The following is a 144179-nucleotide window of genomic DNA, read 5'->3' as shown; positions in this document are numbered from 1 at the left end:
GAACTGAAATGGCCGTTTTTCATCCTTCAGTTCAGGGTCCACTTAAGCTTCAGAAGAAAGAAGAGAATGGAAGAGGAATGGAAGGGAAAGAAAAGGGAGAGGTAGACAAGAGGTGAAGCAGTTCTTCTGTCTGTGTTAAGAAGCAAAATTAAAGATAGCAAAAGAATTGAAGCCCTGCCTAGTCCCAACTTTAAACCCTATCTAAAACGGTCTCCACCTGCCTTCTAACCCCTTCACTTTGCCTGGGTTCCTGAGCATATTCACCCATCACCTGATTGGCTAATATTAACTAAATAGAGAATGTTTCATCTTGAATATAAATTTGTCCATACTTTTCATTCATCCTTTGTTCATTCATCCTTTGAATAAAATCCTTCTCGCCCATTAAGTTCAGTAGGCTATAATAGCCTTCTCAGTGTCTTGAATTTCCTTTCCCATGGATGCTGGCTCCCGGTCTTTGAAATAACAATTAAAAGCCGTTAATTTAATTGTAAAAATAACAATTAAAAGCACTCACGTCTAGTTATTTAGGCCCTTAGCAACAGCCATCCCCTGGTTTGTGTAAGGGTGGGAAAGGCTAGGGAAAGGAGGAGAGAAAGCAGAAACCCACTGGGCGTTATTCTAATCAGGGTTCTCCAGTTGGCATCAAGCACAAACAGGCTCCTGTTCTACAGGGCAGTTATCCCCAGGGTGCTGGAGAGGAGAATAGCAAGGCAGAGCAGGTGCCGAGCTTTCCCTACTCACCATTCAGGAAGATTTCATTTTCTCTGTGCCAGGAAGTCAGTAGGCCACTAACAAAAGTCTAAACTTGCTACGGGTCATGCTCAAGGGGCAAAGCCAATGGGCAGTCAGTGCCTCCAGACCGGGTGAGAGTAGCAACCTGAGAAAAAGCTCAGAGAAACAAGAACATCTTGGCCTGGAGAATATAATGGCTAGTCAGTGAGCTGGGCTGAGGAATGTCTTTCCCTCCCTCAGCCAACTTCATGGAGGCATATCTCCAAATGGATGATACCAGAGAGCAGAGATATGTAAATGGAAACTGATATCCATCAGCCACAGTGTAGCAGACTACCAATGGCTCCACTGAGGGCCTGGTTCTCACCGAGGAAGGATTCCTAAATCCTTGTCACAAAAGGGCAACCTGAATGTGACCTCCTTTCTCTAAACGATATGAAAAGAGCCTCCTTGCACGAAAGCACAGAGGGAGGTTTCACAGGACTTTTTTTTTTTTTTTTGGTTAAAAGTCTACTCTTACTAGAAAGGGGAAAATCTGTTGCTTCATAAAGATTATGAAAATTAGTGTGATAGCACAGAAAAAGCAGAAAGAGCACATGAAATGGGAACCAGGAATTTTGTCCCAGCCTCAGAAGACATGTCATGTAATCTCAACAGATCTATTTTCTCCACTTCAAAATGTGACAATTAGACCTGATTGACCCCAAGACTCCTGCCATTGTGAGATTCTGTGCCTTCTGAGACTTTCTTGTCAGATACTGTCACCCTTCTGCAATAGAGCTGTACTGGACATCACACTTGGATGAACAGATTGTGGGTCCAGATTCTCTGAGGTGTCTCTCCTTCATCTGTAACAAGAGTCAATGCAATAAAACAAAAACAGAAAAAAAGGAAATCAAATTAACTGTCAGTAATTAATAGCTGTTAGTCTGAATTGTTCATGCTTTTACAAAATGGTAGTCTGAGAGGACAAAATTAAGACTGCATACACAAAATTAAACAGAGAGCATTAAACAAATAAAACTTATAACTAATAGTGTATGAAGGCAAAGGAGTAGCAAAATGTGGACAATGGGAAAATGGTGGCAAGATGGCTAGCATTTCATACTGGACTTACTGGCAAAGTAGGGGGAAGAGTGATATAAACCAATTGGAAAACTCAACAGAAAATCTTGATTAAAATGTTACTAATTGGTTGCAGTAACTTTGAGGGGTACTGAGTGTGGCCCCTCAGTTTTGTGGAGTCATTATTTTCTCAGTAGTAACCATACTGGGATACTACCATATTGGGAAATTCACAGTCACTTGCCCTTCATCTGGAAAGCCTGGCCAGGTTCCCTGAGAGAGAACCCCTAGTGATCCATCAGACTGTGTAGATAGTGCGTAGAAAGTTGCCCATTTGAATTTCACCTCTTTCCACACCTGCTTTGTTCTCTGCTATCTCCCAGTACTTAGCACGGTGCTGACACACACAGGACATTCAGCAAAATTTATTGGATACGTTCGCAAACTAAACAGGTGTGTAATCATCCCTTTGTCTTTTTAATTATTGTCAGTTATTCTCTACTCATTTATTCAAAAATGGTGAATCAGTCACTCCACTAGTTGCTGGGGATAAGACGTGATCCAAGCAGACATCATTTCTCTTTATGGAGACCTCGCTGTAGTAGAAAAGATTGACGTTAGCCAGACAGCCACATAAAAATGCCATGTATAAGTACAAAGGACAATATTTACCATGAAGGAAAAGGTAGAACAATGAAAAAAGAGGCCTGACTTGGTCCGGGTCAAGGATGAGAAGACCTGTTCCAGAAGCTTCCTTGCAGCAGTGACCGTTGAACCAAAACCTGAAAGCTGGGTAGTAGCCAACCAGGCAAATATGGAAAAAGAGCAATCTGGACACAGGGAATAAATAGCATGACGTAGAACAGAGCATGGCAGGGTGGAGGGATTTGAAAGAAGACTGTGGTAGCTGGAGCACAGAAAACGAGAAGGCACCAGAGGTGTTGTGGCATCCTGCAGGCCCTTAGTAGCCACAGTAAGAGTTTCCATTGCTGAACAGACACTTTGTGTAGGACACTCTTCTACCAGCTGAGCCCACCAAGAAGGTAAGACTCAATCCCCTGCTCCAAATAGAACTCTAGTTTGTGAAAATAGAATATTTTTCGTACATGATGAAAAAAAAAAAAAGTTAACAAGTATCTTCTTCTAGGGACCAAGAGAATGGGTGACAGACATTCGAAAGATAGAGAGCTCTCTGCATTTGGGAAGTTGGGAGAACCAGGAAGCCATCCCGGAAGAGGAAGAACTTGAAAGCACTGAAAAGCAGGACAAATTACATAGAATTTTCAAGTACGAAGACGAGGGGAGGAAATTTGTAAGCATGCTTGAGGAGACATCCTAAGATGCCTCGGACATGACCTATCTGACAGCGTAAAAGCAAATGAAAAAAGGAGCGTCAGACAAATCTTCACATAAACACCCACGTGAATGCCTGTGGGACTGATTTCAACTGAGTTTTTCCCCTGAATTCCATCAAAACAGAGAGGAGATGACACACACCAATTTATTTGTTTTGTGTATGTATTCCACAAAGATTCGTTTAGCAAAGGCAGTCTACATGTAAATTTTTCCATCTGCAGCAGAAGGAAAATGGATCTGTTCCTACCAACTTAACCCAGGACTCAAGAGAATGAACCAGCAGAGAAGGCAGATGTATTTAGACATTTGTACTGTCTCCAGGGATAAATTAAGCACACATCCCTATACTTAGATGTTTGTCTTCGAACCAGTTTCAATTGCTTTCTTGCCACACAATAATGTTAACAAGTGTGTTTCCGGACGATTTTAAGGACTTGACATATATGAACTCATTTTATCTTCACAACTACCCGAATGTGGTTAGTACTGGTATTAATTCCCATTTCACATTTGATAAAACCAAGGCACAGAGAGGATAGCTGACTTAACCAAGGCCATAGATGGTCAGGAGGGGAATTAAGATTTGAACCCAAGACATCTGGACCCAGATCTACACTCTTACCCTTTACATTAAACTGTCCCCCTGACATACATAAACCAGGGTCAGCAAATATGTTCTAGAAAGGCCCAGATAGCAAATGTTTTCAACTTTGCCGGTTATACACCATGACTCTATCGTTTCACTGTTGCAATGTGAAGGCAGCCACAGACAATATGTAAACAAATGAGCATGGCCGGATTTGACCCATGGCAGGCCTGACCAACCCTTGACATAAGCTGTCACTGCAAATAAAAAAAAAGGATCACATTTCATAAATTACACAGTATGAAACAGATTTCACTTATTGGTCTTTTTAGTTTCAATTTGTACATATTCATTTGTTTATCCAACCAAAATATATTGCATGAATACTCTGGGCTAGGCACTTTTTAGCCTTAAAGAGACATTAGTGAGACAGATAGTCTCTACTTTCCTGGAGCTGTGTTCTTAGTGGAAGAAACAAGACAATAATCAATAAGGATATGCTGGATATTTATAGAATATCGTGTGACAATAAGTGTAATGAAGAGAAACAAAGTAGGACAAGGATCTAAGACTGACTTTGGCAGCTGCTGCTGAGATTGTGTTCAGGGAAAGTCTCCCGGATGGGGAGATTTGTGTAAAGTCTGGCTGAGATCACATAGAGAATATGAACAGCTTGAAAAGAGAATAGGTCTGAGGACCAAGCACTACAGTCCTCCAACATTTGAAAGCTAAGAAGTGAGGGATCCAGCAAATACTGAGAAGGGACAGCCACTGGAGTAGGAGGAACTCGAGACAGTGATATCAAGAATCCAGGTAAGGAGAGCCCCCTGGGTGGCTCAGTCGGTTAAGCTTCTGAATCGTAATTTCAGTCCAGGTCATGATCTCACTGTTGGTGAGTACAAGCCCTACATCAGGCTCTGACAGCACAGAGCCTACTTGGGATTCTCTGTCTCTCTGTCTCTCTCTTTCTCTCTCCCCTCCCCCACTTGTTCTCACTCTCTAAATAAACAAACAAACAAACAAACAAACAAAACAAACTTAAAAAAAAAAGAAGCTGAGGAAGGAAGCATTTCCATAAGGAGAGTGAAGTCAAGCGAACCAAATGCTACTTCCATTCACCTGGAAGAGGTCTGAGAGGTGCCCATCAGTTTTGGCAATGAGCATGTTCTTGGTGACTTTGACAGTAGCGTTTCCAGAGGAGAGAAGAATGCTTGATTGAAGGGGATGTAAAAGCAAGTGAAGGAAGAGAAGGAAGACGTTTCCTGATTGTGGAAAAACTCCTTCCAGGAATTTTGCTATCAGGAAAAGAAATACAACAAGGTAGACACAGGATGGTACAACATAAAGAAAGTGTGTTTGGATTTTTAAGTAAGAAGATAAAATACAATATGTTTTCATACTAATAGAAATAACCCATTGGAGAAGGAAAAATCGACAAAAGGAGACAATAAATCCACTTGCATTTGAAATTGGTATCCATCTATTTAACAAACATTAGTATTCTTTAATTGTTTCATGTAATGCTGATCTCCATCTCATGTAATGTAATGTAATGTCCATGTAATGGACATCAGTCCATCTCCAAGGTACACAGGTATAGTTCAGGTGTCATTTCCATGTAACAGCTCGGTGAATGCAACACAGAAGTGGGGCTGATATCTAACCAACCTTCACCAGTGCAAACATACCAGTTGTTTGTGGTCACGATTCTGATTGTTTGATGTAAGTCTAGTAGTTAGACATTTTGATGATCATCCCTGCTCAGGAGCTTTCATTATAATCATCATTTTTATAGATAGTCATTTTATACATAATCAAAATCTAAGAATTTTTGCTTTTCTGTAGAGGTCACCAAAAATGAAATAAAAAAAATATATGGATGTTAGATTTAGAACACTAAGCATAGGTCAGTAATTTTCTAATGATTAGTCGATTTTAGATAAAGCACACTCCTCTCTTACTCTGTCTACATTTTGGGTAGTCATTCAGAGTTGCTTGATATGGGCATTTTTAGAAATATTAGGGTACTCCAAGTATAATGATAATCTCATTCCCAAAATATTTTGCTGGTGGGTTTTCTTAACTAAACTGTGGGTGAGGCAGGCACAGAGCAAGTGTGTGTGGACTTACTGAAAGCTCTGAATGTGCCCAACCACAGCAAGGATTTCTGCAGGGTTTATGACATTAGACCTGCTGGAAGGGCAGCCTCAACTCACTGCATTCCTGAGATGCACAAATGCCTTTGAAGGAAAGGTATCTTGTTTGGAGGAAATGCCAGAATCATTTTCAAATTCCCAGGTATGGAGACAAAATTAAAAATTAAGTAACACCATCAAACTCCTGTTAAGAATACATGATGAATAATGCCAAACTTCCTTTAAGATATTTTCCATTCAACATTTTCTCATTTTCTCATTTTCTTTTATACTATAGAACACATGAATTTGGTGTAAGAAGGGGGACAGTTGGAGTAGATTCCTGAGCTCCGCAAAGGCAATCACCTTGACATTTTTGTATCCCACCAAATGGCACTTAGGCAGGTGTTTGATGGATGAATGGATAAATGAATAAGCAAACACTGAGAGCCCAACTTTGCATCATGTCTGATCTCTTGCACACTGTTTTTGTGATTTCTATTGCGTGATTTATTTATGTCTGCTTTGTTTTTCATACCTAAGTAACTCAAGTCCAATTTCTCAATCCAGATTTAGTTAACAAAGCCTTTAATGATAACTTAAATATTTATAACCCAGTACTAGAGATATATTTGGGGTATTGTTTAGTGTGCTATTCATTTTTTATTTGGTTCCTCTTCTTTCTTTTTTTCCTTTCTTTTTTTATTTCTTAAAGAGAGAGAGAGATTGCATGCAAATTGGGGATAGAGGCAGAGGGGGTGAAAGAAACAATCTTAATCCGGTTCCACACTAAGTACGGAGCCCAATGCAGGACTAGATCCCAGGAGACTGGGATCATGAACCTGAGTCCAAATCAAGAGTCAAACTCTCAACCGACTGAGGCACCCAGGCGACCCACCTTTCTGTCTTTTTAAATAAAGATCTAGCCACCACTCTCTTATCAGGTCATTTATTCATTTAACACACATTCACTAATATGAGGTAGACCAGTGTCCTCAAAGCTGGAGACACTCAGTGAAAGAAGGTGCCAGACTTCTGTGAACTCACTGGCTAGAGGCTGTGGCCATGACAAAGCCTGGGGTTATTTTAACAACAGCTCCTTCCTCCATCACCACCCTCCTTGATGTCTCTAACATTCATCCTTGAATCATCCAGGTCAAGTCACGGTCTGAATCCTGCTTGTTTACCCTTGGAAATATCTCTTCAATGATCATTAGCAAATGAATTTCCCAATAGCTGTAACATTATCATATAACCCTCCTGAGGGCAAGACCCAGGATTCCTTAATATTCTTCAGCCTTTAAACACAGATGACGATAGCTATATGTTATCTTGGAAAGATTTCTATTCCTGGTCTTGGCTGCTGGAGGAGCAGGAGGGTTTATAGAGTTAGAACCCCTCTAACCTTCAGTCTCCTTGAATATAAAATAAGATCGGTGGAGTTGATAGTCTTAAGATCTTTCTAACCTCCAATGACTGTGATTGTTTAATACTAAAGAAATGTTCATTACTCAGCTAGAAGGAATCTCTGGCACCTAAAAGTATATTTTGAAGGAAGTGTAGTTTCGTAGTGAAATTTGACCTCTGAAGTACCTTGAAGAATCAGAGACATGCTTTCAGATGCAAATATCCACTTTAAGGCAAGTGACTTAAAATTAAGAGCTCTTAAAGAGTTGCAACTAAATAAAAAGGAAACCACTTTTGCTGAACACTGCACCCAATTTTCTCAAGCCAGTGGCAAACAAGTACTTAAATCTGCTCAGAGACTTATTATTTTTAATCTGATCTTCATGTTCTGGGAAAGCCAAGGCAGCAAGTGTAGGAAATGAGCCCTGGACTCAGAGCACGAAGACTTGCCACCCAGCGTCTGATCTAACAGCAATAACTGAGGATAGTAGACACCTCCCTGTTTTCTTGTCCAACAAATTAAATGGTCATATCCAGAGACTACAAACGGCTTATGCAGTTCTGTTGTAACATGGTTTTAGGTAGTCTTTAACATTAGTATGGTTATATCCTAATATTTCAGAAGCCCTATACAGCATCAATGTAGCAACATTAGACACTCAATGATCCAAAAACCTGTCATTGTAGTTTTATTTTAAATGACAACAAGCTCATAGTTTCTCATACTCAAGGAAATCCAGGAGGCACAGTTCAGTTCAGCTGATAACCAAGCACCTGCATATACATGGACCTGGCTGGACACTATAGGAGACATAGAGGAATCTATCATAGACTTTGTCCCCAGGAATCACAAGAAGGACATGCAAGGTACATACCAGTCATTCATTCCTTTACAATTGTTCAAGCCCAACAGTAACAATGCCAGACACTTTCTGCTCCGGGTCCCTTGGGAATAGAGTAGAGAGATAAAGTCGAGCATGAAGCAGTTAGAATTCGGTGGAGGGAGGAAACGTGGCACGTTATTGGGATTAAGAAAGTTGGCAAGTGAGTATGATTCAAGAGGATGAAAGGTGAAGTGAAGATTAGACAATGGGCAGGAGTCTGACAGACAGAGGTAGAGAGAAGAGCATCAACAACGAGGTAGACTGCAGGGGGCATGGCTTTTCCAGTGCCACAGGCTGACTGGACATTAGAATATGGAAGAAGCTGAAGACGAGACTTGAAAATAGACTGGACCAGAGAAGGAAGTACTCGCATGTCCCTGTTCTTATTCAGCCTTATCCCACGAGGTATTACACGGATGCATGGACATTCACCATGAAAGGGTAGAGCACATTGCTTCTTTAGAAAACTTCCAAAACATGCCAAAAGGAAGCACAATTCCTTCCTCTTGGGACCATCTTGCGTGACAATGTGTGCTTCAGGAATTAAAATAGAAGCTTTGTTTATTGTAAATGAAAAACTGGCCAAAAGGAAGTGATGCCTTTATACAGTGACTTTCTGACTTTTCTGGATCATAAAATGTTCTTCATTATTCATTACCACAAAACAGAGGCATTTCTGTTGTTTGCATTGAAGACTTATGTAGCTATCATCCAAAATACATTATTGACCTTCATTTACCCAAAGGGACAAGTCTATTACTTTTCACCTATTGTTTCAAATCCTCCTTTTTCATTATGCTCTCCTTCCCTCCTTGTTCCTCTCCATGCTAATATATATTACAAAGGCAGAAAGGACTATCACGTAGGATATCAAGTAATAAAATAATCCCATTTACAAGTGTTTAAATAAGATCCCATATCTACATATAAGCCCATGTAGGCACGTATTCAGAAGAATTATATAGCTGCATGGTCAAATTCTGCTTCCCTGAGTCAACAGATAAAGAAACTTATACAAAAAGAAACCAGAAAAATTATCAATGCTACAGTAGCAGTTAGGCAGTTGAAGAACCAGGAACAGAATACAGGAGCCCTCTCTGCTCATTCTATTTCATTATTTCTCCACACTGTCCCCTTTAGAGCAAAGATAACACCCAACCTTTCTTGGAAAGCACCACATTTTTCAGGCTATGTTTCTTTTGGAGTTGTTCTGGAGACAACAACATCATTAAAATTTGAGGCAAAGGACAGACATAATGTCTATCTGGTTGCTATTAGTATTTTGGAAACTCCAAATGAAATGCTTCTTTCTAGTTAGCAACTAGAGGTGTTGATCAAACAATAGTTTCCCAGCCAACCTAAAAACTGGATGTACCCAGATGACTTTGCACTCAAACATTGGGATTTTCAGGGCATGTGGATAAAGCTTGATTAATGTCGTACCGCCCTTAGTAAAGCCATAGAAGACTTTGGTTTACAGTGCTAAGTAACATGACATATATATGACAAAAATCTCATACACTGACTCAATGGTATTCCTGAAACAGTCACTTCACATGACAATACCAGCTTTAAAATCCAAAGCAACTTTGTTCCAATGCCCTAACCCATCAGAGTCAGCGGTAATCTATTGACTAATTAATCTCATAACCACTCAAGAACTCTGTTTTACCAACTGAGAATATACTTAGGCATGAAAATATGGGAAAGCATTCAGATATGAATTGCTGAAATAACTACAAGGAAATCGCACTGCACACATACAAGTTATGTTGACATGGAAGAATATCTCCCCATCAGTCTGAGTAAACTATTACATAACAGCTAAGCTATAATAAAATCCTGATTCCAAATCAAATAAGTCTCCCAGACTTCTAAAATGAGTCACCAACAGCTTTATAAACATACAAAATACTTGACAAGGAAATCTCTGATAATTTTTTAGTAATTATGTCTGCAAATCGTTCCTTGCTGACATCACCATTAGAAATGGTTTCCCATAAGTTTGCATTGCCTCTTCACATCTGTTCATTAATCACTAATGCTTTGAATATTTCTATCATTATTAGGTAATTCACAGGGTTTACGTGATTCCACAGCACTCTCTTCAGTGGAATTCTTAATTAGTGTAATCGATGTGATCAAAGCCATTATGATCATGGTCTCATGTTTCTTGCAGTATTTAGTGCAGGTTCACAACATCGACATACCTTTATCCTAAAACTGTGTTTCACAAACAGAGATGACACAACCTCTAAACATCTCAAAACAACGCAGAAGAAAGAAGGGAGCGGAGCTCGCGGGGGAAGTAGGGGAGGGTGGTCACCGAATTGACATATTTCGTGTTTAAAGACATTTCAAAGCCCTGGCGTCATCTCTCTTTGTGTTGGACATGAGATTTAAAGTTCTGTTCTGACATGTGATTCACAAACCAGCCCTGAGCCAAATATGAGTGTCCGATACTGGGTTCTTCGTACTGTATTGTCTGGCAATGGGTCTAGGAGAGAGTAAGAACTATGAGAGTAAGTAAGCACTGCTGATCTGGAGTAAAGAAAGAGCAGTCACAGCCTGGGCTCCAGGGTGGGTTCATCCTGGGAAGGAGGACAACATTGCTGAAAATTTCAGTCTAAGACGAAAGGAAAAGGGGTTGGGAACAAGAGGACTCTTTGGCCTAAACTAGGCCATTATAATGGATGTGACCCAGAATAAACTAAGTCCTTGATCTCTCTGTAACTGTACTCATCCAGTGATAAACACTGGCTCCCTGGAAGCCTGAGAAAGTACAATATTTAGAGGAGTTCAAAATGTGTCTAAATGGAATTTGGATTTCTCCCTAAGTGACCTGTGTGGTTGGCATGCCAGAAGCTTGCCGCTGGAATGCCGAAGATGGTTGAACAAGCAAAGGCCTAAGCACAGTACTTCCTGTTGAAAACAAAATTGCTGTCTTCACCAGGCCTGAAGCCTTCAGTTTAATATGTAGAGTAAGTACATGGGAAAGATGTTTTCTACGGGAAAATGGTAGTTTTGAGGGTAGGCTTTAGCTTCATACAAAAGAAAAGCTTTTTATCATGGAAGCTATCCAACATAGTAATAGGTTAACTAGTAAATTAGTATTTCAGAACAGGAAGCTCTCAGGTAAAAGTTTTATTTAAGTGGCATATAAGGGATTCATTCATTCATTTATTCATTTATGGTATGGCATTTATGGAGTGACTATTGAACATAAGGGCTGATAATGCAGAGACTAGTAACATAGAGCCCCTAACATCCAGCAATTCATGGAATACTGAATAAGCCAGACTTGCAAAAAGAAAAGTAAAATACAATGTAGTCAATGATGAGCTGACAACATGACCCAATTTGGGGCCATACATAGAACATTACTTTATAAGGAGCTGAAGGAAATAAATATTCTTCTACCAGACTTGTGATTGGTGGCTTTTCTGTGCTTACAAAACAAAACAAAACAAAACAAACAAAACAAAACCTTCAGATCTATCATTTATATTCCTGGAAAAGACAATAAGCCTACTCCTTCAATTTAAAGAGAAGCAGCAAGTTGGAATAATACAAAGAGAATAGCAGAACAAACACTACCACCAAAAAAAGTGAATCAGTTGGGGAGAAAGATAAAGGGAGAGTAAAATGATATCAGTAGACACTTGGAATCATGCTTTCTATGGCAAAAACTTGTTCTCCCTCTTCTGTGATCCAAGAAGCAAATGTCTTGTAATTACCCTAGTTGTAAGACCCTTCTGATTTCAGAAATTGCCCTGATGGGCAATTCCCTCTCCGTCTCTCTTTCTGTCTCTCTGTCTCTGTCTATCTCTCTCTCCCACTTATTTCATTCAATAAGTTAATGTTAAAAACTTATAGTCATGTAACTTACGCCAGAATGTTTGAAAATTTAGGGAAGAATGAATGACGAAAAAAGAATGAAGAAAGATAACTACTTATTTTATATAAGATTCCTGCAATAAGAAAACCAAAGGATGAGAACCATGAGCCATGGTCAATTATTTTGAAGAACTCTGAAGAACAGGAAAAGTGACAGAAGCCTGGGGAGAGAAAAATGTGGTTCTGGACCAAGCTCACTCTGGGTTCACTGAATTAAGCAAGAAGTATTAACTTATTTCCTGTTCTGACAGCTGAGAACTTTGACCGTCTGGGGAGGACATTTGACAAGGTGAGTCATGATGTCCCAATGGGGAAAATGAAGAAATGTGTACCAAAATGATTAGTTGGTTGGTGACTTTATAACTGTCTAAATGACTGTAACCTAAGTGAGGTAGCCATAGAGGGCACCTAACCTGGAAAGAATATTCTCACAACAAGCCATGGATGCCCTAAACGTATTTCTCCCTGAATTCAATGAGGACACTGCTGATGTGCTGATGACCTATATAGACAACATGAACCAGAAAGAGATACCTGATTAATTAGTTGAGAGGATTCTGCTCCAAAAGAGATTTTGTCAGTCATGAACAATCAGCCAACTAGCAAGGAGAAACGTAATAAATTTAAATAGAAAATTCTGTAGCTGATCTAAAAAATCCAATTTCAAAAGTAAAAAATAGAGACACATGGTTTTTTTTTTTGGTGGGGGGGACAGAGAGAGACAGAGCATGAACAGGGGAGGGGCAGAGAGAGAGGGAGACACAGAATCGGAAACAGGCTCCAGGCTCCGAGCCATCAGCCCAGAGCCTGACGCGGGGCTCAAACTCACGGACCGCGAGATCGTGACCTGGCTGAAGCCGGACGCTTAACCGACTGTGCCACCCAGGCGCCCCGAGACACATGGTTTAAGAGCAGAAAACTTGAAAAGAACCAGAATACATCATGATATGCTACTGAAAGCCAATATGACATTTCAGTAGTATTAAAAGTATAATTGTGGGGCACCTGGGTGGCTCAGTCGGTTAAGCGTCTGACTTCAGCTCAGGTCACGATCTCACAGTCCGTGAGTTCGAGCCCCACGTTGGGCTCTGTGCTGTCAGTTCAGAGCCTGGAGCTTGCTTTGGATTCTGTGTCTCCTTCTCTCTCTCTGCCCCTCCCCCACTCATGCTCTGTCTCTCTCTATCAAAAAATGAATAAATGTTAAAAAAAAAAGAATTTTTTTTAAAGTATTATTGTGCAGGTAGAACACAGACTAAGTGTAGAAATTGAAAGCATACAGATTTCAGTGCAAAACAAAGAAGAAATTTCTTATACCTACACTGTTGAAAATATGATGGCTTTCTGGAGGAGGGTCAGAGCTTATTGGAGTGATTTTTTTCTTTTGTGACTATATAGGTCTATGCTGTCTGATACAGTAGCCACTAAGTGCATGTGAGTATTGAGCACTTAAAGTGTACCTCGTCCAAGTTAAGATGTGCTTTAAATGTCAAATACACTGGATTTTGAAGACTTGGTATAAAAAACTTGAATGTGAAATACCTCAGCAATGTTTGTATGATTACATGCTGAACTGATAATATTTGGGGAATATTAAGCTAAATAAAATGTAGTATTAAAGTTAATTTCACCTGTTTCTTTTTACTTTTTTTTTATAAATTTTTTTTTAACATTTTTATTTATTTTTGAGAGACAGAGAGAGACAGAGTGTAAGGAGGGGAGGGGCATAGACAGAGAGAGACACAGAATCTGAAGCAGGCTCCAGGCTCTGAGCTGTCAACACAGAGCCCGACATGGGGCCCGAACCCACTAACTCTGAGATCATGACCTGAGCCAAAGTAGGACGCTCAACCGACTGAGTCACCCAGGCACCCCTGTTTCTTTTTTACTTTTAAATGCGATCATTAGAATTTTTTAAATTACATATGTGGCTTTATTTTTGGTTCAGATTCTGTCTTTAGTGGATGGTACTGGTGTCTTAAGGGACTGGACATTCACAGAAAATGTGGGATGAATTTACACATTGGATGAGGATTGGGCCCAATCTCTACATCTTTCAGACTCCAAATTTCATGCTATAGGCTAAAAAGACTATAGGCTAAAAACTGAAAAGCAATTAATGCTTCATTGCTAATTTGAAAAATGCCTTTCTAGAAACTACCATTTGTTGATTTAAGAGTCCTGCTTAGGTTAAGACCATTTGTGGAAGAAGCGAAATGGCAGTGACTCATCACACAAGTGTCTTTGGATTCTTGGCATTTTCTAATAGGACCATCATGTTGATCAGCCATCCTGTTGATATCTGTAGTCAGAATCTTAAACTAGTGTTCATTATCCTTTATAAAAGGCACTTTTATTGATCATATTCAAGAATTTTCTAATTCTTATTTCCTACAGCATCTTATAGATATGATGTTTAGCAGTTTAACAAGTGAATGGGGAAAAAAGCTTCAGAAAAGAACAAAATACTCAGCTTTGAGTATGTACCCTGTGTGTTAAGGAAAACCAAAGAGAACAAGTACAGTCTATGTTGATAAATTGCTTTATAATCATATGATGCTCTTCATGTTTCAAAGTTAAACTGTTTATCTCCTTAACTAGATTATTATATCACTTTGAAATCAGCATGCAAGTCCCTTATATGAAGGGTGAGCTTTGCATAAGAAATCTGTGAAATGCAGACTGATGCTCACTGTATGGACAGATTACAGTAAGGCTCATTATTTGGAAAGACTAGTTAATTTTCAGAGAGAAGTAGAATTTTCAGATAAGCCCAGAAGGCAATATAGGAACTCATTCTGGTTCAGATCACTGTAAATTCTAACACCCATCTACCTCCTTCCAGAAATCAATAAAGCCTTCGAAAAGTTTATAATCTAAGAGATCACCATCATGGATCATAGGATTTTAGAGCTGGAAGAGCCAATCCTGAAATCTATATCTCCTAACTCTAGTCTTGACCTCTTACATTCTACCCGTATGTTACTATTTAGTATCTTGTATGATTGTAAGGTGTTAACATTTTATGGCAGGGGGACGTCGTGGTTGGTTTCATGATAATCCCGGACTCAAAATGCTCTGCTTTTCAGTGGCCTTCATAAAATGCTGATCTAAAAATTCTGACCAAATTTCAGGATCCCGAGGGCTCTGCAGAGACTGTTTATATAATGGTTATTCATATTGTTTTACAGGCATTTGGCTCGACTGAAAGCTTATGATGGGCACTTAGAAGTCAAATGACAAAAGTCGTTAAAATAGCCATGAAGGATGATGTAAAGGCATCTCCATTTCAGGATGGGGAGAGCACAGAAATGTTCTACCTATTGGCTCATAGATAAAAATAGCTGCCTCTACTGGTGCCAGGTACTTTACACGATTCTCTGTTTATCCTCATAGCCACTTTATGAGGTGGGTGCTATAATATTCCCATTTCATACATGAGGAATTTAAAACAAAGAGAGCTTTTGCTACTTGTTGGACGTTACAGTCACTGGGATTGGAGCTCCACCTTACATTGATCTGATTCCATTGACCTGCTATCTGAAGCCTGCGGTCGTACTGAGGCCAGACTGCCCTTCCCAGCTGGGGGCCAAGACGGTCTCAGATGAGTCTCCCCGAGACCTTCATAGGCCGTGAAGAGTTGTTTCCTCTGAGGTATGAGGGGTGCTCCTGAGAGCAGGAGAAAGGGCAGGTGAATTGCCAAGACACAACTTGTACCCTTGGGGGAGGCTGTGCCCAGAAAGTCCTTGATAATAAAGGACCTCACTCCAAAGATCCTAGAGACCTTGTAGTTCCGTGCCTCACTCGGGAAGGTACCTAAAACAAACAAACAAAACAAGCAATCAAAAACAAAATCAAAAATTACCTAAAATTAGGGCTCAGTAATATTGGCAGCCGAATGTCACTGACAGTTAACTCTTTAACTGCCGCCAGAAAGAGGTAAAACAATGCCTCCTATTTCCCATTGAAACCCTCTTATTTTTTTTAAATTATTTTTAATGTTTATTTATTTTTTGAGGGAGAGAGAAAGAGAAGATGAGTGGGGGAGGATCAGAGAGAGAGGGAGACACAGAATCTGGAGCAGGCTCCAGGCTCTAAGCTGTCAGCACAGAGCCCAATGTGGGGCTTGAACTCACAAACTGCGAGATCATGACCTGAGCCAAAGTCAGAGGCTTAACCGACTGAGCCACCCAGGTGCCTGAAACTTGCCTCTTAGTAAGGAGGACACTCTTCAGGATGAGCACTGGGTGTCATATATAAGAGATGAATCACTGGGTTCTACTCCTGAAGCCAAGACTACACTCTATGTTAACTAACTTGAGAAGAGAGAAAGAGAGAAAAAGAGAGAGAAAGAAAGAAAGAAAGAAAGAAAGAAAGAAAGAAAGAAAGATGCCTCTTTTGTACCCTTCATCATTATGGTGCTCCAGAGGAGTTCTGTGCAAATTAAAACCCCTTATGAACTTGCTATCTCTGTCTTCTGACCCAAATTTAGCCCCTAAAAAGTGAAGGACTCTGGTCATAATCAGAGGCCAAGAAAAAAAAATGCATGTAAACTCATTACCATTAAACCTCAGAGTTGTTATCCTAACAATGTTGAGTCAGAAATGTTATCTAGGAGTAAAAGAAACGAAGCAAAAGAGAGATGATGGCATCCATCTCCAAGAGACAAGCAGGAAATGATCAGAAATGTTGGATGACCCCACATCATTGCCTGTGTAAACAGTGCCAGTACCAGATCAAGTTCTGAAGGCATCCTGAGAAAAGGAGGCGGAGAAAGAAGAAAGAGGGCAATGACCACCTCCTGCCAGAAGGAAGCTGGAGCAGGAACATGGCATAACTGAAGGAGCCCAAGAAAAACAAGAGCTGGGTGAAAGAAATGTCAGAGGGGGTGAATCTCGGTTTTGCACTTCCCCTAGGTCCAATATCTGACCAAATTTAGAAGTAAACAACAGCTGGGAAGGAAGAGGAAGAAAAGCAAGAAGAGGCACATTTGTCCAGGTGCTGTGACATGTGAGGGGGAGTCGGATATGCAGGAAAGTGGCATCCGATGTCAATGAGAGAACAGAGTGTCAGTGGGGAGCCCTGAAAGCCAGGGACAGCCAAGTGCCACATGAGACAATGCCGGCAGATGGCTCCCCAGCCAAAGCGACGTTGGCCTTGATGGGCAAAACACAGTTCCTAGGCCCTGTTAAGGGAAAAGTGCCAGTAAAGGAGTCAGGAGGGAAGCAAGGTAGGGGAAAGGAGGCAGAAAGCCTGAATGGACAGACGGTTGGAAGCAAAGAAGACATACTTCCTGACCTTGAAGAGTTTATCTCCACATAACCTTTCCTGCCTGGCTTACTTGTAACCACCAGATCCTCAAAATTATAATAAAGACAAAAATGTTTTCCACAGCTCACATAGTCAGTTAAGGTTAAAGGGGAGGGAAGGTGAAATAATGTGGATCCCTCATTCAGCCTTAATTCACCCAAAATCAGCCTTAAAAGGATAACTCAAATCACAGAGCCTAGAAGAGAGCACTCTGAATAAGAAGAGAAACTTGCTGGAGAGAAGAGCGACGTAGTCAAGGCAGTCAATGATCAGTACAATTCAAGTGGCAGATATTTTAATCACCTATTTAATGGAGTTCAATTTTGTGTTTGCCCTTGCTGATAAGAAACAACAATCTGGCAAAAGAACCAGTTGGTGACAAAGTACTATTTAGGAAAAAAAAAAAAAAAAAATTCCATATTTAATGTCATGTAAAGGTAACGGCCTCATAAATGTGCATCCGAATGACACATAATCAGTGCCATTATTATTATTATTATTATTTATTAACCAGAGTGGTATGGAACCCAATTTCCCAGTGGCTGAGGTCAGCCCCAAATGGATGACTCACACACACGGCTGATCTACATAAATAGCATGTGCTAAGATTACCATCTGGTATAACAATCTACATCACAAGACTCCACATTTCCTGTTACCCAGGGTAAGTAAATTTCAAGCATGAGGGAAAATTTTAGCAAGTTTCTCCAAGTACCTTCACTGAGAGACTAATGTGGCTTGTGCAGAGAGGAGGGGAAGGGAAATTATGAGGTAAAGGTTATTCTCTCTTTCATCTCCCCCTGACTTCCCCTCACAGGAGAGAAACCCCACCTTTGCCATTCGGGTTCACCTCATTTAGAAAATCAAATTTGCCTAATTAATGTCTAACAAAGACACTCCAGGCATTGTGTGAGACAAGCACTTGAAACAATAATGGGTAGTATACATTTGAAAATCGTTTGCCTTCCCTTTCCCTCCATGTTCTCTCCTTTTTTTTTTTTTTTTTTTCCTGGAATGAAGATAACAACATGTGTCATGAAAACACCCAAGGAAAGCCATGGCCCGTGAAGATGACTCTGGTCTTTTGTACTTCGTTTAAATACACCCACATTTGAAATCATTCTCAGACCCAACTAACTTCGATTCATTTTTAAAGACTTGTCTGCCTATAAAGATGTGGTTACTGTCATAACAAGAGCTGCCAGACTTTCCATCTGAGGCAGGTAAGGAAGCTCCTGCCTGTCTGCCTGCCTGCCTGCAGGAGGCTCCCTGGTGCATCTTCTCAAAACCCAGCTCTTCTTCTGAGGGCCCCCCTGAGTCCACCAATCACAGAAGCCCCCCAAAGGCTTTGGGGAACATAAGACACAAGCCAGGAGCTCCCCTCTTAGTTTGGTTCTTCAGATTCTTTTTGGTTAACTTTCTCTTTTTTTCTTTACATTTTCACAAATCTGGAAGTTGGCAATTTTGCAATTCGGTTGTTAAAATGAAGATTATAATCCATCAAGGGGCACCTGGGTGGCTCAGTCGGTTAAGCATCTGACTCTTGGTTCCAGCTCAGGTCATGACCTCCTGGTTTTGTGAGTTCAAGCCCTGTATTGGGCTCTGTGCCCCCAGTGTGGAGCCTCTCTGCGATTCTCTCTCTCCCTCTCTCTGCCCCTCTTCCGTTCATGCTGTCTCTGTCTCTCCTAAAAATAAATAGACTTTAAGAGAAAAAGATTACAATTCAGCTAGGTAACAGATTTCTTTCTCTCTTTGCTATTTGTTAGAATGTGGTGTTATACAAATTAAAGTATAAACAAAGAAATGTACTATAACTAGGAAAAAGCAAACAAATAGTTTATAACAAACTTTGCATGTGAGCAAGAGCTCTGCTTATTATTAATAATACAAAGCCCTTTGCCCAATATAGCAGGGACTGACAAGCTTTTTCTGGAAAATCAGATAGTAAGTATTTTAGGCTTTGTGGAACCAGAATGGAGGATATTGTCTAGGTATTTAGATAATAAAAGAGAAGACAAATTGTCACAATTTTTATTAATAAAATTCAAAATACAATAATAAAATTGACTGTAATTTTGTATAGTATGGATCTACTAATAAGAAGATAAAAATTATTGGCGGGAGGTGGTGGTAACATGTTTAATAGTTGGGGTTTAGAGTTGATGTTCCCTATCAGTAAGGTGAGGTGAATGTTCACCGGTATTGCTCTTGGCTCACGGGCTGTGCAAAAACAGACAATGGACTAATTGACCTAAGCGGCCACCATCTGCCAAATTCTGCTTTGTACTCTTGGTGCTTTCACATGAGTAGAGGTTCTCATACCTATTATCTTATTTGTGCTTCACAACAATTCTATGAGAAGTCTAAATAGATACATCATACCCATATTATAGATGAAGTTCCTAAAACTTCCACAAATCCTGAGGGGAAAGCTAATAAATGCCGGGCCCGAGGCTTAACCTTGAACTTCCTAACTCTTCACACATTCCAATTTAGGGCAGATAGAGGAAGTCTTTGCTTCCTCTCATTTGCCAACATAAAAACAGTCAAATTAAATGCTAGTAATACTCTGAGATGGTATTAATGTTACCCCCAAAATTCTTGTAATCCCATTTTTGTACTGTCTATCAGAATATCTTCAATGACAGCACATTTTCTTCCTTAGACAATGATTTGACTTTTGGAAAGAGCCCTGAATTCTTTGATGCCAAGTTTCATAACACAAGCTTAGTTTGAGAAACAAACAAGGGTTAGCTACAATGTAATGAGACTTTCTCTCTGGATTGACCTGAAAAAACTAATTGTGAAGACAATGTCCAAGCAGAAATCCCTACTTCTGCCCCCAAAAAGCAAAGAAATCTTCCCTGGATAAATGAATAGCCTTTATATGATTATATGAATATAATCTTTATAACATTCTAGAATTAGAAAGGACTTTGAAGATAATTTTTCCAATTTCCATCATTTACAAAAGAAAAAGGAAAAAAAGACTCAGAAAGATTACTTTGCAGAATAGCATTCCTTTGGATTGTAAAATCTAATATTTAGTTTTGAAACCCCTTGCTCAGCAATAACAAACATTGAAGGAATTCTCTCTGCAATATAGCTTATAAATAACACTGGGTATAGTGACATTAAACAGGCAAGGGTAAGATTTCCTCCCCCCGCAAAAAAAGATTGGAAAGTTTGATCTTTTAAAGGCAAGCTACTGGTTCAGATGACATCTCAAAATGTTTTCCGGCCTCCAAACTCCCTGATACTGTGTAAAATCATCTGGAGTTAAAGTCACGTTTTGTAGGTAGTAGTAACCATTTATTGAGTGCTTCCTATGTCTTGCAGAGTGCTCAGCTCTTAGCTCATATAATCCTCACAGCAATCCTATATGATAGTTGGTATTATCCCCATTTTATAAATGAGAAAAGCCACATAGAGAGGTTTGCCTATGACCACATTTATAGCTAGAGGCAGATATCGGAATCCAATTTAATCAGTTAATTAGAGTTCAATCCAAGAAGCAAAATCACCAGGAACGATATATATTTGACCATATACAATCCTAGGAACTGGCTAAACAGTTTAAGTACTGTTGGACCTGACGTCAAAAGGGAAGGGTTTCAGGAAATGAAAGATGGACACAAAGTAGGGGAAAGCAAGAGCAATCCATGAGGACAACTCAACAAATCCATGAAGATGGGCTGGAATCTATGAGGCTAAACCCAAACCAAAGTGAGCCTCTTACTGCCTCCGAGTCTCCAACCCCAATGATAGATACATCATTGTACAGAAGAGCTGTATACTCTGCCACGGTACTGCATGGGACCCTCTCCAGGTTCTCAACTTCCAGTTTAATGAAACCATTACTGTTTCCATTGTCTTGAGAACTAAGACCTCTAGACCAACAGAGAATGGACATGAAGAAAAAATTCCACTCGTTTATCACTAGGGGTGAGAATAAGAGAAACCATCCACATTTCTATCTCTGTGAGATAGATCAATCCTATCTAAAAGAGAAAAAGGACCATCTGTTGCTCACAAGTTTAGGGCAGATAAAGCATCTTGGAAGCTATTACTGTGGTCATCCGTGCTGTTGACATCCAGTTGACTCTGTAACAATTCTCCAAAAAGCGACATTACCATTCTATCAGGCTAAATGCTTCAGAGTGATAGGGACCCAGTAAGACCACTGAATTACATGAGTATGAGCCCACTGCAGTATTTAATTTCCTGTAGAATAAAGCCCTTTGTCAAAAGCAATGTTCTATGGTGGTCACGGTATTCTGGAAATCCACAAATAGTAGTGTTAGCAGAAGTGTTAGCGGGAAGGTAAGGCGAAATCTACTTCTAGAGTAAATTCTATCCCAATGAGAACAAAATGCTGGTGTTGTCTCTTACTAGGAATTGACCCAATGCAATCAACCTGCCACCAGGCATTCTGGTTAAACCCACCAGGGAGTGGTGCCATGTTAGGGGCTCAGTGCTGGTCTCTCCTGTTAGCAAGGATTTGTCACTAATTTTCCAGTCACTAGTTTTCCACTTGAGTGCCTTCCAATTCTCTGACCATCTAGAAAAGCCAATAGCCGCAGCCCATGAACCATTGTACATCTCCATCTCTTACTCTCTCCTTCTAAGCAAAACGAACAACTAATTACACTGCTTAAAGTTTTGCACACTAATAGACTTTTCCTTGCTACTGTCTTTAGGGCCACCGCAGAGTGGAGCTATAAATCTGTAACTATTTTCTTTGGGTTAGTTCCAGTATGCCATCCAGAACGATCCATAAACAAGGTATAAATGAACCTCTCCTCAGTCAACTGATAATAGGGAACCTCCATGAGGCCATATGCCCATGCTGAGACAGAAGAAGCAATGTAGCAACGGGATGTCCTATGAGTATCTCTGTTTTTGCACATGCAACTTACTTTTGCCTTCAGGAACTGCCTTCAGGAACTCTCACCTATACCACTTCCACTTAGTAACTGAGCACTTCTATGCACACACAACTTTACTGACCCAAATGCATGTGCCTCCATAAGCCATGATCTTAACTATTGTGTTCTATTGTTGTTGGAGTTCATAACAAACAGGAGCGTTGTGTTTGACCCAGAAGGAGACATCAGGGAACCATCGTTCTTTCCAACATCACTGCAGACACTATTTGTGTTAACACTGCTGATTTCAAATATAGAGCAGACTTAATGAAAGAGTTGTAGCCCAAGCAACCCTGGAGAAAATGATACTGGAGGACGCTCGCTTTACATTCTTGGAGATGATGACCTGTAACCAGTAACTATACAGGAGAAAAGATCTCCCAAATTATATATAATTTAAGTTCTAAATATCTTTTTAAGTAAATAGGTACTTCCAATTTTTTATTGTTGCTGTTAAGGATGTATTTCCATTGCAAAGGAGAAAGTATTCAGCCTCCTATAATTTTTTTTTTATTTCATATATTTTTTAAAATTTTTGTAATGTTTAGTTTTGAAGGAGAGAGAGAGAAAGGGACAGAGCACGAGTGGAGGAGGGGAAGAGAGAGAGAGAGGGAGACACAGAATATGAAGCAAGCTCCAGGCTCCGAGCTGTCAGCACAGAGCCTGTTGCGGGGTTTGAACTCACAAACCATGAGACCATGACCTGAGCCGAAGTCAGACACTTAGCCAACTGAGCTACCCAGGCGCCCCATCATATATTTATTTTCAAATTTTATTTTAGAGAGTGAGAGGTTGCAAGAGAAGGAGAGGGACAGAGGGAGACAGAGGGAGAGGGAGAGAGGGAGAGAGAGAGAGAGACAGAGAGACAGAGAGACAGAGAGAGAGAGAGAATTTCAAACAGGCTCCATGCTCAGTGTGGAACCCGACACGGGGCTCAACCCCACAACCCTGGGATCATGACCTGAGCTGAAATCAAGAGTCAGACGCTCAACCCACGGAGCCACCCAGGCACCCCATTCAGCTTCCTGTAAACTCTAATTTTCTCCTCAGGTTTTCTAAAATAAAATATTATACAAACTATGATAACTGCTCACAAATATGTAACATTATTCCGTCATCAACCTTAAAGCATTTTGCATCCACATTTTGCAAATGTCATACACTACAACGAACTATAAGCTTGGTTGTCCCTTTGGGAGGTTCTAATTTGATTCAGGCACATTTGATTCCTTTCCTCCACAAAGAGGGGGAAGGTAAGAGGAAAGAGAAACACTTCTTTTGTGAAGCATGATGGGGGAAACATCTTATCTTAGGAAACAGAGTGCAAATAGGAAATTGTAAAAGTATAGTTTTGATGTCAGTATTACTATTTCACCCATCATGGACCAAAGGAAGACTCCATGTAAGTTGAACCTGTGAAGAAAAAAATGTTGGTTTATCAACATTTTACAAATAATAATAAAGGTATGATTTTCTTCCAAAGAGCTTACCGAGTATTGCATTTCCAACGATTACAATTAGAAGTAGAGTGAAAAATCCCCAGAAATTTGAGCAAGAATTTTTCTTTCTAGTCTTTGGGTGACTTTTACTCTCTGGGCTCCACAGTGGTGGCTGAGGCCTGAAAATGTGGGCATTCCTGCCTAAGCTTTTGGCACCCTGGGAATTTTTCTAGTTTCTCCTGTGGTGATTGTCCCACCCTGGCTGCTATGGGACGTAAGTTGAGAAAAGAGGTTGAAAATGCAATCGCTGTTAAAGGCTTAAAAAAAAAGGGGAGGGCGGGGGGCGGGGGGAGGGGGTAAGGGGTGACAAGGATAATCCAAGAACTGCAATGACGGTCGAAGGCAAGCAAGAATCTAAGAATTGCAGTGAAGCCAAAGAGTATTAATGCTTGGCTTTGGAATGGATCATCAAATTCAGGAAGCCTTCTTGTTAAACTCGAACAAATACTAAAATGAGTCTATGCCCTGGGGAGATCCACCAGCTCGGAGTTCTGGGAGGCCGGCCTGTATTTAACAGCTTTCTTCAGCTGACGTAGAAACTGGACACTGCACATAGATTAATGGAGAACTGATTTTGTATGTGGAGTGATAAGAAATGCCAGCGAGGTAAAGAAAGAGAAGAGAAGAGGTGAAGCCAGAAGGAGACACATTTCACAGGTAGCCAGGCCCACACTGCCGTCAATCTGATCCGAAATTCTGTACACCCCGCACTGAAGAAGACACTTACCACTGTCAGGGGTCACAACACGAAGTCCTTTATTCCCATGGCAAATAGCATTGGAAAAGGGAAAATGATGCTCCGTGCAATTAAGGTTGGTTGGGAATTTTTTTTTTTCTTTTCACATATGGCAATATTTATCTTCAAAGTTTTCCTCTTTGGCTCAGGGGCTCCTTTGTAGAGCAGCTGGTCTTGTGTGGCCTAATTGTGAGATGATTTGTTGTGTGATTCAGTAGCATTGTTTATTTGTACAGTGGTTCAGTGGAATTTATAAACTGCATAATATTGTTCTAGACTGTTTTCTTTTTATTAAGACGCCACATTTTCTCCAGCATTCATGACTGGGATGATAATTAGGTGGAGCATTCAAGATATTTTCATCCCAACTTCCTCTGTTAATTAATGACGTTAAACAAGAAATGTTTGCATTTCAATGAAAAGATGGAGGCAGGCAGGGAAAGAGGACGAAGGGGTGAATTAACTTGAAATCAATCTTTGTTTTGCATACAAGAGCTTGTTAACAAATACTCAAATAGATCGAATACAAGCTGTAAGTTATTTCTAATTAGTCCTAGCTGTTCTCAGGAAAACCAAGTCAAATCATGGAGTCTTTTAGCAAAGATCCCTTTTGCTATTCTTGGTCTGTCCCTGAGAAACCCTCAGTAAATGGTCCCAGTGACTTGTCACACGTTCTTTAATGATGAAATGTTCCAGTGTTGCCAGGCCTATAAAAAGTTCTAAGAGCAATTTGACCTTCCCACTTAGTTTCCTTTATTAAAAAGAAGCCGCGTGTGGGGTTTTTTGTTTTGTTTTATTTTCTTTTTTTTTTTTCCAATCAGAATATGTCTAAATAAAGTACAAATGGAATTTTCAAGGGGCTTTGGCCCGGGGGGGGGGCGGGGGGAGGCGAGGGGGAGGTTATAATTCCAGAATCGAGAATGGGACTCAAAAGTTTACAATGCTAAGATATGTTGGAGCTGGAAAGAAAAGCTTGAGGCAACATGGGGATGTCACAAGGGAAAAGCCAGCTAGCTATTGGTCAGGCAGTTTCCAACATGGCATTGCTTTGGTGAATGAGTCATAGAACAGAGTCTGGCCCCTGCCTTTTCAGTCAGCAACTGGACCTTATCAATAATCCCAGACGTCGTCAGAATCCTGGGGAGAGACTCACACATTCAGTTCACGGGAGATTAATGTTTAAACCAAAGGTCAATTTACTAATTTATTATGAGGAATATCTATGTCCAGTGTCCTAAATGCTTGCCCCTCCCGTCTAAGACACCCCTTTCTATGGACTGAGTAGCTAGAAGGCTGGTTATTAATCTGAATGTTGCTTGGTTGGCTTGGAACTGAAACAAATGGGTGGGGGAATGTCTTGAGGATCATGTCATCTAAGCAAAGATAAGGTTTAATGAAATTCCCATCATCTCGGAAACACTATACAGATATGTGTCCCAAATTCAGTCATTTCAATCCTTCAGCTAAGACTTAACATAAATCATTAATTCTGTTTTTCCTTTCTTTTTGTGTTGCATGTCTTTATTTAAAAGTGTTAAGATTGGGGTGGTGGCTCGGTCAGTTAAACGTTCAGCTTTGGCTCAGGTCATGATCTCAGGGTTCGTGAGTTTGAGCCCCGCATCGGGCTTTGTGTTGACAGCATGGAGCCTGCTTGAGATTCTGTCTCTCCCTTTCTCTGCGCCTCCCTCCCCCTCTCTCTCTCCTTCTCAATAAATAAATAAACTTAAAAAAATAAATAAATAAGAAGAGTGTTAAGGTTATTATTAACCAATTATCAAATGGCTATTCCTGTGGACACCAGAAAGTATGCTATCTACTTCCATTATAGGCTTATTTAATGTCTCTAAATCTCTAAGAACGTCTTTTTTTTTTTTTCCCCATCTCTAAGTTTCTTGGAGAATCCTTGCCATCATCCCAATGTATCAACTTCAAACTTCAGGATTCAATCATCCACTAAAGGTATGTTTGTTTATCTGGAATGTATTGAGCAAATGCTAAGCACAGAGGACTAGGTTGGGTACAGTTAAAGTCATAAAAGGCAGAGGAGATGAGCCCTTCTGTCAGGAAACCTCAGATCCAATTAGGAAGATGAGCTCTCCGCACATGAATTCTAAAGAACAGTGCAGTACATGGCTTGGTGCCAAATGTGTAGTGGAATTCAGAGAAAGCAGAACATAGGGTCCTGCAGAGAAAGTTCCACGGAAGAAGTGGAAATGAGGAGGGAAACTGTACATTGGCCTCAAGTTAAGGCAGGGTTTCTCAGTCTAGGTGCTATTGACGTTGGGTGGGGACCTGGGCTATGCGTTGTAGGATGTATAGCACCGTCCCTGGCCTCAGTCCAACTGGCTGGTGGCATCCACCCACCAGGTATGACGGCCACAAAATCTCCACACATTGTCAAATATCCCCTGGGGGGCAACATCACCTCTGTTGAGAACAGGGGTTAAGGTGGCCACTCACCTAAATGAGTTATTTACCTGACCCTTAGAGATGGGTGACCAGTGCCTTGCAGACAGGTTAACGCTACAGACCTGGAGTTAGAGCAGGCAACACAAGGATGTGAACAGTAACATCAGGGAGGCAGGGATGGCGGGAAGAATCTAAGCGATGTGGGCCTGGGACTGGAGATAGTGTAGTGCATAACTCTAGTTATGAAATTTATTTTTTATGCTTAAGCTGATGTTTCAAAAATGTTTACAATGTTCCTGCCTTTATTCTGAATTGGTGCTTCTTTTTTTTTTTTTTTTTTGATACGTGATTCATCTTTTATAAAAAAAAAAAAACCTCAAATAAAAAGCAAGGTTGGCTACATGCAACTAATTATTTCAGGAGACATTTAAGTAACCTATAGGAACAGATAGGATTATAGGTATGACATCAGAACAAGAGGTTTTTTTCTTTTTTTAGGGGCAGAGGGCTCACTCCTGACTATACATGATTTTGCTTGAGAATATGAAATCTAAACTGAGTGCGGAAATATATTATTATTCCAGGACACATTTCAAAATAACAATCACCACAAGCAATGTCACTACAATCCATTATATAATCCCTTTCCAGAGTAGTTTCTTTCGATCGGGGCTACATGTGAGCAAAAGTCTCAGTCATCAGCAGCCACTAGTTTTCCCGAAATGCCTAATGTAACAAGCCAGCTTGGAGGAAAAAAAAAAAAAACTTGTTACCTCTGCACAATTTGTGACTTTGCTGGTGGGCCTAGAAGGGAACCCAGGAAAGGGGCCCCTGATCCTATGCCGGGAAGTCTTCCTCGGGTTCACTGTGTCCCAGATTCATTTTGTAATCATGCTAGCAGGAAGTGAGAAGGCACAGCGAGTGGTGCGGAATACATCCTTTAAAAAAACAAAAATCTAGTTGACCTTTCCAACTTGTGCAGATGTTCAGAACCGTTTTGCACTTTCTGCGTGTCTGTAATTCCCCCAAAACCAGGTACCGTGTTTGTCCGAGGTGATCCGTTGACACAGAAGGTGGTGGCCGGAAGCCTAAAGAGGCACAGAGAAGGGCAATCAAATGAGAGAGGAGAGCGGGATCTCTCTGAAACCAGACTTAACAGCCAGGTTAAGTCAGCTTCCATTCTTTTGATTTCACTCTTTGCCTGGATGCTAGCACCTCGGGAGCAGCGGGGCAGAAACAACGCTGATTCAGAGAGTCTGGTTGCCAGACTTTCTGTCAGAAACAGAAAGACGGAAAGGATTCTGTGTTGAGAAGGCAAGCGGGACATGGTAAGGCCTGTTCTCCTTGCCTGCAGAGGGAACAATCAGAATCTCTAGAGTCAAAAAAACTCAGCCTGGAAAGCAGCCTTAATTTTCTTTCTTTTTTTTTTTTTTTGAAGTGCTCACTTTCTTCTGATTTCCAATGTCTGGATTGGCTTCCATGGGAAATGCCACAGTGGGGGAAGAGTTCTCACACAAAATCATTTCTATGCAATGATTCTTTGAAGCTCTGGATAAAGGTTCAGGGTAATTTTTACTTTGTCCCAAGAAATGCATCTCTTCTTTTTAATCCTCTCCTTCCCCGTCCATGACTATTTGCTTCCTTTAAAAAAAGAAGAAGAAACCACTCACATTATGACATACACTAGAATAACTCCAAGACCTATTCTTAGATTGATATATAAGGAATTTACTCACCACTCCCTTCAGGATTAGAGAGCATTAACCTTTGGAACACAGTCTTTATATGCATGTCAGGGTATTTTTAAGAATGGGAAAACCCAGGATACAGATAAACAACACGGGTTGCAAACGGGGGTTATTTTTAGACCTGAGATTCCAAAGTGTATAAGACCACAGATACCAAAATGGTTCTCATCCTCACGGACATGCCCTCCTGTGACCTTCACAGACCGTTCTCCCCTTGATCTGGCACACTGTCTGTACATTTGCAAACACACGCACGCGTGCACACACACACACACACATGCACACACCTCAGCCCTCTTCTTAAAACCCCACTGCCACAATCTCTAGTTTTGACCATAACCCAAACCATGATGAGGAGTAGAAATATTGAACTGTCATTTCCTGCACATAAAAGGCCATTCTTACTAAGCCTTCCTCCAGAAACCTTTCTTAAAAATGCTGGGGTGGCTGTGAGTTTTTCTATCAGCACTTAAATGTTAGTTATTTCCACGAACCAGTCTTGAACGCGTGAGGGTGTAATGGGAAATGCTGTGGATGCTCTCCTTCCAGTAGTTCTTACCAACAACCAGTCTCTGAGAAACGGACAGAGGAACCACTGAGAAGAATGGAGAAAGCTCCCTTACGTGATATGGCATATAACATCCACGATGGAAAAAAAAAGTACTAACACTTGAAAGTTTAACTCATTTGTGCTGATCTACAGCACTCCTTGGAGGTTTCACAGTGAACACGCAGAATCCCATGCTTATTCCCAAATTGTGGATCTGTCTAAAACACAGAGTACCCTTCAAAGGATCTTCTGTCTTCCTCTAATCTAGGACACACGTCATCCCCTGCAGGACTAATGGGATCTGAGGATAACGTGAACTGTTTGCCTGATTCTTTTGGGAAGAACAACAGCTGTACGGTTCTGGCACCTGGAGGGAATCGGCTTTTCTAGTTGGCTTTGCCCAAATTGTCTGAGTCTGTTTATGTTCTAGGGAAGGAAAAAAAAATCTTTATGCTGATGATTTTTATCATCTTAGTCAACTGATACAGTACCTGGGATTTGTTCCAGAATAGTTCAGTGAGGGGAAGAAGAGAGTGACTGAAAATGTAGACAAGGCCTGTGTACCTGAGGGTTTGTTGTGCTGTTCATGCTACTTTTGTGTATGTTTGAAATTCTCCATAATAAAAAGCTTTTTAAGATTTTATGTAGCCACTCGTTTATTTTCAACATCAACTCTTTGAGTGACTCATTCAAAAAAGCACATTTTCCCAGTTTAATTTACACAGCCCAAACATACCTACAGCTAGCAACCTAGTCTGGAGCATTATGAAGCCAAGCAAACAATAAGACACCCAGAAGCTCAAATCCTGGTTTCACTACTTACTAAGAGAGAGATTTCAGGCAAAATTACCTGAATTCGGTAATTTCACATCTGAATTGTAGACAGTAATGCCTGCAGTATCATAGAATCGCTGTGAAGCTTGAAGTTAAGATATTGACAAGGGTCCTGACACAATAGGTGATTAATAAATGTCAGTTTCATTTTTCAACAAAACCATTAATGGAAGATAAAATGCTGCACTTAGCTCAAGCTCCAAAGAAACAGAACACGTGTTCCTTTGAGCATGTACTTGACCTACATGTATTAAGCCTGTTTTGTGTGATTCAAACTGCGCTGGACACAACACAGAATAACATAGGATCATAGATTTAGAGGATTCCATAGCCTAGTAGTAGGCAGGTACGTACATTTATACAACCAGCTGGGGGAAAGTCAAAATAAGGGTATGTATGAGGAACTCCTGGAGCCCTCGAGAAGGCACCGTGAGCTCAGCCCACAAGGGGTCACTGAGTGGTTAATCAGGCACTCAGTTAGGGCATCCTACTGACCACTAAGCCCTGCTCCACAGTCTCCCGGGGAATCCATCCAAGCTCCCAGCCAATCCATTGCCTCCCCTGCCCATATCCTAGGTAACCAACAGACAGCCACGGAAACGGAGCATACACAGTGGAAGGAAACCAGAACAAATAACCTCTGGCATTTCCACTCATTTCAGGACAGTACGTCTGAATTGTTAATAAACAGAGAACAGAACTGTTGGAAGGAACGTTAGTAGATTGGAGGGTCCGGCTTGAGGGGCTGGGGAGAGGGTTTGGGAGGCCAGATACAATGGGGACACTTGAGTACTTGAGAGGCTCTGAGGGGTCAGTTGCAAAGCCCCCCGGGGCTTCAGAAGTCGGTCTCTTGGAGGCTCTGCCTTTGGTCAGGGGACAAAGAAGGTTTGAAAACTGACAAAGAGAGAAATGGCTGGGTGGTTGGGCACAGAAAGAGGCAATGTGCAAATAACTGGCCCCTCCTATTTTCTATTGGCACTATAAATACCATTCTAAAATGTTACCGTAACTTAATGAGTCTCTTTTAGGAAGCATTTGGTAGTGAGTCATCTCAAAACTATGTATGAAGCTGAACACCCGGCTCTGATTCTGTGGAGCTCCTCAGCTGGCTTTCACTGGATCTGCTTGGAAATCCCATTTCAGTGGCGAGGAAAGGCCTGGGCGGTGTGCAGACAAGGTCACCTTTGCAGCCACCGTATCACAAACTGCATTCACTCCTGTCTGTCCCAGGGGGCTCTCAGGAGAAGAGGGGGAAAGAGTTCAGAAGCCACTTTCAGTAAGGGAAGGCAGGGGCTGATTTTAACGAATAAAAGGTTTTTAGAACAAGATCCTTTTCAGATGATGGGCGGCAGACAAAAGGGAACTAGACCGATGGCTCAACACAAGGGATGTAGAGAGACTGGACCCTATCCCCAAACATCCTAGATCCAATTCCCTCTGTTATCACTGCCGCAGTGTTGGCCAAGCCGCCATTTTGGCCAACTGCCTAAGTAAGCTCCACTCGCTTTCCTTTCAGACCTCGTCCGACTCTCCACCTCGTGGCTTCTCAGAAAGTCAGCGAAAAAAATCATGGGCCTGCACTGGACAACAGTCCTAGCAAAACTGTTACATTACCTTCCAAAGTGAGGGCCTTGCGCGTTGCATCAAATCCTTAACTGTGCTGTGCAAGATAGGCCGTGCTTATGAGCCCGAGGTTTTTGGTGTTGTTTATGGTTCTGCCTTTTGAATGAGAATGATTTGTCAGTGTAATATTAATATACGTTTACTACGTGAAGATTATAAGGTGAAAAACCAACACAGAGAGATAAGAACTATTATCCCACTCCTGGGACATAAGAGTGAGGAGCATTTGGGTACATTTCTCTGCTGAATTGCACAGGGCTTAAGAGCATAGACTTGGAGACAGTCACCTGCTTTTATATTAGAGCCTCCACTTGAGACCTAGGTGACTTTGGCCAACCTATTTGACCTCTCATTGTCCCACATGCCTCATCTGAAAAATGAGGGCTATAACAGAATCAACCATAAGGTCATCATAAAGACTTATCTTCAGAAACTGTGTGCTACAGCAAAAAGAGACATAACAGACAGGGGTTCTGGGGCACCTGGGTGGCTTAGTCGGTTAAGCATCCAACTTCAGCTCAGGTCACGGTCTCACGGTTCATGAGTTCAAGCCCCACGTCAGGCTCTGTGCTGACAGCTCGGAGCCTGGAGCCTGCTTCAGATTTTGTGTGTGTCTCTCTCTGCCTCTACCCTGTTCATGCCCTGTCTCTGTCTGTCAAAAATAAATAAACATTAAAAAAAATTAATAGATAGGGGTTCAGTAATCAAGAGCAGAGGGGAAGGAGGGGAAAATTATTCCTGGCAACCTGTGCAAACTAACTCCTGGGATTGATTATAAAATTTAGCTCTGAGTTCACTGGCAGACAAAATAAAAATAGATCACTGATGCATCATGTTCTCTTATAATCTCATTAAAGAAAACTTCCTGTTATATCAGGAAAGACTTGTATTCTATTAGCAGCTGACTGTAAGAGGAATATTTGTATGCTCTTTTATATGTGGGACCAAAAAGAACACAGTCAGGATTATATTTTAAATATTTATCAAAATATAGATGTTTCCGGAAATCGTCTTTCATCTTCCCTTCATGCTCTCCAAGTACATAATTACTTGCTTTTAAAATTAAATAATACCTGTAAAAACAAACTTAAATCGCCTCACATACAACAGATCATCCTTGATTTAGCAGCTTTTACTTGGTTTATCATAAGTCTATGTGGTTTAACATAGTATTTTATTTTAATGCTATATTTAAAAAAATTTTTTTTAACATTTATTCATTTTTGAGAGACAGAGTGCGAGCAGGGGAGGGACAGAGAGAGAGGGAGACACAGAATCCGAAGCAGACTCCAGGCCCTGAGCTGTCAGCACAGAGCCCGACACGGGGCTCGAACCCATGGACCGCGAGGCCATGACCTGAGCCAAAGTCGGATACTTAAACGACTAAGCCACCCAGGTGCCCCTCTTTAACTGCTATGTTTAATTCCTACTTACAGTTTCTTAATAGAAATATTAAAGAACAACATTCAGCTGAGTAAAATTGAAAGCCCTTATTGGCTTCATTCAGTGATTCATGAATCCGACAGCACCTCACTGGACAGCGGACAGAGCAGAGCTCCAAAGAGTTGTACGATTTGAGAAGGTTTTATAGAGCAAAGTGAGCAGGAACAAGGAAGTTATTTTGGGCAAAACAAACTGGTTACTGTTATAAGATTACTTTTCTTATATGAAGCAAAGGGAGCCCTGTCAGGTAACTTGTGCAGGCAAGCACTGATTGGTTGACCTAAGCCTTTCTTTTCTGGGAAAGTCAAGCATAGGAATGTGGGTAAGCTTTGGTTTGCTGATATGGGGCTTAGCATAAGGGATTCCATCTTGGGCTCAGCCTGAGATAATGCATGAAGTTCACTCCCCTTGAGAAGAGACCATGAGTTAAAAAATAGAGCCTAACTAGTATGTTGATTATGGCATCAAAAACAATATTTTTTTACGAAGCTTGGAAAAATGAATTAGAACCAAGATTGCACTGAGCTTATTAAACATGCTTGGGAATAATTTAAAGCTCTTCATAAGTTGTTTACATACCAAATACTGACAACAACTAAAAATAGCTCTTCTGTGTTTTATCTGTATTGTCCTTTTATTAAGCCTCCCAAAACCTCTATTCTGTAACATTTTCTTTCTCCCAGCACTTTGAAGTGGGACCGAAACTTTGAATACTTGAAAATATCAATGTTGCATTTTTAAGTGACATCTCACAAGTAGACTTTCGATTAATTCAAATGGCTCAATTAATGCATCTCTATAATTAAAGCTATATAGATACTGACAAGATAAAAATAGCTCAGTGATCAGAACCAGGCCCCTAGAACTATAGAAAGTTCCAAAACCATCCATGGAACAGGCTTCCTTTTTGAACAGCTGGTTTGTGTTGCAAAAGATCACAGAAAGCTCAAGATAGCATTTTCTTTGTATATAAGACTTGTGAGTAAGAGTTAACAAGATCTGTAGTTAGGAAATTCCATCACAAATTTTCAAGGGGTGTGTGTGTGTGGATTTATTTTGTAATTTGTGCACTGACTGGTGTTTCTGATAGTGATTGGCCGCTCACGGAGGTGGGAAGAGGGGGAGCCTTTTCATACCACCTGTAGTGTACTCCTGTGATGTGAGGCCTGCTTTTGGCCTCACCGTAATGGTATTGGAGGTGGCTTAAGGTTCTAAACTACTCAACTCTTCAGGTATGGTCCCTGAGCTTTGCAGATTGAGCATCAGATGGCCATGTCCAAGTATCAGCCACATTACATAGCACCCCACACACCCAGCCTGGGGTGCGGCTGGGATTTAGGCAAGAGAAATGGTGATGTAGTAAAAGAGCCCAGCATACAAGCTGAGGAAGAAATTTCTGCTCTAAGGCTCCGTGCAGGATTCCAATTGGTTCCCTTTATTGGTAAAGTTTTTCTTTGTGGGTTTTCTTTCTGGTCTGTCGAGGACTTGACCAATAGCCCCTGGAATGTGTCAGCTCTAATTGCCTGTGTGGATTGGCACAAGTCATGCCTCAAAATTGGAATGCTGTCACATATAACATAGTCCTGCAGAGGAATAAATGTGGCCTGGAAAATGTTTTATCCAAACATTCCTTAAAAGCAATTGTGCTCTGCCATGGTAAGGGGGCAGACAACCTTTACAGGACCAGCTGAGTGAATCGCCAGGAAGCCGGAGTCTCGACACGCGTCAGGACGCTGCTACCTCTCCTGGCCCCTAAAAAAAGCAGATTTCCTTTTCCTCCCAGGACATCAAACAATGGCCAATCGCACTCTGGGGTACCCCAGCACCGTCGTAGCCAGGGAAGCTTTCCAAAAGAAGTGGGTAATTGGAGAGCTGTGAAGACAGACGAGGCATCCATGGACGCGGATTTGCTTTGGGGTGAGCCTCCTAATTGACGAGTGCCTTACACAAGTGTTGCCTGATGGGCAGGTGATAGCTGCCAAGCAAACCTCGTTGGAACAAGTTTGAAGAAAGCATGGAAGCCGTCTTCAGGAGGAGATCTGCCACTAAGAAAAAGGCCATGAGCTGAGGATATAACATGATTAGAGAGATGAAGAGAGAACACCAGAATCTATGCAGCGTCTCATAGGTGCCACTGTGAGTTGGCATTTTTACCAATATTATCTGAGGACTCTGAAGGTCAAGCACTCACATTCTTTGGCAGCACCTGTTTTCTTTAGAAATAACTGCGGCAATCTGGTTCCTGTGAACCAATTAAGTGGTAAATATCGGGGCGCGTAGACACATCGGTTCTTTGCTTATTCACTGTACTTCCCTCTGCACCTGGCAGACAGGTGCTGGGTGGAAAAAACAGGTACCTGAACCAAATACTACCACATAGTTTGGAAAACATTCATTCCTCGTGTCATAAGCCCAGCATTATTCCTCTTGCCTCAGAAATACACCTCAGTAAAGGCACATGGCAGACACCAAAGCATTGTTGAAAATAAAAACCCCAGTTATTTTGGCTCCGTAAAACTTATCAACTAGGTGAGTGACTTAAGTTTTTGAGAAATTAGCAAAATTCACTTGCTCTTTTTGTCACGAAAGATTGAGTTGGGTGGCGACTAGTAGCGAAGCCAGAACTCTGTATCCGTTGGAGAGAGATAATCAAGAGCTGCCACCAGGGAAGGACTCTCTACAAGAGAAACTCTCCAGAACATTCCCATAGAAAAACTCAGACCCACAGGAAATGTCTAGTTGAGATGATGGATCACAGACCACCCCACTTGCCAAACTTCCATTTCAACCTCTTGCAGCCACCATCACGTGAAGAAACAATTCTCCTTTCTGTCCTGGGATACATCTTTTCTTGGGAAATGACAAACTGTGGTTTCTAAACATTTCATGTTTGATATGTGACATTTTCCCAAGAGACCTGTCCCTATCCTCACCGTGCAATGGAATGGAGACAAAGATGCTTCTTTTTCTAGGGGCGCCTGGGTGGCTCAGTCAGTTAAGTGGCCAACTCTTGATTTCATCTCAGGTCATCATATCATGGTTTGTGTGATTGAGCCCCATGTAGGGCTCCGCACTGAAAGCACAGGGCCTACTTGGGATTCCCTCTCTCCCCCTCTCTCTGACCCTTCCCCTCACTCAAATGTGTGCTCTTCATCCATCTCTCTCTCTTTCTCTCTCTCTCTCAAAATAAGTGAATAAACTTAAAAAATTATGCTTCTTTTGTTAGAGAAGAACAACGCTGTTTTTGAAGGGCCAGGCAGATAGGCAAGCATCTCCCAGCAGAGAATGGGACCGAGACCATCAAGATCCCTGGAGACATGACATTATTGATACTATCTTCAGACTGATGGTCTGTCCAATGCTTGCAGGGTCTGGAAACTATCGCTTCCTGAAAGGGTCTTGTTTTTATGAACACTGTTTCATAAACTGAATCTCCTTGGCTAGACCGTAATTGACAAATGCTGGTGTTAGATGCTGCATCAGATTTATCTGGAACATTTTTTTAAAACACTGTAAAATCCCCTTCCCGTTCTCCAGAATGATCTGATTCAGTAGGTCATGGATGCACCTAGGAATCTTCAGTTTTAAAAGTTCTCCCCTGCTGTGTACCCTGGCTTGGGACCTTTGAGGGCAGGTGGAGTGCTTGTCCACATGGGAGTGTAGAGTTTTGCTCTACCCCACGTGGTAGATTTTTCTTTTTCTTTTTTTTTTTTTTTAAGTTTATTTATTTATCTTAAAGAGAGCAAGCTGGGGAGGGGCAGAGAGAGAGGCAGAGAGAGAATCCCAAGCAGACTCTGAACTGTCAGGATGGAGCCCAATGCAGGGCTTGAACTCACGAACCGTGAGATCATGACTTGAGCCGAAATCAAGAGTTGGATGCTTAACCGACTGAGCCACCCAGGCTCCCCAGATTTTTCAAACCGTCTTCAAAGAGGACCTGGCAACAGAATTTGGTCTGATTGGTCCAAATCTTTATTATTAGCAGAAATATCCAACCATTTTAGATTGATAAAGCCTGTTTTGTATACAGTTTATTATTCTTTGAACCTTCTCAGGAATAAAGTAGTCATTCTCCTCTGTGCTTCTGAGTTAGATTGCTATAGGTTGAATCATGTTTCTCCCAAAAATGTACGTGGGAATCCTAATTCCCAGTACCTCAGAATGTGACCTTATTTGGAGACAGGGTCTTCACAGAACTAATTAAATTAAAATGAGGCCATTAGGGTGGGCCTTAATCCAATATGACTGGTATCTTTGTTAAGAGAGGAAATTTGGACATAGACACGGGTAGAGGAAAGATGATGTGAAGAGATGGGAAAAAGATGGCTGTCTGTAAACCAAGGAGAGAGGCCTAGAATAGATCCTTCCCTAACAGCCCTCAGAAGGAACCAGTCCTGCTGACACTTTCTGATTTTGAACTTCCAGCCTCCAGAGCTGTGAGGAAATAAATTTATGTTGTTGGGCCACCCCGTTTGTGGTGTTTTGGTACAGCAGCCCTAGGAAGCGAGCACATAAACATCAGTCAATATTTGGTGGCCCAGCCTCTGTCTTCCTTCTTAATAAATGTAACATTTCTCCTGTGTAATTATGTTTTCCTAGTATAAGTAGTCTTGCTGGGAAGGTAGCTCTCTTTTGCTACCCCACTGTAGAAGCCAAGGCAACCAGATTTTTCTTCTAAATCCCCATATTCTAGCAAAGGAACTGGCCAATGCCTTAAGCTCAGCAAATTGGATGCTCTCTTCTGGAACTTTCCATCTTGAGGGAGGGAAGCACAGATGGAGGGGGCCTGAGGGGGCTCAGCAGCCTCTGCAGCACTGGTGGCGGCCTCAGCAGCATCTCAGCTGGCTGTTCCTGTAGCAGGAAGGTGGTTTCTCTTTCCTGCCTCCAGTCCTTCCAGACCTTCCTTGGTCACCACTAATCCCCAAGTCTGATCTGCTTGAATCTTGTTTTTCTGAACATCATATGAAATTATCAATTGTCAATCTTTGTTATGACTTGCAAAAAAACCCAGTTTCATATGGTTCAACCTCGTAACTTTGCCAGAGTAATTTTCTACTATTTGTTGCTAAGAACCTCAATACACTTCCAATGCATTTCACACATGCATTATTATAACCCACTAATACAATTTCCAGGTGTCTGTTTTTCCAACACCATTATATTCCCAGTACCTGTAGAGTGCTTATTGCATTACAGGTATTCAATAAATGTTTCATGGTTTGGTTGTTTTTGACTTTCAGATTGTATTTTAGTTATTTGTAGATCTTGCTCTTACAGGAGTAAGATTGTATTTTAGTTATTTGTAGATCCTGCTCTTACAGGAGACTGTGAGAGCCTTGTGGCCAGAGGTTATGAATTTATCATCTCTGAATCTCCAGCAACTCACACAGTTCCTGGTAACATAAGTTGTTGAATGAATGAACTCGGTGAAAAATATAATTTTTGAAAGAAAAAAAGGATCCATGCAAAGCACCTAGTAAATTTTTTTACTTACAGACTCCTAGTTATATCAGTAACTTAAAAGTCATGCAGCTAAGTTCTTAATTTCAAAGACAAAAAGAGTAATTGTTCCTGTTATCATTGCTGTGTAACCAATCACCTTAAATTGATGGCTTAAAATGGCAATAATTATTTTTCTTACCTTTCCTGGTCCTGAGCACTGACTCAGCTCAGCTGAGTAATACTTGCCTGAGGTTCTTTGTGCAGAAAAAGTCAATGACTGTTCCTGGAACTGTCTGAAGCCTTCTTTACTCATGTGTATGACAGTTGATGTTGACTGTCAGCTAGGATCTCAGCTGAGGCTTTTGGCTAGAACACTTAAACATGGTCTGTCCATGTGGTTTCAATTTCCCCACGGCATGGTGAGCAGTTTCCAAGAACAAGTGCCTGAAGAGAACCAGATAAAAGTTACACCCCCTTTTATGAGCAAGCCTTGTATGTCATGTAGTATCACCTCCATTACAGGCCCAAGTCCAGTCAGATCCAAAGGGACAAGACATGACCCCCACAAGGAATGAGAAGATTGTCCATATCATAATGTAAGATGGTCGTGTGGGATGGGATCTATTGTGGCACCCAACCCCTCCTTCAAAACTTCCATGTCTCATGCCATAAACTTGAAGTCTAGGATTTTGTCATTTAAATAAGATCCAAATATGGATAAAGCCACGGTGAAAATCCTTAGGTACATCACCCTGAGTACTGTTTCTCTTGATCTAAAGACCTATAAACTAAGTGTCCAATGTAAGATGGGAAGAGTGTTTTCTTTCCTCAAAGGAGATGAGAGGTTTATAAAACTAAGTAGGAAGAAGATAGGAGGCAACTTGATTAGAATGTAAAAGAAGACAAGAGGACCATGACCCCATAGCCTTCATCAGGCTTGAGGAGCATCCAAGTCCCCATTTTCCCAGACAGCCAGCCTCATCGGGTTAGCCAAACATGGGACCTGAACTGTGGAAAACAATGACTGAAGGAGGTGCTTGGAAGGATGAAACTAAGGAAGCATTGGAGAGTTTTACGAATTCAGCATGAATCAAAAACAAAAACAAAAAAACAGGCAAGAGTTTCCAACCCCTCTGAAAAAGGCACAGAAGTGTGGGAAGGTCAGCCAACCACTAGAAACAGGGGAATGGGATGTGGACAATGTAAAGCATATCTTCCTGACAACGAGGAGGCCACAGCGAGTCCTCTGATATCAGGGTCACATAAAGCAAACACAGAAGGTATGGTGATGGGCCTGGGCTTGTCTGCCATGAGATCCATTCCTCATTGTCCCCCTACTCTGTCCTCCAATATGGGGAAGCTACCCCTTACAGACTGCATTTCTGTGATTCCCATCTCACGTGGCTTCCCACTGAGTTTAACTAGGGGAAATACCGGCAGGACATGGGGCGAGGGGAGGGAGGAATCTAGGAAACCTCTCCTGTCTTATTTTGCTCAAACAACATTTCCAGCAAAGGTTGGGTGTACGTCAAGCCTTCATCTCCCAACAGGGAGGCTACTCTGATGCAGTCCCTGAGCTCTGGTGACACTGTTTCCTCTCTTGTCCCTCTGGCTTAGGGGTGGTGGCAGCTTCCCGCTGTTGCTCACCTTTGAGTGGAGCTAAAAGTCCCCTGTGTGGTTTCTCAGCTCTTTCATCACCTGGGTAACCAGTTCTGCACACTAGATTTCTATTTCAACACCAGTGTTTTTCATTTTCCTGTTTTGGCCCTGTCTGATATAGAAGATCAGTTCTTGGACATGATCTGATGGGTTCTGATATACCCCAGGGATCAGTGAAGAGAAAAGAGTACCACAGACCAAATACGTGCCTTCCATAGGCCCCCTATGCCTCCACCGGGAACCACGTGTTACTTAGGGAACAGAAAAAAAAGATGAGTGGGCAGAACAAATCCCATACTGAGTAATTAGCCAAAAGAAACAGCTTGTAAGCTGAGGTGATAGTTATTTTTACTTGGCAGGCTTTATTGTTCCGCTACCTAAATGAAATGAGAGGCTTATAAGTTAAGGGGATTCAGGATAAAAACCTACAATTCCTTTCTTCACATCTGAATACACAGTCTTAAAACAAACATCTGCCATGTTAAGGATTTTAAATTTGCCCTCTACGCAACGGCAATGCTCTGAAGGCTTCTAAGCAGAGGCTGACATATTTGATCATAGCTTGAGAAAGATCCTCTTGCTGAACTCTGAAGAATGTTTTAGAAGGGGCAAGATAAGAGACAGACACACCTGTTTGTCTTTTTATAACAGCATAAATTGAGGGGTCCAGAAGTGACCTTTTTTAGGGATTTGAACAATCCAGTCAAAGAGGACAATTTTATATACCCTCCAATAAGTGTCCCTATTGATAAAGATGACAATACAATTCCTTTTCCTTCATTAGCAAGTACAGATCCCAAAACAAATTTCCTTAAAGACTCTGAGGAAAATACCATAAACACAAATCCAGAAAATAAAAAACATTAAAGCCTACTTTCCCAGACTTCTGAGCATGGGCAATGATATCACATTGCAAATGGAGCCTTTTGAATACACACAAATTGATGCAAAATTTCTTCGAGACCCTCTGGTTGAAATAAATGTTGGAATTCTCCCTCTTGCTACCATGCAACTAGAGGGTCATTTCAGAAACTCGTCGCAGTTATTCACACTGTTTAATAATTTTTCACTGTCTCATGAAACACTTGGTAACTGACAAATGGTGAGGAAGTTCTTGTCTACATCAGAGTTTCTCAATGACAGAAATATTGACATTTGGGGGCCATATAATTCTTTATTGAGGGAGGCTATCCTGTACATCATAGGATGTTTAGTTGCGTCCTTGGCCTTTAACCACCAGACGCCAGTAACCCTTCCTGAATTGTAACAACCCAAAGTGTCTCCAGATCTTGTCAAATATTCCAGAGGCAAGGCAGCAAAAGTGCTCCCACCTCAGAGTCCCCGGTTTAGATGGAGTCACCCATGGGATATAAATCAAGATACACACACCTGTAAGCTGCATTCATGATTTTGTAGATGATGGCATGCCTGACAAAAAAACGAATAATAATGATGATAACTTGGTTCATTGTTTCTTTGACTGTAAGCTGTGAGCTCCTGGGGTGCACAACCAGTTACTCTTGACTTTCAAGGATTATAGTAGTGGAATGAACATCAGAAGCCCTATTTGCTGGTCCTCCATTTGCATAGAAAACATTGTTCCAGTCTTCCTTCTTTATGAAAAGCGGTTTATCAATTCTCTTGCGTGAATTTGCAGAGTTGGGTTATCTCACACAGTGTTTATATTCCAGCCTTATCTCTGTTTGGCAAATGAAAGGCTTTGCCCACTGACAAGCTCTGATGGAGAAAGCATTTTGGGAAGTAGAGGCTCTTCCTTCTCCTGTATCTATCAAACCAAGTCAAAGAGGTGACTGCGGAGTCTGCCTCTATCAGTGACGGAAACCACGTCTCAGTGCTGGCCACAGGGAAGGCACAGTGTGACAGCAGATTTTAGCATCTTTCAGGTTTTCACCGAGTGAAATCCCTGCCCAAACAGAATTTACTGAGGGCAGAGGTTACTGATTCAGCCTGTTTTGTTCACGTTTGTGAACCCAAAACCTAAAACAAAATCCGGTATATAGGATAAGCTCAGTAATTATTTGTTGAATGAATGATAATTCCTACTCACTGGTCCCATCATAGAAAAACACAGTAGGGCAACCTATGAATCAGAAAAAAAAAATTGTTAAGCACTTTCATAGATCACCTAATCCAATACTTTTGTTTTATCGAAGAAAGAAATACTGAGAACACTCTCAGACAGTGCCTCAGTTGCAGAGTTGGGGCTGTAACACTATCCCAGGCCTTTCCTCAATTGAACAAACATTTATTAGACTTCCATGAACTAAATTGTGCACTAGGTGCTGGGAACCCAAGATAAATAAGGGCTGGTCCAAAGTAGGAAACAAAGGATTGGGATGGCTCTATTCTGAGAGAGATGCCTGGGGATGGGATGTGATCATTCCCAAAACCCCCCTGCAGCAGGACAGAGACAGAGAACAAAGAGCCACTTCTTCTTGTCACATGCAAGCAGCAGGTTGGCTTTTAAAGACTCCTAGTAAAAGATAAGAGCACCATGGGATTCCTCCTTTGAATCTTCCCCATGAAGTGAAGCCCAGTTGACCACTTTGCTGTGTATTTCTCACTACGCTTGTTTGGTTGCTTTGGTATCACATACAGACATCAAACCCTTTGGCTAAATGTGAGCTCCCTGCATAGGGGCTCACTATTCCCCCCCCCCCAAACCACACACGCATTTCCCTTCTTGTCCCTTTCCCTGTGTCCCCTCCTTCCTTTCGCTTCCACTGTGCCCTTAAGTGTTCACGGATCTCACTATTCCAGATCCCTGATGAAGAGTAAATAAATCAGAATCGATCCTAGCACCTCTGAGTTAGAATTGGTTCTTGTGCCACACCACAACAAAATTGAAACACACACACACACACACACACACACACGCACAAAGGAAAATCCTACAGGAGTAATTCCTCATTGTTGACTATCAGAGGCTGTAACAAGTAGGCATACTCAGGGGATGGCCAGACCTCCCTGGGGCTCCATGACACCTGCCACAGCAGCTTCTATTGAGTTCACCTCTGTCGGGCTCTGAATGCAGCCAGTGGTTTCTCAGAACACCAGGATATGAGCAGGGGGAAGATGCCCGCACACACATGGCGATGTGAAATTCGATATTTCGCAAAATGAACCACCACCACTTGATTGAAAGTTCTCAGTTTTCTGTACTGTTTAATTTAATTTTGTTTCAAATGAAGAAATTAGCGTTACACCCATATTTGAGGACTAGCCAAACTGCATGACTTCACATCGCCTTTAGAGCAGTATTGGATTACATAACTTTTTAGCTTGTTTGCTCCCAACATCCTGAGATTTGGGATTTTCTATATGGTTCAGAATGGAGATGTGGGCCTGAAAGGGTTTCCATCGCTGGGGCTGGCCAGACCTTCATGATGTCACCTGAGTAACACATCTGTGTTCTTTCAGTTGGGTTGGCATGTGTAGGAGAGAAAATCCTACTTTGGGGGAAAAGCCGGAGAGATTATATTGGGCTTTTTTCTTTACCACTAATTTCTTGCCTTGCTCTTTAATTATGTCTGTTCTCACAGGCTGATTTCCCTAGTTTTGATCACACAGTACAGAGCCTCCCTCAGTACGTTCTGTTCCTTTCAGTAGGTCTCTGACCAATTACAGGAACATACTCCTCTCTTCTCCAAACAGCCATTACTGGTTGAAATCAAGAAATCAACTCAAAGTATTTCAGGGAAATTAAGACACAATCGGGAAAAAAACCTGAAGCGATTCCTTCATTTTTTAAAAAATGCCATTAAAAAGGCATTCTTTTTATAATTTCAGGTAATAACTTTAATAAGTTATTCATATCTATTGATATAATTATCAAATATGTATACTAACAATTTCTGCAATCTCATGGGATCTCGTTGGATATTTCAAAAGAGATCTAAAAATAACATTTCCTTCATTATCTCTGACCTGGAATATTATAAACCAGGATCTTATTTTCCTTTGTTCAGCACAAAAAACATGGTTGCAGAGTCACGGGGAGGGCAGAAAATAGAGCAACTGATTTAAAATGATTTAAAACCGGGGCGCCTGGGTGGCGCAGTCGGTTAAGCGTCCGACTTCAGCCAGGTCACGATCTCGCGGTCCGTGAGTTCGAGCCCCGCGTCAGGCTCTGGGCTGATGGCTCGGAGCCTGGAGCCTGTTTCCGACTCGGTGTCTCCCTCTCTCTCTGCCCCTCCCCCGTTCATGCTCTGTCTCTCTCTCTGTCCCAAAAATAAATAAAAAACGTTGAAAAAAAAAAAAAATTTAAAATGATTTAAAACCGATTTTTAGCAGATTAACAATAAAGAGATGAAACCCAGTTTTAGCTAGAATTACAAGGTAATAGTCTTTTATAGAAACAAAAGCATGTGTCAGCTTAAAGCCCAGAGGCAGGTTTGCAGTAAAGCTCTTAAAATTCACAATGTCCTGGCTTTTCATTTTTATAGGCCCTTTCTAAGACTCTGAATCAAATTTTGTATTTGTAATTTCTATTCCTTAAAAAAATGACAAAAAACACAACTCCTCCCTTATGTAAGTTTCCGGAATATAAAGCCTAGATGCACCCATCTAAGGCCTATAAGCCAAGGAAGCTCCAATACACCTTATTTACAGATAGAAAAGCCATGTCTTCTCAAGACCAGTAACTCAAATGAGCACAATGGGTGTTTTGACTTTTTTCCCCCCTTAGACACAGCAGTAAAAGTTCTCACAGGTATATAGATGAAGATTTCTATGGACTGAAAACAATACAATATTTCAATGACTCTGGAAGTAGGTTATACTGTCCCTCTTAGTAGCTTTGCTGCTATGTAACCATCCATTTTATCAAGAGTCTTGTCAGTGGGGCTTGTATGATATTTGTACTTTCATTACCACATTAGTCAATCGGTGCCAAGTGTTAGGTTGAACCCTAAAGAATTGCCAATATACAACAAATCATGACCTGCAAAACTAGTTTCATAGGGTTTGGCTTAATGGTGTTCAACCATATGTTAATTACAAAAGCAAAAGCTGGCAATATAGCTTATGGGAGTAGTTTAGTCTTTGTTTCTAAAAAGAGTTGCTTCCAAATTCTACACTAGAGCTGTCTAATAGAAATAGAACTCCCAGTTTCTGGTTCTGCATGTAAAGAACTTGGAAGTGGCCACTTCATCTTAACAACTGGTACAAACATGAACAGTCTGAAAAATCAGGAAGTCTTTTTGGATCCATAAAAGAGGAGAAAACTGCTGCCTCTAGAATTGGAGAAACAGAGAGGCAGATACAGGCATCACTGCTTACAGGGCTAGAGACTCACGGAGCGTCTGGGTGGCTCACTAGGTTAAGTGTCCAACTTTGGCTCAGGTCATGATCTTGCAGTTCACGGGTTCAAGGCCTGCATTGGGCTGTGTGCTGACATTTCAGAGCCTGGGGCCTCCTTTGGATTTTGTGCCTCCCTCTCACTCTCTCTCTCTCTCTCTGCCCCTCCCCTGCTCTCTTTCTCTCTCTCTCTCAAAAATAAAACATTAAAAATAAAAATAAAAATAAAATAAAATAAATAAAATAAAATAAAAAGACCAGAGATTCACAAGCAGGAACCAGTGCAGGAAACATTGCCAGGGTAGGAAAAACTGAACCATAATGCATGAATTGCAGAAGATTCAGTGCAAACAACTCTGAGAGATAAAAACTCTGGAGGGACACAGTCACACGGGGGACCCCACAATATTATAAGATTTACCTCCAGGAGCTCTACCACAGGAGAACAATTCCATATTACATCCAGCATGGAGAGCAGAAAAGTAGCTACTTTGAAATATACCCAAGCACTCTGTTCTTGACATGGCCCACCCTTGAGGGCAACTAATTAACCAAAGGTTAACTAGCTGGAGTATCAGAACTTAATGGACCTAGAAAAGGGAAAAAGCAGCTCAAGCCCACTCTAGCCATCATGTGCCACCTAATGGTGGTGGAGAAAAAAACTGGGAAACTCTTGTGAAGTTCACAGTCCAGAGGCAGAGGTTCCATAAAAGACTGAAACCTCACCAATAGACTACAGAATGCTTCCCCTGCTGACTCAACACTAAGCTAGTAAGACCTGTTTATAGCAGTTTCTTTTCCCCAATGTCGTGTATAGCTAGCAAGAAAAAATTACAAGGCATACTAAAAGGCAAAAACATAATTTGAAGAGCCAGAGAAAGCATCAGAATGAGACATGGCAAGGATGTTGCAATTATCAAATTGGGAATTTAAAACAATTTCGACTAATGTGTTAAGGGCTCTAAAGGATAAAGTAGACATGCAAGAACAGAGAGATGGGTAGATGGACAATGTAAGCGGAGAGAGGGAAATCCTAACAAAAGGGAATGCTAGAGAAATAGAACACGGGGTACAAATGTCAGCCATGTATGTAATTTTAAGTTTTATGGTAATTGTATTAAAAAAGTAGAAAGAAACGGGTGAAATTAATTTTAATAATATACTTTATTTAATCCCATATAGCCAAAATAGTATTATTTAGACATGTAATCAGTATCAAAAATTAATGAAACATTTTACATTCTTTTTTTGTACTGTCTTCGAAATATGATGTGTGTATTTACACTTTGTTATATCTCAGTTCAGATTAGACATATTTCAACTGCTCAAAAGCCACATATGCCTAGTAGCTAGTGTATTGAAATTCTAGACCCTTCCCTTACAAACTGGGGGATCCTGGACACATGATTTAACCATTCTGCATCTGCTCACTTCCCTGTAAAATGGAGTTATATATATTTAAAAAACCCTACATCATAAGGTAATATGTGAGGCTAAACAGGTTAACAGAGAACAGTACCTGGTAGGTGCTCAGCAAACTGCAATTACCGCATCATCATCTTAGGAAATGGGTCATTCAACCAGCCATTTTGTCTCTTTCACTTTGAATTTTAGTTGGTAGACATAAGCAGACTTACACGAACCTTTCCCCCGCTATTTTTAACAATTTCTGGTCAGACATGTAACCAAAAGTTTAACAAATAGAATCACAGAATATTCTCAGAAATAACTGACGGTTTGATCCATTTATGAGATTAGAGTCTAGAGGGCTTACACATTCACTCTCAAGGTGGGGAAATATAGGCCCAGGTTACAGTCTGAATATAAAAAGCTCATTACAGTGGAATTGCTAAGAAGCCAAAGACAGAACAACTTGAGAAATATTATCAAGACTACCTTTTACTGATCAGCAACTACAGGCCAAACACCAAAGGAAATTCTTTTCATGCGTAGATTCACTTAACAACAAGGAAGCAAAAACAAACTGTGCGAAACCTGTAAAGCAGGCAGTCTCATTCTCATTTTAAGATTAAAGAAACAAGGCTCAGAGTGGTTGACAAGCTTGGCGAAGTTGATATGGCCATTAGGTGATTCTCTTCTTTACCTCGACACCCTCTTTTTCTTACTCATCACATGAAGGTGATGTGGGCTGGGGGGGATAGGCCTGGTACTGGCCACTCTGCAGAGAAGTGTGAAATAATTGTGCTCAAGCGAAACACTTCCTTTATCAAGGAGTTGAGTATGAAAGATGAAACACAGAAGATCACAGAAAAGGGACTATTCTCTATTCTACCTAAGCACTTGCATTGATGGTTTGTTTCCATGTGAGGTTTAGACAATGGGCACAAACTGGTTTTTTCATGAGATAAAGTAAGACAACCAGATTGAGCCCCGACTGCTTTTCTATTTGTTCCATTTATTAAGAGACTGGCAACTCACTTGCAAAGTCTGGTCTTATAGGCAACAGCCAAAGCACTTTGCGGGAACCAGGGTTTTTTGGTGCAGTGGTCTGGGTGAAACAGAGGAGTAGTTGCTCCCAACACCCATCCCAAAGAGCACGTGGCTCTTGTTGTATCTGGCTGGCTCCGCAACTATCCAAGTTATGGGACTACAGGGGATACTGTCTAGACCAGTTCTTTTGGCCCTGGGGTTGGCAGAACATGGAACCAGAAAGCCGAGGCATGGCTCAAACATCTCTCTGCATTTTTTCTGGTAGACAGTCAAGCTGGATGGAAACTAAATCTCAAACAATGACCAAATAGCAATAAACAAGAGAATAAAAAGACTGCACAGGGCTTTCTTTAGTCCTTGGTACATATGCCCTTGCTCATGGGCTATAAACCATGACATTTCTGAAGTGAATATCCTTGAGAATAAGAGCACAGTCTTAAAGATGTATGACTTTCCCAGCTTGAGATGATTCTCATTGCAGGAGAGGTGTTCTCTAGTCTCAATGATAACACCATGATAGGAAAAACACATCAACATAGAATTGAAATAATTTATTTACCACTAGAGCACCACAAAACAGACATACATCATGTTAAAATACAGCATAATCAGTCATCAAAATACAAAACAGCTAATCTTATAGTCCATTTCTTTTTAAACCATGCCAACCAGAAAACTGTACTGCTGCTTAACATATAAAAACTGCAGCCCCACCCCACCCGTATACTAACATCTTCCCCTTCCCTCCCGCATCCCTCCCTGCCCGTGGCAATATTTACTTATGGGAAGTAAAGACCTTACAGAACCCCCAAACTTAAAAAAAAAAGATTCAAGAGATCTTAAAATAGAGCATTTAAAATATTATCAGTGCATTCATGAGGAAAGACAAAATAATACAAAACAAACGTCATTCTATCTGAGAGGAAAACACCTGCAGAAATAAAAGTGATTTACATAGAATTCATCGAAAATGGAAGGAAAAAAAATCAACACACTCATTTCTGGGATTGGGTTACACCCAACACAAAGACTGTTCACCAGTAGGGCGTCCCCCCTCTCGCTTTTCCAGTTTTCAAATTTGCGAATCCAATTTGTCATTTAATTAACGGCCAGGAAAAGTCAAACATCTAGAAGTACAGGTTATCAGACAATTTCACTTGGATTCGCACCTCGCCATCCTGCCCTTTAGGTGACGCTGCAAATATTCCATTGTTTTACCTATTAACTTTTATCTTACAGTTGAATAAGGGACAATTGGCAAACTGTCATCTCCTACAAACCCTGGCGGAAGGGTACCTTCCCTGCAACGATGTGGCAAATCATTCATTTATTCAAGCAAGGTAAATTCTCGCCTCAGATCTAGAGAAGTCTCATTCAGAGAAAAAAATCACCTTTTGATCATGGGAGGATTTGGCTTGTACCTTTACAACCCTCAAAGAACACACATGAAAACCTTAACTTCCGTGAAATAAACTGAGTGACTTAGGCTGACCAGGGCGTTTTTTTTTTTTTCTCCCTTAAAAAAGAAATCAAGAAATATGTAAATCTTTCCATTTCCCCCCTGAACACTAAAAACCTGATTAAAGGAAAAGATGTTTCCTATGAACTGTCTGATCTCTACTAACAATAGAATTCGGTGAGCATACTGTTTAAGCCAAGTTGCAGAAACCTTTCTTAACTCAGCCACAAAGATTCCGAGTTACAGTCAGATCCTTAGGCCTCTGCTAAAACTAAAATATTTCAGCTCAATTATGTATACATCTATAATATTCCCCAATTTTCCTAAAATAGAAGATTGTTAACATCTGAACTGATTAGTAAGGATGCTTAGAAGATGGAGGAAGACTACTGAACTTGAATCTGTCCTTTTTATAAAAGAAAATCTACAGGACAAGTGGACTCAGGTAGCTTATGTCATAATGATGGACAATGCACAAAGCACAGTGGAGGAAACACTATAAAACACATATTTGTAGTGCAAGTCAAACTATAGGGGCTTTACTCGAAAGTACTGGCCAGCTAAAGGAAACACACAGTTCTGAGCGATCATTAAAAATAGAGCCCCAATTTAAGTCCAATCTAAATCATAGTTGACATTATTACAGAACATTAAAAATATGGTAAAAATTTACACATTGCATGTAAAGTAGTTAACGTTTTGATTTAATAGTTTGCAAAGGAGATCTGCAGATGTGTTTCCAATTATACTGGCTTCTATACCCATCTATTATAATAATATAGGTATGGTTACATATATCTGAAACGAAGGAAAAAACCAATGGCATAGCTATACGGCAATACTTTCAGGTCTGAAGTTTGACCAGTACGTATCAAAAACATTTCAACATTTCACTGGTTTAACTAAACTGACAAAGAACCATTTACAATTAAAAAGAAAAAAAAAATCTTCCAGACTTATTCTGACTGAAAGTTCCTTTATTAACAGGCTTTTCAGTTTTGAACCTTACAAGAAGCTTCCTTAGGCAGTTGGTACATAGCATGTGTTTTCAGGGTCTTTATCTTAATGCAGGCTGGCTTGGTCATATAATAACTCGCTTGGGTTTTCATCCCGTGAATATGACCCCTTTTTTTCTGGCTCGTTTGAGTTCAAGTTCCTTAAGCCATCCGTGAGTTTCTGGCAAAGTATTTGGTCTCCACTTTATACACCTGTTTTATTTTCCAAGGGCAATGAAATGTTCGTTATATAGTAACACACAATAAATAACTCACCGTTAACTCTAAAGGTAAGAACGGGAAGGGTCCCTATTGCATAGCAATACAGAAAAATCAAGTGAGGCATGGGATAGGAAAAGTATGTACAGCAATTCCACTTAATGGGATTTTCCTGTTTGTTTGGTTGTTCCTTTCACATAATTAACACTAACAAATTCTTCCAGTGTTTATTTTTGTCTTAAAAAAAAAAGGTTTTGCTTCTTGTCTCTCTCGCTTACAGAGTAGATGAAATGTAGAATAAAGCCTTCAATTTTTTGTTTTGTTTTGTTTCAGATGCCATTTTTAACAAACACAACCACAAACTTCCAACGTGTTTGAACTAGTACCGCTTTTTTCAAAATGTTTTTAACACTGTTGAAGCAAGGCTCTCTTACGTTTTCTTGTTACAAACATTGTCATTGTTCTTGTCGTCCTCATCATCATCACCACCATGTGATTATCGTCCTGCCACTTCTCCAAGAATCTTAGCTGCATTTGCAAGACTTTACAATCATATTTGAAAGCTGTTCAATCTTGGGTGTTTTGCCGATATAGTAGAGAATGGTTAGCGGTTCTAAATCCTGGGACACACAGCAAGGAGAAGCAGATGCTTCTGGATTTATGGTGTTATATAAGCTGAGAACCTGAAAGGACACAGGAGATGGAAGAAAACATAGGAAAAGACCAAAAAAAAAAATGGGGTGGCAATTACTTTAAAAAGTACCATTCCATACTGTTATCTTATCAGTCACAGTACTCAGTAGACAATTTAAATTATTTTTGGTCAATTTCCTTCTCTTAACCCCCAATTATGGTCAACTTGATATGTGTTCCTAGTAATCACTGAATTCATCATTTTCCTACAGAATCCTTTTCTCATACATCGTAAACAGATGATTTTGTAGAAGCTCAGATTGCACAAAATCATTCATTCAACAGATTTTACAGTTTCCCCAATTATCCTTCACTTCGATCTCTACTTTGCTGCACATACTTACCTGGCCGTCGAAAAAGCTGATCCTCTCAGTATCTGTTCTTGCGTCTACACTTCTTTGTAACCTAGTGTATATTTCCAATTCCCACCTAGATTAGGGTTCCCTTGTGGTCAGAGATTCTCTGGACTTTGTTTTGACCTGATGGCCCTAGTAAGTCTTCTCTGGATGAAAGGAGACTCCTGCACTCGGTGAAGAAGTGAATATACGGAGAAGTAGAAGGATCACAGCTTTCATTAAAACTACCACCAAAGCTCTCGTCTACCCTTAGCCATAGAAAAAGACACCTGTCTGCAGTGTGAAACCTCTCTGTGCTGTGTCTTCTCAGGCCAATTTAGTATCACCTACATTTTCATTTAAAAGAGAAAAAGATGCAAGTCTTTTCACTTATCATTGCTTCATAAATACGATCGAGAGTTCAGCAGTTAAGAGTTAATCAAGAATGATATTAAAAGAAATCTGTATTTTTACGCATTCACTTTCTTACGTTTTGCTTCGAACAACAATGATAATCAACCCTCCATTTAGATTTCACGTGGCAAATGGTAGTGCCTAAGTTGGAGGGCGGATAGCCAGCCCTAAAATGGAATGAAGAGAAAGTTCTAGAGTTGGTTCTATGCCCCTAACTCCATTTTATATCAAAGGAGTATGTGACTTTTACCAGTGGAAGTATGTAGGTTCCCCAGTGATGATAAAGAGACATTTCCAAGGATTCCATTAATGTGTTAGGCAAACAGCAAGTGACCTTTTCCTCGACATTCACGGCCATTTTTTCAGCCTAAGACAGAAGGTCTGTTCAGTGCAGCAACACTGACTACTTTATTAAACTACCTCTGGCTCCCTGGGTAACTGTCCAAACCACATATTTGTGACCATGACAGTTATTCTTCCTCTCTCCTTGAAAAACAAGCATGGTCTCAGCCTTCACACACTCCCTCTGTGTATCAGGGAGGGGAATTATGTTTCTACTTGGCAATTGGGCCTTGCCCACATTACAGCTACTGTGGCCACAGCCCAGTTGAAGCAGGCTGGCCAGAGAGCTCAGACAAAGGGACAGACATGAGCAAGCTTTCCTCACATGGCCAAGCACATGGTCAGCCTGGAGTGCCAAAATCTACAGGGGAGTTGGGAAAACAGCTGAAGGAAGGAGAGTCCTATTTGTCAATTTAAAGTCGAGCATATGTAGGCATTTATAAATAAATAGACTTCATGTTCTGCTAGCACATGATTTTTCATATGCATTAAAGAGAAATTTTATAATGCAGATGGTCTAAAATAATTGATAACCCCAAAACTCTTGAATTCAGCTGAATGCATTATGTGATCCTTCTGGCAGCAGATTCATTTTCCTACCCTGCAGTGAAGGCAATTTTTCTAATGCCTCTTTAATAAGGAGATTTACAGAGGCATAACCCCAATGTGTAGCCACATTTCAGGAATTAAACTCAGTAAGACAGAGCAAACGGAGGCCTGGTTATAAAGCCAGGAAGCCTGCCTTCCAAATGCCTTCCAAGTTTTGGTTTGTCACCAACTGTTTGATCCGGGGCAAGTAATCTACACAATCTGGACCCGGATTTCTTTAGAAAAATGAGATGTTTGGACAAGATAACTTTCCATCTCTAAAACCCTACATTATGAGGTACCAGGAAAAAACACTTGGCTTGGACAGGCATCACTACATAGAAAAAGTCTTTGCTGATCTGGGCTACTAACCCATGACATCCAATCTAGGACTTGCTCCCTGAATTAGCCTTCTACCCTCACTGAAGTAACTTGACAGAATATTTAGATTCTTGTTCACTTTGGGTTATAAAGACTTGGAGATCCTAATTTTCAAATCATTTTCACTTCTTTCATCGTCTTGCTCTTTACGTCTATTCTTGAGTTTGGCATTGTTATTTTAAAGATCATTTTTAACATAAACATTCCTTGTTACTGATAAGAAATTGAGGCTTAGAGAAGTTAAATGACTTTTTAATCTTTATTTTTTTTTAATATAATTTATTGTCAAGTTAGCTAACATATAGTGAATACCGTGTGCTCTTGGCTTCGGGAGTAGATTCCCATGATTCATCGCTTATATACAATACCCAGTGTTCATCCCAACAAGTGCCCTCCTCAATGCCCATCACCCATTTTCCCTTTGCCCTTGCTGCCCCCATCAACCCTCAGTTTGTTCTCCGTATTTAAGAGCCTCTTATGGTTTGCCTCCCTCTCTGTTTGTAACTATTTTTGTCCCTTCCCTTCTTCATGGTCTTCTGTTAAGTTTCTCAAGTTCCACATATGAGTGAAAACATACGCTATCTGTCTTTCTCTGCCTGACTTCTTTCACTTAGCATAATACCCTCCAGTTCCATCCACGTTGTTGCTGCAAATGGCAAGATTTCATTCTTTTTCATTGCCAAGTTTTATTCCATCCATTGTGTGTGTGTACACACACACACACACACACACACACAGACACACACACACCACATCTTCTTTATTCATTCATCGGTTGATGGACATTTGGGCTCTTTCCATAATTTGGCTGTATAAACGACTTTTTAATTGCCATACGCGGGTGAGTCACGATGCCATGCCATCAGCTGAGGTCCTCAAAGTTTTCTTTACTATGACAGTCCCTGATGTAGTGACAACAGGTCCTCGTTTAGATGGGGACTTGGGTCCCTTCACATCCTAGCTGTATATGTGACACTAAGTGACATATTGATTTTTTATAGCTACCAATCACTTACAGCTGTTGAGAATATAAGATAAAAAGAAAGCAATTAAACAACACTGTCTTCGGGTTGCCTATAATCTCATCGGGGAGGCAAAACCTACTCTTCAAACTGGTCATTGTTACTTCTGATTTCACCTGCAGCCGACATTCTTCCCCATCACTCAAAAGGATTCCTCCAGCACCCATTCAAGTGTGTTGAGGAGGGGGCACCAGGCTAATTAGAATTCACTGGACATACTCTCAGCAGGTACACATTAGCAACCCAAGAACAGAAGAGACACAAGCCAAATACTTACCCTACTGTGCTGAGTGTCTGAACTCCACAAATACGGGCAAGCTCCAGCACAGAAGTTGGCATTGTACCCTTTAGGTTCATGAATCCATTTCCACCCAAGATCCCTCTTGAAATCAATATAAAGTGGACGTAGGCAGCAATTATCCTGCACATTTCTGTTAGGAGAAAGAGCGGTGGAGATTTTAAAGCTGATTTCCCCCACCCCTCATTCCAAGTCAGAAAAATGACTCATTCACTCATTCAAATGGCATCCAATGGGCACATTTCATGGGCCAGGTTTGAATGGTTTTATAGTAATCTCGAACGACTTCCACGATGGAGTGTTACGATGATTTGCTGGACTACTTTCCCTTGTGAATTCTATACCCTGAGTCTTTTGGCCATACCCTTCAATGTCAAACCTTTCCCTAGAATGACCATATATACGCAGAGAGGTGGCTGGAAGAGATCAGTTTTGCCAACCAGCCTTGATTGTCCTTTCAAATATAAAATGAATCAAGTATGACAGCTATTTTCAAAGAACCACCTAAGACATTTTCCTTTGAGAATGAATCCTTCATTTTATCTCATGTCTCTTGATCCAGGAAGGAAACAGAGATCAAAAAACGTGGAGCCTTGCTTAGTGCAACCATCGACTGTAGCGAGCAAAAAAAGCCATTTTACTCATGAACTCTTGGAGCAGTTCTCATCAGTGAGAACCCCTCACTGCCCACCCCCCCCCCCCCCGCCCCAGCTCTCAAAATAAAAAGAGAAACTTCCTCTTATGAGGCTTGATAAGAAACCACAGGAGAACACTAGCACTCTCTCCACCATGAACTCTTATAAGAATGGGAAAGAGATTTGAGTTGCCTTTAGTCCCTCATATTCTGTAGCTAACGACACAATAAATAGCATTCTGCTTCTATTTCTCTCATATCTGTTACTACGACAAAAGGTATGACCGTGGGCACTCTACTGTTGGGGGCGGGGGAGGGGAGCGTTTTCCAATACAGATAGTGAGTCTTTCCAATTAAGGACCCATCACCATACCCCTCAAGTAAACTTATATTTGCTTTGGGGAGCAAGGAGCTCAATTTCTTCTTCAGCCCCCAGGTGCTTCCGAGAGATCTGGGAAACAACTTCAGGAGCTAGTTTTCTGACTTCACCCTTGGTTCATTGCAAAAAGCCGATGACTACAACACAGAAAAACTGTTTTAAGCCTCTGGGAAGAATGACCTTGGGAGATATGATGGCTATACTGTACTGTATGTACCTGGCCTCAAGCAATAAGTGCAGTTTTTAGGTCAATTGGTAAGAAAGGGCAAAGGCAGTACAAGAGTTAGCAGACATAATTACTTCGTCTTATTTTTATTTCCTTTACCTAAAACAATAGGCTGCATCCAAAGCACGCTTCTTCCGCCGGTTGGACTGTTGTGACTCAAGTCTGTAGGAGGGCAACAACATTAGCAGGAGGTGTGGGGTCTTTCCACTGTTTTTTTTCCTAGTGGACTTTATAGTTTTCTGATCACCACTGGTATATGTGGAGGTGCCATCAATACCTTGAAAAAATGCATTTGGGTAACAAACATTTAGCTTTACCTTCATCAAATATAACCAGCCTTTTTTTTTTTTCCTCTGTATACTGTCACAAATAGCAGTGATGACCACAACAGCATCATCACCTGGCTACAGTCATTCCCCACGTAAATAGGACATAAGAAGACAATTGGAGGTGACAAGGAACACGTCTAACTGCAGCTGCTCTCGTCAGGAGGCAGCTCGGTGTCCAAGTCAGGGCTTGTCGGTTACGAGGATCACTACAGAAGAGGCCTTTGACCATAGTCCAAGGGCAACCTAGGTCGTTTATTTTAGTCAACCCTCAGTTGAGGCCACATTCAGTCCCTCAGCAACTGAAAAGAACATGCCTTGTCACCCACCAGTCCACTCTCTTCCTAAGACTACTAAACTCAGAAGATTTCTCTAATGAACATAACCCGAGACTTACACTAAATTGCAGTGAATTAGGTTCAAGTGAAACAGAAGTCACCCTTACCTAATGCTATTTTGGGAAGCGGCGAAGAAAGGGCTTTTTCATTTATTTTATGGCATCCTCAACACTTTCCTGATTCCATCTGAGATTTAGAAACTCGAGCTCCCCAAAGCATGCTCAAGAGACTGCCAGTTTAAGCATTTAATCTCCACACTCTAGAGAATCATGGCTAGGTTAGAGACTGAAATAAATCTCTAGACTTCTGGGAATGTTTTTCCATGAGTAAGGGCCACTGCAGCCTTCTGCATGAGGATGAAGGTCTCAGGTGGTGGTGGTTGGGAAGGGAACTCAGCTCCCAGATGCGGTGGTTTGGAGTCCATACAGCACTAGCCCGCAGCACACTTCCTTCTTAACGCTCATCTCCAAACTGGTTATCTAACAAGAGAAGTTGCCTCAAACCCTTGGTATCTCTTCACTCTCCTTGAACTTTGCCTAATCACTAAGAGGGAAGCAAAATAGGGGAAAACTAAAGACTTATAGTTATGTGTTTTTTAAATGATTATCAAAGTCTGATAAGGAAGCCGTTTGCTAGGAAAGGTGGAGTGTTCTGATCCGTATAAGGTTAGTTAAAGAGGCTGTGGTGTGAAGAGATTCCCTTCTGTGAAATACAGTTGTGAGCTCCCGACATTGGGTCTGGGGCATTATCAATGGATTTCCTTGAATGTCCGCTATCGTCGTCTATAATACCAGCACGGGTGGAAAGTTGGTTCGCTTAAATGAAGACCAAAGGGGTTAACGGACTAGTAGTTTGGGAAGTTGATGAATCAGCCAGTTACTACTGCCCGGTCATCACCGGGCACTGAGCAACGTAAACAGGGAACCAATTCCTTTGTCCCAATCCTTTCTGCCTTTATATATCTTTATCCAACCATTTTTTTACCCACACAACGAAAACTCCCCAGGCCTCACCAAACAATCCCGATTTCACCTGCAAACTGATTTCGGCCCCCATGAGACTGTCAATATAGGCCCTTCCCTCCCCCACCTGCAGTTACCTGCAAATCTTGCTTCTAGCTCTTCACTTTTATTGGGAATGATGTAATTATTAGATGGTACAAAGGTGCAGCAGGGACAGTGTAAGCTTATTTTAAATCCCAGGTTTCTGTCTGGAAAACATGAAGTCAAGGAGGTCATTTGGATATGTGACAACACCCTTAGATCTGCAATCAACTTACAATAACTTAAGGTCACTGAACAGCTAGGGATGAACACAGAGGGTGGTCGTAAACCTTTATGGTGGAGCCATTCATGAACGGCGTCAGTTACATCGAAGGAAAGCCATTCGCCTTCTGCCCTAGTCTTCACGACTTTGCTGTCAATGTAGCGCTGGGTTGGAGACGTTAAGTCTTTGGATTTGAGAATCTGGGGAAGGAAAGGAGAGAGAAAGGAAAAAGCTCAGCTGGCACATGGACAGCATGCCTAACCCCAAACCATTAACGCTATTCCAATTCATTATCTAAACGTAGCTCCACTCTGGTATCATCCCCATGTATTGTCATTTAATAGCATGGCCGTGAGCATAAAAACGTAACACCAGGCCATTTGCCATGAAAAAGAGAGCTACTAAGTCATCTGTGTGTTAGGATAAAGGCGACAGGAACCTTAAAGCCAAGTGTCTAAAAGAAAGTGACAGTAATTATTTTTACTTTGCTGATATAAGCTTTGCAAGATTTCAGCCTTAAATTCTCTTCCAATAAGTTAATGGCTTTGTTGTTCTGCTTCTCCATTTTTTTTTTTAATTTGGGGAGCTGGAAGGTGGGGAGGGACAGGAGGAGCGGGCCAGTTCAGAGGATCCATGCCCACACTCTGGAAGGCTCTGAATTAGAAATCTCCTTCTAATAAAGACAAAAAGGTCTCACCCTGGTTTCTAAATCCACCAACATTAATGTATGTGGCATGCCTCAGCTTTTGAGGTAAATCTCTAGCTGGGATTTTTACTCTCAATGTGACTTGTTATGATTTATAAAGATATTCCATATCCCACAGACCAAGAATGAATTTGGGCAGGAGCAGTCTGGCAGTGTGTATTAAGAGCCTGAAAGCAAATCAGCCTGAACACTGAGACTTCAGAAGGATTCATTTATTTCAAATACGTAAAAAGCAACTATAGGGTTTCTATAGGAAGTGAATGTTTTATGTGGTTTTTAAAAATTCTGTCTGTCTTTAAATGATAGTGTTTTATGAACCAGTCAAACCAAGATCCCAGGTCTCCTAGAGCTTTATTAAATCCCTACCCAAACCTGTATCTTGCCTTTCCTTAGTACCTGGGGTCTCAAGCCCTATTATGTGATACCTGCCCCTCCTGATATTAAGTCTAACTACTCTGTGCTCATTTCATACATGTAGGTTTAGTCTCTCCATCAAGCTCATAAGCTTCCCCATGGCCACGATCACATCTTTGATTTGATGCCATTTCAAAGCACTGCACTCAATTTAATCACTATATATTACATGACTCTCTGAATACCCAGAAGACTTATTTACTCTCCTTTAAACCTTGCAAAACAAAAATGCATACTCTTCTTGCTGATTTCAAAATGAACTTTTCTTCCCTGTGTATACATGATTTGTTTCAGGTTCTTTTACAACAAACGCTTCCTAAGATATTTGGCGTTATGGTCGACTTTTTTCTGGATTAAGTACATTTAGAAAAGGAGAGACATTCACACAATTGAATTTTGGGGGGCCTTCAGTGAATTTTAGACAAAACCTACTCTACGGTCTTGCCCCTGAGGTTCAACAAACCCCCACTAACTGAAGACAATCTAGAGGCAATCATGATTCTACCACAGGCAAGAGATGTTCTTTGTGAATTAAAGGAAGCAAGTAAACATGGCTTGAGGGCTGTGCTCACTGGGTTCTGGGCTTGGCACACATGATTTCATTTCATTTAATCCTCAAAACATTCCTGTAAAGTAGATTGAGGAAACAGAGACACGGGGAGGTTAAGTAACTCATGCAGTGCCTCATGGTGAACACGTATTGAGAAAGGATTCAAAACAATCCCCTAATTTTCCTCTTTCAGTGCTGGATTTTGAAGGCCAAAGAGTTATGGGGGTCAGTTTTGAATCATGATTCATGCTTACCCCTTTCCAGGTAACAAAAAACATTCAGTGATAGAAGCAGAGATTTTTTAATAAGATTATAATAAATGTTGGTACAAGACGGAAACATAACGTGTGGAATGTACACACAGTTAATGCGGTCATAAACCTATAATTTTAAAGGTACAGCTTAAGAGCAGTCCACTTCTCTGTAAATCAAACCATGTTTTGAAAACACTCCCAGTTGGGCAAATAAGACACTACACATCCAATTCATGATTAATGGTATGATTAATCTAACCTAGGATAACAATGATATAACAATGGTTGAGAAGTTTTCAGCATCTCCATCTGCCTCACTGCTTAAAGATTAGTAGAAAATCCAGGGGCCCTTGGGTGGCTCGGTCAGTGGGTGTCTCACTTCGGCTCAGGTCATGCATGATCTCATGGTGTGTGGGATCTAGATCCGCATAGGATTCTCTGCTGTCAACATGGGGCCCAGTGTCTCCCCCGCTTGCACGCGTGCTCTCTCTCTCAAAAGTAAACATTAAAAAAAGATTTGAAAAAATCAGTAGCAAATCCAGAACTCATTTTTCTGATGTTAAATTTCTTCCCCTCGTCAACCTCCTATAATGATGAATTATTTCACAATGCTTTTATTGGCTTTGCTCCTAATCAGCACATTGCTTTCGTTGTTGTATTAATTACATATTTTGCATATATAAAATATATCAAATGTCTATGATATCTAGCTCTGATATAAATATATAGAGAGTCCCACTGAAGACACAGAATTTGTTTTAACCACCACATTGACCAACTCAGCAGGGAAAACACAGACTGGCAAGTCCATGAAAATTCTTCACCTAGAAAGAAGATGTAAATTTAGATGATCTTGCTTTAAAGGCAGACCAAAACGGAGCGAGAAGATTCTGAAACTTGTTTTCTTTCTTAAATCTCGTTTTCTAGTAAGTGCTCCCTCGGCCACAAAACGCCACGAGGTTCTGACAGCAGACAACTTCATATTCTCATAGGACTGAGAGGTTCTCTATGTCTTCTCACCAGCTCAAGAACAAGCCCATTTAAACCACCCAAGAATGACAGCTAGTTAGCTGCCCACTTCGGAAACAGAGAGGTGGCTTTGGTCTTGTGGGTTTGCTGTCTCAAACCTTATGGCCAAGGAGGTCTTAAACTGACTTGTTGCAGTGTAACTCCATTCTTTCTTACCCAGTCCTCAGTGGAAACAGGAAACAGCTGCTCTCCATCACTCATAGACTATCCCTCATATTCTTGGAGACTATTATTAAGTCCCCCTCAGCATGCCTGCTCTCTCTCTCTAAGCTAAATAAACCCTGTTCCTTTAGCCCATATTTAGAGGGGCAATTTCCCAAACCTTTAATCAGGTGGGTCACTAACTAGGATGAATGATGCTATATAAAAATACTCTTCCTACAGCTTCATGGTGCTGTTTCAAAACTGGCTAGAAAACCTTCTAATCACATCTCAGAGTCTCAAATCTTAACTTGAAAGGTATCTTCTTTCTAAGAATAGGCACAGCCTCCCTATTCCCTGTTTATCTTCCATTTATCACCCACACAAAATTCAACTGGAAGGGAAGAAAATCAGCCCACTGCTATGATCGATTAGTACTTCCTTAAATTCAAGAGTTCATACAAAAATGACTAGATCGGTCAACTCCCCACTCTATTTTAGCTTTTGCTGTCTGTCTCTCTCCTATCTCCTAACAAGTGTATTGAATGTGAACAGTCATGGGTATGCAGCTGTTGTTTTTTCTAGAGCCAAAGTCGCTTCTAAATTCCTTTATAGATATTGTATCATGACCAAGATAGTTTAGTTGAACAGTAGAAGCTTTCTTAGCTGTCCTCCACTTAGCTGGCCAGATTAACCAGGATTCTCCATTTGTTCTATAATATATATTAGCTTATGTTGGGGTTCATTTGCTGGAAAGCTACTCTCTACTATGTTCCAAGCACTTCTGATCTTACCCGTTGAGTCGTATGCTTAGCAAGTATCAATTGTACATGTTTCTAAACTTATTTATGATAGCTGGACTTGATATTATCACTTTACAGGTGAATTAAATGGCCTAGAAATGATGAAATACAGGACCAAAAGTGAGAGAGCTGTTGCTTCTGTGAAAACCAAGTTGAATGCTTTGGAAAGTCTTCATACATACAAGTTGCTTTAAAATAGTTTTTTGGGGGGTGCCTGTGGTGGCTCAGTCGGTTGGGTGGCTGACTTCGGCTCAGGTCATGATCTCGCAGTCCGTGAGTTCTAGCCCCGCGTCGGGCTCCGTGCTGACAGCTCAGAGCCTGGAGCCTGCTTCGGATACTGTGTCTCCCTCTCTCTGACCCTCCCCTGTTCATGCTCTGTCTCTCCCCGTCTCAAAAATAAACGTTAAAAAAAAAAAAGTTTTTTTTTTAACAGTTTGGTAGTTCCTCAAAAAGGTAAACATAGAATTATCATTTGATTCAGTGATTCCACTCCTAGTATATACCCCAAAGAACTGAAAGCAGGGACTCAAACAGGTACTTGTACCCCAATGTTCATAGCAATGTTACTCATAATAGCTGAAAGATGAAAACAACCCAAAGTGTTCATCAATAGATATACAAACAATCTAAATGAAATGTAGTATATACACATAACAGAATATTATTCAGCCATAAAAATGAATGAAATTCTGACACATATTACAACATGGATGAATCCTGAAAACATTATGCTAAGGAAGCCTGGGAGGCTCAGTCGGTTAAGCGTCTGACCTTGATTTTGGCTCAGGTCATGATCTCACGGTTCATGAGATCAAGCCCCATGACTGGCTCTGCGCTGGCAGCGTGGAGCCTGCTTGGGATTTTCTCTCTCCCTCACACATGCTCTCTGTCTTTCAAAATAAACATAAAAAAACAAAAAACAAACAAACAAAAAACCATTATGCTAAGTGAAATAAGCCAGACACAAAAGGACAAATATTACATGATTTCATTTACATAAGGCAGCTAGAATAGGCAAATTCATAGATATAGAAAGTGGAATAGAAGTTACCAGAAATGGAGGGTAGGTAAACAGGGAGTTATCATTTAATGGGTACAGAGTTTCTGTTTGGGATAATGGAAAATTTCCGGAAATATTCAGTAGTAATGGCTGTATGACGCTGTGAATGCACTTAATGCCACTGAATCAGGTACTTAAAAAATGGTTACAAGGTAAATTTTATGTATATTTTACCACAACAATTTTTTCTTCTGATTTTAGATGTCGGAGAGACAGCTATTGAAGAAATAACAATAGGAATAATCTGATAAAAACCTAGAAGGATCCTGCACACCCGTCGCTCAGCAAATTGGCTTGAAACTTCTTTCTTATTCAAAGAAACGAAAAACCCCAAATTGTAGATGATGCCTAATGGATGTTGTTCACGAAAAAAATACAACATGGGTTGGCAACAGGCAGAGTCAGAGTCCAAGAAAAGCCCTTGGCCTTTTATAAAAAACACATATATATGGTTTAAGTTAAAATACTCATCCCCCACACTCACTCACTCCTGTTTCTATAATCCGCCCGCCCCTTTGACTTTTTTCAAGTAACAGACCAACAACTGTTTCTGACCGAATTAGAAAAGACAGCTTCTAATACACTGACAATGAGATTTAGCTGTCTCTCACTTAGCTACCACCCACAGCGGTATGAATGTTACCTTCATTACATTATGGATATACACACATTATCTATAATACGTGCAAAATACCCACATACTGCCTTTGGCAAGGCAGTGAATTACAAGACTCCCTACACAAAAGGATCCATTCATCTCTCTGCCACTGGAAAGCAGCCAATCAAGAGTGGATGGAGGCAAAAGTCACTGATGTTACCCAATCTTTTGGGGGGGAAAGAAAGAAAGAAAGAAAGAAAGAAAGAAAGAACGGACTAGATGCAAATTACAGCCAGAAGAAAGCTTAGTCTTAAAGGTATAATGTTGTAAATCAACTCAGGATTTGGCTTAGACACCAAGGGCGATACCCATTCCTCTCCTAGGAGAGGCTGCAAAGACGTATAGAAAGCATTAGGTATTTTATTTTACTTTGCATATGCAAACATCAACGGACCCACAGGAAAACCAGGGGGCCAATTCAACCACACTTCTAATGGAAAGAGAAATGTAACAATAGGGCTGTAGAGAAAAACCGGATCCTGGTTAACCAGTTGTTGTTTTTAAAGGCATTTAATGTTTTTATTGTACTTAACATTTAAGTGTATTTAAATGTTTGCGGTTACTTGCACAAAGTGATTAGCAGATGCTGAATTAAGCGTTTACTCCATTGGCCACATTCTCCCAGATCTGCCTGACCTCACATTCTCTAACTTTACTGGCATGAAGCGTCTGTGTTAGAAAGGCACTTGGGGGCCATGTGTTCCAACCCATACGATTCATTCTCTAACATTTTGGTCTCTGTCTGAAGACTACTCATGAAAGTAGCCTCACTACTTCTTGAGAAAGGCCATCTCGCTTCTGAGTAATTTGTATGCTGTAATTTTCCTTATCTGGGATTTTCAATATCGGAGCGCCTAGGGGGCTCAGTTGGCTGAGTGTCCCACTTCGGCTCAGATGATAACCCCATTAGTGAGTTCCAGTCCCACGTCGGGCTCTCTGCTGTCAGCGCAGAGCCCTCTTTGGATCCTCTCTCGCCCTCTCTTTGCCCCTCCCTCTCTCTCTCTCAAAAATAAATAAACATTAAAACATTTTTTTGAAATAAAATCTCCTTGGGGCGCCTGGGTGGCTCAGTCGGTTAAGCCTCTGACTTTGGCTCAGGTCATGATCTCAAGGTCTGTGAGTTCGAGCCCCGCGTCGGGCTCTGTGCTGACTAAAATAAAATCTCCATCAACTAGCCTTCCTTAATGACAGTACCACTGCTCCACATTCACACAATCACTTGCATTTATTCAAACATTTGCACGTTTTCATGCTTTTTAGTATTCCAAAGACCCCTGTGAGCCACCTCACGTGATTATCTACAATCTTTATTATCTACAGTCTTCAGCTAATGGAAAGAGGCTGAAGTACTTCCTTGGGTTACCAACGCCCTGTAGGGTAAGTCTGGACTGACATCTTGCCCTCTGAATTCCAGCGGAAAGGGCTCCCCCATGTTGGATTTTGGTCTCCGGAACAGATGTAAAATGCTTTTTCCATGTCAGGCACCAGCCATAAGAGGTGGCTTCTCTCCACTGCTTCCTTCAGGACAAGGTTTGAGGTCCCTCACCATCTTTGTCAAGCCCCTTTTCAATACTCCTCTATAACAATTTCCTCAACACACTCAGGTGCAGTCTAGCGGAATGTGGAGAATATTACAGAATGTGCCCCGTGTGGAAGAGAGGGGCTCTTCCCCTCCTTGTTCTGGTCGCTATTTTTGAGGCAAACTATTTACTTTTGTCAGCAACCACACCACACCATTGAGTCAGAGCAAACGTTGTATAAAATAAAACTTTTGTCCTGACACAAACTGTTAGGTCAGATTTTCTACCCCAAATCCTTTCTGGAATGACATGGAATAAAGAGAAAGAAATGAAGGAAGGCAAAGAGGGAAAGGAAAGTTGGTTTATCTAGGCCCATGGTTCTCTAACTTCAGCCTGCATTGGAAACACCTGGAGGGCTTATTCAAACACAGATTGTGGAGCCCCACCCGCCAGGTTCTGATCTAATAGGAATTTGCCTTTCTAACATATTCCCAGGTGATGCCCAGGCTGCTGGTCCACTCTGAGAACCACTGCCCAAGTCTATGCTTATGCAGTTCATTCTTGCAGTTGGTTAAGTGCAAATTACACATTATCTCTGTTAATTTGGAACTTATTGGACTCTGGCCTTTTGGGATCTCTCTGAATTTTGTTTGTTACTCAACGTATATGCTATTCTTTGTGGCCACATAGCATCAGCAACTGTGTACTTCATCAAGGTGATGAGAACAATGTTAAGTTACCTAGAGCCAAAACCATACCCTGTTGCTGGGTCCTTGGGTCCTTCTTTCCTGGTGGGCCCTGTTTCTTTGATCAACATCCTGTGGTTATGTTGCAATGTGGCAGCAAAAAAAAGGAGAACTTCACTCGTGTAAGGTGTGAGGCCCAATTTAGGCCAGGAGTCTTGCCCATCTTTGCCAACTAATAACCAGTCCTGTGGTCCCTTAAGTTTCTTTGAAGAACCCACGGGGTTTGCCAAGTGCCTTTGGAAATCATTAATGCAGTGAAAAGTCTCATAGGCTTTGAAGTCAGGCAAACATAAACTATCACTTACTGGATCTGTGATTTTCTTATTTATGAAATGGGTTAATAAGACACCACCTTCTATGTTTGTTAAGAGAATTAAATAACACACAAGCAGAGAAAGCACCTATCACATTGCTGGTATTCAGTAAACGGGAATTATCATGATGATTATGTTCCTTATCTGGTCAAAATCTTCCAGAGGCTTCTACTATCTAATGAATAAGCTTCAGATTCCATAGGTCAGTATTTCAGACACAACTTGTCACCAATCCGTCATCCTAGACTCACCTCTCATCCCTAGAAACCAAATCTAAACAGTATCCCTAAAATATATATTCCACATCTCAACTCTGCATTTAGACCGGTATCCCTCAGGACACCTTCCCCACTCCTCCCATTTTTACTTAAAAACAAAAACAAACAAAACAATAATGAAAACCTTCCTATTCTTCAGCCTAGCTTTTCAATGAAATGGTTACTTTCACTCTGAAGTCAGTTTTCTTATCCTAGGCCCCCAGCAATTACTGGGGGTGCTGAATAGTCAGCCCTTTGCCCACAGTGGCCTCGAGGGTAATGCTGCATGAGTGTAAGTATCCATTTTTTTCAACGGGGTAGTAAGCTACTAAAAGAGAGAGGGAAGCATGCACTTATTTATATCTCCATTATCCTTGCATTCCAGTTGGTTGACACTGGAGGCTTCAAGAATAACATTCATTGGGGCGCCTGGGTGGTTCAGTTGGTTAAGAATCCAACTTCATCTCAGGTCGTGATTTCACGGTTCGTGAGTTCGAGCCTCATGTCGGGCTCTCTGCTGACAGCTCAGAGCTTGGAGTCTGCTTCAGATTCTGTGTTTCCCTCTCTCTCTGCCTCTCCCCCACTCATGTTTCTTTCTCTCTCTCTGTCTCTCTCTCAAAAATAAATAAACATTTAAAAAATTTTAAAAAAAAGAATACATGTTCACTGATGTAATTTTGGAGATTCGACTCTCTGGGTCGAAATCTTGCTAATACCAGCATTTACTCTCATGCAAAGAGACACTCAGCACACTGATGAAAGTGTTTCTTGGCTTATCCACAGGAGGAACAACAGATTCTCCAACATACCACTTACATTGACTGTGGAGGAACCTTTTGCCCACATGACAAAAGCCAAAAGCCAAGCCAACCTACATATTCTAAAATATTTAATACAATCAGTTAATTTGTTTAGTTATTCATCCATTTGTTGATAAATTGCTGGGCCATCTTATATGTGCCCGAGTCCTCATTTATTCATTTGTTCCCATTTATTTTAGAGCTCACTCCCTCCAGTTTAGTTCAACAGATATTAAGCACTTGCTGTGAGCAAGGCATCGCCCTTCTGTCCAGGACAATAAGATGGTCCCTGTTCTTAACAGTCCACATGCTAGTAAGGGAACGCAGACCTCTTGAGAAAAATTTAAAGCGATGTGTGCATGGGGCAGAATGAGGTCACCGAAGCAGGGCACTTCCTGGAGCAAGGAGATAGCTATCAACGAGGTAAAAAGGTTAACTACTAACATCTGAAAGGCTGGCAAGAATCCTGGGCACTGTGAGAACGCAGTCCAGGCCACAGAGATGTGCTGGCTCATTACAAAAGAGAATAAATAAATGTGTTTTCCTTTCTCTGCAGGACTCCTTCATCCATCCTAAGCACTATAAGCTTGAACTTAGGGAGAGTTTGCTCGGTAGGCATGTTAGACTGCCAGGGCTGCCTTAACAGAGAGGCTTGAACAAGCAGAAATTCACTCTACCACGGTTCTGGCAGCAAGAAGCCAGAAATCACGATATTGACTGGGCCATGCTTCCTGGGAAGCCTCCAGGAAGCCTTCCTTACCTCTCCCAGCCTCTGGTGTCTTGCCAGCAATGGTTGGCATTCATTGCTTTGAAGCTACCTAACTGCAACCTCCATCTTTGTCTTCACATGGCATTGTCCCTGCGTGTCTGTCTTTACAGTCATCTCTTATAAGGACGCTGATCACACAGAATTAGGGGTTTACCCCCTACTGCAGTAGGACCTCATTTTGACTTAACTGATTGCATCTACAATGGCTCTATTTCTAAATGAGGTCACATTCTGGGGTCCTGGGGGGTTAGGACTTCAACATATCTTTGTTGAGGGGACATAACTCAAACAGTAGGTGTTCACAGGTTATCCTGGGTTGCATATGTTCTAAACGCTGTATGAAGTCCTTCAGAGCAAAGGACATTCTGGCTCGTATTCCGCAGAGTCTTTTCCACTGAATTTGCACAGTCCCTTCTTGGTAAATTCCGATCGACTCATTAGAAAGATGCACACAATCAAGTGACAAATAAGCCCTTGGACAATCAGTCTTTGAGAGTGATAGAAACGACTTCTTGGAACTTGGGGGTGCCAGGTGAGCATCCGACTTCATCTGTGAGTTCAAGCCCCACATGGGGCTCATTGCTGTCAAGGCAAAGCCCTCTTCAGATCCTCTGTCTCCCTGTCTCTCTCGGTCCCTCTCCCGCTGTCTCTCTCTCTCTCTCTCTCTCAAAAATAAGATAAAAACATTAAAAAAATAAACTACTTCTTGGAATTTTATGTACACACATCACAAAGATTATGTGTGTGTGTGTGTGTGTGTGTGTGTGTACGCACATCTCAAGGACAGAAAGAATCATCACCGTAAGCAATTTTATACTGCATTTTTACCCTTCTATTTAATACATCTCTTTGTGGAATGAATATAAGGGAGAAAAGGCAAGAAAGAGCATCTGCAAGGAAGAGAAAGCAGGGCCTTACAAAAGAATCAGAAGTGGGTGCAACGGCTTTTCTTCTGCAGACACAAATGTAGCTCTCTGTTCCTGCTGCACCGTAGCCCCCCGTAACAATGCTGGGTCGCTCTGGGGGTGCTTGAGAAACTGACTGCTGATTATCCTTCAGGAGTGGTTGAGCAGACCCGATACTTATCTTGCTGTTGCCACGGCCCTGTCTTGTAGTTGCCATGGCTCCTTTGAAATTGCATCCCTCTAAGGCTGTATACCTCACAAGAGCTTCGAGAGAGTCTGCACAGTAGACTCCCAGGGAGTACGTATCAGCTTCAAAAGAAAGACACACATAAAAATACAGTCTCTCTGGAGCTCAGATATCTTCATTATTATGTCACTACCTTAAGTCTTTCTCCTTATAGTGCAGAGTTCCTGTATTACGTATGCTCGTGTGCAATTATGATAAAGAGTGGCACATATAGATCATTAGTGGTCTTTATGGAAAGGTCACCAGATACGTCTTCAAGATACACACACACACACACACACACACACACACACACACACACACAGGAAAGCCTTTCCTCTATGATGAAAACACCTTATAATTCTCTATTGTTTCCTTCACTTTTTAAAATTCCTCTACAGATGGGCCTTTGTACTGACTGCACATATGCATAAACAAGTAAATTCATTTCCACAGGTCTGAGGGATGAAGGAGTCCTTTGTGTGAACAGAAAGTCTCTCAGATGTCACAGCTCAATAGCATTCATAAGACCGTCATATATAAATCACACAGCAGAGAAACACATTCAACTGCACACAAGTCACATCAGTATAGGCAAGGAAAGAGATATGTGCAGGACAACCTTCAGTGAAAGCATTTGAAAGGAAACTATGTCAAGACATGGAGTCATGTCAGCCCTTGTGGCTGGACCACACAGCCTAGTGCTATGGAGTTTGGTAATTCCAGTTGTTTCCTGCTGTGAGGGGAAGGAGTGTCCCCAAGAAGACTGCAAGCTCTCTGGGGCCACATCTTCTGATTTTCTTGACTGATCTCCCTTTCCAATTCCACTCTGACTTAATACCAACATACACATACTTGAAAACCACACTTCCAACACCCTTTCCTACTTCCTGGCTACCAATAACACATCTGGCCTACATTATAATTTAAGTCCCTTCTTATATTCAGCCGAGAACTTTAATTTAGGGGGTGTGATTATAGAGCAATGAGTCAAAAAAATAAAGTAATGAGCCTGGTTTTTCTGCAAACAGGGAGAGTTTATGGGTTACCTAAGAATATCAGTCTAATTAATCTCTTACGTAATTTTTATTTTTACCTGCATGGTTATTATCCACTTAACCAGCATTAGCTCTGAATAGATAGCAAAAAATGAGTAGATAAGTGCTTCTTTCTTTATCAATAGTTAGATACCTTTCAAACAAATGTAGCAGAATTTCCAAATCCAAATAAAATGTTTCTCAAAAGAGTCCCCTTGGGATACGACACACTTATCTCACAACATTTCCTCAGGCTTGCATCTTAGTTTGAAATGTTTCTTAAATTCATTGGAAAATGTTTATTGAGCACCCACTACGCACCAGGCACTGTGTTCCGGGAATTTGTCCCTCAGGGTGGAGATGAGACCAGAAACGAGGTAGAGACACAGCAGAAGATCAAGCACAGCTAAATGAGAAGGGAGGGAGCAGGGTGCAGCGGAGGGCGAAGTAGGAAGTATTGGGAAGAGGGGCCCTGAGATGCTTGGGTGATCACGAAGGCCTCTCTAAGTGGGTGACATCCAAGGAAGCACCTAAGTGAATAAGAGAGCAGGAAGAAGCGTGTGGGAGGAGAGCACAGCGGCCATAGGCTTTAGGAGGGAGTGAGCTCAGGTGTTTGAGGCACAGCAAGGAGGCCAGTATGGGGGAGGCGCCTGAGTGAGGGAAGTCAGGCTGGGACAGGTCCGGACACAGAAAGGACTTTGGCTCCTAGGCCAAGTGAGGTGAGAAGCCATTGCCGGTCTTTGAACACAGGATTTAGATCTAACATCCTAACAGGAATCACTCATAACTGCTGTGCTAAACACAAGCTCTAAGGGGGCCGGGGGGGGGGGTCGTGGGGGGTGGGGAACGGCCAGACCAGCCAGAAGGCCATTATAGAAGTTAAGAGACGAAAACTGCTTAGACAGGCTAAGTAGCAGCAGGCATGGTCTGAGAAGCAGCTGGATTTCAGATCTACCTTTTGAAAAGTGTTATCATGTAGGAAAATTCATTGCTTTCTCTCCTCCTCTTCAGCAGAACTTTGGCAGTTTTCAAAAATTAACACTACCTTTCTCGGAAGTTTGGATTTGTTTCCATTGAAGGAATTCCCAGTTATGTAGCTGTAGGCTCTGAGCACAGCCCTAGAACAGCAGTTCCAAAACCAATTCTGAAAACTTGCTATCAAGAAATAAACATCTGTCCTCCTTTGGGACAGTCTTCACTCCAGTGGAGGTTGTAGAAAAGTTGGCATACATTAACAATATTTTTAAAAACTGGAGCCTTATTAAAATCAATCCAGGAAGTATATATCATGCCTGTTCATATGGTGGTGAAGCAGGAAGAGGTAATAAAGACACCCGCCCCGGGGTCAGCCACTCCATAATCATTCTTCGAAAAAGCTTTCTTCAGAAGAAAAGCAAGACACATCATGGCCCCAGCCCGCCATTGGTGCCCTTAGAGCTTCGATACAGCAAACACGCGGGGCACTGCAACCATGCCTTCTCCCCACAACCCTGCACTGCCCCAGTGATAACAGGAAATCGGTCAGGGGAGACCTCGTCCAACCAGAGATGACTGACAAAATCACAAGCCATCTCTAGGGGAAATACAACCCATGTTCTGGATGACATGCAATAACGCGTCCCTCACACATCCAACGTGCCAGGCACTTTCCATGGATCCTCCTCGTGGTAACTCATTAGACAAGCACCAGTATCTTCATTTTATGATGGAAAACAGGCTCAGAAACACGAGTAATTGGTAAGAGCAAAAAGCTAATAACCAGAGGTGGAAGATGAACCCGGGGCCCACTGGCTGCAAAGACTCTCTTCTCTCCCGTGTGGAGCTGCGCATCGGGAACTGAATGAGACCTCCATGAGCAGAACGAGTTGGAAATAGTATTTCAGGAGGCTCTGAAGCAAACTCCTGGGACAGCCATTGAGAACCTGACCCTGCAGCAGTAGAGGCCGGGCTGAGTTTCCATTTTTAAGAGATTCTGAGCAGATCATACATTTAAGAGACTGTTTCTTGTAAAATTTCAAACTCAGTGCGTTGGAAACAATAGGAATAATAATGATAGCAGCCACGGAGTAGACCTGCCTTGTGCTAGGGGTTTCCATGCGTTGTCTTTTTGCTTTCCAAAGTCCCAGCCAAGTAGGTGTTTTTTACCCACATTTTCCTGATGGGGAAATCGTCTCATTGACGTGAACCCACACAGGCCCAAGTCCAGAGCCCTCAGTGTTCCTACTTGTATGGTAAAGTGGTCCAGAGCATGGCCTCTGGGGCCAGCCTGCCTGGGTTCAAACACGGTCTCTGCAAGGCCTGGGCAAGTTATTTAACTTCTCTGTGCCTCAGTTTCCTCATTTATAAGGCAAAGATAAGAACCCACCTCATAGAGTTATTATAAGGATTAAACAACTCCATTTAAAGCACTTAAAAAAGTGCCTAGCATACAGTAAGCCTGTGTTAGTGATGATTATCATTACTGTTACCGAGTTCTATTACACAAAGCAAACATGGAATTATTAATTACTATTGCATGATTATCAACATTTCTTTGAATACAGTGGGGAACGACTACTATTCACATCACTTTTGGGGTCCTGTCTGCTCACAAGGTTAACAGACATTTGGTAATTTCATAACAATGCAAATGATAACTATCCGATTTTCTGACAAGGCAAGCATGTCATTCGATCAGTCTGAAAAAACCTGAGATATTAACAGCCTTGTGCAAACAAAGTATTGATTATACATACCTCATGGCTTTTTTAAGTGGGTTACTTTACTGTATGTGTCTCCAATGTGGCACCAAAGTTAGGATCAGCATTAAGGGGACCGTATGCTGTAAAATTCTGTACAACAGGAGCAAAGTATAACTTTTTTTCTTTTTTTTTGGTAGCACTTTTTGCAAGTCTAATTGAACAGTCAGTTTTTTTGGCTGATCTCTTTTTATTTTACTTACCCTTGGGCTACATGAGAAATGAAAACCGACCTCTGTGTGTGTGTGCCCACGCACATGCATGTGTTTGGGGGTAGGAAAAGGGGGGGATTTTTATTCACCCCCATTAGTGCTATGCTCCCCACAATGATAGGAACCTCACCCTTCATTCTGAAGCATTAGAGTCCCTTAAAAAGCAGGCCTTGACCATCAACCTTGAATTTGCATTGTAAAGCCTCAGGGGTAGGCATAATTTAAAAAAAAAAAAATTTTTTTAACGTTTTATTTATTTTTGAGACAGAGAGAGACAGAGCATGAATGGGGGAGGGGCAGATAGAGAGGGAGACACAGAATCAGAAGCAGGCCCCAGGCTCTGAGCCATCAGCCCAGAGCCCGACGCGGGGCTCGAACTCACGGACCGCGAGATCGTGACCTGAGCTGAAGTCGGATGCTTAACCGACTGAGCCACCCAGGCGCCCCAGGGGTAGGCATAATTTAAAATCTTTGGCAGAGATTTTATATGTATCAAATGTTTATTAAAAGTGGCTGGTGATTCACTCCTCCCTACTGAAATTTTTGCTTACTTATTTCACTTCACAAACATCAATTCATCCTTTCACCCCCAAATATGAAAAATCATTTAATATTTCCTGAATAGCTTAAAGCCAAAAGTAAACAGATACACATGACTTAGGATTCAGCCACTGTTTTATATATCCTTGCAAGTGATCTCCTAAAATGTGATTTCATCACCTTTGACAAATTGGTTATTGTCTAAATTCAAACTCAACCACGCATTAAAATCCTAATATCATAGCGCCTGCATGGCCCAGTCGGTTAAACATCTTCCCCTTGATCTCCGCCTAGGTTACGATCTCACTCACGGTTCCTGGGTTTGAGCCCCGCGTCAGGCCCTGTGTCGGGCTCTGCACTGACACCCAGTGCTTGCTTGGGATTCTCTCTCTTCTTTCTCTGCCCCTTCCTCCCTCTCAAAATAAATATTTCTTAAAAATAAAAATAAAATCCAAGTATTAAAGAAGAAGGTCAGAGAAAGCAGGAGGACCGATTTTACTGTATTCTTCTTTGTCAAAGTTCTAACAGACTATTTTGTAAAGGGGGGGAATTTCCTCTTGTCAGGACGAAGGTGACCGAAGCTGGATGTTCTACCTCCCTATGAAAGAGTGTCATTGCTTCTTCTAAGGTCACGGACAGGAACTCTAAGGTTCCTCTGAAATCCACTGAGCTCATTTCATCTCAGCACGTTTATCTTCTACTGACTAACAGGGACCCATCAGCAGATTGTATTCTATCAAGCTACCTGGCACCAATCCTGGTGGCCTCATACCTGGTGGCCATGTGAAAAGGTGACATTTTTCTCCCGATGCTATGAGGTATGAGCTTAGTACATCACACTGTCTCCCAAAGAATTACTCTGCGTGATTTTGTCAGTGGTCGGAAGCTAACAAATTAGTCTGAAAAATAATCTGGAAACTGTCTTTGGCTGATAATTCTGTAGACGGCTCTTCTGCTTAGAGGAATCAAAGACTTTGAAGCCAAAATCTAAGAGAGGACATGGAAGGGAGCAAACTAATAGATGCGTGCCCACTCTCCATCTAGCAGTTAGAAACGTTGCTTCATTTCACTCTTACAATAAATACCAAGCAAACCAGGATTATTACACAAACTTGGGTCACAATGTTCATGCCACTGGACACTCCACCGTGTTGCCTCACAAAGGGTGAACAGACAGCACAGATGTGGTCATCGAATCCCACGATGTTAGTGCACACATTGAAACACCATAAAAGGGGTTCCAACATGAATAAAAGAAAATGCTGTGCATATCAACTACCCAAACCTGCTCCGATCTCAATCCAGTTTATTCAGATTTCCCTACTATAAATATTGTTGGGCTCAAAGGAATCTCTTGATTTCGATAGATGGCTCCACCCAAGGAGACCACCCAAGACATCAGGCTGCCCCCCCCCCCGCAAATTCTCACAGCACCCTTTTTGGAAGGAATGAGTCCTGAGGTATTTCTCTGGATCTTCCAGCTTTTGTTTTAAGAGCACCTTGGGTCTATCTCTATTAGTGGAAAGACTGTACTTTTGAGACATAGTGTCAAATAACCAATTGTTGTTTGAGGCCATGAAATTTTGGGGTAGCTTATCATTCAGCGAATGGATTGCCAAAACAGTCACAAAGGTACAAGTCTTATTATCCCAGAGGTGGTCAAGTTTGAAATGAGTAGTGTGAAAAGGGTGTGAGTCAGTGAGAGCAAGCTAGAAATATCTGAAAGCTCCAAGGTCCTCTGAAGTCAGTATAGCTATCTTAAGTATTGGTTGGTGGTCCCATGGGGCCATGAAGTCATGAATGCCCTTAAATAAGTTATAAATTTCTCAGGGACTCATTTCTTCACTTGTAAAATTGGGGCTTTACCCCAGTCCAAGATGGCGGGTGCCCTGGCTCATGTTGGTGATACTCAATGTGAAGAATATTTCTCTCCTCTCTTTCCTCTCTCTCATAACTCTGGGCATGATTTTAATCATAAATATAGGAGCAAGCTAATCAAAGAAAGATGTGTTCAAATTTCCAAATGAGCTGAGAGCTATTCTAAATATTGTAGGTTCGAAGGGACTCCCAGAGCACTGGGGCTTTATCTGATCATATTCCAATAAAGGCTGCCTTTGGCATAAAGCTTTAAAAACATGGTAAGGGTCATTCCCATTTGGAAAAAGTTCAGTTTTTATCTTTTTTTTTTCCTTTTCTTTTTCTTCATCTATCAAAGGGCTTTATCTCTTTATTCCCTCTAATATTGGTGTATATTTGAAGTCATACAGTGATCACAACAGTATATGCTATGTAGAGTCTGTCAACAGAAGTCAGAGAGAGCAGGAGGACAGTAAGGCTTTATTTTACCACCATTCATCAAAGTTCTGGCAGACTATTCTGTAGAGACAGGAGAGCAGTGACAACTCCGAGATCCTTTGCCAAGCTAAATATGACTTCCACGGAAGCTCGGGTGTCCTCACCCTCCCAGGCAAGGAGAATCAACAGATGCACAGCCCTGGACAAGTCAAGCTCTGAACTCACAGAAATGCTATCTTAGGCCCTTCTAGCCTAGTATTCCGACTCTAGAGAGAATACCTATACACATTTTATGATACAGAATGACCCCAAAACCCTTCCTGAAATCTGTGATTCCCAGTGGAGAATGATCATATCCAAATAACTATGAGAGCCTTTTCAAACCACATCTGTCCAGAAGCAGTTCTTTTTTTTTTTTTTTTTTTTTTTTCTCCAAGGAGAATCAGAATCTCCAGAAAAGGACTGTGGGAGTCCTTGCAAAAGCTCCCCGCTGCAGGACTTTCATAGTTGGGGGAGTGCCTGTGCACACACAGGAACTTGCATGTGCACACACATAGACACACACATTCTCTCCCTGCACAAAACCAATGCCCTAAGGAATCCTAATACATTATCCATTCAACCATCTGAACAGCCTGAGAACTTATTCAGTCACCCCACCCTTCTTCATCTAGGGAGCAGAATGTCAATTATGTGTCAATTAATACGGTAATCAAAGGGCATCTAGAAACTTTAGAGGCTTTGTTCTTCTGAAGAGTTGAGCTTTCCAAATAGCTAAATATCTTCCCATGTAAGCACCAAGCCTTTTTTCCCTCAAAATAACATGTCAAAAATTCTGGACATTAAACTCTCTGAAATTTTACTGCCATGTATTTAGTTTCCTGAATATAATTTAGCTTCACCTTCATGATTCAAGGCTCTTATCATAAGCACCGATTTCCATACTGGGGCTGGAAAAGGGAGTTTACTCCTGAAGGCTGCAAAGGCCTCCAAATGGCTGCTAAAGGCAAGTGGAAAGTCGGAGAACAAGCCAAAAATGGGACTCCAGATAAAGACACCACAGTAGACGTCAGAAGGCCAGGGGGGATGCCACAGGTATAAGGACCGGCTGGGTGAGTTCTAAACAGGGTAAGATTTAGAGAAAGTGTCCGCAACAAGCATTGCATTCATTCTGTGACCTGACTTTCTGGGCTAGCATCACCAAGGTGCATGGGCAAAAATCTCGAGTCTAAAGCATCATATGCTCCCGTCAGAGAATCTCCCTCCAGCCCTCCCCTTCTAATTCAGTGCTTCTAATTTCCTGTGGTTCTAGAGATAACCATCTGGTCACAAGTGAATAAAGGGCCAAAGACTGCCTTTCTGGTAACTCAGCTGTCTATGTATTTTGTGTCTTCTGTTAGGGTGTTCAGGAATCTCTGACTTACTTCCTAGACCTTGGCTGTGTTTCAGGAGGTTAGATTGCTGCCCCGCTGAATTCCAGATAGATAAGGAGTTGTTTTCTTCTTCACTTTTCCCCTAAAATTATCTCCTTCCAGGTTCCTGTGTTCAGTGACAGTGAACCCGCCCACACTCCCCCTCTTCATAAAACATGCTTCAGTCTTTGGCTGTACCTTTTCCACCTGAGGACTCCAATCTGTGGATCTTATGGCCCATGGGATGGGGGCAGCAGGTGCTGCAGTAACTCTAAGAAGGTACACATCCTCTAAGAAATCACTAAGGACCTCTAAATTACCAGCCTCAAGGGACACATCCCTTCCTGGAGGTGAGATGGCCTCTGTGAGTAAGGCAAGTGATCAGTAATTCCACTATTAGAGGCCACTCCTCAGAGCACCGGGCCAGGGGCCAAAGAATGACAGCTTATGGTACAGGCAACAAAATGTAAGAGATCTTGCCTTTAGCTTACTGAAGGCAGGCAATTGAAACAGGGCCTGGGAGAACAATCCATGATGCTATTGTCCCTACCAAGAGACATGTGTGAGCGACTTAATTGAAAAAGAAGAAAAAAGAGAACAAGGAATCATATTCGTGTTTTTGTTGTTTGGAATCACCTTGCAATCTACCTGGCTATCCTTGATCTAACTTCTTTTTCAGAGAACCAGTCTTTGCTTTCTTTCCAAACATCAATCCACCTTCTAGCTGGCCTACTTTCTCTTATTGTTCTTCTATTGGAGCTGATACTGAGGCACAGACGGAGAGAAAGCACAGTGTGTGGTGAGAAGTGAGCATCTGGGAGTCACAGTTGGATTGGTATTGCCACCCTGCCACTTTCTGGCTGTGTGATCCTGGCCAAGTGACTTACTTTCTCTGTGACTCAGTGTCTTTCCCTGTGGAAAGGAGAAAGGGCACAGTAATAGAAAGAATACCTTAAATGGGTGAATGTGGGGTCAAAAGGCACCAACTTCTCGTGATAAGATAGATAAGTCCTGGGGGGTTAATGTACAGCATGGTGACTATAGCTAACAATGCCGTGTCGTATATTTGAAAGTTGGTAAGAGAGTACATCTGAAAAGCGCTCACCACAGGGGGAAAAATGTGTAACTTTGTGAGATGATGGATGTTAACTCAACTTACGGTGGGAAACACTTTGCAGTATGTACGTCCATCAAATCATTATGTTGTTCACCTTAAGCTAATTTAATGTTATATTGCAATTATATTTCAATAGTTTCTGGAAAAGAAAAGAACACCTCATCATGCCAGCTTCACAGTATAACTGTGAGTATTAATGGAGACAATACTTGTAACATGTTGAGCTCCAGTACCCAGGAAGCTGACTCTGACACTATTCTAGGGGACAGGAAGCAATGGCTGCCCTCACGGTGCTCTCAGAACATGCATTAAGATTTGAAGGTGTCCAAAAACTAGGTCCTTGCGGATTCATTTTAAGAAGTAAGAATTATTTTTCATGAACACACATGTAAACTAGTACTTGAAGACTCTTTTCAAAACTTTAAAACTTATTGTCTGTGGGATGCCTGGGTGGCTCAGTCGGTTAAGCATCTAACTCTTGGTTTCTGCTCAGGTCACGATCTCACAGTTCATGGGTTTGAGCCCCGCATGGTGTGGAGCTTGTTTGGGATTCTCTCTCTCTCTCTCTCTCTCTCCTCTCTCTGCCCATCCTCTACTCACGTGCTCTCTCATTCTCTCTCTCAAAATAAATAAATACAATTAACAAAACCATATTCTCTGCAATCTCATACACAACATTTATTACTATGGTAATTCCCCATTTTCATAATAAACACAAAGAAGATTCTCATCCAAATACTGAAGTTTCCAAATGCTTAGAATCCAGAACAACTAGAGGTTTCTGCATACAGATGCGATTGCTTTCTTTTCCTCAAGTAAGCCCTCTCATTAGCCATGGAGTCGTACGGGCCTCCTCCTTAGTGTCATGGTTCTCCTATCAGTTCTGAACACTTTTTGGCTTCCCCTCCCTCGAGTCTCTCCTCACCTCTCCTGAGCACCATCTATGCGGTTCCCTCAACAGGCCCCTTCAAGACTGTTTTTGCACAGGTCAGTCCTCTGTCAAGAATGATCGTCCCTCATCCTGTTTCAACAGATACTTCTCAAGGCCCCACTTTTCTAGAGTCCACTCCCTGGTGAAATCTCTCCAACTCTGCTCTCTACACACACTGTTCATATGACACAATGACACATGTAAGTTCCCCAGGCACCGGTCTGCCTCCATCCCCAGACTCGGGGCTTTTAGACCAGTGCTTTAATATGTACGGATCACCCAAAGGCCTTGTGAAACATGTAGGTTCTGCTCCACATTTTGTGCATTCTGGTTTGGTGAGTCTGGGATGGGGCCTGAGATGCTGCTTCCCTCACAGCTTCTAGATAATGCTGATCTAGTGCCCTGCAATCCCCTTGAGAAGCTTTTAGGAACCTGAAATGTCAGTGACTTGGCACTTCTCCATCATCATCATCATCATCATCATCAACAACATCTTTTAACACAGCTGTCCAGCAACTGTACTTAAGGGAATGAGAGATGTCAGAGTGGCCTGAAATAATGCAGGTGAGGGGCAGACAGAGAATGGGGACAGGGATGCACTGGAGAGAGTGGGTAGAATCAGAAAAGGAAAGGAGACAGAACGAGGTTAGTGAAGAGGCAGGAGACAGCAAAGAGAGGAAGAAAAGGAAGTGAAAAACTACAGGAAGAGAGACGATAATAGGAAGGAGGGAAAAGGAAAAAAAAGGAGAAAACGATATCCATAGGATGAGAAAAAGAAGGGGGCACCTGAGTGGCTCCATGGGTTGAGCATCCAACTCTTGGTTTCCTCTCAGGTCATGATCTCACGGTTGATAAGCTCCAGCCCACATCAGACTCTGCACTGACAGCACAGAGCCTGCTTGGGGTTCTCTCTCTGCCCTTCCCCCTCTCGTGCTCTTCTCTCTCCCTCTCAAAATAAATAAATAAACAAACATGAGAGAAAGAAAGAAAGAAAGAAAGAGAGAGAGAGAGAGAGAGAGAGAAAGAAAGAAAGAAAGAAAGAAAGAAAGAAAGAAAGAAAGAAAGAAAGAAAGAAAGAAAGAAAGGAAGAAAGGAAGAAAGGAAGGAAGGAAAAAAGAAAAGGAATGCCAGCTAACTTCTTCCCTTGGGGTGGAATTGAATCTACATTGTCTGACTTTCCAGACTGAGGGGTGGACTTCTGGACGCCATCCCTCCCAAGGGTGGGTACTCCAGCCATTTGTGCCATTGAAGAAGTGTGCTCAGACCTCCATCACTTCCTTCCAAAAGTTCTTCCTTCCAGACTGACTGTGGAATGAGCTGCCACTGGCAGAGTAATAGCAAATGAGAGCCTCTGTCAGGATTGTGCATGTACAGAGGGTTGATATCAGCTCAGAAAATCTATGACCAAGACTTCAAACTGATTTTCCACCAAAACATCCCCCACAAAAGTTACCTGATACAGTTCGATCCTTTGTTCGGGCACTCTGGCCTTCGGGTTCTGTAAACGAAAGACTCTGAACTCCGCTTTCACCAAATTGGATGCATTCTTCTCCATCGCTGAGACGTCAAATCGGACAATTCTGAAGTAAGGTCTGTAGAAAGTGGGCGGGATGGCATCTGTAAAAAGTTAGGGCGATCATTGAAAATGATAAAATCCATTGTTCTCTCAAAAAGACTGTGCAGCATGAGATAGTCTCAAGAAAACATAAGGGATATATCTACAAGAACCATTTAGTTTCCAATGGCCAATTTAATACCATTAACAATTTAACCAGAAAAAAAAAAATAAATAAACATGTGCATCTGGTTACAGGGGCAGCAGATTAATAGAGATTAACAAACCACTTCCAACTCCATTTGAGGGCATGCAGTTAACCCTATCCTTTGAAAGTTGACAGCACAGTGGAAAATCCTAGATGGTTCTGAACTGGATCAAGATCTTGACAGTTGATGCCTGGAGAGAGCTGTTGGGCTTGCATACGCTGTAATCAGACGTGCCAAGAAAATAGCTCCTAATGGCCAGCAGTTTGCCCGTGTATTTCTTTTTTTTTTCCTTGAAGTTTTGGCATCCAAATACTCTACTCTATCCAGGTTCATGTATTGCCTCTTTTCTGTCTTCAATATTTTGGTTTTTCCCACACATATGACCAAATGCACCCTCTAGTTAAGTCAGGGTGAGAAAAACTGAATTCACAAAAACTAACCCCCCAGATTGGCTGTATCAGGTCCAATCTTGAAATTCTTCACTGAACACAACGTCCGTTGGTGGGAGGGAATCCCGGCTAATGAAGAGAAAGAATCGGCCCCACTTCGTTCTCTTCTGAGCCATGGAAACCACAAAGATGCTAATGGCACACAACAATTTCAAGTTCATGGGTTGCTAGAGTTTTCACTACTGTTTTGGAGTAATCTGCCGTTGCCTTTGAATGCGCCACTGGGCCGCACCAACAAGCCCAACGGAGGTCCTAATTCTCTTCACGTGTTTCACACCCAGCACCCATTTATTGATCACGTACACTGGGCAGCCCACGTGTTACAGATGTCTCTACGATCCTCTTCTATAACCTTCTGCAAACGTTCTCTCATTATTCCGGAATGCTCCGTCCAAATCTTGTAGCTCCATTACTTTCTACCCTACTTCTCAACTATGTAGCTTCATTACAACATAATAATTCACAGTTGTTTATGGCTTTTTACAAGTGCTTTTATTACTTCTGTGTTATGTTTGTTTATTTTGCTTCCCCCCAGGAAATTTTAAGAATCTTGAGGGCAGAGACCATACTTGTCAGGTCTTCCCTATTCCACATACCTAGGGCAGGGCCCTGCACACATGGAATTCACCAACTACCCACTGTTTGTATAGTTGGTCATCAATGGGAGTCTTGAAAGTCTCAGGCATCTGGCTACTGGCAAGACTAACTTCTTATTAAATAAATGAGCCGTCTTGCCAGTCTTAAAATAGAAATAAATACCTTTCGTGATTTCTTGGGAAATCCGTGCCCTGACGATTACACTGGGGAAAAAAAAATGCTAGGAACACATCGACATTTGCTGATCTTAAGAGCCCAGCACTTTTTTCCCTCAAGGGGGCTTTCCCCCATGCCCTTCCCCACGTCCTGTGACTCTCAGAAAGCTGTTCATGGGGAGGCAGTGGACTCCAAGCCACGTTCTGCCCGATGACTGCTTCACACACGCCTATGTGAATTGAAGCTTTGTAGCTCATGAGCCAGGAGCCTCAGAAACAAACAAACAAACAAAATAAAAACCCCAAAAATCTAAAGCATCCCGGTGTCAGAGAAAAGGAAGTATTCATGCAGACCCAGTGATGGCCCGCTGCATCACTACCGTGAGTTAGCTGGTGGATGGTTTTCAGGCAGACAAACATTCGTCCAGGCAGCCAGGATTTTGGAGCCCCCTAGCACTGCAATTTGAAAAGGTAGCTGCTGGGAAGAAATCGATCTTTCTCTCCTCTGGAGCATGCCCACCCCAGGTGACTGGACAAGCTGGTACTGGCCTGACCAGCTCAGCTGAAAACCGGCCAGATGCCCAGGCAGAGAAGCTGGGGCGAGGCTGGAGCCAGGCTCTCTGGCTTTCTACACCCTCTAGTTTGGCCAGAACCTTCCACAGGCCTAGTGGCTGCATTCTGCCTTCCCGTTAGACAGCAGAAGCTTCAAACATGCTTTGAAAGAGCATCCTGAAAGAGCAAAACTAATTCAGCGCATTTCCTGTCATTAGGAAGAATAAACGTCCTGGGTGTTCTCCCCGCCCCCCCCCCGCCCCCACTCAGTGGAACCCCACAGGCCAGCTCTCCTTCCCCAACCGCCCATCTTTCACACCCACCCGCCCCAATCTTATCCTTCCATCAAGTTTGTAAATAAGTGCTCTTGAGATTTATTTTTATTCTCTTTTGTGTTTATTAAACTTTGAACCACTTTCTTCCCTTTCTGGTCTTCTGCCCAAACTCACTCTTTCTTTTTATGGCTGCTTTGGACCATGAGGTCAATTTTGTTTCTTCTTCTTCTAAGCAAATCGTCCAATGATCCTGTCCTAGGCTTTTGAGCTTTGAAGGGGCGTTTGCAAATATTTACAGGGGTAGCTTGATTAGTTAAGTGCAGCTGTTCTCTGCTCCCTATACGTTGGCAAACAGCCTTCCTCTCCTCTGGCTATTAAAACCAGTTGTTTGTGTTCCAACTCCCTGGTAATACCAATCTGAGTGTTTTTTGTTTTGTTTTGTTTTGTTTTGTTTTGTTTTTTTGGTGCTTGATTGAGAAGGAGAAGGAGTCAATGCACCAGGTGACATGACGGCTCAGCAGCCCCCACCAACGAGTCTGCTTTGCTCTTGTCACCACAGTGAAGGGACCAGGCCAGGAGGAAGCAGCAGCCTCCCCCACACCCCCTGCTCCAGCGCATGAGAGCACGAGATCATTCGGTAAAGATTGTTGACCAAAGAACTGACTACCGCTTCCAAGGGCCGCCTGCAGCTGTCCCCTGCTGTCATCTGCTATGGGTCACCAGCCCCCTGCCCGACGGAGGAACTTGAATGACTTGGCATATGTTTCTACAATTGAAAAAAAAAAAAAAAAAAGGCACAGCAAATTGCTCCGGCCTCGTCTGTGAACCTACCCTTACCTCATAAAAGCTTTTGGATGCGTGGTGTGGGGAGAACAGACAGTGGCCCATCTACGCCCGCCGGGAGGCAGCAGGCTCGCTCCCCGGGCTCAGGGCGCAGAGCGACAGGGTAGGTATTTAATGGCTTGTACAGCCCTGATCCACCCACTTAGCCTTGGAGGGATGGAGCTTTTTCCTCTGCATTCTCCAAGAACTCATTTCCCCCTTTGGAATGGGAGTTCTCCCCAAAGTCCTCTGTAATTCCAATCCCAGTTCCTATTCCATCGCCAGGTGGTCAGGTACTTGGGCTTGACCCTTGCCAACTTACCCACACTCACATCCTGCTTGGCTCTTCCCTCTCAATTTCTGACCCACTATTTTTTTTTTTTTTTTTTTTGGTTCAATCAAATCGATTTTCCTGCAACCCTTTGGATCAGACCACCAGGCTGATTCTGCCCCTCCCCCCGGGCTCTCCTGTGTGCCTGCCTCTCAGGGAAAATCTTACGCATGGGAGATTCCAGAATGACATCAAGCGAGTGGTGTTCCCCTCACCTCAACCCTGGCCACACATCCTTACCGAAACAAATCTTGCGGAATGGACAGAGGGGAAAAAAAAAATGAGGAAATCTAACTAGCTATTAATTTACAAAGTAACAGTGCACAGAAAGCCTAATTCTAGCACTTCATCACAAGCTGCTTTTTATAAGCATTGTACATTGACTTGTTATCTGTTCCAAATGATTCATTATTAGCTTGTTGTATATTATCTTCTCCGTAAGTAACCACTTCAAGTTCAGGAACATTTACTTGCGATTCTTTGGTTCTCCACAGCCCAGGGCTGGCTTCATGGATATGGGACCAGTACAGTTACACAGAGGCCCCATGCTCAGAAAAGCCTGACACTGAAGTTTAATGCTCTATGCTCACCATCGTGAAATCCTTAATAATTTCATCTTTGAATGTCAGTTTTAGAAGTTAAGTCTGATGGGATAATGAAACAGGGGCAGGGGACATAAAACTTCGGCCCATAAGCTATCCCACCTCCCATGACCTGCAGGCTTCCCTAAGATTGGTCTTTGGCCTCCTACCACTCACCCTCTGGTGCCCCCCAGCCTCACCTGGGAGAGTCAGGGTCATGTACACATAACCAAACTATCTCAGGGCAGCTGCCAGGCTGCCCCCACCCGAGGCTGGCAGTGTTGCAGAGCATTCAGAGGGCAACTCTGGCCCACTCTTGATCCGGGTACCAAGCACATCACAGAGTTTGCAATCTTATGGGTCGAAGTGGTGGTCCCATAGGAAGGGAGATGCCAGGTTCAGTGTGGCATCAGCCTGGTAGCTGGAGGCAGGGGGAACCCAGCTGCCCAGCACCAGGGTAGTGGACAGGGCCCCCAGTGCCTATGAGCCTGCTCCCACTCTGGGAGCACATACCAAGGGAATACACGACATCAAAAAGCACATGGAGGGGTGCCTGGATGGCTCAGTCGGTGAAGCGTCCAACTTCGGCTCAGGTCATGATCTTGCGGTTTGTGAGTTCGAGCCCTGCGTTGGGCTCTGTGCTGATAGCTCAGAGCCTAGAACCTGCTTCGGATTCTGTGTCTCCCTCTCTCTCTGCCCCTCCCCTGCTCGTGCTCTGTCTCTGTCTCTCTCTCTCTCTCAAAAGTAAATAAACATTTTTTAAAAAAAGAGCACATGAGGGGCACCTGGGTGGCTCGGTCTGTTACGCATCGGACTTCGGCTCAGGTCACAGTCTCATGGTTTGTGGGTTTGCGCCCTGCATTGGGCTCTGTGCTGACAGCTCGGAGCCTGGAGCCTGTTTTGGATTTTGTGTCTCCCTCTCTCCCTGCCCCTCCCCTGCTTGTGCTCTATCTCTCTCTCAAAAATAAATAAACCCTTAAAAAAGTTAAAAAAAAAAAAAAAAAAAAGAAGAAGAAGAAAGAGCACATGAAAACACCACAACGGGTCAGGAGAGAGGAGAGAGAGAGAGCATGGAACAAAGGGAAAAGTTTTACATTTTAGAACCTTCAATAGTGTCTCTTCCCTGCTTTCTAAACAAGAGGCCCCACATTTTCATTTTGAAGAGTGTCCCACACATTTTACAGCTAGCCCCACCACAGTGAAATAGAGATATGGCATCTTAATGCAATGAGGGACCTTTAAGGCCATCTGAATTCTAATCCCAAGTCATCCAGAGCAGGCCATATGGCAACAAGGACATTATTTGGCTTTTCTGAATCTGTCTCTTCATCGATACGATTTAAGTAATTGCCTAGATCACACGCATCGAACCGTGTGGTCAGGATTACGAGAGTAAGTAGATGGAACATTTGAGCACTGGTCCTGCACTGATGTCACCTCAGAAAGGTCCCTTCCTGTCCCCTTTCCCATTCTGCAGCAAAGCTGTCAAGCGGCCATTGGGCCTTCCCTGAATAAGCGCAGGGAGACTAACACCGAGAAGAGAAGGGAAGAAGCAGAAGGCGCTGAGTGTACTGGCATTTGGTCAAGGACTCTACCGGAGTCATCCAGAGTTCCCTCGGACTCTCCTCCACCAGCCTTCCGTATTCCACCTGATTTACTGAACCCTGACATCAGAAAGGTGACAAGAGAATCTTTCTTCTCATCAGACTTCTCTGCCTCAAGCTAGTCCACGATGCTCATAACAAGAGTACTAAAAAAGAAAAGCTAAAAAATTAAAAAAAGAGAAAGGTGAGCAAAAACCAAAATCTGAGGAAGGTTTTCGAACATCACCAGCATGTGACGAGCTCTGACAAAGAATGTGGATTTGGGGCCTGAAAGAAATACCCCCAAGAATGTCCAGAGCTCAGCCTTTAGGGAGGCAATGCCTCACTCACCCAGCTGTTTTCATTTCCAACTAGTTTTGTCTTCTTGCCCCAGGCCTTCGCCAATTACCTGAACCTTAAATACAAGCGAGTCTCCCCCTCAGAGAAAAGGCTGCAAGAGGCCTAGAGAGCAGTCCAGGCCCCTGATGGTTAGTGGGTGTGGAGTCTCAGTTTTCAAAGCGTGGGCATGGGGTAGTGGCACCCGCAATTCATCAATCTCCCTGGGCGACGCTTGTGTTCCCTAAAGTCTAAGAACCACTGAAATGAAGGACAGGGGAAGAGAGATCCACACAGAAAGACAAAGGAGCACCTAAGGTAGATTTTTAAAAATTTTTTGAAAGCACTGATCATCTCCCAACATACTTCTAAAATTAAAAATATTAGTTAATTGGTCTATTATTTATTATTTATTTTTTCAATGTTTTATTTATTTCTGAGAGAGACAGACAGAACATGAGCCGGGGGGGGGGGGCGGGGGGCAGAGAGAGAGGGAGACACAGAATTCCAAGCCGGCTCCAGGCTCTGAGCTGTCAGCACAGAACCCGACGGGGGTGGGGGTGGGGGGGGGCTCGAACTCTCGAACCACAAGATCATGACCTGAGCCGAGGTAGGTCGCTTAAATGACTGAGCCACCCAGGCGCCCCAATGAGTCTATTGGGTTTTTTTTTAATTGTTCATTTCCATAAATTGTCCATTTATATTCCTGGAGAATATAAACTCCATAGACTGATCTTTGTTTCGTACAATGAAATATCCGAAGTATCTAGGAAAGTACATAGAATGTAGTAGTTCAATAAATAATTTAGAATGATTTTTTTAAAGGAAAAAGGAACATTTAGACTTTCTTAAGAAGAAAAGTTATTTATTTGGAGCATCTATATTTTTGGTCAGGCATGACAGAAAAAAAGAGTAGGATGGAGAAAAGACACAATTGCAGCAACATGAGATTTTGAGGCTCTTATTATAGAAAAATAAAATTCCCCCATAGTTTGCACTAATTGTCTACCTTGACTACACATTTCAAACTAAAGAACTTTGAAAAGAAGAATGCCTGGGACCCGGCCCCAAAGACTGTTTAATTAATTGGACTCGGAGTGACTTTTCTCAGCTCCTCAGACGATTCTCAGAGACAGGAGCGAGAGCCCAATCCCTTAAAAAGGAACTGATAATACTGAGCTTGAAGAAAATTCAACTTAGAGACACCAGAAAGATTCCAAGTATCTCAGGGGCTTGCACATGGGAAGTTCTTACTCTCCAAAAGGGCAGGGAGGTCATAGTTTGGCTCAACATACAAGTTTTCTAATAATTTAGAACAGGTTTTAAAAAATTCACTGTCCTTCTGGGTTGGGAGCTCTCACCTCACTGGAAGAATCCATTTGGTTGCAAGCTGAAAGATGCAGCAGGGTGTCTTGGGTCCGGTGGCAGGTTGAACTAGATGGCCACCCAGGTCACCTGCCGCTCTGCCATCACATCATTCTCGTGTTCATGTTCTCCATGCATGAAACCTCCAAAAATTGTTTTCCTTCCCTAAATTCTGCATTAGATGATCGTCACTCACCGCCTGAGTCAGAATTACCTGGGTTGGCGGGGGATTTATTATTATCGCTGTCTGGCTCTATCCACCAGACCCACCATCATTTCAGATGGTTCTGTTTTACATTCAGGTCTGGGAGCATCTGCCCTAGACTATGGTCCAACCACTAAAAGTTGGCCGGCCTTCCCTACTTGTTACTCAGTGTCATGAACTAGCCAGGGATGAATAAAATATGTCCATCACCATCCACACCCTAAGAAGAATGGCCTGGTCTCACGATAGCCTCAGAATTCTGTTTCATGACCCTTCCCATTTTATAATAGCTTTATATACTTCATTTCTGCTCAGAGGGTGCTTAGTTTATTTTTTTTTATTTTGATTTTTTTTTAGAAGGAGGGTGCGTGTGCACATGCATACAGAGTGGCGGCGGGGGGGGGGGGGGGCTGGGGCGCAGAGAGACAGAATCTTAAGCAGGCTCCACGCTCGGCATGGAGCCAGACACGGGGCTCTGTCTCACAACTGTGAGATCATGACCTGAGCCGAAATTAAGAGTTGGATGCTCAGCTGACTGAGCCACCCAGGTGCCCCTCAGAGGGTGTTTTTAATCCCCATTTCACAGGTAGAGAAATTAAAAACAAGGGGAGTGAAATAGCTCTTGGCTAAGGTCAAGGTGAGCCTGGCCATTCAGTCAATATCACTGGCTTTTCATTATGATGCCTGCCTTTTGTGCAAAGGAGTCCCTTGCCGGGAAGGCATGAATACTACCCTGGGCAGAAATACCCACACGGGCATTGGAGCAGAAAGTCGCTCCCTTCCCACTAGAGATCAGCTCGACCTCGCCTTAAAGGTCAAGAAAGTTCAATGCAAGATCAAATATTTTCACTGATACTCCTTAAAAGAATGTCCCTGATTTGGAGATCCTGGGGGCCTGCTCGGTGTGAATGTTTCCCTATGAGACGCTCTTTGCTAATACCGGTATTGCCCAGGATCTTATGGACCCCGTAGAGCTGTGCCTGGGGGCCGCAGCCCCACTACCCTTACCCCAAGCTCCTCGAGTGAACACAACTAACTCCTCACCTCCCTCTCCAGAAATGACCACTTTTCCTGCAGGTCTGCAGTAACTGGCCCGGACTCCCGACATGCTTAATGAGCATAGCAGCCCCTCATTCCTGACACCCCCCAGCTCTGAGGGAAGCAGTTTGGGGTTCACTAGACATCCCCGGGAGCGCGGCAAGACAAGCGACCCACTGAATGGTTGGAGGGCAGTAAACTGGCTCCTATTTGCGTGTGCACAGACACAGCCAGCAAGAAACCAAGACAATTGCGTTCTGGGGTTTTCTGAGATTTGTCTTGGCACACCGGCTATGGATTTTATTTCACTACCACATCCCAAACGCTGCTGACATTCAAGTCACAGCAATTTAACACAAAACGACTGACAAATAAACAGCGCATCAGCGGTGGTTTCTGATTTTCTCTCCCGGCCATCCGTCCTATTAAATGTAACACAGCACCAAAGCATCTGCCATTTAAGGGGGGGGGGGGGGGGGGGGCGTCTCCAAGACGGGGACAGTGTCTCACTCGACATGCTGTTGGCATCTGCGAGGCTAATTGTGTCAGCATCGGCTTACGTGACTTGGCCTCCGCCTCACTGCTATTTGAGACCGTGCGCACCGTCAGCCCGAGTGTTCGGGCCCCTTCCCGCACAGGGCAAAAGCGGTTAAGATCACAGTGGTGCCGGCCCACGGTGGTGGGTTTTCTTGAACTGTGGCAGACACCGGGTTTCTAGCGTCTGCTCCCCAGCTTCCATCAGGCTCCCAAAACCCCGCCTACGTGGAACCGCCTCTCCCGTTTCAATCCCTCCACGCTTCTCAACCATCACGGTCAGGGCTACGTCGGAGACGCGTGTAGGGCCTGCTGGGCGTTAGCGGTAAAATCCATGCCTATGGAAAGGGGCGGGCCAAGCGGCGCTGCCGAGAGGCCAGTGGGTGACAGAGAAGTATCACAGAGTGTGGCGAGGGCTCCTGGACACTCCTCTGTGGGCAGGCATCCCGTGAATGCAGCATCTCCTTTTCGAGTGACCTCACAATGGCAGGCTGCCCTCATGGTTGCAACGGGCGTTGGTGGCGCTCTTCTCTGCCACTGCCTCATTCTTTAAAGCATATAGAGCTCTCTTGGTTTGGGTTCCTTCCTTCCTTCCTTCCTTCCTTCCTTCCTTCCTTCCTTCCTTCCTTCCTTCCTTCCTTCCTCCTCTCTCTCTCTCTCCATTCTTACCTCCTCTCCTTCCTTTGCTCCATTTTCTCTCTCTGCTCTTGCTTTCTTCTCTTCAATGTGTGCTTTTTATTCTCCCTAGGATATCTAGGGGGCAAAATAGTCATGATTTTGGTTCCTTAATGGCGCTTAGAGAAGCCAGTGACCCCACCACATAGTTATCCATACAGCTATTCTAGAATTCAGCAACTGCTCCCAACAGGGGCAACTGGGGAAAAAAAGGCAGTATGGGCTGACTTCACTAACAAATTAAACTTGGAAATTTAGTAGGTCAACCTTAATCTCTTCATGGATCAGAGGCACGCTTTTAATCTCTTTTTACAGACTGAGAAACCGAGGAGCAAAATCTTTCCAGGATTACACCAAACGTTGACAAAATATGGATTAAAATGCACAATCTTAGGCATTCTTGTCCATCCCTGCAAAGAGAGCCTTCTTATCCCCAAACTTCAACATCCCCCTTTCCAGAAACTACCGCACTTTCCCCTGCAGCTCTATAATGCTTAGCGTGGATTTCCAACATGGTTAATGGGTGCAGTGGCTCTTTCCTAGGCTGAAAACCTTTCTCTGGTCTTTCTAAAAGTATGGCAGGGATGCATATCATGGCCAAAGCATGTCTGGTTCCGCGAGCTTCTGTCTGTGTTTGCTGTAAGCTTCTTGCTTGTGGCCGAACCTCTCTGCCAGGCGATTGCCTAATTACTTTGGGGCGCTGTGCTGATCTGTTACTGCTCTGCCCTGAAGCTGAGCTAATCAGCCGCGAGGCACACCCTGCTAGGATTGCAAGCTAGTTACCAACTTCACCAAGTAACATGGGCTATTAGTACGAACGTATTAAATTCATGGCTTGGGAGTGAGTAAATATAAAGAGGAATGGATGGTCTGGATTATCCAGTTTGGGAGAAGGAAAACAAATACGGCCAACACTCTACCTCTCTGCAACTCTTCACTGCACTTAGACATGAAGTGCAAGTCTGGCGCCTGTCAGGGCCTCTCTCGGTGTTGTTGGTACCTAATTCCTCTTACTGCAGTGTTCTCTCCAAGATGAGACCGGACCGTAGCTTCCAGAACTCCTCGGTGACAGAGAACCCAAACGTCAGGCAGATGGCCTCCTACGACCTCCGGTGGCTCCAGTTGCCTCAAATCTCTCCCCTGTGCCGGGCTGAGATCTGCGTGCTCACAGCCCTTCCCGGAGGATCCAGTTCTGCTACACGAGATGATTTACTTCCTTTCTGCTTGACTGTGCTCAGAAATTTTGAAGCCGGTTCTGAAGTCTCCCCGCCCGTATTTCTTTCCTTTTCCAAGCAAACATCCTCACTTCCTTTCATTATTTTTCACGAAAGCCTTTTACTTTCGTGGATGTTTCCTCTTTGTTCCAATCTTAAACTCCTATCCTTCAATCTGAACATAATCCCCAAGGCAGAACAGAGGAGACCTATCACCTCCCTTACTGTGGGAGTTACATTTTTATTAATGCATCCCAACAATAAGTTATCCTTGCTCTTTTTTTTTTTTTTAACATTTGCACTCATATTTTCTGTGTGTTTTTAATGCATAATAAATTACAAGTCTTGGGTCTTTTCCATACAAACTGTTTTACAGACGCCATTGTCTTATTTCTTACACCCTGAGGCTTTGTGTGTGTGTGCGAATTTTACAATCATTCCACCTTTCTTCAAATACCCCTACTTATGTGACTTGATTCCTCATTTCAGGTACGCTGAGATGGATTTGAAATCTGATTTGGCAAGCCTGTGCATTCATTTGTTAAATGATATTGCAGAGGACAGAATCTTAAAATCAGAAAGCCACTTGGCATATATTTCATCAAATCCCCTACATTCACAGATCATGAACAAAGTTCCTAAACTTTGCTTGGGTGAATACAGACGTGAATCTGTTCTAGAACTTCTTCCTTTGAGGTGTCTCCACCGTGGCAGGCATCATCACTGTGCCACTCATCTCTGTGGGGACAGCCAAGTGCATGGGAAGGGGCCCCCCGATCCCACACAATCACCCACTTAGTGCCACAGAGGTTTCCGTCTGCCCAGTGGCACAGTTTGCTCAAGGCAGATCAGCAGGCCAGCTATGTCCAACTGCAGATCACCAAGTAAGTGGCCAATGGGACACAGCTGAGGAAGGTTCTGGAACCCACCTCACCGCAGAATGCCGATCTTCTATGAATCAGCACTCTGAGGGTTAGTTTCCAAAGCTGCATGGAAGTTCTGAATTGTTCTTCGTGCTGAATGCCAGCCCTGAATCTCAACTATAACAATGGTAGGGAGTAAGAATTGCTTTGAAGGAATTTTTAGTTATCAGATATTCTTCTGAGTATTTCAGAAGATGGCCACTCAGTACCTTGCAAAAAAATATTAGAGTTTCAAAGGATGGTGCTTTCCTTGGGTTGGTAGATGTATTCAGCAAGGGTGTGTACTCTTTCCCCATCCTGTTTGTACTGGCAACACAGCTATGGGCAATTAAGATATGGGACCATACAGGAATTATAGGAATCCAGATTAAGTGCGGTGTGAACGCGTGCTGGAATGGAGCCGCGGGTGTTAGGCTTGTTTTAAGAAATCGTGTTCATTTGGGTGCTAAGCAACTTTCTGTTCGAGGAGGGGCCCCCATTTTGCGGGAGGAGAAGAAACCATCTTTACAACAGGAAATCTCCATGGCAGAACTAGAGCCACAGCTGAGTGCTTTAAAATGTTTGACTATGGTTATTTTTATGTAAGTGTCTGAGAGCAAGCCCAATGGTTTAGCGTCAATCCCATGATTTGGGTGTACAGAGGCTATAAAATATACGAAATTTAGCCTGCTCTTAGGGACTTAGAACTGATGGAACAACAAGATCCAGGACGTCCAAAGAGTTAATCCAACCCACCCGCTTTCTTTTATACCCCCTGCAAAAATGGAAGGGGCTGCAATTTTGAGAAGAGAGAGAGAATTCTGAAGAAGAAAGAAGAAGAAGAAGAAGAAGAAGAAGAAGAAGAAGAAGAAGAAGAAGAAGAAGAAGAAGAAGAAGGAGGAGGAGAAAAGAGGTTCTCCTCTTTAGGAAAGCCTAATCTTACAGCTCTCTAATTTTTCTTTGTTCCAGAAAACATCAGAAGTCTTTCTGACAAAGGGTCAAAACTCAGGTGGTTTCTGAAGCTTTCTCTATCTACTCTGTTTTCTCACGGCACAGGACAGATGCTTCTCCTCAGTCCCAAGTTAGCGGCTCTCCTCCACTTCCTCAAAAGCATTTACGAAGTCCCCTTTAAAGAAGAGCTCTTCGAACAAGGCTGGGGCTTCTTAAATGAAAGCAAACAGAAGTCCCAGAGAACCAGAGTGGTATCTACTCACGTGCTTAACCAGAATAAAATAGCACACGAAGGTAAAGAGATTGGGTACACAAAGGTAGGAGAGGGCTACATAACGTACATCCAAATGTACCTTAAAGTCAGTGGAATAACTGTTGCCATGTTAGGGGGAGTGGGTTATGCCTTTTTAGATGCCTATTTCTTGTCATTTTGCACTGATTTCATTAAGCTGCTTTTTAAATGGAGATATAATTGACATATAACATCATATTAGTTTCAGCTGTAACTTGAGACCATTTTAAAAGGCTAGACAACATATCTGAAAGACTTCCCTGGGTCTTGTCTCCATTATTATTGCCGAATAGCTATTTTTAGTGCCAAGAGCAGAAACATCTTCCTCTAAAAGCACAGCAGCCCGGGGGTGCCAGTGCAGAGAAGGGGCCAAGATGCAGAAAGGGGCTGATGTTCATTTCAGGCAGCCACCTTGGGGACCGTGATATACCATGACCTCTGTTAACTGGGACTCTGAGGAGGAATGAGACAGAGAGAAGCAGGAAGAGACTCATGTCCCCCAGTTTCAGCAGGAGATGTGCAACCTCTTTAGAACCCTCTGCTCTCTTTCATGGTGGGGAGGGAGAGACTGGATCACAGGCAGCTGCTGCGGTGGCTGTCACAAAGACTTTGAGGCACCTTTTGACCATCAGCCTCAATGACAAAATCATTTTTCAGAGTTCAGAGAGAGTCTCGGAGTTTATATAAATAAATATGTGTGTGTGTGTGTGTGTGTGTGTGTGTGTGTGTGTGTATTAATTCTGAGAAAGAGCAGGGAAGGGGCAGAGAGAGAGAGAGAGAGAGAGACACAGGGAGAGAGAATCCCAAGCAGGCTCCATGCTGTCTGCAGAGCCTGATGTGGGGCTCAATCCCATGAACTGTGAGATCAGGACCTGAGCTGAAATCAAGAGTTGGACGCTGAGCCGGCTGAGCCACCCAGGCGCCCGTACAGCACTTTAGAATTTCCCTTTGGATGTGGAGCACCAGCTGTGAGCTCCCTTCCCCTAAGATGGCCTCACAGAGGCCATTCTGCTTAGACAGGCAATCAGGGCAGCCCAAACACAGATGGACTTTTACAAACACCAACTGATCCCTTTGCTAATTTTTTTTTTTTTTGAAACCAGCTGACCACACATTATGCTTTTGTTGTAGGAGGGAAGCTAGGAAGGCTCAAAAAGGCAAATATGGCTTCTCTAGAATGCTGTAACTCTACCCTATGTCTCATCTCACACCCACTGCTCTGTGGGTGCACTGCGTCCTCTAACTATGGATTCTAATCTTGCAGAACACATAGATGTGTGGCTCTGCTCTTGGTGGACCTTCCAGGCTGCATTCATTTCTTTTTTTAAGTATATTTATTTATTTTGGAAGAGAGAGAAAGTGTGAGTGAAGGAGGGGCAGAGAGAGAGAGAGAGGGAGAGGGAGATAGAGGAAGAGAGAGAGAGAGAGAGAGAGAGAGAGAGAGAATCGCAAGCAGGCTCCATGCTGTCAGCACAGAGCCTGACGACGTGGGGCTCAAACTCTAAACTCTTGAACAGTGAGAACATGACCTGAGGTGAAGTCGGATGCTTAACTGACTGAGAAGCCCCTGGCTGCGTTCATTTCTATGAAGAATAACACTGAGCAGGTGGGTGATAAGGGGATGGGGTAAGACCAACAGAGACATGAACTTCACGGCATGTTCGGCACCCTCGAATATCTTGGAGGAGGATCCCAGAACCCTAAAAGTACTTTAGAGAGAGAGGAAGACGGCCAGCATGGAGTCAGTGTTATTTTCCCAGCCTTCAATCAGACCAGCTTTTCTCCTAAGTCCAGGGTAGGAAGTGAAAAGGTCGAGTGGGAATGGGTCTCAGCGGTGCCCATTTAGGCTGGGAAGGGGCGTAAGGTGCACAACGAGGGAGGGGCTTTGCAGAAATGAGACTGAAGAGACCGCGGTACAGTTTGTCCACGGCCCTCACTGTGGCGCATCAGCAAACCCTTCAGGTCTCAGTTCCTCCACACCTAAGAGGATGCTGGGCTTGGGCTCCACGCTTCCGTCTAAGGCTGGGAGAGTCCCTGCCTCCCGCTGAGGTTGCTGGGCTTTAGAAAGCACGGACTCGGCTACAGCTTGGCATGCCTTTTCTAGAAGGTCGGGCACCACGGGGCCAAGCAAGCTCGCCTCCATGCTTCCCCATCCTCTCCTCCCTCTTAATCTCCAACCACCGACGTCTCTACAATAACGTCCAATAACTTCAAAGAGACAACCTCACGACACGACTGGCTTTGTGACCCTGTGACCCCAGCTTCACGGGCCCTCTGCCATCTGTCCTCCCTCCCGCCCCTGCCACAGTATATTCTGCCCTAAGTGCACCTGTGATTTCCCAACCGGCCAGATGCCGACCCACCACCACACCCACACCCCTGCTGCATTACTTCTTCTCCCAGAAACCCTTGACATTTGGCAAATTCTATGCTGGAAGGTCCAACCTTGGTGCCTCCTCTCCTCAGAAGAAGTTCCAGCTCTTCCAGAGGGAAATCGATTTCTCCCCTCTTTGTGCCCCAAAGGCACTGGTGGTATCGTATATCATAGCCAGCTCTTCACATTTTTTACCCCATAAGATGTGAGCAGCGTGAGGGCAAAGACTCAGGCTCATTTCTGTTTTTAATGAGCTAATGCCAACTCTTGCCTCTAGGAACTGCTGTGAAGGGTTAGATAAAATAATGAATAGGAACATAACAAGTAGCCAAAAAAACGTAAGGTCATATTGTAAATGACCGTCCAGAGTAGCAGCAGGAAAGCTGTATCTACTCCAGGAGACTAGTGTCAAGGAGACTCTTCCAACCAGGAAGAAAGAAGAGGTCCCATATGTCAAAACTGCAGCTGTACCCAAAACCCTGGGGACGGGAGCCATCCTTTTCTCTGCCTTCCGGAATCGAACGCACACCCTCAGTGCAGCCCTCGGGTCTGCCTCTGCTGTTCAGTTTACAACGACGAGAATCAGGGACCTGTGGGCACAGGGGAGCCCGATTCAGTAGGACATGTCTTAGAAAACCACACTCGGTTTCACCAGATTTGCTGACCCCCTGGCTTACTCCCACCTACACCAGGGGTAGAAGGAGACTTCTAGTGATTCTGCTATTAAAAGTACCCACGTTCGCATACCACTTACAAAACACTTTCTTGCACACAATCTTTTGAAACCTAGTGACATCTCATGTAAGTACCGTCTGTTGACAGCGTCTGCTCTGTGTTAGATCATCCCACCCGTTGCGGCTCCCAGGGTGTAAGTGAAAGGACTGGGGTTTACAGGCAAGCCACTTGTGAAGACAGCCAGAACAGAGAAGGGGCCAGAAATTGCAAACCGAGTCTCTCTGTTCCCAAGTCCACCCTCTATCCGTGGCCCCACGTCTCCTTCCGATAAAGGTCTGTTCTATAGTACTTTAAGGACCAGGGGATGGAAAGTCCCAGAACAACCCAAGCTCATTCAAGCCTCCCATGGGTCGAACCTATCCACAGAGGAAGCTGGTAATTTGGGAGCAGTCTTACGACAGGAGTCAAGGAGAGATGGCAGAACCAGATGGCCTTTCAAAGGCGACCCCCCTGAGGATCTGCACACTATGCTGAAGTTCATCAAACCAGCCTGGTACGAGCAGTTGGAACGTTCCGTTTTCCTAAAGAGGACAGAGGGAGGGGTCAGACACCCCAAGAGTTCAGAGACTGAACTCGTAAAAAGCCTCATTTGGATTTTGAAGGAGCCGCTCTGAGGTCTGGGTCACAGCTCCTTCTCACCAGCGTAAGACCCTCTGTGTGTGTGATTTGCTAGCCCCGGACCCAACGCTGTCTGCTGTAGCTCAGTGGGGAGACTTTGACCTTCGCCTTGACATACAGTTTTATCAAAACGCTTCGGTTAAAAACTCCCAGACTGTACAGGGAAGGGGATGGGTGGTTTATGCCATTTCTTAGTAAGAATTCCCATTTGCCTCTGAAGCGGTGTTGCCTGGGGGACGACCCCATAGCCTCTCTGTGCCTGGCGAACTTGTGACTCGTTCACAGGGCTCCAGTTAGGTTCAAATAGGGTGACGTTTATGCAAGCGTTTTGTCCAATGTAAAGCAACAAATAAGCGTAAGGTGACAGAGCTGTACTTAAACTTATTTTCAGTAGTCACTTAAGAAGTTCAGGCCGTCCACACACCGGGAAGTCATTCCAAGATAACAAGCATTTGCTTACAGTACCTTATCGAGTCCCCTGGAAATAACTTTGGAGATAGATCTCTCGCTCTGCAGATAAGTAAACTGAGGCCCAGAGCTTGAGACCGAACAGCACTAGCAAGCGATTACCAAGCCCAGATCCTGACCCCTGACAGGTGTTCTTTCCACTCAACACATCACCTCAGACTTGGGAAGGGTTCGTGCAGATTTCAAGGCAGAGAACTCAAGCCACCCTCAGGACGGTTATGTGCGATCCCTGTGACACCAGTCCCACGAATGACACTTGCCTGGGGCTCTGCCTGCACCCGGGGAAGCCTCAACACACCTGCAGCCAACTATTGTTTGCTCTCCCAGCTTCACTGAGTGGCCTTACAGGTCCCCCTTCCCAGTCCCAGGTCAATCTAACCATCCATTCGCGACAGATTTGAGTTTTGCCTTCTGTTCCTTTTTGGCCACACCTTAGGGATGGGAATGGACTATCCATGGCCCCTGAACTTAAGGAGGTGAAGGGGTGCCTGGGTGGCTCAGCTGGTTCAGTGTCCAACTCTTGATTTCAGCTCAGTTCATGATCTCATGGTTCGTGGCATAGAGCCCCATATCAGGCTCGTAATAACATGGAGCCTGCCTGAGATTCTCTCTCTCCTTCTCTCTGCCCCTCCCCCGCTTGCACATGTTCCTTCTCTCTCTCTCTCTCTCTCTCTCTCTCTCTCTCTCAAAATAAAATAAATCCTTTAAGAAAAAAAAAAGGAGGTAAGAGGTGAGGTGAAGCAAACATATGGTAAATCCACTGCCTGGAAAGCCAGCCTCCCAACATGGAAAGGGCCAATAATAACACCAGCAGCTAAGAGCCTTCCCTGGATTCTCTCCTTTAAGGCTCACAAGGAATCTACGAGGTATATCCTATTTTCATTCCCATTTGCAGATGAAGAGGTAAGGCTTAGACAGATTAAGTGCTGTATCACTGGTCACACAGGTAGTCAATGGCGCAGTCAAAGAAGTGTCTTACAACGGACCAGTTGTACTGCATCACTTCAAAAGGTAACACCAGCCCGTATTACACACAATCCTGTTCATAATAATGGAGTATTTAACATTCTTGCTTTTCTCAGCGTTTCAAATCTCCCACATACCTGCAATGCTTTTCCATGTCAAGTTTTTCTAATTCTATTCTCACACACATAGGTATGTTGATTCTCTACATGAAAAGGATTATAACTTTTTAATCCTATAAACCAATGAATAACCAGGTGCAGTCATTAAAACTAAGAAAAGTACCCAATGACATTTAATTCCTTGTCTCTTACTTTCTCCTTTTTTTTTTTTTTTTTAAATGAATTAAGAGGTCCTGGAAGAGGAAGAGGGGAAAGCCCCGCAAATTACTTTATATGATTTAAATAAACTTTCTGTAGATCTCATCCCTATGGAACTGACACACCACCACAAAATTGTCATGTGTGACAAAAACTCCCCGATGCCAAAATGAAGGAAAGGGTGGAGGGGAGGCATTCTAGGTCATTTCACAATTCTCGGGATGCTCCAGAATGTGGTACTTTTTTGTCAGTACGTGTTGACTCTCTACCTTTTTATGTGGGGAAATCCAAAGGCAATATTTTTTTTTATTTAAAAATGCCCTTCAAAGAAAGTTCTTCAGAAGCCTGTGGTTAATTCTGTTGCAATTTCTAACTCCTTGAAACCTGACTCATGAAACATATCACCAAATTTTGTGAGCCCTCTGACATGCACTTTTGTTGAAATTCGTCAGTAAAAAACTCCCAAACATCATAGTTAAAGGGATGAGCAGTTTCTGCAAGGATTTTCTAGTTGCCTCTGAAGCCATTACGAGCCTGAGAATCTCCTCCCTGCAAATTACCAGCTTTCCCATCAAAAAGAAAGGGACCTCCGAAGGACAAATTAACACTCCTGTCATTACAGTTCAGAATGTTATTGTATTTTTGTTAGTGTAGGTTTATATTTACAATGGATGATACATTTTTTTAAAAGACACATGCTTTCCAGCCTTGCATTCTGAAACCTCCTAAAAATCCCTTACAAATCCCAGAAGGATTAAACATGGAAAAAACAGGGATTTCAGATTCTGTCTACACGTGAGGTTCTTTTGCACTCACAGTGTTCCAATTAAACCCCTGTTTACATCATAAATCCAGTTCTGCAGCTTTCCTGGAATATCCACGGGCAGAATCCAAAAGTTTAAGACTCTTTCACAAGTTTTCTTTCCTCCTGGTGGAGAGTTGCCTTTCCATTTGCTGTTTTACTCTTCCCTGAAACCCTTCTTTGTCATCTAATGTTGAATTTAAAACCCAATTCTTTCCAAGAAGACTCTGAAAGCAATTTACAGTAGGTTCGTGTCATATCACAACCTCCTCACCCCCATAAAGACTTCTTTCCAAACACCGAGAGAATGACGGAAAAGACTGACAGCACGCCATACCTCCATACGCCCCCAGTGCTTGGAAAGGAATGTCCGCGAAGCTGGGAGCTCCCCCAGAGACTAGAGGTAGCCGTTTGAAGATGGTCTCGCACGGTTTGGGGAGCCGGGGTTGGTAACTCCGGTCCTCCTTTGCCTGATCCCGACTCTCTTAGCACTGGCTGCGTCACTGCAGACCGGTCACCCTACTATCTCCTGCTTTTAGGTTTCAAATGATGGACTCAGTTTCCTGTGTCCAGATGTTCCACAGGACCCAGTGGCACTGAGAAGCCAGGGGAGAAGAAAAGCTAAATTTCCGCAGAGAATGAACCTGACTACCTCCTTTGAGTTGGAAGTGAAGCCGGGTGCTCACAGCCCGTCCCCGGACCAGTCCGGCATCGGCAAGAACCAGTGCCTGCTGAAGTCTCGAGGTCTGTTTCTGCACGGACGACACTACCAGGGAGCTTCATTTCCCCTTTACTTTTATGATTTTTCCATCTTCGGCTAAAACCACTCCTTTCGGAGTGAGATTCAACCCAAGCACAATCCCCCAAAGCAACAGGCACGGTGGTGGAATAAAGGCTCTCGCACGGGGCCTCAGGGCCTTCTTGGCTCTTCCGTGGATGTTTCCAGCCCCATTGGAAGACAGCCCCGAGCACTACGGGGCGGAGGTGAGGGTGGGAGTGAGGGGCTGCTTCCCTGGCCATGGCTGAATTTCCTGACGCTGCACCACCCGCCGCGCACCCCCCTCCCCCGCCCCGCCCCTGCCAAATCACAGCTATGTTGAGGGTCCTAATGGCAGAAATGCCCATCTGGTGAAGGCAGAAAGAACTGGAGCCAGCTTTCCCCATCTCCTTTCGCTGACCTTGGGGATCTTGTTCTCGGCACCATTTACTCATCAGATGAAGTGATAACGAAACTAAAACCCGGGACATTATACGTGCATTTCTCTGGCAACGGCTGCTCCCTCTGATTTGGGAATAACGCTCATCCGCTCCAGCCTGCAACTCCCCACGGGTGCACACGTGTACACACACACACACACACACACACACACCCCTAATAAAGTATCTCATTTACTAGCTCTGTTTATCGACATACGGGGTTCGGGACGGGCTGTCTGCCTCAAGCCCCTTCTCTTTTCGGAACAGCACACAACGCTGCGCTTGCCCAGAACTTTGGGGTTTGCTTTTGTCCGTAATCTTGGTGCCGGCAGCTAATGGAGACTCTCGCTTTAGCACAAGGAGACCGAAGTTTTGTGATTCGGCCGGCCCGGAGTCCACTCCTGGCCTTGCCACCGAAAAGCCGGCCTTGGGACAAATCTCTTCACTCCGTTAGGCCTCAGTTTCCTCATTTGTAAAATGTGACTAACACCCAGTTGGAGGGTGGCTGGGAAGGCCAGAGGAAGGGAGAGTCAACGGAGGGGCTCGTCTGACCCGGCTCGGCCGCCCTCACCCCTTGCTCTTAACCAGTTTCACTTAAAGTCAAAATACGGACAGACCTTGGAACACAACCCGGGCAACCCACTTCAGCCTTGAAGACTGCACGCTCCCCATCTGCGGAATGGAGATGACACAGCGTCTCCCGCCGAGCCATGGGGGTGCAACAGGATGGGGACCTGAGCCTGGCGCTCGGTCAGCACCCCAGCACGCGGGTTGGGCCTCTATCATTTTTTCCCGGACTCCAAGTTCGTCAGCAAAAGGGCTGTCCCTGGCAAATGTCTGTTCACCTTCCCCGCTACCTACCCATTCAGAGATTCCCCTGAACACCCAGCTCCCTTCCAGGCGGCCTGCCCCGCCCCCAGTTCGGCTCAGCTCTGCTCCTCATCACCAGATGAAGCAAAAATCTGGTAAATATTACACTTACAAGGTAACAGGTCTGGAATGCTTGGCATCCCGGGCCGAGTGCTGTTACTTGTTGGCCCAGACACGTATATGCTGCAGCCCAGGGCCAAACTACATTTGGCTGCTTTGTGCAATTCAAATAAAGATATTAAAAATCCTCCAAGTCTATAAACATTTGTACTGTTTGCTAATCAAAGGGCTACGTTTCTTTCTATTTTTTTTAAAGCCATCTGAAGAGAACTTGGCACGCGGATTGCTCTTTTCTGTTTAGAACGCAAGGAGCACTGTGCATATGTGTGCCACATAGGCTTCCAATATACATAGACACATGATTTATCTATTTTAGTCCAAATGGACTCTACTTCCAAAGTGGACTGCCTTTCCCCGAAACAACAGACCTAAGCAACTTTCATTCCAGAGTCTATATCTGTAAGCATTGCAACAAAAGTCACTGCTTTTGGGGCGCCTGGGTGGCTCAGTCGATTAAGCGTCCGACTTCAGCTCAGGTCACGATCTCGCGGTCCGTGAGTTCGAGCCCCGCGTCGGGCTCTGGGCTGACAGCTCAGGGCCCGGAGCCCGTTTCAGATTCTGTGTCTCCCTCTCTCTCTGCCCCTCCCCCGTTCATGCTCTGTCTCTCTCTGTCTCAAAAGTAAATAAACGTTAATTAAAAATGATAATAATAATAAAAGAAAAAAAAAAAGAAAAGTCACTGCTTTTGGGTCACATGATTGGTGACTGATAGGAGCTTCTAATTCATGGAGGTGACAGCTATGGGGGGTATGTGTCCTGTCTCTACCACTTAACCGCTGTTGAACTTGGGCAAGTTATTTAATCTCTCTCTGTGCCTTGATTTCCTCCTATGTTGAATAGAGACAATGATAATACCTATCAATTATTGCCAGGATCAAACGAACCAATATCTCTGAAGTGCTTAGAAAAGTCCCTGGAGTATAAGAAGCACTACATAAGTACATGCAGTAAATGTTATTGTTGTTGCCATTATTGTTATTATTGACCAAATACCAAGTGTAAATAAAAGACAGAATATAAAGATCCTAGCAAAGGGTAACTTGTTCCTTAAGCAAAAGAAGCTAAATGCGATTAGACTTTACTAGGCCTTCCTTTCTCCACTAACAACAAGTAGAGGGAAATTGGTACAATTAGATTATATCACAGCCAGTGACTTAAAGTTGGACTTCACCAATTCAGATGTCAGGACTGAACTTTTCTCAGTCATAAGAACAGAAAAAAAAAAAAATACCATTTTTTTCTTATTTTTCAGTTTCTTATGTATTTATTTTTGAGACACAGACAGAGACGAGGGGAGGGGGGTAGAGGGGGAGGGTGATGGAGAGGGAGGCACAGAATCCCAGGCAGGCTCTGCGCTGTCAGCACAGAGCCCAACGGGGGGGGGGGGGGGGGGGGGGGGGGGGCTCGAACTCACAAACCATGAGATCATGACCTGAGCCAAAACCAAGAGTCAGACACTTAAACAACGGAGCCGCCCAGGTGCCCCTAACCTCAGAATTTTTAAATAAAACCTCGTCCCAGATGGCCACCTTGAGAAAGCACACGAGAGGTGGCTTTGAGGCGCAGGTAGGAACAAAGAAAGGGGCAACATTTTCCTAAGGATAAAGACAATGTCGCACACTCTCTTGGTTTGCTTTTGCAATTAAAGGTAAGAGTGAGGCTTTACTTCCTCCATGGGTGACAGAAGGTCATGTTTCCAGGACAGCTCGAGCCTGCTGGCAGACATCCCTCTGGCTCACTGGCCTGGAAGGTGCCGCTTGAGCCGGTGATGGCCATGGGCCCAAACAGCAAGCAGGTGAAGGCTACCTTTGTGCCCTTACTACACCTGTTTGTCTCTTACTCTTCTCGTCCCCTCCCTGCGTCCCCCTGGCTCCCTCCACCCCTCCTAGTACATCCACAGCTCTTGCTGTTCATTCAGGTCCCTTCTGTGTAAGAAACAGAAGAGACAAGCACTACCATATAGACAATGAATTAGAACTAAGGAGATGGTGGCAAACAGGGGGCCCCCCGCTCACATTACCGAGGAACAGTTAGAAGAAGCCAGTTATAGTAGTTAGAGAGACGGAAGGAATTTGTATCCAACAAGACCCTCTGGGACCTCGGACTGCATCCTTTGGAGGCATCTATCTCGCAACCCCATGACATGGGGTAGACTTTCTCTCTGGCCACAGCTGGACAAGGTCGAGGAGAGGACTGGGCTTCCAGGGGGTCAGCAGGGGCAAAGCTATACCACCAAGGCTCAGGCACCAAGCAACAGAACAGGACTTCTGTTCTTTGTACTTGAAGAAGCCTAAGTCTCTCTCCATATAAAGTATATTAGGGGGAGGAGCACCGAACTGAATGAATCACAGTGCTGATTTGGGGGTGGGGTTGGTGGGGAGGGATGTCCTTGTGGTTAACCACATTTTACTGGGGTTTTTTATTGATTGCAGTTGTATTGAAAGAGACATGAGTCAGACATACCATATCCGAAGCCACGTATGGAGCTGGGTTCTAATGGAATTTCAATGTAGGAGAATGTCACGGACTGTACTATGAAATGTGAAAAGCTTTGTTATCGACATAGACCTCGTTTGCTTCTGTCCTTCAACGGCTGAAGAACAGGCTGAGTTTTTTCTAGTTCCCTTCTCCTTGTAAGGCTGTGGCTATTCACTGCTGAGGTACACACACTGTTCTGTGGACAAGTCCAGGTGGCTTCTCTTAAAAGGTGGTTTCGTTAACCAACCACCTTGCCCTTGTGCTACCATTGTCCTTTGTTGTAAATATCATTCAGCAATTTTCTACGATTCTGCTTCGTAGAGGGTTGTCAGTGTATAGACCTGTCCCCACAAGCAGGCTTACAAGTTACTTGAGGGCAGATGTAATAGAACAATAGCAATTTAAAAATTACAGCAATAAAAGGAACATGACTTGTTTGGAAAGGCGTACCATCCGTCGCGTACCCCACCAGGATTATCCCATTTTGGTGGAAGATAAGAAACTGAGGCTTAAACAGGAAACAAGCCCAACCCAACATATGGAACTAGAAACAGTGCCACCTCGACTGTACCCGGATTATGTGACCCCAGCGTATTCCTCTGGGCCGTGCGCACTGCCTCTTCCAGAAGGGACCCACTTTTTATCCACCTGTGTGGTTCAGGTACCAAGCCCTTGGGGCACTATCTGCTCAGTAGATATTTACCGAATTAAACTGAATAAAACAAAATTTTCCACATCAGTGTTTCCAGGGACAAGCCAGGCAGGGATTAGAGACACAACAAGGGAGGCAGATGTACCCACTTCGTTGCAGAAAGAGTTAACAACACACATAGTCCTTTTGGCAAGTTCTGAGAGCTTCAAGCCCTCCGGAGAAGACAAAGAATGTCATTCTGCCTTGCTTACTTCCATCAATTTTTAAACAGTATCTCTGATATTATTTCCTCTTATCAAAGTTGCTGGCACTTCTTAAAATTCTTTTCGTAGACTTTTTAAAAAATGTATGCTTGGTTTTCTCAACGTATGGAAATTGGATATTAAAAAACATGGGCTGGAATTTATGGTTTCTCTATAGTTCTCAGGATACAAAAGCTAGAAAGTGAAAATGTCACTGATCACCCTGAAATGAATGAATGGATGAATGAATGATGATGGTTTACTTAGCCCCTACCCTGTGCAAGTTATTTTTATGTATTCTTTTTTTTGAAGTCCCATTAAGAAGCAGATTTTTAAAAATTCGTTCTCATTTTAGAGAAGAGAAAGATGAGGTTCAGAGAAGGTAGCTGACTTGCCCGATATTACACAGTTAGGATTTTATCCAGGTCTCTTTTATGCAAAGCCTGTATTTTCTTTCTATTATATCATAGACTAAGTGCCACACTCAAGAGTCATCTTTGGCTCATGTGTGAGTCACTTTCTTGGCTTTATCAACCATAGGTTAGGATCAAAAAAACCAAAGGCTGTCATCTTCACAAGTTTAAAGGAAGGGACCACCGTCTGTTATAACAAAGCAAAAGAAACAGAGAGGCCCATTATATGAACCCGTCTGTCTAGACAGATGACTAAACAGGGGTCCCTCCAGGGTTAGACTTGAATTTCCTCCGTTCAGCCTGTTGGATATTTAGCAATAAAAAAAAAAAAAAAGAAAGAAAGAAAGAAAGAAAGAAAAAGAAAAAAGAAAAAAGCGCTGCTTAAAGGCTGTAGTGCTAATCCACCCCCTTCTACACTACCCAGAGAGTAGTTTAAAAGTCATTCCAGTGCAGCCTGCATGTGTTAAAGTTTCAAGCAGAAATCAGATTGAGACAAGAAGGGCCCTAAAAATACTTGTGCTGTCTGGCTAAAGACCCAAGAACACAGGCCTGACCGTCCCTTTATAACTCCAGTGACAGCAGTGTGAACTCGCAGAGGGAGCAGGGTGCAATCCAGGTGTCCCCGTAGGACTCTGCATGGCAAGCCAGCATCAGAGTGGGGCTTCTCCTCTTTCACACGGGCTGGGAGGTAGCTCCTCCTCCTGCTCCTCCCGTGCCCTGGGGACTCTGCCCTTTTTCTAACTTATAATATGAAAGACACTACTGCCAGCTGACGAACAAGTCAGCCTCCTTTCCTCAAGGCTAAGAGAGATAAGCAGAGGCTGGTGATGTTTTCAAGCCCGTTAATATTGCTACGCTTTGTGTACGGAAAGGTCTTCCAGGTAGGCAATTAGGAGTTGGCTACCAGACTATGAGGCCCCAGGCGGAAACCGGAAGCTTACCCGTTAACTAAGATCTTTCTCATCTCCCCAAGAAATCCTTAGCAACATGCAAGGCACTGTTTCAATCATGGCCCGTATTTGCAAAATTCATTCACTCCCTCATTTAACAAATATTTGCTAGGTGCCCGAATCTACAACATTCTTTCATATGTATGGGGATGGATAGGACTGCCAGGAACAGGTGGTAGAATCTGTAGGGGCTTGGCCTGGTACCATTCTGGACTTTTAACAGGCATTCAAGGATAAACGCAGCAGTTGAAGTAAGGACTCAGATCTACCAGCCTGCAGAAAAACAACAACGATAACCACAGAAAGGTTGTTCTAACCAAGGAACAAAACGAGAAGCGCCCGGATTTTGTATTCCACAGTCCAGTGATTCCGCGATCTGGACAGCAGAAGAACTACAAGGAGGCAACCGCACTTCATGGGAGTTCACATTACAAGAAACCATTTCCATTCCCCAAATGGGGAACACGGAACACAGATGCGCTAAACTCGGAAGTCCCCACCTAATTCCCACATCTGGGTTCAAGCCCTCAGGTTCTGGCGCGTGCCTTGAACTTTCCTAGGTTTTTAGGAGCGAAATACTGTATTTAAGGGAAAAGAACAAAGACATCCAAACATATCATTTTTTTCTTTTTTCAAAGAAGAATAATTTCTTAATAATATAGACACATATTATTCTCAGCGAATGCCCCTTTTCTGACATCTCATCCTTTGATCCAAAATTTTATATTTAAGTTTATCATCTCAGGGGCCTGACTGATAGGATGAGCTTTGGAGTCAGAGAGACCAAGTTCAAGTTCTGGCTCTGTCACTTATTAGCTGGGTGACTGTGGGGAAATTCCATGATGCCTCTAAGCCTTGGTTTCCTTACCTATCAAACGGAGAATGATAATTGTGTTTACCTTATAAGGCTAATATTTAGCACGGCACCTAGTGTAGCTATTCGATAACCGATGGCCAGCGTTAGCATAATTTTTCACCCTAATTAACATTGCTAAAGACAGAAACTGCCCTCTCCCTCTACCAATACCCCTACTCAAACGTATGCCTTTTCTTCATGCAGAAATTCACTCTGGCTGGACAGAAAATCATAGTTTCAACGAAAGCTATGGAAACCCCCAAAACAGAGGTTCTCCACTCTAGCTGAACATCAGAATCACCTGGGGTTCTTTGGAAAACAAAAGATGCCCGTTCCTCCCCTGCCCCCACCAACGGAGTCAGAACTTCGGGAGGTGGCCCCCAGCATATCAAATGCCCCCTAGGTGACTCAGTGCGCAGCGACGCGGAGAATCTCGACACTACAGCCCTCAGACGGCGACCGAGGCGTCGACAGTCAATGCTTCCAATGAAGGGTCTGAGCACGGCGCTATCTGAAGTCCACGGCCAAGTCCCTGCCATGGGGCCAGCGAACCTGTACGTTAGCTGTCCTTGGTGCTCCCCTGATCCCTCTCCGAAAAGACCGCCCTCTCCCTAACACTCACACTCAAGGCAACAAGCCCTGAAGCGTCCGTGGCCACAGTTCCAGAGGGAGCCGCCCTCCCGCTCCCCTGAGTGTGGGCAGCGGACAAGGTAAGTAGCAGCCTTGGAAAAACAAGCCACACTGACCAGGAAAACAGAGACGCAACCCCTGCTGCCGGCACCAAAGCATGCGAGTCAGCTCCACTTCAGAGCAAAGGTACGATCCAACTGAATATTAGAAAAACGTGGTCTGACCGTTTCGATTTCAGAGGATCCAAGACCAATTGTGACTCGAGTCAGCGGACAAAGTTCACATTCAGCAAAACAGCCCCAGCAGCTGCCCCAGGCACACAGCGGGCCGATTCAGAGACACAGATGTCCAGCCGTGCGCAAAACAATGCTTTCATTTTTTTCTCCTCTTTCCCACCACGGACCTCAAGCGCAGGATGGAAAAGCCCATCATCTGCGGCCACTAGGGACAGGCCGTGGAGATGATTATGAGCGTGCCAGACCAAGCCACCGAGCTTGCTCAGGGGCCATCAGCACGGACAGGCGGTTGTCACTGTGTTGAGAGTCACACGGGAGATGCCCCATGCCCGCAGGGTCACTCTCCATTTGCTCACTGGACACAGCAGGAGGGAGCACGAGTCTAAGCAACCTACCTAGTAGGTCGCTGTCAGGAGACCAAGGTTCAGGTTGGACAGGATTCTAGGCAACCACACGGCACGTGACGTTTCCATTGTCAAACAGGCATGGAACTCACACGCATCTTGTGACCTACTCTCCTGGGACGCAGCCTGGGTCTTACTGGGGACAACATCTATCAGATACTGCTGGGTGCGTCAGGACCATGGTGGCAGTCTGAAACCCTGAGGCTACGGGATGTCACTACACTACATGTTGGGGAGGCAAGCTTGAGTTTTAGGCTTTCCCGGACATACGTAAGTTTCACCTGACACATCAGGGCTTCCTTCAAAAACCCAGTACTTGCCAACTGCGCCATTTATACCAGATAAAAATGGAGAATGACATTTATGTCTGTCTTATAAAATCAACCTACTAATTATTCAGTAAATATCCATTGTAAAAGTCCCCATAATTCCACAGACAAAGCAAGAGTGTGAATCCAATCATGTCCCACACGATACAGAAAGTTTTCGGCATGAATGAAATCTTTCTTCCTTCCCCAACTCCTCCACCTACACTGTGGTAAATGGTATCAGTTGTTCAAAATGTCTGCCCCTCTCCCCTGGGCCCATTGCCCCCTGGCGTCCACCTTTGTGCTCCCTTCCTGTGCTGTTGAAATCAGGTGTGGCCAATGGAACCTGGGCATGGAAAACGGCCGTATCTCCTGGTCCAGCCAGGAGGTCAGCATGCCCAAGTTAGAGGCTGCTCCTTTACCTGGGTCCCGGAATGAGGAGGTCATGGAGCAAAGCCATAGCCAACCCAAAAATCCTTATAATATGAGCGAGGGGTCAATTTTGGGGGTATGCCAGTGAGAGGAAGAAAAAAGCTCTAGATAGCGACCTTGAGCTTGTAAAATAATGCCATATTCCACAGAGTCCCACGTGACCACAACACATCACCATCTAATGGATTTTATAGGCAACAGGCAAATTGTGTCTGTTGAATGTATCAGCCTTGGATAAGAAATACTGGATATAAAACTCCTATCCTCTAGGCTCAGTATTTCCAAGTGGGTCTCCTTAAGGAATGTATCAGTTTTTTCAAAGACCACACCAAGGGCTCTGCTGTTTCATGATTCATTAATATGGTAGTTATGCAAACTCAGAGAGGAAGGAAATAATACAAAAAGGGAAATCTCTTCCTTCCAGAGAGCATACACAGCTTCCCATTGCTGCTTGAGGACTGCCAAACGGTCATTTCAAAGGTTGTCCCTCAAGCGGCAGGTATCACCTCCCCCAGGAAGACCTCCTTCACCTCTCCAGGACAAGTTAAGCAATTCTTCTTATTTAGAATCGGGCCTCTTACTTAGATAGAATCAACCATCTGGTGGTGGCTTTTTGGTCTTGCTTGGTTGGTTTGGTCTGCCTGACTTCCTCACTCAGTGACAGCCTCCCTGGGGATGGGATCCACACCACATTCCTCCATCTGCTGGCCTACCTAGCACGACACTTGGCCCCCAGTAGACTGGATAGCTACTTCTCGTACGGACGGATGAAGGAGTAAGATCGACATTCCAGTCTTACGGTTCAAAACTTAGAAAGCCAACTCTGGTCCAACAGAAATGCTTTTCAACGAATAAGAGACACAGTTTTGCAAATTCCCTGGCTTATGACCTCATTTCAAAGTTTAGGCAAAGGCACCAGGCACATGTGGACACATCCAAATACGCTTCTAAGCCCAACTTTCTAGTTGACACGAGGACAGGTAGTTTGTCCTTCTTGCGGGCCAGTACGTCGTCCCCGATGAGTTCGGTGCCCTGTGTCCCTGGCCGCGGAGTCACAGATGGCTGTGAAGAGGCATTACAGCGAGTGTGAACTCTAGTCCTGCCATTCCACACTTGTCGGCACAGATGGGAGACCCAAGAGGTTATCTGAAAACACAGATAGCTTCTTCCCAGAAAAGAAAGGGCAGCTGAGTTGACGATAACTCAGGGATATTAACTTAAAACGCTAAAAACAGACCATGTTCTATATACAGAACCCATGGTAGCCTGCCTATCAGATGATTACTAAACAAAGAACTCAGCACTATTGGAAATGCTCGATATAGTGAAGTTTCACGTGGAAATGCAGCTGCCAAACGGCCGTCGCGATGCATTACGAAGACCTCCTCACTGCACCTCGCGCCCCTACGTCAGTCACCCTGGGGACTATTCTCAACTTCACAGCCATCAGGACAACCTTGACTAAAACCACCGTCCTCCCTCTGTTGCTCACAGGAAAAGCCACAAGCTTTACAAGGACCTGTCTGTCCAATAACATCTCTCTCATCTCCTCTCCTAGGACACACTTTTGATCATCCTGGAACACGACCAGAGCAGCACTGGCCGTCCCCTTTACCAGAAGTGGTCTTTCCCACACAGCTCCAGGCTCCTCTCTGACCTCCTTCAAGCCTCTGCTTAAATGCCACCCTCTCCACGAACGCTTCCGTGCCCAGCTTCTCTGAAATTCCAACTCCCCTCTCCAGCCACGACCCTGCTCCACGTTTTCCGCTCTAACGTTTTCAAAATTCTGCCATTCTTATTTCGTTTTTTAAAAGGAATTATTTATCTTCCTCCAAAAGGTGGACCTCTCTAAGGACAAAGGTGTTTTGCTGTTGTATTCACTTATCAGGGTCACTAGCGCCCAGATCGGCGCCTGACGCACGGCAGACACTCGGTAAATACCGTAGAATGAACTAATATCATAAGAGTGTCCCGTTTCTACCTGTGCCTTCCCACAATCTCTGCATGCATTTGACATTCATTTCTCTCAAAACTGTACCTGTATTTGTAATTAAGGTAGAGATCTTTTCATTAAAAGCTTTGGGGGGAAACAGTATTAATACCGTCTGTGCTCATTCTTTGCATACTTTTCATTCATTTCATTCTTTTCATACTTCAATCGTGTGGGATGGTTGGTGATATAGTCCATGCAGAACCGAACATTTCTGTAAATAGTTTGATAGCCCCAAACCCTACAGTAGTTACAGAATATCCATAATGTGTGGCCGGATTCAAAATACTTACGGTTCCAAAACCACATCAGAATAACAGGAGGTACAGGACTGCATAGATACCAAGCAATTTATCATTGACTTTTCTTTTCAATAGCTGGTCAGATGTGCACCTGCTCTACTACCTCTCGTTGAGAAAAACAGCATTTGGAAAGAGGAAACTGCCGTTACTCAAAGCTGAGTTTGGCTGAGAGAGTGAGTAGAGTTTACATTCCATTGTCGGCTAGATCCTTACCCCATGGAATGTCTGAGAACAGAATTCAGGCCATGAAGAGGTCGGCAGTGCTTTGATCCAACAGAACGTCAAGAAATTAAACACTATACATTGACTTATACGTTATATATGTCACTTACACATAATACACGCGTTTTCCAAATTCTCCTTCCACTCACAGTTGCCCGGTTGAAGGCACCTGAGCGGAAAAATTCACCCCCAAGCATAACTTCCAAACTAGGCACCCATTACCCCGTGTGTCTAATTTATTTCCGTACGCACTCACCGCTCCCTCTGTGGTGAAGAGTGAGCAAGGGAAATGTGTGACACTACTGACAACAGCCCTACCTCGGTATCTGCACGCACGTGGGAGAATGGAAGGCGCGGGGCCAAGATTCTGCTGTGCCGTGGATTAAGGGTCCCACACTTGCAGAACCAGCTGATCGAACAGAAGCCCTACTGGGTCTGAATCCTTCCATGCTGAAGGGCTGTGAGTACACAGACCTGCACATTTGGAGCATCCACAAGCTCCAGTGAGGTCAGAACAGCCCTCGGTGTCTGCTTAGGTGTCCAGCTGCCTCCACTCCCCCCACCCCCTCCACGGATCTTGAGATCCACGGATCTGGTCCGAGACCAGGCCAGGGAATCTGCTTTCTGTGACACCTCGGGAGATACAACTGCAGGCCACGCTTTGAGAAACACCATCTTTAAACCTTCACGGGGCTACTTAACAGCCTCTCATTCAGTAAACTCTCAAAAAAAAAAACACAAAAAAACCAAAACCAAAACAAAACCCCAAACCACCTGAATTTGCCTTCACAATTTTCAATCCATTTATCCACAGGGAGCCCATTCCAGTTGCTGATCTCCTGGCTTCTTCTATCTCATTAGGAAAAGCTTCAGGCAGGCTAACCTGATCTCAACCAAGATTTTTTTGGGGGGGGGGGGGGGGGGGTGGGGAGGAGGGTGATGAATTTAAAAAGAGAAAAATGATTCAGCAGCCACATGGGCTGTGAGAAGCAAGGACCATTTCGTCCTCCAGAGGATTTTATTTCCAGCTGATGAAGCATCAGCACCGCCAGTCCAGTCGTGGGTGTCAGAACACGGAGTTATCAACGACACCCAGGTTAGAGGGTGAGAACAGCAAGAGGCGCCACAGGCCCAGCTCCCTCCGGCCGCTCCCAACATCTCCTTGGAAGGGAGAGGCGGTTCACACAAGGTGACAGGGATGGCCGTGGAGCCGCTTGGCACAGGCCAGCCTCCACTTAACGAGCGCTCAGAATCACACTCGGCATGGAGAAATTCACCCTGACCCTGGACACTTGCCCCCTGGCACCCACTCACTTAACATTTTTACTCAATTACTATTTCTAAGAACAGAGACAAAAAAAAAAAAAAAAATGCAGAGCCCCACTGCTCAGCGGTCTTCTATGGAAGGTCTGAAAGGGGTCCGCAGGCTCTTCCCACAGGCCTGGAGGCCGGGGGTGGGGTGACGGAGCCTCCCACTGTACGGGAATCGACATGGGGCTGGTGCCCTATCTCTCCTTTCCACACCCTCGGAGACACTCCTGATCTTCCCAGACTCGCTGAAGAGCAGGGTGGGTTTCCAGTGTTGTTGTTTTGTTTTTTTTTTTTTTCACCAAAGAAGGAAGCTTGTAGCAATTAAATGACCGAAAATAACCCCAAGTGAGGAGTGTCTGAGAGGAAAAACCACACAAGGAAGCAGAGTGGGGCTCTCAACTCGTTTACTAGGGGAAGAAAAGCGGACAAGGAAACGAATCCAAAGTAGTCACCGAGAAAGTGATAAAAATGAAGGGGACGAGATTTCAAAGGGGGACGCAAAAAGGAGGCAGGAAAGTGTGGGAGCTCCGTGGCCTGGTGGAGGGCGTGGAGGCCAGACCTGAATTCAGATTCTGGCTTTGCCTGTGCTGTGCCCGAGGACAGGGTCTTTCCCTGTCCAAGCCACGGTCTCCTGACACGTGGGGATCGTCATCCAGGCCGTGCCCAACCCACCGACACGGGGAAGGGGTCAGGATGATGCGTCTTAAGTGCCAGGGACACAGGAGGGAGTCAACAAATGTTTTCCTCCTCTCATTCCATCCTCCCTTTCCTTTTCCAAAAAGCTAGTGGGACAAACACCAGATAATTAACTCTTCTTGGTTTGGACAGTGAAATGAAATACAAATTATGGATTGAAAACAAAATATAATCTGTCTCACAAAAGGGAAATCTAAAAGCATGGATTAAACTTTTCACTCTTTTCACATGGCAGTTCTTAGCCACTTCAGTTCATGAAAATAAATGTATACTCTCAGTAGAATCAGTTCTTTTTGAGGAAACCCGGCCTAGCCCATTGGAAATAAACTACTTTAATCCTTCATTCCTTGATTCCTAAGAAGCAAGGTTGGGCATGGTACATTGCAGGGGAGGATATACCAGTGAATCAGGTATCTACCAGGGTAATAAAAACATTTCTTTTGTCCCTATCTGGGACCTCTGCCCACATTTAGCATCGATATCATCCAAACCTTCTTGGGGTCTCAAAAATGCAAGTGAACCAACGCCAGGATTGCAAATTCATTTCATTTCTTCCTGAACATGGATCAGGGGCAACTTCGGACCCCTGAGTTCTTGAATACCTCAGGATCATCTGAGTCCTATTTTGCTGTGGTCTCCCTGCTCGGCATACAGTAGGCACTCAATAAAGGCTGGCTGAATTGATTACCGTTTCAAATCAGAAAGCACTGAGACGGCTGGCTTCAGTGGCCCTCGGCCTCGCACGTGGTACTGGCTCTGAGGGGTGTGCACTTGTGCTGAGGGTCAGGGTTGAGTGGTCAGCTCCCACGTCCAGTCGGCCAAAGGCCTGACCCATGACAATCCACTCTCAGGCAACCCAGAAATGACACCATGAAGGTCACAGATAATGGCAACTTTCCCCTAGGCTTCCCTATGAAGAAGAAAAGCTCCTTCTTCCCCTTCAGTCGAGTACAAGAAACGTTAATTGAGCAACTACTGTATGCCGGGCAGAAGAACATAGATGCAAAAAAGAGAACAAACAAATGACACTTGATGTTTTGGCCATGCTGTTCAACCCCTCAGAAAGCATCCTCCATGGGTCGGGGGCGGGGGGGTGGTGTCGCAGATCCGTCTTTCGGATCACTATGTCACCCCCGGGACACACATGTCATATACCCACAATCCGTTCTTTCACATACAACAATTAAGTCATCAGTTACCGCAAAGCTGTTCACAACTTTTTCTCAGGTAAACTGTGACTGACACTTTGGGGCGCCTTTGTGACTATTCGGCAACAAGGCTGCACTTCAGAATTCTATCTTGCCTCTGACAAGTTCCCCACAGGAGACACACACGAAAGATGGACTCGATGTCACTACATCAAATGAGGTATAAAGCAGACAAGTATACTCACCAAGGTACCCACAGAGCACCTGGGAATGTCTGGAACACAAGCTGCCCACTGAGCCAGAGGGTGTTGTAACAACTGGGCAGACAGCTAGGAGTTTTAAAAAGCACAGTCATTAGCTATTTTACTGAGGAGACGCCTCGCACAGAGCTATACAAAGATTCAAAGTCCAAGGGGCCTCTCTGAACATACTTATTCCCCCACATACATAAGGTCCCTGCTACTCAGGGACCAAGGAGTTACGAGGGATTCTGGATTCTGGTCCCAGACCTGTTGATCTCTTAACCACCAGCCATGCTCCTGAATTCCGTTTTCCCTTTAACACTTAGCTCTAGCGTCAAAATAACAATGTACAATTTATATACGGAAATGGTAAAATAAATACCATGACTTATATTAAAGATGAACAGGAAGGGCCTTGACCTCCTTTGGCAAAAGACAGCCTACCTATTGTGAATGAAACTGAATGTTTCATTTGGTTGGCCTAGATTTCAGTTTTCTTAAAACCCCCATCGTCATTTCTAACCCGCGTGTGGAAACTCTTCGAATAAGTCAAAAATGCGAGTGGATTTTGGTTCGGGGCTGCTGAGCTACAGTTTAGAAATCTAGGGCTGCGTGGGATGGATTAAACGCATCTGCCATGACAGTGATCCCATCATGAAATTTTGAACTTTTCTTTCTCTAAAGTAACAGCAACTATATCTCGTATATCGCCCACCATATTTTCATAAAAGAAAATACACCAAAAAATACCTCTAATTGAAGAGAAAACACTCTTGAGTGTTCTGTCTGGGGTGGAGTGAGTGACAAATGGATTTTTGCATAAGAACATGTGGACTGAGGGGCGCCTAGGTGGCTCAGTCGGTTAAGCGTCCGACTTCAGGTCAGGTGGTGATCTTGCAGTTTGTGGGTTCAAGCCCCGCGTCAGGCTCTGTGCTGACAGCTCAGAGCCTGGAGCCTGCTTTCGATTCTGTGCCTCCCTCTCTGTGTGCTCCTCCCCAGTTTTCGCTCTGTCTCTGTCTCTGTCTCTCTCTCTCAAAAATAAATAAACATTAAAAACAAAATGTAGACTGAAACCCTTACCCTGTCCCTGGTTTCCTGTGAAACTCTGAACATTAATCCCTGGATTTACCCAAACCTCTGTTTCTGTAAGATGAAGCATACGTAACGCTACCCCTGAGGGGTTTTAGAAGATCACAATGACACCAGCAAATTGAAGGTGATCGAGGGACGTAATAATATGAGTTATATCTCCTCTGATAGACGAATCCCCGACCGGCTTCCAGACCTGGTGTGAACCTACTTCTTCCCGAGCTCCCCACCCAGATGTAAAATCCATGTACCTTCTGTTCACCTAGGGTACGTCCTCCAAAAGCGGTTATCACTGCCACTCTTCAGACCTGACTTGCAAACTGCTTTTGACCAAAGACAAAAGCCTTGTGGGCGGATGCTTCTCTCTCTCTCTCTCTCTCTCTCTTTTTTTTTTTTTTTGCCAGATTTGTGCCTATTTTCTCTCTCACTTTGAAAATGGATAAGGAAGCCTTTGTTTTTTCCGTGCCCTGTAACTTACCGTCTCCAACGTTCCGCCCACTACCAAGACCCCAAGGCCATGCTTTCACATGTCTGTGGGTTACACCTTCCGGTCAGAGCCCTGTTTCGTGGAGACTCTGGGACTCCGGATGGCCCGGATGGCAAGGAAGACGAAGGCCAACACCCAGGTTTCTGCAATATGCCCCTATCATCTTGCCACCATATGCCACTACCAGCCGGCATCTGCTCACACGTGTTCTCCCCAGTGAGCAACCATGTTGTTTATTTTTAGAGCCTCGACACAGCCTTCACAGGGAGAAAATTCCCTCGAATAACCCGTCAGCCAAGACAGGAAGCTACACTGGGTATAAACTGTTTGTCACAAGATTAGCAAGTCAAACAAAATCCTCGTTCATATCTGACCTCTAACAAGAGATGCTGAAAGTTATCTTAAATAAAAATCTCCAAGACTATAACCAGAGAAAGGCAGAATATGCAGAGGAAGTCGCTTGGCTAGCAACACTTTTTCTTCCAACGATGGCCCTGTGCATTTCTTGGGGGGATTTAACTCCTTTTCCTGGGAAACAGCACCTTCTTCAGGCCAGTGGATGTCGTGGTGCCGGAAGAGGGACAGTTCTAGCAACAGAATCCCGATCTCTGAAATGCCCCAGGTCACCCAGGTCAGAGGAAGTCTGGGTGGGACCAAGGCAAGGTATCTACCGTCATTTGCAATTTCCAGCAAGTAGTCTTCAAGTATGCACCTTTGGTTTACTTTTACTCTGTTATAAAGCTGCTGTATTAAATCCTTTCTTTCCTTATTTTCTTGCTTTGTTTTGTTTGTTTGTTTTTAAGCAAGGCCAAAAGACAGGGCGCTCTGGTGCTGATCCATTGTGCCGAAGTAAAGACCGGAAATCGGATGGAGACAGAAGTGATGCTAATAGTGATTATTTAGGTTAAAGAAAGCAATTCTTAGTTTTTAAAAAAATCAGTCTCAACAATCCATATGACTAAAGTGGCACTGTGGTAGGAATATGCTTTTTTAGATCAATGAGCCTTTGGATATGTATGAAATGCTGTATAAAGTGTGAACACCTATGAAATTCCGAGACATGAATTAGTTTTAGAGAAACAGTCCTTTTTAGAAGTATTTGGGCACTCACTGACTGATAGTGGAGGACTATCACTCGTGTTACGTCGGAAGATAGAAATGGTCCTGAATTAAAATTTTGCATGGGTAATTTGCAAAATGCCTAAAAGATTATGATATTAACTGTATAAGTTGTAAGGTTCATTTTGCCTGTGATGACACAGCTAAGGAATAAAGCTAAGGAACAAAACAAAAACAGAGTGTTTCCGGAGCGTCTTCTGGAGCTGCTGCCTAAGAATCACCTGGTTTTCTTGTCAAAGGGCAGGTTTCTGGAGCCCACGTTAAAACTACTGAATTCCGGGGCACCTGCGTGCCTCAGTCGGTTAAGCATCTGACTTCAGCTCAGGTCATGATCTCACAGTTCCTGAGTTGGAGCCCCGTGTCGGGCTCTGCACTGACAGCTCGGAGCCTGGAGCCTGCTTCAGATTCTGTGTCTCCCTCTCTCTCTGCCCCTCCCTTGCTCACGCTCTGTCTCTCTCTGTCTCTGAAAAATAAATCAACATTTAATTTTTCTTAAAGAAATAAATAAAACTACTGAATCCCAATGTGGATGGACAGTAGGAGACAAAAGTTTGAGAAACCCCATTTATAACAAGCACTACTACTGACATAGGGAATTCTTTTGCATGGTAAAATTTGAGAAACTTTGGTATAGGTATTTGTGACTTATAGTTCAAAAAGGACTTTTACAAAATCTCACTTGACCTTGAGGCAATCCAACCAGGTGGATCAGGGAAAAATCAGCCTCTCATAAAGTCTACTTTTCTGGGTAAGTAGTGGTTTTTTGTAGTGTGAAAGTGTCTATGAAAGAGAAAGCATTTCTGGCTGCAAGATAGCTTAACCATAATTAAATGCCATTACAAATGCTCCAGTAAACTTGGTGTGGAATTAGTCCCCACCTCAATCCCTCCAAACCTGCCCCACAAACATCCTTCTCATGACTGCAGCAGTTTCGTAGGTGGGTACTATCATTTCTTCCCAACACTTACTATAATGAGTCTCTACTTCGCGAATTCCCAGCAAATGTTACTGAGAGAGGGCAGACTGCTGATCCCAAATGTATAATGACTCGGGGTCAGCTGGGCTCGAGACACTCTTTCTAGAATCTGGATACTAGTGCCAAAGAATTAATGAAATTAGACATGACTCTCTACACATAGTTTCATTGTTGATGGTGACATTTTGTGACAGTGGAATTCTCCCAAAATATGTCTCTCTCCAAGACAAATTAGCACCAGTCACCTTATTCTATGGGGGAGAAAAGCACAAGTTTAGGGAGTAGGCAAAACAGTGGCGGTTCAGGGTTTAGTTCATACATCTGACCAGTAACTTCCATTAACCAGTGACTTCCATTAACTTCCATTAATATACTTCACTTCATACTTCACTTTCATTAACATACTTAACTAGGGCTTTATACTCTGAGGGGGTACAAATGAATGACTAAATTATTATTCAAAGCAAGATGACTTTTTAACAGACTATTTATTTATGAGAGAGAGAGAGAGCGCGCACGTGTGTGAGCAGGGGAGAGACAGAGAAAGGGGGACAGAGGATCCAAAGTGGGCTCTGTGCCAACAGCAGTGAGCCTGATGTGGGGCTCGAACTCACCAACTGCGAGATCATGACCCGAGCCAAAGCTGGATGCTCAACCAAGCGAGACACTCAGGTGCCCCAAAAGACATATCTACAGGGGAGCTCGGATCCTTCCGAACTTGAGGAGGCGGCCAAAACTCAGTTCTGGTTCTTGCCCAGCTACTTCCAGTTAAAGCTAGGAATTCTGGCTCATTCCCATCTCTGTTTCTTTCCCACTAACATCCAGAGCCCCAAATGCCAAGGTATGAGCTTGGATGTGGGAGCATTTCCCCTCAGAAAGCCCAAAGAGACCTCTGAGGGGGCAGCTCTTTTACCAAATCGCCTAACTTCTGGGGAAAAAAAAAAAAAAAAAAAAGTCCTCAGTCTGTGATTTTTTTTTTTTTTTTTTTTTTTTTTTGTCCTTCTAAAGCTGACTGTGAATATGTCATCCACTCTTTTGGGTGTTTTCTCAGCCAGCAACTTACTTCTAAGCCTTTATCATAAAGCAGGGAGCAACAACTTCCGTGGTATTGTCATTAAGATGTCAAAGCAGAAGTGAAAATGAGATTAAGCCAGTGGATGGAAAAATAAATGACCAAATAGGAACCAAACTCCCAAGTGGAACAGTGACTGCCGAATCTGGTCTAGAGAGAATAATCTCTGATCGATCTGGTCTAAAAACAGCACTGAATTACCAATACTGAAATGAGTCCAAGACTCAAAAATTAGATTCTATTTTCCCGAAAATTCCCATTGACGTTGTGAAAACCATAAATGTTTTAAGTGCGCTTAAAAGACACTAAAAAGTGCTTCCATCTAGATTTGCAAAGGCCGCTGGACTTGTGGTCTTTCTCAAAACCAAACTCTGCATTCCTATTCCCAAGATGAAGTAACAAATAAGGATCCTTACAACAGCCTAAAGTTATGAATGAGTAGTTATTTGTGAACCAGCTCGTCAAGACAGATGTGGTATTTGTCAGCGTGGTGTGGGTCAGATAGGGAAAGCCAAATGAGCAGAGCCAAGGTCTAAGTCGCAAACATTTTTCTTTTTCTTGCAGGAGACTGGAAAGATGCTGCAGGATTTCCTGAAACAAACAACATCTCCCAAAAAAGCTGTCGCATGCTGAAATAGACATTGTCAGCAAGCCAGTGTCTCTGCTTCAGGAAGAGCCCGCTTCCCCGGTCCCAGCATGCAGGCAGCAAGGAGGGCCTGACCGAGAGCGGTGCTCTCGCTGAGGAACGCGTGGAACGTGCCAGCAAGGGCAGACAGCTGCGGGGGGAGCTCGGAAATGCATCTGAACTATTTTCAGAAGGTTTGAGCTTCACAACCTCCAGAAAGCATTTTCCGTTTGCCTCCAATTGCTCAGTCCCCGCGGTTAAGGGGGTTTTGAAGCCCCACGCTTCCAACTTGTCGGGTGGTAACATATCCAAGGGCTCAGGCGAGGGAACGAAGGGATGGTCCTGGTCCACAAATGATGGCTTTCTCGGCTGTTGAGAAATCCAGCAGAGGCTACATCCGGTAAACGCAACTCCGCCTGGATGGCAATGTTTTTCTCACACCAATGAAATGGTTTCACTCGGCTGCCCCAGGAAAGCAGGAGGCTCCCTCGCACGGAGAACATCTTGCACTGGGAACAGCCGCCCAGGGCCCGGTGAGGCCTCTCCTCTCGGCTATCACCTCCCGAGTTTTCATTTCCTCCTCAGACCCTTTGTGGTGACCCTGGGCCACCCTCTCTCCTTCCTGCCATCCATCTTCCTCGTGGAGACTTCTACTCCCTGATGTCATTTGTCGCTAAGGCCTTTTTAAAAATGAATCACCTGACAGCTAAGAAACTGTTGCAGCCAGTGCTTGGTTATGGAGGTGAAATGAGGTCCACCCCAGCTTAACTTTGGCTGCCTGACCTGGCTCAGCCTTGAGTGCAAACGGCCTGGATTCCATCTCAGCAGACTCTCACTTGGCGGGAGCGGGGGCGGGGCAGGGGCAGGAAACCTGTGAAGAAGGACTGAACCAGGCCCAGAAGCACCTTACACAGAAGCACCCTCTTAGTATCAGCCTCTTAGGAACCACATCCGCTCCCTGCGTCACTGCATTTCAAACTTTCTGGCCGAGAAAGATAAAGGGGTGAATGCTATGTGAGCCATATACATAGTCAGAGAGATCGGTTAAAATACTTGAGACATGTTTTCCCTAAACATGTATATACCCCTTGAAACGGTTGGTAACATCTTGAGAGGTCCAAAAAAAAAAAAAAAAAAAAAAAATTAACAGGAAATTAACAGGGATTTAATTAGCAGGAAATTAACGTGCTGAACTTGCGCCACAAGATGCCCTTGAGATTCAATGCAAAGCAAGCCTAGTAGGTGCCAGAAACAGCTGCACTCGGTACTTTTTTACCCGCGTCTTAATCAGTCCTTTCTGACACTAGGGAACGCGTGTTATTGTCTTCATCTTTACTTTTTTTAAATTTATTTATTTATTTTGAGAGAGAGAGAGAGAAGAGGGAGAGGGGCAGAGGAGAGAGAGAGAGAGAGAGAGAGAGAGAGAGAGAGAGAATCCCAAGCAGGTTCCATGCTGTCAGCAGAGAGCTGAATGCGGGGCTCGAACCCACAAACTGCAAGATCATGACCTGAGCCAAGGTCGGACGTTTAGCTGCCTGAGTCACCCCGGTGTCTCTTTCTTTATCTTTAGAAGAGAAGAAACTGAGGTCAGGTTAAATAAGGGGCCACAAAGCCACGAATGGCAGAGTCAAGAGGGGAATTCAGCAGGAAGCAAGTTAAACGTCCCTCAGGCAGTTTGGACAACATGCGCCGAACCAGCGAAGCTGCTAACTAGCTAACTAAAACAAGACCATGTTCTAACAACTGCCATCGGCCTTGTGTTCGATGCTATCCCCATGCTCATTACCACACCAACCTGCCTTCCCCCAAACACTAATTCTCTGAAAGAGACAGGATGAATCCTCCTTCCATCAGACCTATCAAAATGTTGGTGAAGAAACGGCTGCGGCTCCAGGCCAAAACCAGGGACTTGATAAATCAGCATTTTTGCATCAACCAAATAGAAAGATAAAAGTTGAACGTGTTAAAGGCAGGGAAGAGGACCACGGGAAAAGGACCATGGCCTCAGAGGTATATTGCCTTCTGTAGGGAAAGAATTCAGAGCTTAACAACATAATTCATGGCAGGAGAGGAGAGATACCACTCTTCCGTGGATGTGCTACATCGTTTTGCAAGAGGGCCAGGAAAGTCAGGCTCTCCATTTCCTGGTCTCTTATTTTAGGGTCTCGATTATCTGTGGTAACTAAAAGCCTTACTTTAATAAGTCACATCCCTGATAGAAATAGTTACGTCCAGGTCCTCATATGTCCCAGGGAAAATGCTAGTACGGACTTTATAGGGTTACTGGTGAGGATCCAATGAGGACTTGCATGTAAAATATTTAAGACTGTGTTCGACACATCGTCAGCGCCCAGCCAAGGTTGGCTGCCATCATTATCATTCTCACCATGATGCTCTTTATTATCTGTAAAACCGGAAACAGGAAATGTATGGGTACAAGAAGCCCAGTGTTGCCGTTCCCACAGTGATAGGATCCATGGGGCACATTCTCCCTGATAACGAAGGGGAGTCGATTTCATCTCTACGTCTCCTGGTCCTGATGCTTGGGAACCATAAATCCTTCGTCTGCTAGGTCGATCTTATTCTCTAAAGGGAAATGCTCATTCGTTTATGAGGCAGGTATTGAGCAAATACAATGCACTAGTTTCTGCGAGAGTCAGCTCCCGTTCTGAGGCAATTTACAAACCGGTGAAGAAGCCAGCTGGAATTTGGCTAGATTTTCCCGACGGCAAAAGAGAAGAGGCCGCTCGCTGTAGAGATGAGTTATCCGTCTTGTGAGGCTGCACAGGATGAACTAATTCACAAATCAAAGGCTTTGACATCTGCCTAAAGCTCAAAGGCTGTTGAAAGGTGTTAAAAGATGGATCTCCCAGCAGAAGACACAGCACAGACAAAGGCCCGGAGGCACAAAAATAAATGGCCCATTTGGGTAAAGGCAAACAGGCTGCTGTGGCCAGAGTGTAGTTTTCATGCAGGGATTTAGCAAGACATGGGGTTGAGCAAGGAGGGGCCAGACCCTGAGAGGTCTTGGATTTTATCTAAGAAATCTGAAATCTTACCTAAGAAGCCTAAATTCTCAAGGGCTTCCTATACGAAGACAGACAGCACCAGACCCGGTGGATTACCAGCCCTTCCCGCCTTTGTTCCCCAGTCTCTTAGGCAACAAAGGTCACCTAAAGCCCGATCCAAGTAAGCAAGGGAAATGGATCCATTGAGTGGAAGTTATACAAAGACAAGAATGAAGTGAAGGTACCAGTGGTATTCCAGGCTGGCGGGAGTAGTTCCCTGAGCCCTGCCTTTAATCCCACTTTAATATCTCTAAAATCCCTCTTTTTAATGTGTCTTACAATTAGCGGCATGGTAGAATTAATGGTCAGTGATATTGCTTTCTTGGGGCCACACAAAATAATGGCGCTTCCGAAAATCAATGATGTTTGAGATTCAGTGAACCAATTGCTGCAAAGAAGACCTACTACGTGCTGCACGCAGAGCTAAGCGCTTCTTTCCGCAGGCCATCCTCCACCCGACAACCCTAGGACACAGGTATATTCTTCATCTTTAGAAGGGAAGAAAGCGGGGCCTGGTAAAGTGAAGGTAACGGCCATGCACGCAGATATTCCAGAATAGCTGAAGAAGAAGAAGGTAATGCAGAGACTGTGGGGAAGAGGTCAAAGGGCAGTTTTATGCAGAGCCAAGGCCACCAAGCCGGCCCCAGGGCGCAAGGTGGTCACAGGGCAGTGCAGCTCAACACCCACTTCCGGATTTCCGACGTTAGAAAAGAAACAAATGACTACCCACCCCGCGGTGGTTGCAGCAGGATGCGAATTGCTCCTAAACAAGTGAAGAGGCCGGCTTTGAGTCTAGGCAAACCCATCCAAGAATCTTTAGCGAGCTATTTAATTTAAAATACCTGGAGAACGCTGAATTCCTAGGTTTAAAACGATCTTTGTTTAAAGAATATTAAAAAACAAAAGCGCACCATATGGTTTCAAAATGACAATGGAAACATTTGTTTATCTGGGCCAAAAGCACATTTCATCAAGCTGTTCCGAATCTGCAAAGTGGAATACACCCTGCAGGAGAAAGGCTGCCTGCGTAGAGCGAGCACATCTGGCAAATCCAGATCCTCTCTCCAGGATCCGTCAGGACCGGAAATGCTACATCAAGACAGCTGAAAGGGCTGTTTTCAGAACTCCTTCTCGCAGCCTCTCTGCCCTGAGGCTGCTCACCTTACAGCAGAAAGCGGGGAGGGGGGTGGCAGCGGCGGCGGGGGCGGGGGCGGGGGGCGGGGTCGGACCGAGAGCCACCCGGTGGTCGCCAGCACGCCCGCCCAGGGCCCGGCTCCTCCACTGCGTCTCCCTAACCTTCTAAAAATGCAGCCCGAAGTGTGTTGTAATCTCTGGGCGAAGGCCTAACAGTCAGTGACCTCCTCGGTGCTAACCCAGATTTGATGTGGGATCAGCAGTGAGTCATTAGCCCTTTTTTTTTTTTTTCCGCGTCTCAGTTTCCTCTAGGAAAAATGATCTGTCATTCTTTCATATCTTTATATGAAAGATGCTCGACTAGGTTACATCAGCGTCTTCTCGCCAGGGAAAAGTCAGAATTTAGAAAGTGCAGCTCCGTGAGTAGACCCCAGGGGTCGCTGTGGAGACACAGAGGGCTCCAGGTCCCTCTGCCAGGTCAAGAGGTCCCCACCTGCCCCTCTAGCTTCGCAAAGCCCAGCCTCCACGGGATGGGGACGCCTCAGGAGAAGCTTGCACCTCACCTGGCAACAAAAGCGGCCCAACTCCTTCGGTTACAAACAGCATCTTTCTCCCAGTGTTTGAAAAGCAAAAGGAGGAAAGGAGAGGAAATCCTGAAAGAATGTGACCTAAGTTCAATGGAACCACAGTCAGGCACTAGAGTTAGGATAAGCAATGATACAATTAAAAATGCAGAAATTAGGGGCGCCTGGGTGGCGCAGTCGGTTAAGCGTCCGACTTCAGCCAGGTCACGATCTCGCGGTCCGTGAGTTCGAGCCCCGCGTCAGGCTCTGGGCTGATGGCTCAGAGCCTGGAGCCTGTTTCCGATTCTGTGTCTCCCTCTCTCTCTGCCCCTCCCCCGTTCATGCTCTGTCTCTCTCTGTCCCAAAAATAAATTAAAAACGTTGAAAAAATAAAAATAAAAAAAAAATGCAGAAATTAAAGTCTGGTCCATTGTGTGTTAATAACTCCATCATGGTAGAAGTCAAGGGGTCAAATCCGCTTGTCTTTGATCTTGCTCTCTTTCTTTCTCATACCTCTGGACACACAGAATCTTAAAAAATAAAACCCCTGAATATAAAGCAAAAATACTACTCTGTTCCAGCAATTGCTAACATTTGCCTTCATTGGGCAGCTGGCCAAGAGTCCAGCAATCTGTGTACAGAAAGACATGTCCATGAATAGAATCTTAAGTCGAAGTCACCAAAACCATAGTCCTATCGGTATTCATTCTACATTCCATGATTTCACTTGGAAAATTACAGGGGAAATAGAAAAGGAGGTTGTTTGCTATTGAATGCTTAACTCTCATGTGCCACAATTACAAAGGAAACCTCATGGTGATGTCTCGGGCTGTAGCTTTCAGTTTATCTAACTCAATAGGATAGAATAAACCGACACAGTTATTTACTTTCTTCCGGTGCCTAGGGTGCAGAGTCTACTCTTCATTAACACGAACTGCTGATTTTCCTTGCAAGGAAAATCCAAGACAGCTCCTCACTTCTTCTTGCTCTGTTCTAACATCACATTGCTGCTGCCCGAAGTCACTGATGGGTGGGGCAACATCATTATTTAGGCTAAATGAATGGGGAGTTTGGATGTCTTCAATTTAGGTGCTCGAAGAGCATAAGAAGAATGTACCTATCACACCAAACTGGTCCAGTACATACTCCCACTTAAGTAAGCTAACTTTCCGATTATCTTTCTATTCAATGCTCTCAGGTTAATGTCCTTTTGGACACTCAGTTATTTTATGGTTAGGATATTACTTTTAAAATGGCACTCCTAGCAGAACTGAATAAGCCAAAATCAATACCAGGCTTACTAGGGTTTCTCAACATGCACATTGTTGACATTTGGGGCTGGACGAGTGTCTGATGTACGTGGTGGTGGGAGTGGAGGGGGGGAATCTGTCCTGTACATTTTAGGGGGGTCAGCAACAGAACCCGGCCTCTACCCAGTCAATGCCAGGAGCACCCCTTCCCTACCAAGTCATGACAACCGAAACTGTTTCCAGACATTGCCACAGGTTCCCGGGAAGGGAGGGGGAGGGCGGAATCACCACCTGTTAGGATCCCAACACTGCCCGAACTGTGATGATGAAAAAAGTAAGAGGAAAGATAGAAAGTGAAACTTTCTCTTTCTTCTCTTGATTGTCCAAGCCTCTACCGATTCCAATTGTCAATCATTTGGATTCTTACCCTAGTTGACGGAATCACTCTCCAAATTTCTAAAGCTGTGCGCAGTGTCTTTCAAATCAATGTGCTTTGAACATCAAGTGCATTGTCAAAAGGACTAGACGGCCACTAATTCCCACTGGGTAAACTATCGGTAAACCTTAGCATAACTCCACTTTGAGCCTTAAACCAACAGCATGTGAAAAGATCAATACGAATAAATTCAAACCTAATCAGACCCCTTCTTTAAATGTTGACACAGTATTATTTATATCCCATAAATACCTTCTTGACTAAAATTCATCCTAGGAGATTGGCACCTGGCCAGTTCTATTCATATTTACTATATTTATACAGTATGCTGGGCCAAGGATAATATTTAAAACAAAATATGCCTGAGGGCATATACAATATCTCTTATATTTTTACTTTTAAATCTCCACATTGCTAAAAATATTTAGTCTGAACTGTATAAAATGTCCCACAAAGGGCTATCAGCAATCTGTAATGATATATAGCTCATTGAGTATAATTAGAGCATATTTGTAATATTTGAGCTGAAGTCACTCCCTGAACACTAATAAGTTGGTGGTAAAAAGTGAACCAGTGATCTTTCCCATGCCTTCATCTCTGGGGCTTATGACCCTTGCCGGATTCACTGCAAGAAATGACAGGCACACTCCTCCCCACGGTTACTTCAGTGACGCCCGAGTTAAAAGCTGGGTGGAAAGTCCTAAAGAGGGAAAGCTGGTATATAGGCCAATGCTGTACTTTCAATTTGCTCTTTAAAAATATGGTGGAGTGATTTCTTCTTTTCTCCCTTTTTTTTGGAAGGCTTCACTATATTCCAGTATAACTAGAAAGTGCTGGAAAATCAGTTAACCTACTTTCTATAAAATTATCCACAGCCCTTGCACAGTAGCATCGAATCTGCTCTTAATATGGTTTTCTGCTCCTAAACTTCCATAGAAGGCTGCATTCTTTGTATGAAAACTGAGAGGATCTGCATATATTTTTTATACCGGACTTATCAGAGCTTTTAATCTATTTGGTGGCCGGAGGTAGGATAGAGAAGAGAATCCGCAGGCTGATCTTCAGTGACATCCTCGGAAATCCCAACCATCTGAGGATGTTTCCAATTTGCTGATGATCATTATTCTGGGCTGGATCATCTCAGCAATTTGGACCGAGATGCAACAGAAAGAGCAAGGAATCAACACCCTCTTAGGTAACTTGTTCTCTCCGCACCTGCCTTAACGAGGAGCAGAGATCAGACCTCCTGTCGGTTATAAAAGTGCTGGCAATTCATTTGAACTTTCGCAGGTAAATACGGTGCAGATTCTATATAACCTCCCTCCCTACCAGCCCAAATACCCGTAGAACGGATACACGTGCTTGAGAAAGCACACGGACTCACTGGACTTTCTGTTTGGTCTCAAGCACTGTGGGCCAATTACAGTCAACTTTCTTTCCTAATATCTCCTTGGCTCCACCCCAGGTAGAAAGCTTTACTTCCTGAGGGGAGTCACCGGGGTGTCTGCATTTATCACCGCGGTTGAGGAAGGCCCTCATGACGATACTAAAACCACCCCGCTGGCCAGGATCCCCCCCGCATCTGCTCTGCTCTTGAACAAGAAGTCGAGAAGGTGCAGCCAAAGAAAGGTGGCCAGGAAGACTGGGGTTAGAGACACGGGCTGACTGACGTTCTGAGACCCGCAAGTACAAGCCATGGGAAAAGTCGCAGGACTGGGACCGGTCAGACAAAGAAATATTAAGAAGGAGAAGTACCACCTTGCAATTAGAGCCTCTAGGACTAAAGTACTAAGATGGCCATATTATCTATTTAGGCAAGACACAGAGACTTTGTGAAGGCGGCCAGCAAGTATATAGGGCATGGAAAGGGGAGGAGAGAAATGGGCAACCAATGAAAAGTTTATGACTGGGGATTTGGAATAGCAAATGTAGAAGCTTTTTTTCTTCTTCTTCTTCCTGGTATTTAACCCTCTCAGGTATCACTGGAGGATGATGCTTTTTTTTTTTTTTCTCTTTCTTTTTTTTTTTTTTCTTTAAGAACTTGGATAACATTCTCAGCTAACTGTCCTCTCCTCGCCCCCCCCCCCCAAAGGAACTGCACGATAAATCACTTTACTACTCCCTCTGCTACTATATGCCAGCTGCCCTCCGAGAAGCCAGTTTACAAAAAGAAAAAAATCGGCTGTCTTCTACTCTACGTGAGATTTAGGAATGCACCAAAGTTACTGCAAGGAAGCCTATGCAAGGGCCGGGAGCCGAGGCTCTAGGAGTAGGAAAGATAAACGGTAAACCCCGTGAGGAAACCGATCTGCTCCAGCAGCGATCTTAAGACAGGTCTGAGTGGATTCTGGAAAATAACGCCAAGTAAAACGCTTTTCAGCCCCGTCAGTAGCGACGTTGTCCTTTCTACCACTCCAGGTGAACTCAAAAGGGGACGTGGTGACGAGGGCTCGCTCTGCGGGGAGTGTAAACACCCAGCTGTGGCAACAGATGCGAGAGTGGAGGGTGTCGAGTTAGTGTTCGAGGGGTCTCCAAACCGGGTTTTGTGTCGACGATGCTGACATTTTTCGGGGCGTTAGAGACAATAGGGAAGGCTTGGGGAACCCGCTGATAGGTCGGCCCGGAAAGGGGCGCCTTCCGGAGAGGCTAGCTCTGAGCCACTTTTTTTTTTAACCCTTGGTGCGCCGGCCCGGCGGGCTCCGCGCCAAGCCGAGAAAACGAGCCCACCGGGACGTCGCAGCTTGACCCTGCCCTAGGGAGCGCCTCTCGTTTGACAGAGGAGGGGGGCTGACTCCTGGCTGGTGGCCGAGAAGAGACTTTCGGGGGCCAGAAGGACAGAATCGCGCCTCGTACGGGACCGAGGCGTTGGGGGAAGGGAGAAATGGAGAAAATTAAGTCGAAAGTCGCCGACTGCAAGCCTAACGTTCTCAGGCACCCGACTGGCGAGGAGGTGGGTGGGACGGAGGACGGGGGGGGGGGGGGGGGAGCGCAGACGGGGACCCGGAGCGGGAAGGGCGATCCCTGGAGTCGTGGCGGCCCCGAGAGCCTCGGGCAGCGCTAAGCCTCGGGGAATGGAAGCGAAAAACAGTACTTACTTTCCGAGGGGAAGAAGGGCGGCATGTCTATTTTGTAAACCTCCTTGGCGTAGTACTCCTCGTCGCTCCTCTCGCGCTCGCAGGCGGCCGCCCTCCGGCTCGCCTTCTCCTGGAGCAAGTCCCGGGTGCTGTTGTAGATGGAAATCACCTCCGGGGGGACTTCCTCGGGCTCGGGATAGTCTTCTGGGGGGCTGGTGAGCTTCAGCTTGCTCAGGATCTGCCCGCGGATCGCCTCGATCCTCTTGCGCATGAACTGGTCCATATCGAGCGTGCTGCAGGTAGACAGGCTGAGCGCGGCCGTGACCAGATGCAGGAGCAGAAAAGCGCTCAGCACACAGTAGTGCATTTTTTTTTTTAAAGGTGGAAAAAGTTAAAAAAAAAAAAAAAAAAGGTAAAAAAAAAAACTAAGGAAAAAAAAAAAAAGAAACCGACAACTCTCAAGTACAGATCAGGTAGATTTTTTTTTTTTTTAATGCGAAACTTTTGCAAACAATCGAGAGTCAACGTCCAATGGAAAAAGGTATCTTGCTTGAATTCCTTTAAAAAGAAGATGCAGGTCGTTCCAAAAGTGGAAACATTAACACACGGTGGGCAGGGAGAACCCTAACTTTGGGGAGTAAGAAAAAGTTTTCTTGGAGCGACGAGTTGGGGAGGGGGGGGGGGAAGAGACGAGTGGCTATTAGGCAGGAATAAATTTAAGAGGAGGAAACGGAGTTCAGTGTGTCAGTTTCGGGTGCGGAGTGGCGGATCTGAACTCGGCTCCTCCGGCCAAAAGGGAAGAGATGAAAAGGTCCCGGGGCTGGCAGCTGGCGAGCTGGCGGGAGGGGCGCCGGGAGCGCTGTGCGGGGGGCCGCCGAGGCTGGCCGGGCGGTAATTTAGGTATTTAAAGAAGGAGCGGTTCGGCCCTGCCTTCCACTGCGGCGCTGAGAGCAGGAGCAGCCGCGGCTCCGGAGCGGAGAGCGCACACGTGTGTGAGTGTGTGAGTGTGTGAGCGAGTGTGTGTGCGCGCGCGCGTGTGCGCGCGCTGGGGGCGAGCCCGGCGCGCCGCGGGGAGGCGGGTGCGCTCCGCACGGCGCTCGGGACTCGGTCGGGTCCTGCGCGGGCCGCGGCGGCGGCGGAGGCGGCGACGATCCTGCTCCCGGAGCTGCGCGCGGTGGCCGACACCCCGGCCGGCGCGCGCCGACCCGCCCGGCTACTCCACGTCGTGCCGCCGCTCGCAGACGCGTCCAGCCTCCAGCGCCCTCCTTCTCCTGCTTCTCCTCCTCCGCTCGCTCCGGACGCCAACCCGGCCACCGACGACCAGCTGCCGCCGTCGCCTGCAGCCCCGGGGACGCGCTGACTAGGGAGCGTTATTCCTTAAGGGGGCTGCGAGAGGGGTCCCTTGGACTCTCACCCTTCCCCACCCTCTCCTGGGTTCTCTCCCACTCGGACTTTCTCGCTGCGGGTAGGTGGGCACTTGGCACCCTGAAAGAGACCCTGTCCTTTCCTTTCTGCAGCCGGGCAGCTCCTCACTTTGTTCCCGAATGGCTCCCTAGACCGTTATACTATGTTCCCCATCCCTGTCCCCGTGTCTCCGTCACTTGCGCTCCTGCTCTTCTGTTCCTTTCTCTGCCTCTCTCTCTCTGTCTCTCTCTCGGTTTCTGCTTCTCTCTCCTGTCTGCCTGCCTCTCTCTCTCTCTCTCTTTCTCGTCGGGAGCTTCTGGAGCTCCCCTCGGAGCGGACCTTCTGCTGCCAGCAGATAACATCACGATCTTGCCTGGGAGGAGAGATTTATAAGTTCTCCCTGAACCACGTGTTTGCCTTCAACAAAGTGACGTGCTAGGATTACAGTCAGAAGTCCTCTCGTTTACTTAGACCACGAGCTCTCCCTGAACCGTTGAGGGGGTGTGGAAATGAGGACGGCTGTGGGGAAGGGAGGGAGGAGGTGGAGTGTGCGCCCTGACAACAGTGATTTATGGTATTTACTTTATATAGTCATTTTGGACGCGTCTGTTGAAGGACAAGCTATCAAGCCTCCCGTTTTTACTCAGCATGTCTCACTCACAGCCTCCCAAACCGAATCACTTGCTCTAGAATGTCTTTCCTCCTATATTGTACACACACACACACACACACACACACACACACACACACACACTCACTCTCTCTCTCCCCCTCTCTGTCTCTGCAAATGAGCATCAAACAGTTTACTCAGGATTCACCCAGCCCTGAGACCTGCTTCCAATCCAAGATTCACCTCTTACTTTTTTAGTGGAATTATTTTCTGGGATTCCACCAGGCTGTTGCTAGTACCTTTATCCTGAAGCTTATTACAGTTTGCTGTTTACTGTCTAGTCCTCCATTTGACAGTTAATTGCTGAAAACATAAAACAGATCTTCATCTTTTTTATCTAGAGAGTGAAATCCATTTACTTGTTTCATTCTTTAAATGAATGAATGGGTATCTTAATTGGCTGCCCACACCACTTTTTGCTATGGCTCTCTCTTCACCTTCTTCCCCAGCTAGACATGAGTTGGGCACTACATATAACTTGACGTTTTCTGTTTCACTCTAGTCTCAGATGAATCCAAGAATGATTCTTGCCACTGTTCACTTTTCCCTTTGTCTTTTATTTTATTCAGTTACTCAAAGTCAGCATTTTCATTTCATCATGACTGTGGCCATACTGCCTAGCAGATGATTTCAACTGGAAACTCTGTTGTTTTCCCCCAAACTCAAAGCCTCTACATTAATTCCTTTGTTCAGATGTTTCTTTCATGATAGAAATGTCACAAGGAACTTTAACTTCAGGAGTTTACATGGGGATGGGGCCCGTATCATTTGTAAATAAAGGGTTGAATAAATAGTCATAATTATAGCGGACATATACTACCCTTAGTAATGTGGGACAGATAGGTAGAGGTATATATATATGGTCATTTAATCTTTACAAGAACCCTAGAAAGCATTACAATTATCATTATTTTGCAAATGAGAGGACTGAGGTGCAGAGAGACTAAGTACCTGGTTCAAGAGCATAGTAAGTGCAGAAATGGATTTTATAGTCGGGATCCATTGTCTCTGTCCTTACCCACCATGGACTTCTAAGATGCCCTGGGCACACGGGTACCAGGCTATGTCTGACAAACGTGGATTCCATAGTGAAGTAAGTTTGGGAGATACGTGGGTCCCCGTTGCTTCTTGCAGATTCACAATCCCCATCATCGTGTTAAAAGCTCTGAGAATCTTGCAGGAAAAAAACCCAAAACTGTTCTGCTCTTTTATCTACCATATTCTGAACTCTTCTGAACATGGAATTATTCACCTATGAGGGCACATCGGAAAACTCTGAAATCAAGAGACTGTTCCAATCCACTTCTGAAAATTATGTATAAATCAGCATTAGCAGTTTCCTTTCCTTGAGGCCAGTTTCAAATCCAAGCAGCTCGAAAAGACTTGGACAATGAACTGCCATTCCAATAGCCAAGGCAAAGTGTCACCCAGAGGAGATGCTGTGGGGCTCGCAGTTTCAAGTTGCTCTCCCCTTGAGTTCAGTTTGAGAACTGCAGTCTGCCTGTACACGAAGGGGGAAAGGTGAATATATTCGTATACCTCAGGCAATTCTAGAAAGTAGAGCAAGGCTTGCAAACAGGACCTCGGGACTGCAGATGTTGCCTTGGAGCATGGCCGGTTACCTCCTTCACGATACTCCACTGAGGACATAGGGTCAGCCTCCCCGCAAATCAGGGAGACTACCCCCTTGGTGCAGACACAAACTCACCAGAGGTTGAGTAAACTCAGATTAGAGTGGGTTAGGTTAGCACAAGTCCACCTGCATTACTTCTAGGAAAACGACGGAAGCCATAAGTACTTCTGACAGCCCTTCCCAACAAAAACAGACACACTTATGTCCATAATACTTGGTTTGTTGAGCACTTATTGCTAACTGAACAACGCCTTGGACCTCTTGCTTATTCATAATAAACTACTTTCAATTTCCCCAAAGCCCAGGAAGGTAGGACAGAGGAGGGGTTGGTGAAATGTGGAATGGACAAGTAGAGCCACTTGAGGCCACTTGAGCCACCTGATACAGGAGACGAGTCCCTTTCTACCTGTCAGGTAGAAACCCTTTGAAGATGTAACAGGTTAACCCTGTAAGAGATGCCTCCCTGAATACCACCAGTGGATCCTTTCTTCTATTAAATAACTCTTTTGGAACCTTTTCATCTCTATATTCAAGAAGTAAACATTCACTAAATTTATTGAGATCTTCTTACCTGGTAGGCACTTTAGACAGTCTTCACAGTAAAAGGGTGTTTAACCCAGATAGATCATCTTGATTACCTCAAAATGGTATTTAACCTACATAAACAGGCAGGCTCCAGAGTCAAGTTTTCATGAGTTCAAGTTCCTGCCACTTTTTGTTTTTGTGATCCTGGCCAAGTTACTCAGATACTGTGTCAGTTTCTTGGTCTGTGAAATGGGGATAATGTATGGTACCCACAAGACTACTGAGGATTAAAATACACAAGGTACACAAAACAGTTCCAACAAACCTGGCACCTAATATGTGCTCATTAAATGACCCACCATTTTCATATCCTGTCACTGCTTCATTTTTTCAGAGAACGTGTAACAAAACACATGTGGCCTCTCCTCTTTCTCAGATATAAATAGAATGAAAAAGCCAGGGTAGATGCTAATAAGACTTTGCCTCATGGTTACGCCTCTGAGGAGTTTGGGGAGGTACATTCCCATTCAGTTGTTTTAAACATTATGGTTTTTTTGCTCCCATTAATTCTAAGAAGAAAGGACAAGAAAATATACTTTGGGTGAATAGAACTCTAAATGACTGAAGTCCAGTTAGGTTGAAATTCAAGATTAAGGTCTCTTATTATTTACCACCCTAAAATGGACTTTTGTTTCCCAGATCAGAGGGGAAAGGGTGCAGCTCTTTCAAGCACTAGCCCTTCTCTGCTCATTAATGGGTCCATTCACTAAAGGCCTGCAGAACTCCGAAAAGATGCTAAACAAATGTTTGATATCACAACTACTCATCTCTGTCCAGGGTTTTACCCTCTGGATCCTAGGCAAGAGTTTATGATGTCATAAGTCCTTCCTGACCCTAATGAAAGAAGAACTTTATTTGCAACAACTCTGAAAACTTCCCACAAGGGTTTCAACTATTAAAACTCAGGAGGTAGAAAAAAGAAATCTATAGAACTACTGTAATTGATTACATTTTCCTCTAGTGATACCTGCTAAATGCAAATAACCCTTGAATGTGAAAATATTAAGCCTTTTTTAGTTCTTCTAATTTTATATTTGATGCAGTTCAGAAACACTGGTCGAGTCCTGTTCTGTTTGCATTTCTAGAAGTAAACAAATTTCTGCTCTGGACTAACAAAGCGGAAAGGTTAGTGATTTCCCCAATTATTATCTCCATTTTGTAGCTACAGGTTAATCTAAGACAAAGTGATAAAGAGAAAGGAGGGAACAGCCGGCAGGGAGAAAGGCTTAAAGAGAAGATCAGAGGTGGTGAGAGATAAAGGGATAAACTCACGAGATAGGGACAAGACAAAAACAGCACGGCAGAGATAAACACCCTTTAATGATACTCTGTGGGAACATTCGTCTTACCCTCTGGAATTATGACTAGTTGATGGATTACTGTGTTGGCTTTTGGACACTCCTATCTCTGCATATCACTCCATTTCTGCTCTGTGAGAGTTCCAGCAGGAGGAAGTCTTTCTTTCGGAGGCAGTCTCTCAGTGGCCTGGGCTTTGTCAGCCCCAGGGTCTACTAAAATCTGGTTTGCCTCTGGTGAAGTTCATCCACTAAAATAGCATTTAGGGACTGATAGAAAGAAATGGACATACGAGGACAGTTGGCACAGAGTATAAAATGGACACCTGCTTAATAAAATGCTAGTGTTGTTACAAAGAAGCTAGCCGTGGGATTTTCTTTAGGGCAGCGTTTGCTACTGAAACTTACAGAGCATCTATGACTTTCCTCACCCACCACCCAGCGGTCCAGACACACTTCCCAAAAGCAAGAAGCCAGGAGTAGGTTGCTGGGGAGAAAGGCAGAGAGAGAAGTATTTCAACAAGGCACAAATAAAAATGAAAGAGGAGTAGGGAAAAAGAAAAGGCAAATGATAAAGACACGATTAAGTTCTCATACTTAGAAAACATGAGCATCACAATGTAAAGTAGAATTTTTATTTTCCAAGATATGTCATCTTCTAAATGAATCTGTCATCATCTCAGTGGGTATCACTGTGTGAAATTCTGAACGTGTGCATTTTCATTAGTGAAGTTACCAACCTGTCTCAAACAACCTTGTCTTCCCGTTGCCCCGATTATCCTGCAACTAAAAAATGAAAACGACACAAAAGTCAACAGAGCATAGTAATTGCACATAAAAAGAAAACCTGGGTGTAGCTTTTTATGTTAGAAGGGAAAACTAGTGAATAATTATTTTAAAAAACAGAATATAAGTATACTCAATAAATACTTTAGAAAGCAACATTATATGAGTGGCAATAATCTGTAAAACTGGAGACTCCAGACTACAAACTTTCCCTGATGTGTAAGTCTCAGAAAAGAAAGCTCCTACAACTGGGGTGACCATATAATTCATCACACAAGCCTGAGCACTTTCAAGAGTAAAGAGGATGCTGTTCATAAATACATTAAGATAAAAAGGGTAAACAAGGATTGTCCCAGATAGTTACCCTATTTTGAAATGAAGCCACTTTAAAATCTGAATCTGTAATATCAGTTAGACATTCACCTGCTCTTGGTTGCAGTAGTGATATATTTTCCACATTTCCAAGCCTCTTGGTTTTTATCGATGCTTCAGATTCCAATAATCACTATCAGAGCTTAAATTTGAAAACGCTTCTTTGTACAGCGTTAATATTTATATACGCATGCACCACCCCAAACTGAAGCCCCTAAGAGGTGCTTGGTCAAGATTCTTTTGAGCTCCATGAAAGCGCGTCTCCCAATGGAAAGGAAGAAGATATTAATAATTGGGATTAATGAGCATTTCATGTATTCTGTCCAAAAATTGGTTTTTAAATTTTGGAAAAATAACAATCGATAAGTGAATTCGAAAAGTAAAAATGAATTCTGTCCTCTCATTTTAGTGTATGGAAAAAAGAACAGAATGTTTCTGTTTGCTATCTGGTGCTTATGGGTCACCTAATACTTTTTTTACATGTTGATCTCCCATGTTTTAATAAACACTAACAGCTTCACAAAACCAGAATTTCACTTAATTAAAAGTATTACTTGAAAATTTTTGCGATGGAAATTCCTACAATTTCTTCCTCCTTAGATTATTTCAGTTATGCCTACATGCTCCTTTAAGTACAAAGGCAGTATCCTTACAGTTTCTGTCAATGGCAGGCTATTTACCGTAAATGAAAGAAATAACATTTAGAAAATGGGTGTGTGTTATGACCCAAAAACAGACTTCATAATACACAAACAGGATTTTGGTTGCCTGGTCAGTACAGATAAGGTTTTGGGTTTTGCTTCTTTCAGAAATCATCATCTGTTAAGGTTAATTAAGGTTATTAAACAACAGACAATTACAAAGTCAACCTAGTTATTTGATGAGTTGTAAAAATTAAATCTAATCAATGCCACAGTTGTATCCATTGTTCAGAAACTAGCCACTCATCTGGTTGTAGGGGAAAAAAAATTCTGTCAATCAGTTAATTCAATGATAGCTTAAATCATGCCACCTAGAGGACAGCAGTGATATTTCTCACAATTTACCATTCGGAGAAAACCAACATGCTCAATTTTCTGAGTATTTTCATCACAGCTTATTAAACAATCATACAGTTGTCATTTTGCTGTAACACCTTTTAATAAAAACAATCAACAGTTTCTCCTCAAGAATGTTTCCCACTGATTCGTTGTTTCATTTCCAGAGGAAAAACACTACCTAACGAAAACTACCACACAAAAAAATGAAAGCTACAATTTGACATTTTGAGAACATACACTTTTAGAAAAGATCCCAGGTCGTAACAATGGAACTTCCTTAATTCTAGTTATCTCCCAGTCGGTATCATTCTAAGCTAAAGCCTAGTCTTCATTCCTAAAACAGAATTTAAACATCTAAATTCGTAATAGCAAAAATGTCAGCACTTACATTTTTATGAATCATCGAGTGTCATTAAGGAATGAACAGAAGCATCTGAGCCATATATCGTATCTTGGGAATGAAAGGAGCAGCCGTCATGTTCTAATAGACAGAACTACTCGATCCTAACCCACTAGTGACGGCAGTTGCATTTTGCAGGATCCAGATAATTAAAACGTTTCAATTACCAGACATACTCAAGACCTAAAATAAAGTCTTCAGTAGTACATCGTAAGCTGATAGCAGCTACCAAAATGAAGCTTGAGAGGATAGGTGTTACTTAAACTCGAAATCGCCACTTCCAGGAAGGTTTTCGCCCTTTTGATACTTATCCGTTTCGGGCCATAGGTTGGTGTCCTAAGTAAATGAGACTGAAAAATAGAACATGTGCATTTAGTTTTTCGGAGCAAAGTTGGATTTCTAGAATCTCACTGTCTATGAGACACTAATATCACCTAAAATGTAAGGAATTACTGTTGTGGATAGCAGCTCTGTTGATTCAAGCTTGGACTTGACTGTATTGGCTGTGACCTTGCCTGTTCCCTCAACTGTTTTTTGGGGGACAATGACAGCATCTAAAGGCATTATAAGACACTGTACTCGCATCTGGCACATGATAATTACTGTATAAATGTTTGTTGTTCTTATTACTTGTTCTGTTCCAATCTAAACTTGAATGAAGGATGGGACTATCAAAATAAGATGGTTGAGGATGAAGCAACATTTTTAAAATAAATCAAGGAAATATTCTTATTTCAAAATAAATTCTTATCAATCAAGAAACACAAAGCGACACATGAAGAGACAAGATTCACACTTTTTATGTTCGATGTTCAAAGCCAGGTAACTACTAACATTTAAAAGAAAAAGCAGGATTCTAGCCAGCAGGACTCTTGCTACAGTCGTCTTTGCACTTCTCCCTGTCAACCCTTCAAGGGTCCTAGGTAAGACGGCATTTTAATGTTTCAGTTCTGGAACAGTGTAAGTAGGCAAAAGATATGTTTTATTTTAATATCTCATTAAATGTCACAATCTTTTTACTCAGTGTGAGACTTGTCTTTCAAACTGTCAAAATTATCTTTACAAAAGAATGTATTCTTATATTCATCTAATGAATTTTTGGCATTTAAAAAAACTGATCCTATCCATGTTTTTAATTTTACCTTTTCAGTGACTGTACAGTTGACACAGGTGTTTCCACCGGTCTTCAGAGCCATCATTCTAACTGGTAGCAAAAATGTGGAAGGACCGAAATTGATGTAAATGATCTCTTATCACTGAACCTGTAGGTTGTCCAAAATTTCTTGCCATTTAAAACAATGCTACAGGGGGCATGTGGGTGGCTCAGTCAGTTAAGCATCCCACTCTTGGTTTCGGCTTAGGTCATGATGTTGAGTTTGTGAATTTGACTCTACATCGGGCATATGAGGCTTTGTGCTAACAGTGCGGAGTGTGCTTGGGATTCTCTCTCCCCCGCCCCTCTCTGCTCCTCCCCCACTCGCTCGCTCTGTCAAAGTAAATAAATAAACCCTAAAAAAATTATTAAAAAAAAACCCCAACAATGCTGTAATACTGTTCACACAGCATTTTTAAAATCAGGATTTTTTTCCTGAGTAGGGTTTCTAGAAGAAGGATTACTGGGTCTCAATATGTATCTACTCTCTGCAGACTATAAACTTTTGTTGGGAGAGGGGAGAGGAGACTATCTAGAAGAGAAACATTTACCATTACATAGATCAGAAACGAATGACAAGTCTACATGCACAGCACCTGGCCCTCGAAATGCATAGTAGAGACCCTCCCTACTCCACAGCAGGCACTGTGCTAGACAGGCATTGTGAATACATTATCCCAATCCTCATTATACGAGCAAGTATATCCCAATGCCTGATTTATATGCCAGTGATATATAATTTCACCTATCAGTAAGTGTACTTGGGAGAACCAAAACATGGCACTCGTGTGTCACATGATCTAGTTATTACTAGTGCTTGTACAGAAAGATAATATGACCTGGAATCTTGTGAACTATCAGCTTTTATATTAATAATACATTTAAGAGAGCCCAGTGTTCTTGTCCAAAGACAAATATTATGTAGAAACAACCCTGCCGTTATGCTTGGGACTACACGGTATTTCAGGGGACTGCTGTGTCTGGCTGCCTTGCTGGTGTTTTGAGGGCTGATGTCAAGCCACTGTGTATGTCCACTCCCTGGGAGGGGACACATTTTTACCTCAGATTGAAGTCTGGTTCTGCGAGCGCAAAAAGGCAACTGTCTAGTAGCCTGAGGGTGAATGGACAGCTGCAAGGCCACCCACGTGTAAGGACACAGCTCTCAGCTGTCTCTCCATTCAGAGCCCCAGTTGGTCCTGACCCCATACAAATCTGGTGTTCTCGCTTTGATGTTTATGAACCGATTGCATTGAAAATGCAGGATAATGATTCAGGGGTTAGAGAAACTGTTATTTATACAAATGTGGTTAACACCTCATCATTTTAAACTGGCCGTGCTAATAATGCTCATTGCGCTCTTTGTTTTCTGTTTTTTTGCCCAAATCTGCAATCTGCATTTGCTCTGGCAGAATGTCGAGTGTGTGCTGAAATAGACTGGAACTGGACACGCCTAGAGCCCTGCAACCGAAGGCACGCCTTCAGGGAACTTCCTAGCTTAGATGTGATCTGGGATCTGTGGATCTGGCAGGTCCCCAGATGTCCTTTTTCCTGTATCGGGAACCTGTTCTCTTAGAGAATCAATATGATTTATTGGCGTATTCATTCTGAAAGCTGCAGACAATTATACTTAAAAAAAAGTGGAATGCTATTTGTTATTAACAGTGGCCTCACATTTGAGGGCAATAGTTACCTGAGAAATAGTGTTAATTGTAAAGCAACTTAATATATCTTCTTCAAAATACAAATAGTGAAAAAGAGAAATCGACAAGAATTCAATCAATAAAATGACACCGATATTTGTATGTACTTAAATTGTATCCATAAAAGTTTGTCAGAACGCATAGACATGATTTCGAAGTTTACTGATATATTATCAGACTAAATATATGCTCTGTAACATTATTCTCTTTAGTTAGACCATGACTAGCCACATGTAGCTGTCAAAATTTAAAGTAATTAAGTAAAATTTAAAACTCTGTTCCTTTGGATCACTAGCTACATTTGAAATACTCAGTAACCACTTGAGCTACCGTATTGGATAATGGAGATTTAACATATTTCTAGCACCTCACACGTTCCTACTGGACAGTACTGACTCGAACACTGAAATTATAAGGAGTTATTTTCACTTCTTTAACACACATGCCTGCTTACATCCTTGGTTGTGAATGCTACTTACAAAGAGCATTTTAGCAGAAAGCTCAATATGAACCCCTGCTATTGGAGGGAGGGGCAAAAAAAGTGGGAAGAGGTGAGCAGTGCTGGACTGGTGATTCTTGACAAAACATGTTTTGTGACTCTCTCTCAGGACACCTCTTGTGAGCACAGAAGGTTTATCACACATGTAGATAAAAAGCCCTACATTATAACTCCCTGAAATTATGCTTAGTAGTCCAGATGAAAAATATTACTGTGGTTCTCTAAGCTAAAGAGGACTCTTTAGAAAATCGAAAATTATTTGAGAAGCATTAGAAGTTATCTTCCACCTATAAAATTGTGACTAGATTTGTTGCAACTTAGTATTTTATCACTGTTCTAAATGTCTTAACATGAACTTCGAAGACCATTCTACTTCCAAACCTGTTCACAGACCCTCTTGATTAATACATCTAATCAGGTCTCAGGAGAAGTTCACCCAGTGAAAAAGTTCACCGGGCCTACCTTTGCAGCAACAGTCACTGAGATTCATGTATCCAGCTGGCCAAAATTCAGACTCCTGTTTTCTTGGGGAGAGAAAGAGAGAGTTTTTTGTAGGCATGGAGTAGTCCTCCCTCCTGTTTCCAGAATTTGTTCTTACTGCCAGTTCACCTCGAACAGTCCTCATACTCCTATCTCCAGGCCTTAACAGTCTCTCTACCTATCACTAACATATCGAATGGAGACAAATATGTCACATTAATTCTAAGAGGTGAATTTTTAAAAAGAGCAGAATGAATTCGGCTTCCTTCATTTAACTTTCTAATTGTATTAAATTTAAGTCAAGAAACAACGGTAAAATTATTCTACATCTAAGTTAAAAATGTACAGTTTGCTATTTTACACACTGCTATGGATTGAAGATGTGTCTTCCCAAATTCATATATTAAAGCCCCAATCCCCAATGTAATGGTATTTGGACATGGAGCCCTCTGAAAGGTAATTAGGTCACGAGAGTGGAGCCACGGGGTTAGTGCCCTTCCACAAAAGACTGAGAAAAGCTGATCTCTCTCTTCCCCAAGGAAGACACTGCAAAAGGTCAGCTGTCTACAAACCAAAAAGAGGGTTCTCACCAGACATCAAATCTGCTGGTACCTCAATCATCCCACCCTACGGAACAATGGGAAATAAATGTTCTTTGTTTTAGCCAGTCTTTCATATTCTAGTATAGGAACCTAGGCTAAGACAGACACAGAAAGACAGACACACACGCTTCTCCTTAAGAAATTACAAAGGTTGGGTGTCCAAACACTTCACTTTGGCTCAGGTCATGATCTCACAGTTCGTGGGTTCGAGCCCCATGTGGGGTTGTGAACGACAGTGCAGAGCCTCCTTGGGATTCTCTCCTCTCTCAAAATAAATAAATAAACTTAAAAAAATTACAAAGGTCCAAAAATGTACCTACTCATTTTTCAAATGTTTGGTTTTAAAAGTGAAATCAGATCTACATACTAAACACAATAGTAGTACTCTGAAGTCATTAAAAAGACTGAAAAAATAAAACCTACATCCCATTTCCCTTCAGACTCTTTATTTAGCACATATATTTATTAAAATCTATCATAAAAATAACAAAAAATAAGTAAAGATAAATAGTGAGCAAAACAATTATCCAAAGGTTGTGAAAGTATCACCTTATTTATTTGACCTTCTCCTCTCTCTTCTATAGAAATACTTATGCTCTTTGGAGATTCCTTTTCAGGCATGGCCTAGGCTTTACAATTCCTTCAACTCCTTAGCAACACAATTTATATCTTCAGTCTGTCTATGTTTCTGTTCACACTTCAACC

The 144179-nt window shown here is 43.4% G+C and overlaps 1 protein-coding gene across 3 annotated transcripts; it reads right to left on the bottom strand.

Annotated features, from left to right (window-relative positions):
• Positions 1-48549: 48549 nt before the first annotated feature.
• Positions 48550-131298, bottom strand: TGFB2 (transforming growth factor beta 2). 3 transcript variants are annotated; one of them, XM_058701637.1, is made up of 8 exons: positions 130877-131223; positions 115966-116049; positions 80816-80979; positions 57996-58128; positions 57762-57872; positions 56098-56275; positions 54739-54892; positions 48550-51369 (listed from the first exon to the last, which is right to left on the bottom strand). In XM_058701637.1, exons 1-8 carry the CDS (start codon positions 131220-131222, stop codon positions 51211-51213), a joined length of 1329 nt encoding a protein of 442 aa, XP_058557620.1. In that variant the 5' UTR covers position 131223; the 3' UTR covers positions 48550-51210. The 3 variants fall into 3 exon arrangements, with proteins under 3 accessions (XP_058557620.1, XP_058557621.1, XP_058557622.1); XM_058701639.1 differs by having other exon boundaries at positions 51220-51369; positions 56098-56160; XM_058701638.1 differs by lacking the exon at positions 115966-116049 and having other exon boundaries at positions 130877-131298.
• Positions 131299-144179: the final 12881 nt, after the last annotated feature.

This window comes from Neofelis nebulosa, chromosome 15, assembly GCF_028018385.1.
Source record: "Neofelis nebulosa isolate mNeoNeb1 chromosome 15, mNeoNeb1.pri, whole genome shotgun sequence".
Classification (NCBI taxonomy): Eukaryota; Metazoa; Chordata; class Mammalia; order Carnivora; family Felidae; genus Neofelis; species Neofelis nebulosa.
The sequence above is the reverse complement of the archived record's forward strand: the minus strand, read 5'-3'. Positions and strand labels throughout refer to the sequence as shown.

Excerpts from the sequence above, each read along its gene's own strand:
- TGFB2 (XM_058701637.1), bottom strand. The coding sequence starts at position 131,222 with ATGCACTACTGTGTGCTGAGCGCTTTTCTGCTCCTGCATCTGGTCACG. Across the intron at positions 56,276-57,761 it reads GCTAGAAGCAAGATTTGCAG|GTATTGATGGCACCTCCACA; the intron begins GTAACTGCAGGT and ends CATTTTTTCAAG. Across the intron at positions 54,893-56,097 it reads GATGCAGCCTATTGTTTTAG|AAATGTGCAGGATAATTGCT; the intron begins GTAAAGGAAATA and ends TTCTCCTAACAG.